This window comes from Rhipicephalus microplus, chromosome X (genome assembly GCF_043290135.1).
Source record: "Rhipicephalus microplus isolate Deutch F79 chromosome X, USDA_Rmic, whole genome shotgun sequence".
Classification (NCBI taxonomy): Eukaryota; Metazoa; Arthropoda; class Arachnida; order Ixodida; family Ixodidae; genus Rhipicephalus; species Rhipicephalus microplus.
Window position 1 is genome coordinate 390,377,950 of NC_134710.1, and position 144,179 is coordinate 390,522,128.

At 45.2% G+C, this 144,179-nt stretch overlaps 2 protein-coding genes across 3 annotated transcripts; one reads left to right on the forward strand and one right to left on the reverse strand.

Annotated features, from left to right (window-relative positions):
* Positions 1-18,939: 18,939 nt before the first annotated feature.
* On the reverse strand, positions 18,940-46,766 carry LOC119161820 (large ribosomal subunit protein uL1). Its single transcript, XM_037414331.2, has 5 exons — positions 46,609-46,766; positions 46,209-46,364; positions 38,330-38,478; positions 24,457-24,626; positions 18,940-19,168 (listed from the first exon to the last, which is right to left on the reverse strand). The coding sequence occupies exons 1-5, from the start codon at positions 46,659-46,661 to the stop codon at positions 18,998-19,000; spliced, it is 699 nt and encodes a 232-aa protein (XP_037270228.2). The 5' UTR covers positions 46,662-46,766; the 3' UTR covers positions 18,940-18,997.
* A 5,460-nt stretch (positions 46,767-52,226) lies between these two features.
* LOC119160992 (large ribosomal subunit protein uL1) lies at positions 52,227-112,011 on the forward strand. Of its 2 annotated transcripts, none has more exons than XM_075881640.1 (5): positions 52,227-52,511; positions 52,748-52,903; positions 64,439-64,587; positions 75,604-75,773; positions 111,907-112,011. In XM_075881640.1, exons 1-5 carry the CDS (start codon positions 52,459-52,461, stop codon positions 111,958-111,960), a joined length of 582 nt encoding a protein of 193 aa, XP_075737755.1. In that variant the 5' UTR covers positions 52,227-52,458; the 3' UTR covers positions 111,961-112,011. The 2 variants fall into 2 exon arrangements, with proteins under 2 accessions (XP_075737755.1, XP_037269188.2); XM_037413291.2 differs by lacking the exon at positions 111,907-112,011 and adding an exon at positions 97,008-97,242 and having other exon boundaries at positions 52,228-52,511.
* Positions 112,012-144,179: the final 32,168 nt, after the last annotated feature.

A 144,179-nucleotide genomic window follows, 5' to 3' on the forward strand; every position in this document is an offset into this window, starting at 1 on the left:
CCTTCACCTTCATTATGTGGGGCACAATGTCAAGCATGTGGCCCCGCCGCGGTGGTCTATATATGGCTATTGTACTCGGCTGCTGACCCGCAGGTCGCGGGATCGAATCCCAGCGGCGGCGGCTGCATTTCCGATGGAGGTGGAAATGTTGTAGGACTGTGTGCTCAGATTTGGGTGCACGTTAAAAAATCTCAGGTGGTCGAAATTTCCGGAGCCCTCTACTACAGCGTCTCTCATAATCGTATGGTGATTTTGGGGCGCTAAACCCCACATATCAATGAATGTGAAGCATATGAAACAAACACTGCAATAGACCAAGCGAAACATGCGTCTGACCTCATTAAGAAGCACGAACATGTAAACAATAATTGCGAAAGGCTGCAGTGCAGGGTCGGGTTCAACCCACTAGTCAACACTGGGACCACACGTTTCAGCTTTCGCTGGTGATTGGGTGGCAATTTTTTTTTTGCTCCTGTCGCTTTCTGACGCTCCTACAGATTTTTACTATAACCTTGAAGAAAATCGGGCGGTGCAAACGTTCAAATATATTGTGGGAATGATGCGAAGTACACAATTGGGATCGAGTTGGTTTAGTTAGCGAACTGCCTATGGGTGTTCTCAGTTTCAATTTGGTTCTTTTTACTTATGTCGATATGAAAAGATAAAGAAGAGAAAAGTGAGCCCCGTAACTGTCTGCATATGGTGCGACACCTCAACAGTAGCTCACAAGAGATGGAGGTAAGGAGGGATTAAAAAGATAGGAATTAAAAAGTATATATATATATATATATATATATATATATATATATATATATATATATATATATATATATATATATATATATATATATATAAAATATATATATATATATAGTCCAGTAGATCCTCCGTGAGCGGTCACAACGTGGTGGCCGTGAGCGGTCACAACATGGTGGCCACTCAACCACCATGCCTGCCCATATATATATATATATATATATATATATATAGAGAGAGAGAGAGAGAGAGAGAGAGAGACAGAGAGAGAGAGAGACAGAGAGAGAGAGAGAGAGAGAGAGAGAGAGAGAGAGAGAGAGAGAGAGAGAGAGAGAGAGAGAGAGAGAGAGAGAGAGAGAGAGGCGCAGGGACAGAGAGCGACGGAAGTTAGGAGAAGATAAGGAAAGATGAACACGGTCGCAGAAGTCCGAGGAAGGGGCACCACTGGCAAGAGCTCTTGTCGGCAACAGGAGATGGCGTAGGGCTAATCAAGTAGGCTAGAGCTACGCTGTCGTCGTCTTCGGGGACCGGCGTCAGGAGGTGGCGTAGGACCAACCCAGTCAGCCAGAGATGCACTGTCGTCGGAGATCGTGAGGGCACAACCAGTCGGCACGGAATCCAGCGAGCGAGTCTCAATTTGCTTTTGCGCGCAGCAGCTTCAGCTGGCCTACAGTATTCACAGGCGTGAGTATATGTGTGTGTTGGCGAGCTGTGTTAGTCGGGGGGCGCTCTTACCTCCTCCCACTTGTCCACTGGGTTTTGTTTCCTCTTTTTTTTTCATTCACCGGCACATCAGGCGCGCGTATATCTTGGTGGTGGTGGTAGTGGTTAGAAGATAGAAAAGGCGCCTAATTTCTGCAACCCGGTCGGGAGCACGGTGCAGTGCCTGATATATGTGTGTGTTGGGGAGCTGTGTTAGTCGGGGAGCGCCCTTACCTCCTCCCACTTTTCCAGTAGGGTTTTTTTTCCTCTTTTTTTTTCCCTTCACGGGCACATCGCTTCACCCCCGGCTTCCCGGCAGTCTTTCGGTGGATTGCGTGTTCCGCGTGCGGTTTCTTGCGCTCGTGCGTGTGGTGACTGATCGAATGCTTTTCACTACCCTTCTCTTACCTCTTTTCTTCTGTCTCTTTAATTCCCATTCCCCCATTTCCTGCGCACACGGAGAAAGGAAAGATAGGAGATGGCATGCCCAGCTGGCGCGCTACGTGAAAAGTGTAGAGAAAATGACATCATGGAAGCCACACTCACTGGGAACAATGGCAGCGTTGCTATGGTTACTTGTTACGCAGTGCAGCTGGTCTAACAGTGAGCGGTGGCGGCTGGCGGAGGCATTTGAGCCTCCACAGGTCCCGTGCTGAGCCGTGGCGGACAATATCCGTGCTGTGCGCCGCGTTATTGATTATGCAGTGTTCCTCTGGCAGTTACTTTACTCTTAGCAACGTTTACAAAACCTTTCGTCCACCACGGGGCCTGAACAGCGTGTAGAACGAGGGCATATCCATGTGTCGTGTGACGGATGACGCGGATGAAGCATTTGATGTGTTCAGCGAAATTGCGTTGGGCACCATGACGAAGCGGAACGACGACGAACGTCTTGCAGATCAGTGACGGTTAGACTGTGCTCCTGCGGCTCCTGTTCGTGGCAACGGACGAAACTGTTGAGTCCAGCAAAACGCAATGAGGACCATGTGCACATACGTAGTTTCGTGTTCAGTATGTGTACAGTAACAACTTGCGTTTGCGTATCAAAACACCTTTTCTGTTGCGCATGTTATTACTCGCCCACATAATTGTAATTTCAACGTTAGAACAACCGTGTTCAAATGTCACTTATATCATGCTCAAAGTCACCATGCTCGCAGTATGTTGGTGAGTGGTGAGTTTCACGCGGAACACGGGCACAGTGGCTGGGCACTGCGTCGGCCTTGTGTCGGAATGCAATCGTGGAAGGCGCACGACTGATCGTGATGTCTGTTCAGTTGCCGAATTAATGACGTGAAAACACTAGCCGCTGCCAGTGCATCTAGCGGGCGTTCTCTTGTACTCGTTTCGTTCTTGGCGAGCTGTTACTCGCTCTTAATACTCGGACGAGACGATTTCGCCGAAGGTGTCGCGCTGGCCACGAGTGTCGAGCCCCGTTCTGTTAGTTTCAGATCGCCACGACACTCGCGCTGCGCAGCCCACGTGCTTTCCGAGCCGGAGAAAGAGTCACGCCTTCTGCTTTACAATCGGATGTAAACAAGAGAGGAGAATTCGCCCAGTCAATATGGCCAACTTCCGGCTTCACCACGAGTGACGTCAGGGCCTCTCCTAAGTTTTTTTCGTTCCTCCATGCCTGCGCAAACTGTGAAGGTGCCCTCCATTGAGAGAGGCCGTAACAGAACTGCGCTTATTTCTTCCTTTTCCCTCCCTTTTTCAAAGTAACTTCGGTGCTGCGCAAGGAACGTTATCTTCTTGAAAGTGGCAGGAGCACGCTAGCTTTCATGGTTTAGGCAACGTTGCGTATTTACGGTTGGTATTTGATAGTTTTGTCAAAGTGTCGTTCGTGTGCCAATCCCCAATAATATATAATCAGAAATTTACCAAGAGAAGTGCATAGATTTTAACTTATTGTCTGTATAACTATGTCTTCTCTATAGGCACACTCAAGGTGGCTGCAAAATGACGACGAAGCTACGTGAACGCCCTTCAATTATCCGCTGAATCTTCCGGCGTTAAAAAGATATCTTCTGCTGTGTACTGAATGGTCTTTACAGTGGAGAGAGAGGTCTGTTGTATACGAACCACTGCTTCCCCTATCACAAAAACCAGTAGCACTGGCCCAGCGCTATACCCGATTACTGAAGCAGTGTGGTGCTGGTAATGGGGCAGTGCCACGCTGCACGAGGCACGCTGGCTGGCGCTGCTTACTGGGACACCCATTATCGGCCGAAATCTGTCTTTTATAATGTTTTAAAATTTTCGTTCATGCACACATCATAATTAAGGCTGAAACACGCACGCAGTAAAAAAAGAAAAAAAAAGAAAAAATTGAGTAAGTCGAACCCATATACTACCTCCAAACATCACACATTCTGAGCTTGACACGCTGCCCACTACTCCACACCTCAAAGACGAGAATGAGTGTATTTTTTTTCATCTTAAAAGAAATTCGGGTATTCATCATTTTAATTTTGTCGTTTACATACGCAGTGTTTCGTCTCTTCGTGCTCGCGCTAAACAGGTGATTGTTAGCTTAGTTTTTGCCGGTTTCCTTGGATCACGTTCATCTCGCACGTTTTGCCGCAAAGCTTGTTAGCGTAGCTGCAGATAGGTCACGGCAATCGTAGTGTCCCGCTATGCGGCTAGTAGTACCTATGTAGAAAACAGCGTTCATCTGTACTGCTCACTGAACACTGTAGATTGGGTCCCTCGATAGCTTGGAAGTATTTGCTATCCTCCTCATTTACGTTACGCGTACGACAGCTGCACTTTTCACTCTAACCGAAACGACCATTAGGCTTAGGGCCGTACTTCTTGTGCCACGGTTGCTATGAAGATCGTAGATATTCAGCTAGAAAGAGTCTAATAATTGTTAAAGTGTAGTTCAGATCAGAACTGACCCATGAGTGGTCATATTTCCACCATCGACTACACAAATGAGAAGCTGAAAACACCAAGATTGGGCATTAGAGCGGATAATTGCTGCCGGAGACGTGCGGCTTCTTACGGCACGAGCCGCAACGACCCACTGCTAGTGTAGGTTGGTCTTGATTATCAGGCTGATAGTACTGTCATACTGTGTTTCCAATTATCAGTTCTATCGATGTCGTTTCTGAATACATTGACGAAATTCGATCAAACTTAAAGGAAAGCGCGCCTGCACAAGGGGGGGGGGGGTCACCCATGGATGGGCTGGAGCCTTTTTTTCCCAAAATTCTCGCATGCCCCCCCCCCCCTTTTGCCTCTCAGGAGCAAGATAGTTAAAACACGACGCATCTGTTCTGTGCCTCTCTGGCCCCCCGCAGGAACACAATTGTCGTTGGTCCCCCCAGAAAAATCCTGCCGGCTCCCGTGACCCGCACGCTCGATATATGAATGCTTCAGCGTACTCGCATCTATTGCCTAACTAAAACAAAGCTATATATGTATAGCATATAGATGAGAGAACCATCATATTCGGTAAATTTTACGCTCGACATCTCGCGATTCTGTATGAAGTCTTACAGAAAGTGCGCTGATCACGCCTACTTTCTTCCAAAGTGCCGCTAATGTTATCAGTGTGCGGTAGAGACTGTGCAGTGTGACCAGTGTCTCCCACAACGCTTTAGGACACTGGGCAACGCTGTACAGCGTGGCCCAATGCGTTTCAGTGCACTGGGTGACGCTGGCCGCGCTGTACACTGTGTCCCAGTGCTTTGCAGCACGCTGCAAAGCACTGGGACACACTGTACAGCGTTTCCAGTGTCACCCAGCACGCTGAAACGCAATGGGGAATACTGGAAACACTGTTTTTTTTTTTTTGGTACGGTTTACAGGCTTTCTGCGCATAAGCTCACGTGCCTGCCGTTGGTATTTAAAAGGTGTTAATTATTTACTGTTCTATACAATATGTTTATTTCCACAAATTGACGATGCGTATTCCGAATTCAAAACGCATGTTATTTTGACCATTTCAAAAATTATGCATTATTTGCATGCGCCTAATCTCGATAAAATACTTATCAGCGTATAATACCCCAGTTCTGTGGAATTCGTGCCGGTTTTGGGTCAATAATGAAATCACACGGAGTTCCTGGAATCAGCTTTATATTCACAAGAATGAAGCAAATTTTTATGAAGAATAAGTTCATGGCACTTTGTTTTATTCTCGGTGAACGAGCGCCGCGAATACCAAGAACGAAATCCACCCGAAGCAGATATGAAGCTCTAACTTTCCAACAATGCCGATATGAAGCTTCAACTTTCCATCAATCCCATTGTGCTTCGAGAGTCTGGTGTCTAGCCTTTTGGTACATAGCTTGGAATCTAGGAACCCAGTGTTCACTGCACACATACACAAGAAGACAAATAAGACAACCACATACGCTGTAGCTTGTGGTCGTCGTGTGTTTTTCGGAGGCTGGATTCTTCAATTCCAAGACATGGTGGTCGAAGCGCCATTCAATTAGCCTCGCGTGCCCCACGTAGACATTTAAAAAAAATAGTTTGAGCGCAAACACACGACATATTCACGCACGCACACAACCAGGCATCAAACACACACAATACTGTGTGTGTGCGTGAATGTGTGGTGTGTTTGCGCTCAAATTGATTTTTTGCAATGATTTACCAACTAGCCCAACAACAAGTTCCACTCGCGTAGACACTCGAGCCAGATTCAACTCTAGGTGTTGTGGTATGATTTTTTACACTGAACCTGTGGCCTTCTCAATCGGTATTAGCAATGCGCTTGCCGATCACTGAGGACGTTGTGATCTGGAAACCCTCACTGGCATTGGTAGTTTTGGTAAAAGCGGGGATGATCGCCGAGAGGAAATCAGGCGGTGGTGGCCTGTGGTGCGACGGCGCACAGCTCTATTACGCCGTCATCATTACTTGCGCTTTAAGCAGAATGCAGTTGCTTCTTCAACAGAACACAGCCATATAACTTCCCAATAGGTAGCGCTTGTGTCACAGCCATGATAAAACTCTAATGGTGCACAATTCACTGCACTCAGATATTGCAAGTTCCATCAATGCGATCGCAACAAAGATATCGAAAATAATGCACACTAACGCTTTTCGTAACGTCGAAATATGGAAAATTTTTCGAACGACAACGTCTTTCGCACGGCACCGATGGATTGCAGGAGAAGTAGCAGAAATGCGTGGATGAAATTCGTAAATGCACGTGTCATTGCTCTAAACATTTCGCTTCGCTGGTCGAGCTCGAGTGGGTTGGTGGCATGCAGCGCTTCGTAATATCCACTGTAATTGGGCTACATTAAATGAACTAGAAAACCATGTTTTTATTTAGATTTCGCTGAAGGATATCACACAATAAAAATAAATACAATCAAAGTGCCTCCCGAGCGGGAAAAAACATTAACGCACGAGAGGACATCAAGTGAAACTCGGTGCTCGTGAGCTAGCAGCTGATCGTTCAACGTCGCTGTCAATATTGGTGGGTTTTACATTCAGTGAAAAATTCTTGACGTCAAGACAGTTTCTTTGAATATCACTGCTGAAAGTAATTTGAGGAATTTCCTCCGTCCAACGATTTCGATAACACCAGCACCACCCACTCACCACTTTTTTTTTTTTTTGAAGGGGAGGGGGGGGGGGGAGTGTGTAGAGCACTTCGCTCTGAAACCCGGCAACAAGTGAATCACTTGCAGTGTGCTACCATTTATCACCGAACGTAAAAAACAAGCCGTGCAGTTTGGGCAAGCTTTGGAAGAGCGAATCACAAGCCTGCTCTACTTTCCGCTAACAATTATTGTAATGGTATTCATGTACTGCAAAAGCATTGATGAATGCTATACGCACGTAAAACAAGGTTAGTTGGAACTGCGAATGTCAGAAGAGAAATGATAACAATTAACGACACAATGTTGCTGCAGAAAATTTTGCGAAGCTGATATGTGTACTTTGCGGGCTACAATCGAAAGCGCGTGTTGCCCCGTATTTTCACTAAAACTTCGTGTTTCGCCAGAACAAATCATATTTATCGTGTCGGAATGGTCCGGTATATTCACTCATGCACGAAACATACAAAGTGGTTTGTGTCCATTTTTTTGCTAACGTATTAACACTGAGGCCAGCAAAACCATAGAGGGGGCATCTGTCCACTGAACTTGTTTGAAAGGACGCTCTTGAATTACACTTGGCGATGCAACAGTCTATGAATATTTCCAATTCCCAGAATCCCGAATTCCTTCTGGAGCATCTTCATTCTAGTTGGCAGCCACACTCGCGGAAACAAAGGTGTCGTTGTGAGTTGGCGTCTCACTACTTGTGATGGGAAAATCAACAGTGGCCTTCGCCCCGTCAACTTGGCCGCTGGTCCTACTTTTCCTTTAGTTGGGCAAGACGATGTCAGAGAAGAAATGAGAAGGACTTACGCAAAGGAGCCTATAATAACTGCGTGAGTACAACAAACTGACGTTATCTCGTTCTGCAAGTTTTCACCAAATCACATGTTACAAAAGCTACTATTTAGAAGTTTCCTTTGCGTGATGACGACAAAAAAAAAAAACACGGTTTCTAACTGTGACTGTATGCACATGTTTTGTTGTGAGCCCTCTTCATGTTTGTGTCAATCACTTATTGCGTAGGTTTTGCGAGCCTTTTATGATTTTGTTTTCTCATTTTAGTGTCAAAGTCTGTTTTTCAGGCTGTATTTTCCATGTCTGCTCGGCTGAACAGGAGTGACATCATAGAAAAACTAGCATATTTTATTCATTATCTTAAGAAATAAATATGGAAACCTAATGTTGATATTTGCAGTTTTTTACCATGAGTTAGCCCAATTCATATCACACACAATTTGGTAGGCTATACTCATCATCATCATCAGCCTGACCAATCTGACTGCTGGACAGAGGCTTCTTCCACGTTCCGCCAGTCAACTAGGTCCTGTTCTTGTTACTGACACTTTATACCCGCAAACTTTCTCATCTCGATTGCACCCCTAACTTTCTGTTTCGCCTTCATTCATCTATTTGCGTACTCTTGCAATCCAGTCATTTGCCCTTAATTACCAACGGTTATTTTGCCTACGCACTACCTGCCCGCCCAATGTTCCTTTCTTTTTCGTGATTTCAACTATAATATTCTCAACCCCGGTTTGTTCGCTAAAAACTTTGCTCTCTTCTTGTCTCTTAAGCTTTCACCTATCATTTCCTTTTCATTACTCGCTGCGTTGCCCTCAACCCAAGTTGAACCCTCTTTGTAATCATCCAGCATTCTGCTCCGTAGCTAAGTACCGGCAAGACGCAGCTGTTATATACCTTCCTCTTGAGGGATAGTGGCAATCTACCATTTATAATTTGGTAATGCTTGCCGAAGCTTCTTCACTCCATTTTTATTTTTCTAGTCATTTCAAACACGTGGTTCGGCTTCCTGGTTACTACCTGTCTTAAGTCGAAGTACTCTTTTACAACTTCAAGGGCACCACTACTTATCTCAAGGCGCTCTTCTCTTGCGGGGTTGTTGTGCATTACTTTAGTTTTCTGTAGATTAAATTTAAGACATACCTTTTTGATCTCTGTTTAATTCAGTAATCTTGAATCGCAATTTGTTCTCTGAGTTACTCAGCAATGCAATGTCATCAATAAAGCTAAGGTTATTAAGTTACTCTCTAATAAATTTTATCCCCAACTCTGTCTATTCTAGGCCTCTGAAAACCTCCTGTGCACAAACGCTAAGGAGCATTGGGGAGGTTGTATACCCTTGTCTTGCACCCTTATTTATATGTATTCTGTAGCTTTATTTATGGAGCACTATAGTGACATGTGATTCATAGGTTTCTTCCAGGATGCTTATATATGCTTCACTGACACCCTGATTCTCCAGTGTCTCTATGATTGCTGATACCTTTGCTGAATCAAGTACCTTATCGTAATCTATGAAAGCTATGGATAGAGGTTGGTTTTATTTCTAGCACTTTTTCATCACCTGATTGATACAAAGAACGTGGTAGATTGTTGAGTAGCCTGTAGGAAATCCTACTTGATCTTTTGGTTGACTGAATTTGAGTGTTGTATTAATTTTGTTAGCAACTACCTTTGTCAATAGCTTGTTTACGATGGAGAGCGAGCTGGTCATCCTGTAATTTTTGAAATCCTTGTTATCCCCTTTCTTATGGATTAAGATGATGCTAGCATTCTTCCAAAATTATCGTACCCTCCCCATTAGGAGACACTTCGTAAACAGGGTGGCTAGTTTTTATTAGTCAATCACTTCTTCGTCTTTCACCAGATATGATGTTACCCGATTGCCACCAGCAGCTTTGGCTCTTTGTATTCTCTCCAAGCCTTTTCTGACTTCTATCATTACTGGTGGGATGTCTGCTAGGGTACTGCTAGTTCTTACATTATTGACGTGGATGTCCCAGCACAGATCTCTGCAAAACTTCTCCACTACGTTTACTATCCTATAATTATTTGTAGTTACTTCGTCTTTCTTGGTCTATAGTGCAAGAGCTTAATTTGTTGCTGCAGAAACTGACAGCACTAGAATGTGAAAAGCATGGTGTCTATGCCGAGGATTTGCGCAATATCAAAAAAAAGCTAGAGATCTATGATGAAGAGCGCTCTCGAGGGGCCCTAGTACGAGCCAGAGCAATGCAAATGAGCTTAGATGAAAAGCTAACGAAACGGGCACTAGGACTCAAGAAACGTCACGTAAGGAGGAACCATATAGAAACTATCGAATGCAATGGTGTAGTGACGGCAGACAATGATAGCATTGAACGGGCTTTTTTAAGCATTACGGGGCTCTATTCGCTACTAGACCAGTGGAGGAAGAGATTTTTGAAGATTCCTTCCTCAGTATAATGCCTAGGTTGTCTGATGACGCAAAATCAGTGTTAGAACAGCCTGTATCACAAATGGAAGTAGAAAAGGCCATAGATAAGCTCAATGCTGGTAAGTCACCGGTGTGTAACAGTCTGAGTGCTGTGTTTTATGAAACATTTAAGAGGGAATTATCCGGACAGCTGACAAAAGTCTTTAACAATTAATATAAACTAGATAGTCTGCCTCAATCTTTTGGTGAAGTTCATGCTATTTTGATACCAAAGACCGTACAGAGAGAGAAGTGAAAACTAGTTGCGTCATGTCGGCCTATATCATTAACTAATTGCGACTACAAAATCTTGATAAAAGTACTAGCGTGGTGACTCCAGGGTGTCATCAAAGAATTGGTGTGGTCTCCCCAAACTTGCTGTATTATGGGACATTCCATTCCGACCATTATGCAGAAAATGCGATGCGTAATTCTCGCGTTTTGTAACGCCACGGACGGTCGTGCGGCGATTCTGCAGTTCGATCTCGGAAAGGCATTTGACTGTGTCTCTTGTGTCCTGCTTCTTGCCATACTAGACCATGCGAATGTAGGTTCGGTACTGGGCGATGGTGTGGCTTTGGCATATCGCAAATGTCTGACACGTTTAGTGTTTAATAATATATTAGGGACCCCATTAGCATTAGGCATTCCGTTCGTCAGAGATGCTCACTTAGTCTTCTTTTGTTCAGCATCAGTATATAAACGTTATGCTTGGCAATAAGTGAAAACAGCAGCATTCATGGTTTTAAGTTTCCGGCATCAGAAGATAAAATTCTGGCATATGCGGAAGATGTCGCAGTTTGTTGCACAAGGAAATTGTGGCAGAGGTTATGGCTGTAGTGAAGAATTTCCGCAATGTCACTGGTAGTCGGGTGAACTGGGGAAAGTGCTTGGGTTTTTGGCACAGACAGTGATCTCACCAATATGAAGTGAGGGACGTCACCTGTCAAATACCTATAGGGGTACCACTAGAACACTACAAAGACAATGATGACTATTGGCAAGAACAGGCAAGAAAAATTCAGTTGAAGGCGAGTGGGTCGCAGGGGAATCACCTATATCAATGTTCTCGAGAGCTGTGATTTGCAATTTGTTCTTTGTCGTGAAACTGCGGTACATAATGCAGGTGTTGCATTGTTGACGGGCCAATTTACAGAATTTATGTCGTGTCTTTGCGGTGTTCGTGTGGGCTTCAAGTTGGGAACAATGCAGTCGAACTAATTTATTTAGGCGTGTAAAGATGGTTTGGGACTACCACACCTATTCATAAGGCAACTAATAAACAGGTTTTTCTCTTTTTTTTTGTAACGTGATTGATCCATTCCTGCGTACAGTGTGCCAACTGAGGCTCACGAGAGCTTTACCGGGATATGCAGTGGGAGCAGACCATATGAATGGCACTGTCCGCGGATATTTCAAGGAGGTGATCTTAAGTATCCGCTTTCTGTCTGTCAGAGTTTCTAATGAGTACTTATTTTCAGTGTCACGCCAAAAGCTGTACAGAGATATTGATGATACAATTTACCCGTTTCAATGTACAGGCCCATTTACAGTGGAGGTCAAGGGCAGGACGTGCTAAAAAAAGTTTAAATAATACAAGTGGCTCCGACCAGAAAGACCTTACTTTTTAGGCTTCACACCGGCACTTTGCCCGTCAAGGTATTTCTAGAAGAGCGGGGTGTCTTTCTAACTTGGCGGTCAGACTGTCTCATTCGAAGAAGCCAGAAACTATTGACCACGTTTTTTTTTTTTGCATTGCTGGGAAGGAGTATATTTTATGGATGTATCGTAGAGGGCAATGAAAAAAGGAATTCCTGCTAGACCCTTACGGTATCATATTTCTGCAGATTGAAATTGAGATGGTTTGTCATTTCACTTAATAATGTTAACAAGTCTCCACTGTTTATGGCGGGCCCGTATCAGGGGATTTCCCTTATTCAGAGGCACAACCCACAAGAATGTACTTTCGAGAGCGCATGGTGAAGTTTCAGGAACTTACGAAAACACAGGAGTCTGTTCCTAAGTGGTTGTCGAAGGTGGAACCCCTGACAGCTCTCAAGGAATGTGAAAGCTAGTCTCCATTCAGTATGACTGCCACCACTTGTTTTCGTGACCTTTACGGCAGTGTTAGTGTGCATAGTGTCTGGAAACAGGCAATAAAGCAAAAAAAAACAGTGTGGCTCAGTGGTAGAATACTGGGCTTACACCCAGTGGACCCGGGTTCAGGCCCTACTATGTCATTGGTGCTAGTTTGTTTTTTGTCATTTCATACGATGTGGTTACGGACACCGGCGCCAGCGGCGAACAATTACGCGTGACCCGAGTTGTCATCTTACAACAGCTTTTGCTGTAAAACTTACAACACAGTCAGCTTGCACGCCCATTCTTTGCAAAACATTGATACCCAAGCTACGATGAATCGACCTATTTTTTAACACCGAAATCCGTAGGAGAAACGAAACACCATTCGGCGTCGAAGTTACGAGAGGTTTTCATTGGATGTGCTATCAGTTGCGCCGTACTCAGGGTCGTATCCAAGCATGCGCCCCATTAGCAGCGTTGTTATTGACGTTTTTCATTTCATCGCAGCTGTGGCACCGAACACGCATGCATCAGTTTCTATTGAGGCTTTCACATGGGTATGCCACAGACAACTCCAAAAGAGCTCCGGCAGCAGAATCTTGAGAAATCTCACAGTCGCCAGGCTGATGGTGTCGTCCTGGCACAAAAACAAGCCTGAGTGGCCGAGTGCCGGTAGCAACTGCGTACCGACGATCCGGAAGACTTCCAAGCCGCAAAGAGTCCCGAACAGTAATGCAAGTGCCGGGCTGTTGGTGAACGGATGCTGCTAACCGCACCCCCGTGTTCTCAAGCGTTGTCAAACGCTTGCATGAGTGCCGCGCACAACAGTGCCACCGATGTGGGAGCGCGTTCGCTAGGGTGAACGTCCGCTCTTTGTGAGAGTTTTTCCAGCTGCACTTGGACGTCAGCTGTGACAGCCTGTGGTTTCAATACAACCACTGTGATTAACGCACTGTGAAATGCCTTTACTGCTTCATTACACTCTTCTGCGACCGTAACATTGCGAGGCACAATGTGCCGTTGTGAAATAAACACTCTGATAAACCTAAGTCAAACGTGTGTTAAAGTGATTAAAAAGCACGAACACGTATCCAATAACTGTCAAAAGCTTCAGTGCAGCGTAGGGTTGAGCCCCTACTGAACCACAGGGCCGCGCGTCTCAGCTCTCACTGGTTAGCCATTTGTAGGGAGTGCTTGGGCGGCGTTTCTTTTTGTTTTTTTTTCTTCGGAATTTGATTTCCTAGTTTTTTCGACGGCTATTTCAGTCCCCTGCGCATTGTGCGTGGGGGCTTATGTGTGCGTTGAGGGAGGTAGATCGAATGACCCCTATTTGCTTTTTTTCTCTTCTCCTATGTTTTATCTCTCGGCTGTCTTTCATTCCCCACACCCCGTTCCTGTGCCGACCTCTTGAGAGGTCGTCGTAAGGTGAGAAACTTACCGTTCGGCACTTTTCTCTTCATTTCCTTTATATAAAGACTTGGAGAGTGTACGTTATCAATACCATATCATTGTTCTTGAATGAAAGATAAAATAAAAGGAGAAAAAGAATTGTGAAAGATAAAACGGGGAAATTTGAACCTATGTTCAGGGTATCTTCAAAAAATTAGTTGCTAACTTCGATGTGAATGGGCCTAGCGAAATCAGACTTGTGCAAGAGAAACTTTCCATGCTTACTTCAAACATTGACATCATTGACGCTATAGTAAATAGAGCAGAGCGAACTCCGCGAACGGGAATCTCCGGGACCCGTTCGACACACTTCCACAGGTTGAACAGCTGTGGAGCTGCCATACAGTTTCGTGTGTGTAAGGTTAATAGACACGGCACCAGTCATTCACAGTTTCCTGTAGTCTAGCAGCGGAAATTCCATGTCACATGCGCTGTTTTATTCCACACTCTTATGGCAGTATTCAGTCACAAACGCAGTGTCGGGGCCATATATACGTTGAGCGAGCACGCTCCATGTCTGTCCTTCTAAATAGAAAAGCCACATGTTTTTCACAACCCGCCATAGTTCCGCATAATAGATAACTAGGTAGTCGATGTCGAGGCTAATGCGAGAGTTCATCGTTTGGTAGCAATAGTGTCTTCACAATGATCGTCGATATCACCTGTGGGGGTGCTGCCATCACCTATAAGACTGTTTGCGCTTCGTGGTACACACCTTCCCCGCGAATAGGCCTCAATTATGGTTAACAGCCGCAGAGCAGTAGGTGGCGCAGCGCTCGTTCGCGATAATCATCATTAATATGGTAAGAGCGGTAGCGCCGGCAGTGACGCCTGTCGGTGAGGCTAGGTGCCCCGACAGAAAAGATTGGCGAGCCTCTTTGGCATTGGGGCGGCGAGCGGGATGCACGTTCTTCTGTTTATTGAGGGTATGAGAGTTATGTGTAATGGTCTCGCGTGTCGATCACTAGTGATGTATTTGAGTCGGCTGAAGTTATCGTCGAGATAAATAGAATTCAATAAATGTATTGTTTTACTTGGTCCGACTCCGTCTACTGTCGCCGTGTATTCTTGAATGATTGATTAATTATTTGACTGATTGATATGCGCGGTTTACCACCCCAAAACTACCCTAAGATTATGAGAGACGACGTAGTGCAGGGCTCTGGAAATTTCGACCCTCTGACGTTTTTAACGCGCGCCCAAATCTGCGCACACGGGCTTACAGCTATTTCGCCTACATCAAAAATGCAGCCACCACCACCGGGATTCGATCCCGCGATCTGCGAGTAAACAGCCGAGCACCTTATCCACAAGACAGCCATAGCGGGGCTGTCTGCGTGTGTTTTGAGAGCAGCGTGCCTCACTTCGAGATCCCACACACCCAACGTTATTACTTATTACACTTGCCTACTCACCACTTGTAAAGGAAACGTACTTCATGCAAACTCATTTCTTCGTATTTCTGGTTTCCCTGTCGACGATCCACGTCGTATTAGTTACTTTGCTATAGCTGGCGAGTCATTCATGCGCATCGCCGTCCGTGCAGAGGTCGACGCGGGGCACTTCACGTCAGATGGGCTGGCCGCACCTGCGTCTAGTTCCCACGTGATCCTGCACATGGCTTCCATGTTAGTCGGAACCATGTCGTTGACCGAAACGCGCTGAACTTTAGATGGGCAGGCGTCTGATTCACACATGAGTGTCTGGGTGTCCGCAGTGCCAGTCATAAGCATGTTCATCGATACCAGCTTGCTTTTAGAAGGGCTGTTGAAACTGGTCCGCAGTAGAGTTCACACGTAATCATCAGCTTGTCTGCCAAGTTTAGCCCGAAGCACGATGTACGTCACTGAAACCAGCTCGAACGTTGGGTGATATGTTGGAATACGCATGTGAGCGTCCGCCATACCAGCGACGCAGATGATGAAGTGTTTAATTGAAGAAAACAAAACACTCCTTTCTGCATTCTTATGTAAGTACGGTTATGCCCAGCTTTTTGAGGGAGAGGGAAAGAGGGACGCCGAAAGATATAAAGGAAACGTAGAAAAATAGTATACGGCAAGGCGTGGGTGCTTCCGTAAGATGGAACAGCCAAATGGAACTTTCAACTCGAGCTAATCTACCAACACTTACAGAAAGAAACCGCTTATCTAGACTAAAATTTCTATATTAACTAGTAAAGGGACATTACAAGACAGACATTTCTGAAGTTCTTTCATTTTCGTCCGGATATGCAACTCGACAAAGGCGTGAGCGCACAATAACACCCTATGAAACCCGTAACAACTGCTTTAAATATTCATTCTTTCCACGAACTATAAACGACTAGAACAAACTAACCAACACCGAAGTTTTACAGCCATCCTTTAAATTATTTTCTTCTAGCCTCAATAACAGTGTTTAAAATAGCATGCCAATTAAGCTCTGTCCCCATAAACGTTCGAATTTTTGTATATTTTGAGTTGCTTTGTGCGTACTTTTGTTTCTCTGTGTTTTTATCTTCCCGATTTGAAAATTTGTTCGTCTGCATATTGAGCATTCATGTAATTCATGTAACCCACTCTGCGAAAATCCCTAGTAGAGATTGCAGTATTCATAAATAAATAAATAAATAAAAAACCTCCGTGCATTCCGTCGGGCGCGCGGGTCCAGCCCCGTGTGTCTCGCTTGCTGGATTCTGTGCTCACCGGTTGTGCCCTCACGATCTCCGGCGTCAGCGTCGCTCTGGCCGACTGGGCTCGCCCTACGTCATCTCCTGAAGCTGACGACCTTCGACGACAGCGTAGCTCTGACCGACTGGACTTGCTCTACGCCTTCTATTGACGCTGACAAGAGCTCTGGCAAGTTGTGCCCCGTCCTCGGACTCCTGTGACCGTGTTTCCATCTTTCCTATCTCTCTTATCCCCTCGATATGTCGTTACTCTCACGCTCACCACCTCACACCTCTTTCTCCATACCTTTATCCAACTCTTTTAATCCCTCCTCACCCCCATCTCTTGTGGGCTACTGTTGAGGTGTCGCTCCCTGAAGCAGACTGTTACGGGGCTCACTTTTCTTTTCTTTCCTCGCTTAGAACCACTTACAGAGCCACGTGGCTTGAAGAGAGGAACTAATTTGCCCCGAGAAGTTAGAGTGGCGCCAACTGGTGGGAGACTTGGGTGACATCACGGCATGAACTCTCGATGCCCGCCGTGGTGCACCTACGTGATAATGCGCTTGCTTCGTGAGCTGTTCTGCAGTTTGCGATCGCTTTCTGTGCTTCTCAAGCTGCAGATCAATGTGAAGAAAACAGGATGAGAAATGTTTCTTGTAAAACAATGAAAAGTTTACTTTCGCTCACTTCTGCACAATCGCGCTCTCGGTCGTGAGCAATGTGAAAGGAGTGTAAATAATTTTCTCATGCTGCTAACCCTTACGATGGATTCTAGTCCTGGTAGCCATAATCTGAAGGTTGCGAAAAGCGAGAACATCTTCAGCTCGAATAAAACGTACTCATTGCGCATAATCATGCAATTTTGAGATGCAATACACCACGCTTGCTTTATTAGGTTGAACTTTTCATGGATAATTCCTTTAGGAAATGTGAGGGTTTCTCCTTCTTTGGTGTATTTGTATCGGTACAATTCGCGTATATGCGGTGTGCCAAGCCTCGCGTTCGCGCGGAGTATCGGACCTCCTAAATATCTTGAACGCACTCGCCTATAGAATACCGCAGCTGCTGTTGTGTCGGTTGTGCTCATGTACTTGCTCACTCAGCACGTTGTTTTCAGCTTCATTTTACCAAAATTAAGGTTATTTGTGGTTGAGGTTGTGTGCGAAAATTCTTCTTGCTGTGACATTCTGTGTTCGTGCAGAATCGTAGCAACGGTGCTGTCGCACCCGTAACAACAAGTTTAGATAGCCACCTCAAATTATTTTCCTTGCAGTTGATTACGTAGACAAACCGTGCGAAATCAGTCCTCAACTCATCAAGGCGAAGTTGTTTATATTTACTTGGGCCATGCCGGTGAGGGCGCAATTGAAAGAGTTCATTGAAATTTTTTGGTGTTTGTGTTGGAATTGTTGTTATACAGGGCTTCCGCCTGAAGTGAATATTATCGTTTGTGACGCACCAGGAGACCACCTCAGCGTTTGAAGCAAAATAGGGTTTACGGCTATAGTATACGCATTGCCTGGTGATTGTTGCGAAACACATGATCCGGAAAAAACGGACACATTTCAACAATTCCGAATAATTTGTGTGTGCGGCAACATTCCTTTGCTAATTTTCCGAATGCGTTAGGCGAGTGCTTATGACAGTCAGGTTCGTGTAAAGTCTTCTGTCGGAGAAAGCAAAATTCTGTGAAATCATTTAGATTATTTGCAGATGCAAGCGTAACTTGCTTCAGCGAAGCGCTACCTATTTAGGGAATTGAAAACGCATAATTTTGTTCGTAATACTTCTGCACACATGTTCTGAACCCGGAGCCCATGCCTAGCTCTAATCAAGTTAGCACCATTCAGCAAATTTTTTAGCGCTCCTTTATTGGTGTACGCGGTGAAAACCACTGTATTGTTGTACTACAACGAAGTTTTCACAATCAATTTTCCGTTCGGACGCGAGTCTGCCTACCCTAAGCTAAATTATGAAAACATTTTACAGATTCGATAAGTTTCACTACTTATGCAGCCTTTCACCTTGTACCTTAATTGAGAGTATTGCGTCACAAAATAGAGGAGCGATTTCTAACGTTTCGCTAAACAGCGGGCACACGGCAGGCGCAGAGAAAGGACACAAGCGGTGGCGGAGAAGACGACCCCTTACCGTGACGTCAAAGAGCCGCGTCTGCAGCGACACCAGTGTTTGTTATCGGGGCTAATAGTGAGCGAGCAATCCTGACGGAGGCACTGGCCTCCTTCTCATTTTCCTCTTTGGCGTCTTCTGCGGCACCAGCAATACAATATGCGCCATCGGGACAGAAAGCGTAAGCGATCAGGCACAAAAGCTCTAGAGACTGCACCACTGTGGGCTCTTAGCGGCCCGCGGGAACTTAGGATGGTCTAAATACATTTCTGTGCAGATAAATATGATTCTGAAGTCATTTTTGGGAACTTTCTCCGCATAATTGAATCCAAAGCTGCACGTAGTATATAGAACATTTATTGGTAAGGAGTAAGAATATGCTGGTTGCGAGAAAAGGTTTCAGTAGAGTTTTTGGGGGGGACCCATGGTAGACTTGGTATGCATGGAACGAACGACCAGCTTGTGCTGCTCCAAGGTAGCCAATATGTGTTTGATAACAATGTTGATGTTCTCGCCCAGCTCCTCTGGGGTCATTGAGACGTTCCCAACAGGAACACCAATCAATGGTGCCTAGCAAGTAAAAAAGAATATTTACTATTAGTGCTTTCGAACACGAAGTGCTATAAGTGCATTGAGGGCCGTCAAAGGTACACAAGTGATCGGAGAGCATTCATTACCTTAAAAATCTATTTTAATTTTGAAAATTTCAGACGCATATATATTTGCTTAAGTACAATATCATGGAGAGGATACGACAGAACAAGCAACTGTGTCCGTCAGCCTCTAGAAACCTTGAAGAGAAGTATGAGAAAAGTATAAACACTCAGAATGCATAAATTTTAAGCTCAATCAAAAGCTGTGCTAAGTTGTGTTTCATTAGGTACAGAACAGATGAAGGACAAACTTACCTTCCCCGTTATTCTTAGTTATCTGCTTTTTACGTAGCACCAAACAAGAATCTTTTGACAGCAATTTTATAAACAAATTCGGTTGGTTTTTGCCGTCGGCTTCACCATCATGTCCCATGTATGGATATATATGTATCAGCCACAATAAATTTTAAAATATTTTTGGACGCGCAAAAGAAGGGTGACTTCTACCTCCGCAGTGCGCGGCGTTGGCCGGCTGGGCAATGAAAGTGTGCGTCCTTCACAGCAGTGTACGGAACAGTGTTCCAAGAAAGGGCATTCCAGGAATCAGTTCCTTTTAGAAGGAACTCTACCGTTTCATTCAGCATCGGTGGAACCTGTGAGGGTAACACGCTAAGTATAAAAAAGAACGACAGAGAGACCAGCATAACTTTTGCGAACGTGGCGTGGCATTGAACAGGTTCACGCAAACGTAACTTTATGCTAATATGTGTGGATGATCTACTTTATGAGGCGCAAAAAAAAATGTGCTACTCGCCTATCACGTAATGTGGTGTACCCTGGTATTCACAAGGCCTCTGCCTGGGGCTCACTGAAGGGCGTGTTGCCATGGCTGACCAGGTGCGAGAATAACGGCTGTCTCTTTTTCGTTTTTGCGACAGAGCTATTTTGTTCGATGTATGCCATTTGTAGTGTTTATTATAATATTGTTGCCATGATCACGAAACGTCGCGCGCTTTTTTGCCATGTTTATCTTCTTTTGCTTCACTTCGAGAAGTGCGCCGATTCGTCCGGCGTGGTGCGGACCAACTATGATGGGTGAGAGGATGATTACAGAGCGAGTAAAAAAAAGATTGAAAGAGAGAGATGCTCTTGGCGAAAACAATTCTTAGCATGGCGAGACTCCAACCCCCGCATAACCCCAATCCGAAGTTTACATCGTAACCACTTGGCTATCCAGTTTTTTTTCATTATATTCATTCAACTTTCGTATAGCACTCAAAAGCAGGCAATTTTATACGAACAGGGAACTAGTGTTTTCCTTTTGCTCGTATCGTGGCACATTGACGAACATAATGTATTGAAGAAATCGCTTTCTACTTTAGAACATGTACATGAACAAACCCCCTGTTCCAATTATTCACTATTACAGTGGTAAAGCTCAACACGAAGAATGCAATATATTCTTGCGTTGAACATCATACTTTACTAATATGGCTGACTTTTCAATTGTTAGAATACATTCTTTACCCGAGGGACCATCCTAATGAAGTGGGGTGTTGAGAAAACTAAATGAGCCTGCGTTTTTCAGCAACACGTGCGCACGCTAGCGGAGCATACCATAGTCTAGTGGGATGTAGTATATAGCAAAAGGGTGAGAATGAGAAGCTTCAGGGAGAAGAAAAAGGAGAAACCGATAACTACCATTGTGAGAGAAAGAATAAAAGAAACAGAAAGAAAGCGAAGAGGGAAAAAATGGAAGGCGAGGTACTGACTACTCATAGAGGAGGAAACAATGAGAAGGAAAGATTTATGAAAAACAAAATGACGAAATAGATATAAATAAAAGTAAAAGAGAAAATGATAAAAATAGAGAAAATAATATACATAAATATGTTCACTGACTGCGGGCAGGCGACTTTACTAAGTTACAGATATATGACCTGGACACCATTTCCTATTGGAACTGAAATATGGAATGACCACTCAATAACTACCCAAGTGTTGTTACTTTCGATGAGGTTTTCGGTGCAAGAAATTTATTTGTATGCATGCATATGTGAACATATCTATCTGAAAATCTGAAGTGCAGTATCCCAACTCACTTTGAAACACGAGGTGAAAAGTACATGTGTTCAACTTGTCATAAAAGAGCGGGGAAGTTGAAGTCAGACAGCCCCGCCGTGGTGGTCAAGTGGCTGAGGTACTCAGCTGCTGACTCGACGGTCACGAGATCGAATCCCGGCTGAGGTGGCTGCATTTCTGATGGAGGCGGAAAAGTTGTAGGCCCGTGTGCTCAAATTTGGGGGCACGTTGAAGAACCCCAGGTGGTCGAAATTTCCGGAGCCCTCCATTACGGCGTCTCTCATAATCATATGGTGGTTTTGGGACGTTAAACCCCCCATATCAATCAATCAAGTTGAAGTTAAACATGCCTGTTGTATGGCTTAAGTATAGCCATGGTCTCTACGAAGTTCTTCTAGCATCGTTTATGTATATTCCTTTGCCTAGATATAACCTGGTTTCGGTGACGTCAAATTAGAAGAGTATATGTAGCTACATAAGAGCTTCAAATTGCTCACTTTATTTCGCCTCATGATAATCTTATGATTTATTTAAAACTCAATTGAAACATTGATGTAACGACACATTCCTATATTTTGAAACGTAACTGTTGTGACTTCATTTCGGAGGAAGAGAAGTTGTAAAGGGAACGCGAGCGAAAATTGCGAAGGAACAGTCGAGATTACTGTAAATGAAGATGATACAGATATTGTCATTGTGCTATCAAAACAGCAACAAGAGACACACAAAAAAACGAGGACAATGAAATCCCAGAGCACTTTCACTGTGAAGGACGTGGGGAGTAAATGTAGGTCGGCTAATTGTAGCTTTTCCCAATATTCCGGCAAAATTACTTTTCATAGTAACAAGTGGCACGATCGCGGCAGTTAATTATCTAGAGCATAAGTGGAATTTGTTTGACCACCTAATTAATATCGGTACGCGATGAAATAGTTATAAGATCTTTAACAATAAGAAGGCATTAAAATTCACGGACGATAATTAGCCCAGTTTTTACCCATATACGCGTCTCCAGAAAGGGAGAATACTAGAATGCTTTTGTCACAGACGAAATATTACCTTCATGCGGCTATCTGTATAAGAAAATTTAGCAGTTGCCATGCTTTTATTCGCCAATTGGACCAAAGTAAAAGCAGTAACAGAAAAAAAATTATTGCTTTCAGCGCAGCCACAAGATTTGTCCACGATTTTTGCTCGCACGCGAGAAAAAAAAACATACGCACGCTGAATTGATGGATATGTGGGGTTTAACGTCCCAAAACCACCATATGGTTATGAAAGACGCCGTAGTGGAGGGCTTCGGAAATTTCGACCACCTGGGGTTCTTTAACGTGCACCCAAATCTTAGCACACGGGCCTACAACATTTCCGCCTCCATCGGAAATGCCACCGCCGCAGCCGGGATTCGAACCCGCGACCTGCGGGTCAGCAGCCGAGTACCTTAGCCACTAGACCACCGCGGCGGGGCTACGCACGCTGAAATCCCGCGCGCTTTGCTTTCTGCCGTGGTTCCCGCCGCTCGAGGATTGGATGGACGGACGGACGGACGGACGGACGGACGTATTGATATGGCTGTACCCTTTATATCGGGTGGTGGCTAACGCCACTAAGCCGTAATAAAGGGTACAGCCATATCAATCAATCAATCCATCCATCCATCCATCCATTCATAAATATGGCTGTACCCTTTAAATCGGGTGGTGGCTAACGCCACCAAGCCGTAATACTTAGTCAACCAAAAACTAGATTTATTTTTTTTTAATTTAAATAATGAGGTTGAGGACTCGCACTTTATATTGAAGGGTTTAATTTTCCTTCGTGCCTTGACTTTAGCCACCAATCAGATAACCTCCTTCTAGTTAATTCTACCTGCTTAAAGTCTATTTTGCCCTCCCTGTCCCTAAACCTCAGTGCTTTAAAAAACTCTGCATCATCATTCTGAACTATAGGGTGAAGCCCTTTACAGAACATTATCAAGTGTTCGGCAGTTTCTTCTTCCTCTCCACACGCACTGCATACTGTGTCTACCCCTTCGTATTTGGCCCGATATGTCTTGGTTCGAAATACTCCCGTCCTGGCCTCAAACAGAAGAGAACTACCCCGAGTATTATCATAGATCCTTTCCTTGGCAATTTCCTGCTTAAAAGTTCGATAGATATCTAGTGCGGACTTCTTAATCATGCCGATTCTCCACATATCGGTCTCAGCTTCCTTCATCTTCTTCTTGACCGATAATTCATTTTGGGTTAGTCCCCTGCTGTTTTCTAAGGATGGATGGATATGGCTGTGTCATTTAGATTGGGCGGTGGCTAGCACCACCAAGCCGTAATACTTAAAGAGCCTACAGTAAACGCGCTTTCTATCGGTGATGGGCGCGTGAGGCAACATTCGCTGATTTTGCTGCGAAGCATGGCAATTGGGACGGCCGGAAAGAACCACGGCGCGCGCCCACAACCTTGGAGGCCATGTCACTCCTCCCATGTATTGGCGCGGCGCTTTGGACACTCCCGCTTATTCCAGATCTCTCTAGGTATATAGTACCTAGGCACGAATGCATATGTATTCGTTTCTAGGTACGCGGAGAACGTGTGCCTCTTTTCTCCTTGATAGTCACCGTACGTGGCGGATCGTTGGTGGGGCATGGACGAAGCAGAGCGGCGGGTGCATTGAAGATGCTTGCGCTCGGCTTCTTTAACTCGTGTCTCATCGGTCTTACCCGTGTGCCGTCTGCATTCTCGAACGCGATCAGACGCATAGACGCATGCATGGATGGACGGGTGGACACGTGGACGAATGGACGGACGGACGCTTCGCCTGACTCATTATCATTCACTCCGTGAATATGCCATGATTTTTTTTTCTTATTTCGTGCGACAGTGGTTACGGACACCGGCGATGGAGGGCTGATTTTGATCTCATAGCAGCTTTCGCTGCAAAAGGCCAGAGTCAAGCCATAATGCAAATAACGAAGCTTGCTACGCGCATCATGACCATTAACAGCCAGCGGCAATGCTTTACCTTTTTTGGTGTCTGATAAAATTGCCCCTGCCAAATTTGTCTCAGTATGTTACGAAAGTAAAAGCTTTTTTTTCTTTGATCTATCCTGGGCACTAACAAATCACATTTTGATATTATACTGTGCTTTGCCAGCTACTGACCGAGCTTCAATAAACAATACTCTACCTTCACTCTGAAAGTGACTGTGGTCCGGACTTCTTCAAGCTTGGCCTGCATTGGCTCCTCTTCGCCAAGAACCACGGGTAACTTGCCCTTCTTGACCATGTCATTGGCAATATTACGTGGAATCTTCTTTATCACAGGCTCAGTCGCCATGAAGACACGATATTTCTCAACTGCGAAGTAGCAAGAATGAAAAGAAGCGACAACACACCATGACCTACACCATTCTTGAAATATTTGACAGCTTGAAGCGTTCATTTGAACAACAGGAGCACCGTGCCTTTTTTTTTAGCATATGGCTGAACCAATAAACAAATATTTGGCCGATTCCGCGTACCATGGGAATTATTTTTGATAATAATGTGGATAAAAAGGACTTTGGTGTATTTTTGGAGACACATTATGAAATGACGCTAACAATATGTGCATGTGTTCCGAAAGCGAAATAGAGCACGTGAGCTTTGGACAAACATGGTAAAACTTTAGGCGGAACTGCATGCCAGCGCGTTCTTTTAGACCATGTGTGGCAGAAAGCCTGAGTGCGCAAGCCTACCCGGCTGACTCATTCCGGTAATATGATGCTCGCTTCATCGCCAGCTCGAGTAAACCGATCTACTGCCATCATTGCTCCTTAGCGGAAAAGGGAGTTTCATCAAGGCGATAAAAAAGCACATGCGACGAAACATTTCATGACGATTGGCATCGGCAAGAAAATATTTAAAACATTGAAAGTGTCATTGTACGAGCAGTGATGACACCTGCGTGGCTTTGCTTGAGCCATGTACAAGGTGAGCAACAGAATATTGGGAGAGGTTAGCCGGATTTATACCAGCGTATTCTCGCTATTTGCAGCGCCGCTCGTCCTGGATGACCTGGAGGCGTTGACCTGGAGTGATCTGGAGGCGTTGGCAGATATTGCTTTAATGTGGTCAAATCACAATAGAGTAGGTGTAAGTATAGTGCCCAAGTACCGATACTGCATTGCAATCGAGATAATGAACTGATTATTAGTGTATAAAAATTCGGATTTGCTAGATTTACGTGTGAATGACATCACTTTGCATTTTGAGACATTTAGAGTCATGAGCCATGTACTACACCAACCATTAATTACATCGAGGTCACTTTGAAGCGACAGGTGATCATTAAAGTTTTTGATTAGGCGGTAACTAATGCAGTCGTCGGCAAATACCCTGATGCTGAAAGAGACATGTTGCGGAAGATTGTTTATAAATATGAGGAAAAGTAACGGTGCGAGTACGCTGCCTTGTGGTACACCTGCAGAAACTTCAGTAAGAGAAGAAGAAAATTATTGACTTGTGTACTGCTGCTGATTAGATAGAAAATTGCGAAGCCATGGTAGTTTACGGGAGTCTAGCTTCAAGATGGATAGTTTCGATATCAGGCGACAGGGTGCAACCCGGTCAAAAGTCTTCGAATAGTCCAGGAACACGAGGTCAGTTTGATAAATATTTTCCATATTTGCATGAAGATCTGTGGTTAGTTCGAACAGCTGAGTCTTACACGTTACGATGCCAAGAGCAACATGCGTATTACCAGCACCAGAAGCGTTACACTTTAAACAAAATTATACCAAGCTGGGAGGAATCGGGGCAGGATGAGCCCCCCTTTGTTCTAGTGACCTCACTCAAACCGGATTCTGCGAGAGCAAATGCATTTGTTTTTCACCTTTCTCCTCCGGTGGTCGCCGGACGAAGTAAACCAGAGGAAAACGAGGCCAATCTCCCGATTTTGCTCCCGTGGATTCTCCGAAAATGCTTCCGCGCATCGCTTTTGCCTCGCAACACTGGCATTCATTGGCTGTTCAGGGAGTGACGTAGGCCGCTTTGTCGCCAGGAGGCTGTTCTTCACAAACCAACATGGCGCAGACCAAGGCGGTGCTGTGAGGATTGTGCGAAGCGCTCGGCCGCGTTGCAGAAAAGCAAATTGTTCTGAGCACCTTCTGGATATCACAAGCGACAAGCAGCTAGGAAGGTTATCAACGACAGAAGGGAGTTGTGCGAACGGTAATCGTGTGACGGTTCCTGGCAGCGAACGACACATAGTGATCTCACGAGTGTTGAGAGACCCAGCGGTCCCTCAACACTCGGTATTTGTCAGGTAGGGGTATTTTTGTCAGGTAGTGCTAAGATTGGATAATGTTGGGTTGATAAACCAGACATTTGGCTAATTTCACAAGACATCAGTGAAAAATGAGTGGAATTCCGATAATGCACCGTTTGGACTACGTGTTTTTTTTTTTCAGTAACGTAACTTCGGTAAAGAAAATGGAGAGGTGAGTGACTTGGTACTCATTCACTATGGCGTAAATGTAGCGCAAAAAAAAGAACACCACAAGCGCTTGTGGTTGTTCACTTTCTTGTACTCGTCCTTTTTTGCGCCGCATTAGCGCCATGATAACTTTGGTAAACTTAATCAAGTCGCTGTCATATTCGGAGCGCTGAATAAATATGCAACAATGGAAAGCACCATAGCTTTAGGTCGATTCTATCAAACGTCAATAATTGTTATAGGTAAACCTTACTGGTTAAAAGATATTTTTTGTCTTGTCAGTACATATAAACGGTAACATATGTCCGCTTTCCAAATCAACAAACGCCAGGTCGAGGTCTACCACTTCGTAAGAATTATTTTGACAGACTATGTACGCTGAACTAATAAAACTTGATTACCTAAAGTAAGTATTAATTTTTTTATAAATGTAGTGAATTGAGGTACGCCAACGTAAATGGTACAGACTGTTAGAACGCATGCATGCACTTATACTTGTGAAAAAGTTATTTTGGTTGAATAAATGGTATCTGAGATATTCATCTAGAAGTATACTAGACTATTCGCGGGACGTGGCGCTTTCAGAAAAAAAAAAGAGAGGGGCGAAACAAACTGACGATGCTAGAGACGAAGAATGAATAAAAAAAATAAGAGGGGTAAGTTGTGCAGCGCTCGACGTTTCTGTGAAACTGGGGGGGGGGGGGGGGAGTAAAGTTAACCCATATGACAGCCTGGCTGAACGTTCTAAGATGGAGGGGATATTGTAGTGAAAGAAAGAGGAAAGAGAAGGCACCCTTTCGAAAAACTAGCCGTATTTTCTGTGTTGGTGATGGTAGAGATTACTATCCTTGCTACAGCATTTTTTTATCTCTTTTCATCGTGCTGCCATGGCTGTGGCTGTAGTTTTGTGTGTGTGTGTGTGTGTGTGTGTGTGTGTGTGTGTGTGTGTGTGTGTGTGTGTGTGTGTGTGTGTGTGTGTGTGTGTGTGTGTGTGTGTGTGTGTGTGTGTGTGTGTGTGTGTGTGTGTGTGTGTGTGTGTGTGTGTGTGTGTGTGTGTGTGTGTGTGTGTGTGTGTGTGTGTGTGTGTGTGTGTGTGTGTGTGTGTGTGTGTGTGTGTGTGTGTGTGTGTGTGTGTGTGTGTGTGTGTGTGTGTGTGTGTGTGTGTGTGTGTGTGTGTGTGTGTGTGTGTGTGTGTGTGTGTGTGTGTGTGTGTGTGTGTGTGTGTGTGTGTGTGTGTGTGTGTGTGTGTGTGTGTGTGTGTGTGTGTGTGTGTGTGTGTGTGTGTGTGTGTGTGTGTGTGTGTGTGTGTGTGTGTGTGTGTGTGTGTGTGTGTGTGTGTGTGTGTGTGTGTGTGTGTGTGTGTGTGTGTGTGTGTGTGTGTGTGTGTGTGTGTGTGTGTGTGTGTGTGTGTGTGTGTGTGTGTAGAAGACTGGAGTGCGAACAGTGCTGAGACCCAGCTTTGACCTGGAAAATGCGATGACACTGGCTTGTGAACAGAAGAGAGGAAAAGAAATGTTTTTCAAGCTGGGGACGCTCATCGTGATGCTTGCACGTGCATTACCTTCTCTGGCCTCCGACTTCTCTGGCCTCCGAACGTGTGCACGGATCTTTCAGTTGAGTAAACTGGTCGGCCTTCCCTTATTTCTGTGAAAATGCAGTTGGCATAGGTGGCCTAATGTTAGTGCCTTTTATTGCTGACTTATTTTGTTACGCTGTAGTGAACTTTTTCTTATTTTGTGCTAGAAGCTGTTCATATTGAAGAAATACGTGCTCATACAATAATTACTTTGAAAAATGTTCACAACGAGTAGTATCAAAACAGAGTAGGCAGTGCAAATTAAAAAAAAATAAAACAATGCCAACTTATCTCGAAAATTATTTTAGAAAGGAGATTAAGCTGGACTTTCCTTAAAGACAGGCAGCAACCATGCAAACTGTAAGGGCCCACTTTTCTAGAAGTATGACGATGAGCATGCACTAAAATGCGACTGTAATAATCAAAATTATGTAATAAAATTATGAAATTATTGGGAAAGGCATTGCTGATGCCATCTACCCGGCTGTCGTCTGCCTCATCGGATGGCCTACCGACTACAGTCACCGAAGATTCTGGCGTTTGCTCGGGTACACCTTTGAGCAGCTTTTCCACGCACCACAGCCCGTTTTTTCGGGTTTCGGATGGTTTGCCGCCAAATCTGGACTTTACGGTGTTCGCCGTCCGGCAACATGGTGCAACGTCGGCTGACCCACCCCTTCAAAAGCGCGCCGGCTGCATCGACACTTCGGGCCCCGGCACTGCCGCTGCGGATCGACGCTCACCCATCATGTATCTGCAGGTTAGTTATTACAACTGTTGTTCCTACCGGAACGATGATATTTGCCTTTTGGCGGTGTCGTGGCCTTCTGGGTTTTTGAAATTTGCTCGGAGTGCAGCGCTGTTCCTCAGCCGCCTTTTGTTACTTCACGGTGACGTGGAGGAAAACCCTGGACCAATGAATAAGCCCCAGGAAGAAAAATTGAATTTCGTGTTCGATGCTATTAAGCGCCTAGAAAACAACAACGCTACCTTGCTGGAATCCGTAAATAAGGTTTTATTAATACATGCTGCTATTCAAAACGATGTCGAACAGCTCAAAACTCGGGTGCAGGCTATCGAATCTAAAATGCAAAAAAACGATAAAAGCGTAATTCTACCAACCCACGATCATTTTTCTACATTACAAGACAAAATCGACGACCTGGAAAATAGATCTCGGCGTTCCAATGTTCTTTTCTTTGGCGTGGATGATAAAGAACCATCTGAAACGTGGGATGCAACTGAAGGTCTCGTTAGGGACTTTTGCGCGTCAAAGTTAGGCATAACAGTAGATTCCGTTGCCCGAGCTCATAGATTAGGTCGTTTTGTACGGGACAAAAAAAGACCTATTATAGCCAAGTTTTTCAACGACAGGGAAATCGAAGCAATTTTGAACAAAGGACCTAAACTAAAAAACACGCCCTTCAGCATCTCGCGCGATTACTCGGTGCCCGTTCGCGACAAGCGTCGAAAGCTTGCCCAGTTCAAGAGATCTGTAGCCAAGGAGGGTGACCGTTGCCGCCTGGTATTCACTAAGCTGTTCGTGAATGACGACATCTACGTGTGGGACACTGTAAATGAATGCGCTGTCCGATTAAATCCTCGTGAAAACGCACACGCGGCGAAAACCCCCGTAAACGACACGTGCAAATGACGTGGCTCTCCCCCGAGAATTGAGTGTTCTTCGCCTCTCGTACCCCGCCCGATAGTCAAACATTTTCCATTCTTGTTTACAAATATCCGTAGTGTTCTTTCTAAAACTGTCCCTCTTTCTTCACTGATAGACTCGTTGTCAGCATCAGTAGTAATATTAACCGAAACATGGCTTAATGACACTGTTAGTGATAACAATATCTTTGTTTGTGCATCTGAATTCAACTTTTTTCGTTACGATCGAAAGCACCGAAGGGGCGGTGGTGTCCTCCTTGCCGTCAAGAATGATCTTGTTGTTACGCCCATCTCAGTATGTTCTTTTCTGGAATGTGCCTTTGTTTCCTTGAAGTGTGCTGGTAGCCATGTTATAATTGCTGTTTTTTACCGTCCCCCCGATATGGGCTGCACGTTTTCGGATGAATTTTCTCGTGTTCTGAGCGATATTCACACCCGTTTTCCGAACGCTGTACTTATCCTTTTCGGTGATTTCAATTTTCCTGCCATTAACTGGAGTGGCCTTACTGTTCCACCAAGTGATGTTGAAGCGCACAAATTTTTGCAAAGTTGCCTGGACTTTTCTTTAACTCAACTCATCAATTTTCCTACACGCTGCTCAGCGACAAGTTCAAATACCCTTGACCTAATTTTAACAAATGAACCCGATGTTTGCTCGAACATTAATATTTTTGATGGTCTTTCCGACCATGCGATTATTACCGGAAACTTGATTCGCCCACTGGTCGAAAGAATAGCAACTAACAAATCGATTAGGTGCTATAACAGAGGTAACTTTGATAGTATAAATAATGAATTGTCTGCCTTTTACGAAGAATTTATACATGGTCACCTCCAGCGCACCATTCAAGAAAACTGGTTGCTGTTAATAAATAAACTTACTGGTCTCATCAATAAATTCATACCTGTCATCACCGTGAAAACCCGAAGCACGGTTCCTTGGTTTACTCAGCAGCTCCGACGGTTGAACAACAAAAAAAAAACGTTTATATAAACAGGCCGTCCAAAAGGATACCTTTAACTCTTGGACGAAATACAAAAAATGCGATAAAGAATATCAGTCGCTTTTGAAATCTACTCGCCGCCATTTCTTTAACCATGATTTATCATCTATACTTGCAAATAATCCACGCAGATTCTGGCGCGTTGTTAACCCCAAATGTTATCCTGATATAGTCCTAAGCAATAACGATGGCGTTTCAGTTCCCACATCTCAATGTGCAGATGTCTTAAACCAGGCGTTTTCCTCAGTCTTTACCAGAGAAGACGTTTCAACCGCTCCCATATTGCATAGTTTCAGCAGCACAGTCATGCCGGAGATTGTTATCAGTGAGGCCGGTGTTCTGTCCCTTTTACAGAAACTAAAAATTTCTTCCACCTTGGATAATATAGGCTTAAATAATAAAATCCTGAAATCTATATCATTCAGTATCACCCCCTTCTTATGCGCTCTGTTTTCACAGTCCTTGTCTACCGGAACTCTACCCCAAGATTGGCTATCAGCTAAAGTCGTCCCCCTCTTCAAATCAGGTGAACGTTCCTCACCGCTAAATTACAGGCCCATTTCCTTAACTAGTACCATTTGCAAACTCATGGAGCATATCATACACACTCAAGTAATAAACTATCTCGAACGTCACAATATCATTTTCAATTTTCAGCACGGTTTTCGCAAGGGATTTTCATGCGACACCCAACTTGCCGGTTTTGTTCACGACCTTCATAAATCCATGGATGCTGGTTGCCAGGTCGACGCCATTTTCTTAGATTTCGCTAAAGCTTTTGACCGCGTTCCTCACCACAGATTACTACTAAAGCTAGAACAACTTAACATTCACCCTATAGTTCTTGCATGGATAAAAGCTTTTCTTTCCTCCAGGTCTCAATTCACCTTTGCTATGAATTTTTATTCTTCCTCTTTACCGGTAACATCTGGTGTACCTCAAGGCAGTGTTCTTGGTCCTCTACTCTTCCTCGTTTACATTAACGATCTACCGAATTCTTTATCCTCACACGTTCGACTTTTCGCGGACGACTGCGTAATATACCGTAACATTTCTTCTGATTCTGATCGCTTAGCTTTGCAATCTGACCTTAACAAAATTAATCATTGGTGTTCAACTTGGCTTATGTCGTTAAATGTTTCTAAAACAAAGTGCATGTCCTTTACTAACGCTGCTACACGTTTTCCTAGTCAATACTCGTTGAATAATATGACACTTGAGTTAAGATCTACCTACAAGTACCTTGGTCTCCACTTTCAATCGAATCTATCTTGGCACCATCATATAGAAGTCACTCTTGCAGCTGCTAACAGGTCTCTCGGGTTACTGAAACGAAATCTTAAACAGGCTCCATCGCAGTTAAAAAAACTTGCTTTTACCAGTTTAATTCGCCCTAAAATAGAATATGCCAGTGCCATTTGGGATCCTCATCAAGCCTACATCGTATCAAATATTGAATCTTTGCAAAACCGAGCTGCTCGTTTCATTTACTCAGATTATTCTACCTATTCCAGCGTAACTAACTTAAAAAACCGTGCTGAGCTAGAGGATTTGGCCACTCGTCGGAAATATGCACGCCTATCACTTTTTCACAATCTTTACAATCACCCATCATTACATGACAGTTTCTTTGAACCCGCCTGTTCCATCTTTCCCCGCCGTGATCATCCTAACAAAGTCAAACGCCCGCTATCTCGCACACTTCGGTTCGCTCAGTCATTCATCCCGCGCACTATTATTGAGTGGAACAGTTTGCCTGCACATATTGCCACCGAGAAAGACTCGGTAAAGTTTTCAGAGCTCATGCTCACTACGGTGACTAACTAAATATTTTTTGCTTTTGTTGTTTTGTTTTCTTTCGTTTTTTAACTATTGTATAACGCCATGCAATTGCTGCCCGTATTCATGGTTTGTGCTTTGTTGCGGTTGTCAGGTTGCACTGTATCTTGCTGTACTGCTTTTTTTCTGTTTTGTTGTATTGGCCCCATGTATTGTATTTCTGACCCCATGTATTGTATTCCCCATGTATTTCTGTATGTTGTATTGGCAAACCATGTTGTATTGCCCCCCCCCCCCTATGTAATACCCTCTTCTAGAGGGCCTTTAGGGGTAACCTGAATAAATAAATAAATAAATAAATAAATACAAGAGTACCAAAATTAGATTATCTTAGTCAAAAATTTTTTTTGAATGTTTCAGCAAAGGCAGAGCTATCGATTTAGAAATATATAAAAAACTTTGGCCAGTTTTGAACATTGTTTGCGTCAGGAAAGTGTGTTTTTATCATAGCGCGGCTGTCTCACACCGGATGTGCTTCTTGATATTGACCGCTCATTCTCTCTCTCTCTGTCTCTGTGTGTGCGTGCACGTGTGTGCATTTCGCATGATTTGCAATTCTCATGTACACTTTTTTTGCTAAATAATGCAGGAAGCAATCAGCTCAACCCTTGCGTCATCAATAAATCTGATGGATGGTCCTTCGGGGATGGTGAAGATTTGTTCTCGGTGGCCACGCTTTCTTTGTTTGTCGTGCATCGTTTTGCAGCATTATGGGGTTCATTTTGAAGCGCTGCGCTTCAAACTTGAGTGCCATTGATTTCACCTGATCTGTCTTATTGTGTTTTGTTTTTGGTGGCTTTTTGCATGTTTGTTTATTCTTGTCTGCTTTTCCTAAATGCTGGGTAATCATCCCGAGTATATCGAAGAATAAGAACTCAAGTGTTTCCTTGAATTCCATCTGCTAGAGCTCTGTGGGAAAGAATACACAGTACATCTGCAGTGCTTGCGTGAGAATAGGAACTTCCTTCATCGAAACGATGCGTGAAACGATCAGCGTACGATAAATAAACAGAGGGAGCAAACACTTTAAAAAAGAACTAGTCAACCTTACTGAATTTCTGTCTGGACGAAGTAAGTACAATCGTAAAATACTCAGGAGGCACCACACAAAAACCCGTGAAAATAGCTGTGGATCTTCCATGTAATCAGTCCAGCCAGCCGGAGAAAAATGCCAGTAAAAAGTACTCCAGTGGCGCCAAGCAATTGCTCCGGTCGGCCGGAGTGAAATAATTTTTTAAAAGTACTCCGGGTGCGCCACGCAATTTTTCCGGCAAGCCGGAGCAAAAATGTTGCTCCGGATGTCCGGAGAAAAAAAAATTGCTCCGAATAGGGGCACGTTAGACGACAAGCGTTGTACTCTGACCTTGGAGTAATTTTTTTTTTTACAGTGTAGGCTGTTAGGTAGCATTTTTGCTTGCGAAAATGCTAACCCTGGCTAGTGCTACGTAGATTAACTTGAGTGGACAGCGCTTAAGTATACAACTGATGTTAACCCGACGTGACGCCTGTATTATAAGAGTACATATATGACGTTTAGAGAAAGATAGCCACCACTGCGACCACAAATGACGTTTCACCAACATTTAGTCTGTATAAAAATTTATTTTTTCAGAGTAGTTTCGAGACCTGCCATGCCTTTGTGGTAGAATACTTGATTGTCAACCTATATAAATGCTTGGGCTGCGTTCTGCTGAGACTCGGGAATCTATTCTTTGCACTTATCGAGTAAATGCTGTGTGAGGCCTTTCCTTGCTATATAATAAATTGTCCATCCCCGTTGGCGAATACCCGAATACCACAGCCCGTGTTATGCGTTCATGTGCCGCAAGTGTTTGTAGGAAGGCATTTCGCATTCGACGGCGTATGTGACAGGACTAACGTTTTTCGAGGCTTGACTCGCCCAAAAAAATTTGTGAAACAATCGCAAACCCCCTTTCTAATTTTGTCCATCCCTAGTTAAGGATGCGATAATGAAAGCACGTACACACACGCACACACACACGCACACACACACACACACACACACACACACACACACACACACACACACACACACACACACACACACACACACACACACACATACACACACACTGTAGAGGACATAGAGACTGACGTGTGCTCCGTAACAGTTTATTGACGGAACACGACTTGCATCTCTTCTGGTGGCTCTCTCCTAAGCACGCGTCGCACTCGCACTGCGCCGCATCGTCCTATTCAGTTTTTATCACACTCCCGCGGCAGCGTTGCTCTAGCCCGTCTCTAGGACATAGAGTCGCTGCACAGGACTTCGCACTTACTGAGAATCCGTCAGTGGTATCAAAAAGGAACGCGCAATAACGTCGTTTCCGGGAAACGCCTTAATCACACGACCTGTCGTGCATGTAAGAGACAGCGTGTTTAAATCTACCAGAACAAGGTCGTCGGGCTTTGCGCTAGGAGACGGCGTAGACTTTCTGTAAAGTGAGTACGCAGAAACAAAAATATTGTTTCTTTCACCACTTCTACTAGTTCCGCAGTTGATGTGCCTGATGCCGCATTGAGTGTTAACTAACAAGTGGGACAGTGTCGAAGCGCCTATTGATACGACCTCTGAGTGCATGAGTGGACGACCTTTACCTGACACTTCGACTTCCGCCAGCATGCTGAGCTTAATTGCACCATGTAACAGGCGTTTGTGCGCTGCGCCAACCAAGAACTGAGTGAATGGGTGATCAGCAGGAAGCAAGACCAAATGCGGCATCTCCTCGTAGCCATCAAAATGCTGAAAGCTGCCTCCTACACGAAGTAGTCCGTGATGGTTGAGAAATCCATCCGAAGTCAATCTTCCGGATGACTTCCCATTTCGTTGTCTTTTTTCCAAGGCCATAATTTCGCTTGCGTATATTGTGTGTTCGACGAACTTCAGCCAATACATCTCTACCTCGTTCAACTGAAGTGTTCAGTCCTATTAGAGACGGCTCCTTCGACGAGGCGTTACGGTAGAGTAGGGTAGAGGCTCACATGGGTGCGTACAGGGCATCACCACGATGGTGGGGCAGGTTGATGTCACTTTCATGGTCGCCCTATTGATAGCATCTGTTGAGGGAATGAACGAAATCTTCTAAGGTCGTTGAGATTGATTCTGCATCGACGAAGGACTAATACACCACAGTGGTTGGCGCGTCAACGCACTGGTGGATTCCGGAGGGTCAGTAATACCTCTCGTACCGAGTCACCACGTCTCTATCGGGTCAGCTGTGCATGATGTGGCTTGGCTATGGCGCTCACACGAAAGAAATAGATCCGATGTGCTGTTCTCGTGGTGCAAGCCATTGGGAGTGTCTACTTGGTAGATACCTTGCACTAGCCAACCGAAGATCGTGTCAACGGCGCATAGGTCCTTACTCAGGCGTTCGATTCTCCCAGTCACTGTGCGCAAATAGTTGTCCTATCGGATGATGACGCTGATGACTTGAATTGGTAGATCGCAGGGTTTTGGGTTATCAGCCACAAGCATCTTACATTTGTGCAACTGCATCAGAAGATCTTGCCCAATCACTGGAATGCTCACTGTGCATACTTCATCCAATTCCAGAGCATCCATCGTGATTTCGTGAGAATCCAAGTGACCCTGCAGCTTGAGTAGCACGGTTCTGCATCGGTAGTTGCGGGAACGTTTGGAACTGCCAAACGTTAGCAGAGAGAGGTCTTCTGTGCCGACGGAAGGTAGACCGAGTTTCGTGGATAGGTCACGTCATATAAATGTTCTTTGGCTGCCAGTGTCAATCAGTATACGAAGCAGCAAGGCATATGGCCTTCCCGACGGCCATACTAATGTTGTTACATGACACGCATGTTATGATTTTCATGTTATGACTAGTCAAATATGCTCGCCATATAGTCATGTTATGCCGTACCAAGTTTGGCAACGATACCATTATTCAAACGGCCAGGAGAGCTAAAAGTCGTAAGCGCCTATACATCTAGACAGACAGACAGACAGACAGACAGACAGACAGACAGACAGACAGACAGACAGACAGACAGACAGACAGACAGACAGACAGACAGACAGACAGACAGACAGACAGACAGACAGACAGACAGACAGACAGACAGACAGACAGACAGACAGACAGACAGACAGACAGACAGACAGACAGACAGACAGACAGACAGACAGACAGACAGACAGACAGACAGACAGACAGACAGACAGACAGACAGACAGACAGACAGACAGACAGACAGACAGACAGACAGACAGACAGACAGACAGACAGACAGACAGACAGACAGACAGACAGACAGACAGACAGACAGACAGACAGACAGACAGACAGACAGACAGACAGACAGACAGACAGACAGACAGACAGACAGACAGACAGACAGACAGACAGACAGACAGACAGACAGACAGACAGACAGACAGACAGACAGACAGACAGACAGACAGACAGACAGACAGACAGACAGACAGACAGACAGACAGACAGACAGACAGACAGACAGACAGACAGACAGACAGACAGACAGACAGACAGACAGACAGACAGACAGACAGACAGACAGACAGACAGACAGACAGACAGACAGACAGACAGACAGATAGATAGATAGATAGATAGATAGATAGATAGATAGATAGATAGATAGATAGATAGATAGATAGATAGACAGATAGATAGATAGATAGATAGATAGATAGATAGATAGATAGATAGATAGATAGATAGATAGATAGATAGATAGATAGATAGATAGATAGATAGATAGATAGATAGATAGATAGATAGATAGATAGATAGATAGATAGATAGATAGATAGATAGATAGATAGATAGATAGATAGATAGATATAATTCCAGCTACTGGCTCAGACTATGATTTGTCAGTCACGAACACTGTTGTTGTCGGCCACACCCTAACAATAGATGCTGCGTTCCCGGTATCCACCATTCTTCAGCGCTCGACATTCATCCTAGTTGGTTGATTTACCATAACGGTAAGTTCGTTTTGCTGCGCATGTAAATATTGCTCATTAGAGGAACCAACTTTTTGTCATGCCTATCTAAAAATATCACGCTTAGCTATACAGTGAAGCCGGAATCTGCACCGAGTTTTTGCAGTTCTTCAACCGAAGATCAGCTACCAAAACGAGTGTCTATATGGGGGAAATACCAAGAATAAGCGCGCGAAAGCTGCCCTCAATCACAGATATTAACAAATGCGATTGCACAGGGCACCAGTGCAAATTCTGTCTCGGTGAAACAGTCACACTCTAGGTGGAGCTTACATGTAGTGTCAGAATGACACAGGCTGCAGAAATATTTCAGTTTTCAATGAGGCTTCTCGAACATAAAGCTTAGTTTTTAAGTTCCATTTATTGCTATCGGCAGCTAGATTTCAGTAATAACTTAGAGTGCCGTACAATGTTTGAAGCATGGAACTCGGCAAATGACTTACTTTCCGTAGAACAAAGCACCTTCAGGAAGTAACAGCAAGTACGCACCAATTTTTTTCATTGTTTGTCCTTTTTTCGTCTTCCCTTTTAAAATTTCATCGGGAACGGCACTCAGTTGGTGGCTTTTGGCCTCATCACATTGAGCTTTATTTCCGATGACGCACACCGCCAACTTCTTGCGCGGTATGTGGGGCAGCCTGTATGATAAAAAACCAAATTTATTATAACACCTGACAAAAGCAACTACCAGAACTTGTGCATATCATACGCGCCGCAAGTGTCTTTATCAGCAATAATTTTATGCACACTACTCGTAGAGGAACATGTATTAGACAGACTTCCTTGTGGAAAGGCCGCCAGTGTAGTGATGAACACTAGAACTTGATCCGGCGGACCTAAGGCGTATCCTGAAGATGTGAGAACGCATGACTGCTTCAAACGCAGTAAGAGTTGCGTCAAACAAACGCTTCTTTCTTATTGTTTTACTCTACACTTGAGCAAGCTTTATAGTGTGGTGGCCATTATCTGCATTTAACATTTAGGTTTTGTTCATTGCACCCTTTGGTACGTATAATGGAAGTGGACAGTTAAAAGTTCGTTTGGCTAAACCGCTGCGATCCGTAGCGATTTGGAGAATATGTCTTGTAAGAAATTTCACAATACGCAGTGCGTGCATGGGTGTGTGTGCGTCTGCACGTCTGTAAAACATATTCAATGAAATTTTGATGATTAGAAAAGTTTTGTGGCGCAAGAACCATTAGTGGCCAAAAAGTGTCATGTATATAATGGCTCTCTCTAAAGAACAGTAGATCTGTACATGAAGAAAAATTATGGCAATGATACGTGATGTGATCCATGAGCTTGTAATGAATTACAAGTGATCAGGATATATACAGGTGAGAGATTGACAATAGCGCCGATGCCTCCTCGAGGCCTCTGTGACCAAAGGGAAATGAACGAAAGTTCGTAAGCTTAAGAGCGCCCTTTACCTAGGGGCAGTTCTTATTCCGGGACCCCCACTGGACAGGACTTCTACCCATGCCCGTTGGACTAGAGCCCAGGGAGCTTACAGTGTCGAGCAACTCAGTAGGGCAACCTCCCATATGCCTCGAGTAGGAGATAGTCTAGGGGAAGAGAAGCAATAATGTGACATGCCTACACTATGCGAAAGTTATCAGACGCATCCGCGATGAGGGCACCGCCCATCAACACTCTGATGAAAATGTTTCACTATTGCAAATGAAATATTGCTTAAACCAGTGCTGCGTCGAGTAGACGTTTCGGCAAGCTAATTTGTGTTGATGGTTGGCTCGACACTACTCTGTTCACGGATGTTTTCATTGAAAGCTTTTATCTTCCCCTTCCTGCAGTTTTTTATTTTCCCTATTTCAGGACACATCACAGGTGTCGATCTGCGGGCGCCTTAGGATTTGTTCATCGACCTTATTGAGGCCCTCAGAAAAAACCGGCAAATGCTGATGTGTCCTTCACATTAGTGCACCAGAATTTTTCAGAATCGCAACAGCGCTTGAGCTTTATTGTGTTATACACGTGATTCTTGCGCCATCTTCTGCCACCTCAATGTATTCACATAAACGCGTTGAAAGCATTTCAGGGTGCATGTACCGTGGCTCTTCACGTGACATTCCAAGCCGTTTCCGGCACTGGCGCCGATTAGTGGCTCTGCTATTGCGTAGAATGTCCGGGTTGGATTCCAGCCGCTCTCGTATTTTTCTTTACATCCTAAAAGATTTTTTGCTCACTTACAGCACCGCCATGGCGCCCTTGGGTGGTTTGTCCGATCTCTTAGATAATAATTAACTTGAACGTCTATGACACTGACGCGACTCAGAGATTAGCATACTGCCAGCTGTAATGAATGTCTAAAATAGCTCGCAGTTTGTTGTACTCTAAGTTTAATGCCGTGGTAAAGTGAAACATCATCACGACGCAGTCGGTAAAATTTCCAGTTCACATATCCGAATTGAAAATATTGCCTTTTAAGCTTGCCACAGTCACAAAAAAAATTCTTTTGCACAGGAGATGCCTGAAGGATGTTCAAATAATATGAATGTACATTATAGTAAACTGAGTAGCATGGAAACAATTCTCAAACCTGAGATCCGCCAACCGCCGATTGAAAACCCGCTGGTGAAGCCTTCTTCACAGCGGCCGAAGGATACGTGGGAACCCAAAATAAATTCTGTTTTTACGCAATGAGTTAGCATGGTTTCAGCGCAATTTTAGCACTGAGTGTGTTTGCTTGGCGTTGGCCTTCGTATTCTTTGAAATTAAATGTATTTTATGACGTTGTCCACCAAGAGTTCGCTGACGCATTCCCGTCCCGAATAGGGCGTTCTGAAGTGTATTCAACAGAAGACAAAGAAAAAATTTAAAGAGTATAAGTTCTGCCATCAGAAATCTAACCCATTACATCTGTCTTTGCAACACAAGGCGTCAAAGAACTTGGCCACAAAGCACAGTTTCTTAGGCATAGTAATAGCGAGCTCTTTGTATATGTGCAGTGCCACGCTAGATTTGGTCAGCTGGCCGCGCCGAAAAATAAGTGAGCCGCATGGCACGTGATGCGCGAGGCACGAGAAGAGAACGTCCTTGATTCTAGCAAGGCTAGACGCTGCAGCTGCAACTCCACCTACGCCTGCGTCCCAAATAAAGCTGTGACCTCGGCATGGGCTCATCGCCGCCATGTCGTCTCGCGTATCTCAACAAATTGGTGACAGTGGACAAGCGACCGGCACTGCACCGCTGCCTTTGAACTTTGCGGTCATGTTCAAGCCAGATCGAGCCTGGCAGCCGCAATTTGACTCCCCTCTGCCGCCGCTCTGGACCTCTGACATCGAGTCGTGATTCCAAAAGTTCGAGGCTGCCTTGGAGCTCAACAGCCTCTGGCTCCAAGATTTCATGTTCGAGGTTCTGAAGTATGTTCTTCCACCCGTCCTCAAACGACGCCTCACCTAGTACTGCGAGAGCCTCCGCCCATATAACGGACTACGGGATGCTCTCCTACGGTTTTGCGGCGCTGAACTTCGCCTCCGACAAGGGACGGACCACACGGATGGTGCTTCTTCTACGCTGATCAAGCCTTGCTCGTGATTTTGATTGATATGTGGGGTTTAACGTCCCAAAACCACCATATGATTATGAGAGACACCGTAGTGGAGGGCTGCGGAAATTTTTTTGCTCGCGGTTATCCTCGACCACATATTGTGCAGCGCTATGCCACAACAACGAGGTCAGTGACCGTCCTGTGACAACCGACTCCGCTAACGTATCACAGCGTACGCCATCCAGAGCTTGGCCTTTGGTTGACCGGTCGGCGCACGTGGACAGGTTTGTGAACGCGACGACTTCAGCGGCTACTGACTCAGTGTGCGACACCCAAACCGGCGCTACTCGTAACCTGTTCGCTGACACCACGTGTGGCACAGTAACCTAACCAGCTGCCATCTTCTACGCCAGCAGCATGGCAACGACTGAGGACGACGCTCTAGTTCTGCCTGCGGTGGAGCGAACCAATCGTGATCCACTGGCCACGCGAGCATATGGTCAGCATGCCATCCCGCACCCAAGTTCTCCTGTGCCGGCTCAACAAGGTGGTCCCATAGCCACATACGCGCCGCCTTATATTCTGACACAGTACAAGTCTCCTGTGGAAGCCGACTTGCTGCCAAACATCTCTGGGGACAGCGCCGACGGGCTTGAAACAGATCAGCACTTCATACACGACATTTAACGACGCAGTCAGTATAATCAGTGCTGCGCAGGTCGGCGTGACAGATGTGCCAGCATAGGTGCCATCTAGGTACACCATGAGCCCACGCCGCCTGCCCATCTCTCTTCAACGCGCCTCCCTGCCACCTCTTCTACAGCGTTCCAGTGACCTCCTGCCTGCGTGCCCATGCTTGCACCCCACGCAGATAGCGTCAACGTCTCACCAACGTGCGCGCCTGCGCTGGTCTCGCTTGACTTATGACGCCTACCCTCACGAGCTGTTATCGAGCTCCGCATCGCCCTCACTAAGCCATCTTCTCGGTGGTGACAGCAGGTGTTGTCGATACCCGTTGCCACAAATGCCACGAAGCGTTGCATCACCGCTGCCCACAACATCTGTCTGGCGCGCTCCTCGCCCGCTCTGCGGCTCCCAGTGTCGACCACCGGAACTGTTAGAGACCCAACGTTTTTCCCGATGACGACTCCGACTTCCTCACGAACAATCCATGGACTGCCGCTCATGTACAGAGCCGTCCACTTTTACTCTGAGCACCGCGCTGTTCGGCCGGCGTAGTAGGTAGCATATACCTAGAGGTAGCATATAGAGGAACTATATGCCGGCGCTTTGCGGAGCGCCTCTGCAGGGTGCTTCGGAAACTAACGCGCAAGCGCAATGACAGCTGTGGGCGGGGCTTTCCCCACGTCGTCTGCTAGAGAGCGGTTGCTCGACTAAATTGGACCTGCTTTGCAGTGAAGCAAGCATCACTCTTGTTATATGCGCAAGAAAAGGCATGATGTGGTTCCCGAGAAGCGCAGAGATCGACTGTGGCTTTTTTGCAAGCAATTGTACAAGTAATAAACCTGGGTTCATACATGAGCAAAACTTCCAAGCCGTGCTGGCACTGCCACAACTAAGCTATTCAGTGTAACGAAAACAATGTCGCACAGCTAACACAACTGCTTTTGATCAGTGCAATGGCGAGCACCGCGAAATTGGGGATGAATGTATCTTATAAGGCCTGACATAATATCTTGCAATGTATAAAATTTTTGATGAGTTACTAACCTATAAACAAAGGAATGTGCCTAGTCAGTCTTAGAAAACTGATAGTATACCATTTGTGTGCTAAAACTAACGCTGCTTTCATGTGCTACTCAATTTAACTCGCCAATATTCCGTCCTATTCACTGCTTACCAGCAGTCGTGTTTCTTCGTGCCATTCATGCACACAAATTAAGAAACGTTCTAATCATGTTTTCAGCGAAACTCCAACGGGGCAATCAGTGCACCAGACAAGCGCCGATAACCGCCTTGCCGCGGTGGCCTAGTGGCTAAGGTACTTGGCTGCTGACTCGCAAGTTGCGGGATCGAATCCTGGCTGTGGCGGCTGCGTATCCGATAGAGGCGGAAATGTAGGCCCGTTTGCTCAGATTCTAATGCTCGCTAAAAGACACCAGGTGGTCAAAATCTCCGGAGCCCTTCACTAAAGTGTCCCTCATAATCACATGTTGGTTTTGGGACGTGAAACCTCACATATCAATCAAGCTCCGATAACAAATTTTCCTGCTGTGAGCAGGTGCAGAAAAAAAGATTCATACTTTTTTTGTCTCTGGGTGACACAACGCCCGCTTATCACTTCATGGCAAACGCCCCTGTACAATCACAACCATCCTACAAGTATCTAGGTGTCACATTGTATTGCGATCTCACTTGGAATGCGCATATTACTAACGTCATTTCATCGGCAAATAAAACTCTGGGCTTCTTGAAGCGTCACCTACGTCATGCACCAAAACATGTGAAGTTGCTGGCATATCAGTCCCTCATCAGATCGAAACTCGAATATGCCTCCCCCATATGGAACCCGCCCCAAACATACCTAATTAACGACCTCGAATCTGTCCAAAATCGCGCCGTTCGATTCATTCACTCCCAGTACTCATACGGCATCAGCATTTCATCCTTGAAAGCACAATCCGGTTTATCACCCCTCTCTGTTCGCCGCCGTATCACCACCCTTTCTCTCTTTCATAAATTTTTTCACTCTTCTCTCAATGCAGCTTCTTACATCCTCCCCCCGACATACATTTCACACCGCACAAGCGATCCACTTCAAGTGTCCCGTTATCGCAACAGAACTGCCACTTTTTCAGCTTCTTTTTTCCCCCGCGCCGTCAAGGATTGGAACGACCTTCCCTGCTCCATTGCTTCAACTACCTGCCCATCATCCTTCGCGACAAATGTTACAAATCACCTGTGCTGCGAAAACTAACGTGTTCAAATGTTCTCTTTTCCTCTGTATCCACCCCTTATGTAATACCCCCCAGTGGGGTCCTTAAAAAAAAGAAAAAAAAAGAAAAAAAATCTTTCTTGGCGGAAAACGTTAACCCACGGCGGTCATTTATTGTAACCTTTCAATTCGTAGCCCCGTCAAAAGTTCCTTTTTTTTTATCGCCGCGTGAGAAAAGGGTTGCATATGTTCGGTAGTACTTCCTTCTAGTATTATCTCCCGATTGAAGTACCATACTGGAAGACAATAAACTAAGCGTCGTAAATTTGTGCCTGCGAACTTATTCTCAACGGGCTATATCTGCGATGAGAAACCATCCTCCTGCCACTGTCAACCGGATGATTCAAGCGTACAGGAATGAAGGACGCATTGGAGACACCCCTCGGCAGTCGTGTCGCCGGGTGACTACAAAGGGTGAGGACCTGCATATTGTGGCAGCCATGGCGGCACCACCTAAAACTACTGTTCGAGAAGCATAGGCTGACCTCAGGCTCAACCATGTTTCGGCGACAACCCTTAAGCACCGTCTCTACGAAGCAAGACTTAGAATCCGAACGGCTGCTAGAAAGCCGCTCATGCGGGCTAATAAGAATGCGAAGTGGCTCCAGTTTGCTGGAGATCACGCTCACTGGTCTGCATCTCACTGGAAACGCGTGCTATTCACGGACCAGTGCACGTTCAGGACTCGGTGGGATCAGAGAACACGAGTTTGGCGCCGCATGAACACACGGTATGTAAAGCAGTGCTCGTAAGCTCTCAAGAAGCAGTCGTGTTTTTGTGAATTTTCGCCGTTGCTTTTAGCAGCGCTAATTACCTGAGTTATGACTGCAGTTCGTGGTACTACTTTATTGATTCTAAGTCAGCAGCTAAATATTGTCAAAAATCTTTCGGTTATAGTTCATGCAAGGTGCGAGTGATATCTAACAGGAAGGTCATTCATTGGAGCCTATAAGAAACTGAGAACAGCCCCTCTAACTTTTATTGTTATCTAGAACTCTAAACAATATTATTCAAAACATCCACCTAATTGCCTTTTTTTGGTACGCGTGATGAAAAGTGTATGTATATTCCGCAAGCTTATATTGAGAATTCTTCGCAACTATTTCCACTCATGACGTAACCCACGTAATACACCCAGTTAATTTTTTTTATTTTCATGTTATGATTGCTAGCGGCCGATGGCACGCGATAGACTGCAGTTTCACAGCAACGGTCATGCGGGTATGGTGATGCGGGAGTGCAAACAGCCAGCGGAAGAGCGCCCTCCTTTCCCTTGCAGTTTCGGCAGCGCCATCCTCGAATCATGTTATCTGTACTTTGAGGCTCTTGGTCACGCACTCGCGCGTTTGAACTCATATTGCGCACAATAGTACGTGCCATCTTCTAAAACACATGACACGGTAAGAGAGCACGACGCTATGTTCTGCTGCTCAGGTGCGATTAAAACCGATAATTATTTGTTGTTGCATTACGCTGCTAGAACACAGAGCAGTCAGTATATACCTAAAATAATCTTCATTGCGTATACCATAGATAAGTTTGCCCTCACTACCTTTCCGTCTGGGGTGTTATCGCATGCTCATAGCGCGCAAGTATAAAATAGATTACTGTTGGGTGGCAGAAAAAGGCCTTTTACAGTTTAGTGCAAATATATTGTTCCACTGTTTATATTGCAACTCAAAGTGCGGCGCGTAAGGTATAATTCAGTTGCATTTTGTCAAAGCGCATCGCTCGGCTTTAATAGTCATTTCGCGTTCTCGCAGTTATGTTTGAGGCAACGTGCAGCACAAAATCGTCCCTTTCATGCTAATTCCCGAAAAAGGCCCGGTACTGCAGAAGGAAGCCTTGGAAGCCCGGTTATGTGCAACGCGGCAGGAATACGGAACGGTCGCGCCCATGCTCACCTGATGTCTCCCCGAAGGCATTCGTCCTTTCTGGCGTTGTAATTCCGCAGCTTAATCTGCAGCTCCACTGTCTCGACGAAGCGGCGGGGCTTCTCCTGCGACGCCCGCAACACTTGCTCGATGCAATTGCGCAGCTTCTCGGCAACCGCTTTCAAGCTGCAACGAAGGATTGTAGAATGCGCATTGGCACAACTAAACTGCGGAGTGAGAGCTAGTTTTCATTCGAGATAGCGGCGGGCGCTACCAGCAATGAGCATGACGTTTTGAACACCCACAATGTTACCAGAACGATTGGAACTACAAAAATACAACTGCGTGACGTACAGACGCACAACTGACTATTGATTAACACGCAAAATACAGCGGTAAACATTAACACAGTGAAATAAAGGGGACGTACATCTTTTCGGAGTCGGAGCTTTCGTCAACAGTGGAGGGCGTTGGGTTATCCATACTGTGGACGAAGTGAAATGACACGTACAGACAGCAACAGAGTTCCCAGTGAACACCCACCTAGACGCCCACCACCAGACGCCGCTGCTACGGCTGCAAAAGCAAAAAAACTTTGGTATTACTTGACGTGAATGTACGACGAAAGTAAAAAACACGTCTAAACTTGATAATCATGACATGTGTGTCATGTAAAACATGAGTACATCCCACACTCATATCGCGCTCGGGGCCGGTTCCCTAGCTTCAAATTTACCAAATTAAGTATTACGAGACGTGAATGGACGACGAACAAAAATGCCTGACGCAAGCATGATAAACGTGACATGGAAGTCATGAACGGCATAATTTACGTCCGCCTCGTAACGTAGTGCTGCTTTTAAAGTGACATATGAACCTTCCTTGATTGATATGTGGGGTTTAACGTCCCAAAACCACCATATGATTATGTGAGACGCCGTAGTGGAGGGCTCCGGAAATTTCGACCACCTGGGGTTCTTTAACGTGCACCCAAATCTGAGCACACGGGCCTACAACATTTCCGCCTTCATCGGAAATGCAGCTGCCGCAGCCGGGATATATGAACCTTCCTCATTTGCGCTTCGCATATCTTCAATTCCCACAATAGGTAGGATCTGCTAATTTTTTTACATTGCTGTTTCACGAAAAACAGTCACAAGCAGTTGCCACAGCAAAAATAAAGCATTTTTGAGTGTATATATAAGCCGTTAACAAGGCAGGAGTGTTTACTCAAAGATAACGTCCTATCTTTTGCTAACAAACATTTATCGAGTTTCACTACTTCTCTCTTATTGCGCTCGTTAGAGCTTTAAGCAATTTGCGAATGGTACAGATAATGATTCTGAGCATAGCTGTTTCTTGCTAAATCTCACTCATGCAGTAAATTCAAATACATGTACCGGCACAAAGAAAACCTAACAACGCGAGCGGCAAATCCCTTTCTTGAGTTATTAAAGGATTTTCTCTAAAATGAGCACCCTGCCGTGGTGGTCTAGTGGCTAAAGTACTCGGTTGCTGACCCCCAGGTCCTGCATAGAATCCCCACAGCAAAAACTGCATTTTCGATGAAGGCGAAAATGATGTAGGCCTATGTGCGCAGATTTGGGTGCACGTTATGATTTGGGTGGGTGTATTTTCGAAGAAACTTGACGTTCAGTGTAAATCAATCGGCAGAATTCACCGTCTTGGTAGACCCGGTAAAAAACGTCCTGTAATCATTTATTTTCAAGACTATAACGAAAAACAACAAATTCTAAAGAATGCCTACAAACTCAAAGGGACTGTCATATCTTTGCAAAATGATTACTCGCACACCACATTAAGAAAGCGCAAGCTCCTGTGGGACAGTGCAAAATTGGAAAAACATCAGGGAAAAAAAGTCAGTCTAAAGGATGACAAGCTACGTGTCAATGATGACACATTTATCTGGGATGACACCCAAAACGCAAGAATTAATATTCGGACCCACGGATATTCTAAACAGAAATGACTTGCCCATGAGGTCTGCAAGGAACTACGACTACTTAATATCAACGCGCGCAGTATTGTAAATAAAAGCGACCAACTCGAGGCAATTATTTTAGGATACTCCCCTCACATAGTGGTGATAACCGAGACATGGTTACATGAAGATATTGACGATACGGTTGTTTTCCCCCCTTCTTATTGGGCTTTTCGTCGTGACAGGAATACTAGAGGAGGAGGAGTAACTATTTTCATCAAAGACGATATTCCAGTCGTGCTTTTACGTCAGCCTGAAAATATAGAATGCGTTACTTTAAAGATTACATGCTGGAATATTTCATTGTTGGTGTTTGGCTTGTACCACCCTCCTGATTCATCCCCTCAGTTCTTACATGACCTCTGTGAACACATGTCTTCATTTTCTCATGACAAAATTTTTCTTGTTGGAGATTTCAACCTGCCTGAAATAGATTGGGTGAATGAATACCCTGGTCCCGACTTACATACAAATTCTAATTATATAAGTAATATCATGTTGTGCCACAACTTGAGGCAGGTTGTCAATCAACCGACACGTGTTCATGGTACGTCAGCTACGGTACTTGATCTTGTCTTTGTCAGTCAAACAATCAGTGATTTTTCTGTATCAGTTGAACCAGGTATATCTGATCACCACGTGGTGTATTTTTCCTGTCCAATACAGCCTTGATTGATTGATATGTGGGGTTTAACGTCCCAAAACCACCATATGATTATGAGACGCCGTAGTGGAGGGCTCCGGAAATTTCGTCCACCTGGGGTTCTTTAACGTGCACCCAAATCTGAGCACACGGGCCTACAACATTTCCGCCTCCATCGGAAATGCAGCCGCCGCAGCCGGGATTCGAACCCGCGACCTGCGGGTCAGCAGCCGAGTACCTTAGCCACTGGACCACCGCGGCGGGGCTGTCCAGTACAGTCTTGTAGCACCAATCCATGTAAAAGGGTGACTGTTAAAGATTTCTCGCGCGCCAGAGACGAGAGTGTGTTGGACTTCCTTGATTTTAGTCTCAACAGTTTTCATGGTGACGATGTTATGAGTCTTTGGAAAAAGTTTATAAACATGTGCATGTACTGTATTAATAATTTTATTCCTGAAAAAAACAAAGAAAATAGCAAAGAAAAATCTCTGGATGACGCGAGAAGCGCTGCAACTAAAAAAGAAAGATTAAACGCTTAAGACGACAAGGTGCTTTTCGTGATACTATTCTAAATATTCAACCTAAATTGAATAAAATAGTGAAAAACGCAAAAGAAAGGTACTTCCAGCATACGCTGCCAGGTTTTATGCGAAATGCCCCGGAAAAGTTTTGGAGGTACTTAAAAGAAAAAAAAAAAGGTCAGTTGACCAAATTGTACACGAGGGATCCCTGGTCGTCGAGAAGCAACGCATTGCTGATCATTTTAACAAACTTTTTCACAGTGTTTTTTCCCGTTCTTATGATCTGCCGTTAATAAAACATATGCCTCACATTGTACCACCCGATATAGTATCGCGACCAGGGGTAGTTTCTATGTTGCTCAATCTGAAAACTAAGTCATCACCGGGTCCGGATGCCTTACCAAATGCTTTTCTGCGCAGATATGCAGAAAAGTTGTCCCATTTTCTAGTTGTCATTTTTCATGCATCTTCTGCAGTTCTTCCTAGCGATTGGTTGAGGGCACGTGTCGTACCTGTGCCTAAGAAAGGAGATGCAACACTTTTAACTAACTATCGTCCGATTTCACTAACATCCTCTTCGTGCAAGCTGCTTGAACATATCATAGCAAACGAGATTAACAAATTCCTTTCTGATAGAAATATTCTCTCTAACTACCAGCATGGCTTTCGTAAAGGCTTTTCTACGGTTACCCAACTGACTTCTATCGTTCACAATTTTGAGTCTGTCCTTGACAAATCTGGGCAAATTGATGTAGTTTTTTTAGATTTTAGGAAAGCGTTTGACCTTGTTTTGCACTCTAACCTTATAAAAAAACTCGAAATGATTAACTTGCCAGCATATTTAATTAATTGGATTTCTGCCTACCTGACTAACCGTAAGCAATTTGTTGTTATCGATGATAATTTTTCGGGTGAACTTCCGGTAACTTCGGGAGTCCCACAGGGCAGCATTTTAGGACCTTTGTTATTTTTAATTTACATTAATGACATCACTGACACAATTACAGAGCCCGTTCAAATCAGATTGTTCGCCGATGATTGTGTGGTGTTCAATGAAATAACTTGCAGTGACGACCAAGCTGCACTTAATTCTAACCTTCAAAATATCGTATCCTGGTGTGGAAAATGGAATTAAATGCAGAAAAGTCTGTCTATATGAAAATCACCAAAAAGGTTAAAAAGTTATCCTTTCCATATAATATCGCTTCCAAAGCCCTAATTGAAGTTAATCAATATAAGTACTTAGGTGTTACTATTACTAACAATTTATCCTGGAATACGCATATCTCTAACATCTGCAAGTCGTCTTTCCGTAAGCTCTGCTTTTTGAGGCATAAATTAAAACAGGCTCCCCACAACACTCGTCTATCAGCTTATTACTCGCTAATCCGTCCAAAATTAGAATATGCATGTACTGTGTGGGACCCTTACACCAAACGTAATACTGACGCATTAGAAATGATACAACGCAAAGCAATAAGATTCATTTTCTCCAAACACCGTTCAACTGATTCCCCATCAACCCTAATGCTAACTAATACCATTCCAACATTGCAACTATGGCGTAAAATTCTCAGACTAAAATTTATGTTCTTGCTGAAAAATAACCGTTTATCCCTTAACCCGCAGCCCTTCATAACTCCGCTCGAAGCACGCCGGACAAGGCATCGCCACGCTGAATCCCTAACGCCTTATAGCACTAAAACCAACGTATTTAAGTATTCATTTTTTCCGCATACAATAACAGACTGGAACAACTTGCCTTGTGAATAGCTGTGCAATATTGACGCTATTGCTCAGTTAAGATGTTAAGTTTTTTATGCTTTGTATATGCCATGTGTATGCCTTTTTGTTCTTGCCTTGTATATGCTTTGCATATGCTTAGTTTATATGCCAACTTTTGTATTGTTTCTTTTTTCGTTCCATACTTACAATGTTGTTTCCCTCTGGTTATTATAATTTGTACTTCCCATGCCCCTCCTGCTTGGGCCCTTACCTGGGCCTGCAGTATGTCATAAATAAATAAATAAATAAATAAATAAATAAATAAATAAATAAATAAATAAATAAATAAAACGAACCTCCGGTGGTAGAAATTTCTAGAGGTCTGCACTATGGTGTCTCTCGTAACCATATCATAATTTTGGGACGTTATACCCCACATATTGTCTTCATCCCAAACGAGGATAGCCGCATTCCAAACAGTTTTCTTTTGTGTGAAGCAATCCATACAAACAGTAGGTGAATAGCCCAAAAAATATCGCTGCGCCGAACAGCACAGTGCCAGAAATGTTAGATTTAGGCTGCAATAACAAATGCATTACGCACTTTACAAAGTATTGATGGCATTCGTACCAAAAAGCAGCCAAGTTGAGCGGCAGATGAAACAATTGAAGACCATGACACACGCTGGGAACGCTTTTGTGCATCATTTATCGCATTCGCCTGCTGCTGTCTGTACCTCTTCACTGCCTTCACTGCTCATGAACACGCAGTGCAACAACGTCACCGGTGCGTCGACGCCATGTGCAAATGTCTCGCATCCCATTCATGCCAAATTCTTGCCGACGATGTTACACCACACAATTAAAAAGATGCGAAGAAATATATTGCACAAGAAAAGGTAATGTAGCAGATAACTAGGTAGCCCGTTTCCTTGAAAGCAGTGAGTGATATGTGGCCATCTTACGGCCACCATGAAGCTGCGTAACACAGCCGCTCTTGGCCGAGTGACCACTCCTAATCTTGATGCTACTTTATGCTTTAAGCGCGAAACACGTGGAAAAAAGCGTAAGGAGGGTTGGTGTGGTAACGCCAAAGTACCCCCCCCCCCTTTTTTTTTCTTCCTTAGAAATATGTACTGCATCTAGGTATGCTTGTTATCACGAAGCACGATGATCCAGCGAGGCAGATGCTTTAAACCTTAGGAGAGAACATGACCCGAATCCTAGGCATGCGTGGTATGAGCAGGGCACGTACGTGTCTTCGTATTTAGGGCTTCCTTCAAGCCAAGCCAATCTTTACTTTTCCGGTCGTAGCAGCAACCTCTGGTGGTGGGCTGTTCACTGGGAACTTGGTTGCTGCCTATACGTACCGTTCTGCTTCGTCTACAGTATGAATAACCCCATGCCCTCCACTTTTCCCGAAAGCTCTGACTCCGAAAAGATGTACGTTCCCTTTATTTCATTGTGTTAATCTTTACCGGTGTAGTTTGGTGTTAACTACTTGTCAGTTGTGTGCCTGTACGTCATACAGTTGTATTTTTGTTGTTTCAATCATTCTGGTAACTTTGTGTGCGTTCAAAACTTCATGCTCATTACGAGTTACGCTATCTTGAATGAAAACGAGTTCACACTGCACAGTTTAGTTGCGCCAATGCTCCTTCTGCAATCCTTCATTGCAGCTTGAAAGCGACAGCCAAGACGCTGTACGGTTGCATCGAGGAAGTGTTGCTGGCGTCCAAGGAGAGGCCCCGCCACTTCGTCGAGACAGTGGAGCTGCAGATCTACCTCAGGAATTACAACGCCAGAAAGCATAAGTGCTTTAAGGGCTACATCAGGTGAGCAGGGGAGTGAGTGTTGCGTATTCTTTCTGCGTTGCACATAACTCGGCTTCAAAAGACTGCCTCCTACAGTACCGCGCCTCTTTCTGGAATTAGTCGGCACGATAGTGACAATTTTGTGCTATCCGCCTCAGTGCCGCACGTTGGCTCAATCATAGCTGCAATAATGTGAAATGATACTGTTGAAGCCAAGCGATCAGCTATTGGGAAATGCATCTGCATCAGCACTTACTCACCACAGTTCATGCGAGGTGTAAAACGCCTTACAATATGTGTACTAAATAGCAAGGAAGGTTTTCTGTCACTCAACTGTAATCTATTTTTTATATGTGCGCGCTATTGCCGTTCGACAATATATCTCTGGCGGAAAAGTAGTTGGGGCGCACCAGGCCCTGGAAACTCGGCGCTAGTTTCGGTTTCAAAGAACATGCACGCTCGTAGCTGTTGCTGGTCATCCTAAGAACCGGATGAACGGATTGAGGTCAATGTGAATGTTCACATTTATTGGCTTTCACAAATAAAAAATATGACACCCCTGTAAACAATCTCTCTTGTTTATGTGTCTTTTTTTTTTATTCCTTATTGTGCGATCTTTAAATCAGGCGAAGCGCGGAAAGTGAATGACTTCAGTTCGTTGCGCTTGCCTCCGCTCCTTCTCGTTCAGCGATGTTAGAGAGTTATAGCTGGGCGGGTTTACGAGTCAGCGGGCGAGCGTAGAGGGCAGCGGAGCGTCACACGAAGAGTGATAGCTGAGCGACGCCCCCCACTCGCTTCAGCGGATCGCACTTCTGCGCCGCTTTTTATCAAGGTTGAAGCAGTTTAATTTACTGGCTGAGGCCAAGGTATAGACTGGTAGCGAAGGCTCCTTAGAAGCCCATACGTTCAGAAAATGACAGCTTACGAGCTGCTCATGGGGCTAGGCGATATATGTGAGGAGAAAACACTTCTGGCTGCGAATCCCGGCTGCGGCGGCTGCATTTCCGATGGAGGCGGAAATGTTGTAGGCCCGTGTGCTCAGATTTGGGTGCACGTTAAGGAAACCCAGGTGGCCGAAATCTCCGGAGCCCTCCACTACGGCATCTCTCATAAACATATGGTGGTTCTGGGACGTTCAACCCTACAAATCAAACTCTTCATAGGCCCCGTGATTGTTAATGAATCGGTCTAAGGCGATCGCCGGCGAATCATGCACGAGTGCGCTTCAAGCCAACGCCAGCTAACCTCATGCGGACACGTGACTTAATAGTGATGTTTAGCTGTACTGCCATTCACTTTGCCTCAGTTTTATTCTTCGAACTTTTATTCGCCGTTGGTACGTGGCACTTTCTACCAATGGATTAAAACAACACAACAGCGTAGCAGCGTATACATGTGATATGTGCAGCGTGGCTAATTTTTTTCACACATACGTAGGTTTTAGAGCATGCACAAGGCTTGTGATCTTCTGTTTTAACAAGAAGAAATGCCGCTAAGTCGCGCCAAAAAGATGACAAGTTAGTTTTATTCAATGGTCACAATAATTCAAACTTAATACACTGCACAAAATGGTATTAAAAAAACAATCTGCAGACACTCGCCGAGTTTTGTCTTTCTTTTTTTGCATTATGCAGCGATAAATTACCGCTACGTATGTGACTGAACAGAAGCGAATTGTGCCGTGATAGATAACTTAGGGTCCGACGCCGTCAGGGTCCGACGCCATCGTATCGTTTGTGGTTGATTTCATAGATCAAGAATTTTTCAAGACCGTATTGAACAAGCTTTGACACTGAAAAAACTCGATTAGGTTGCTAGCTATGAAGCCTTGTGGCGCAAAGGTCCCGTAAACCAACTCCAATATTTTTTTTTTTCAAGCATTTCAAGTAAACGCGCGCGTTGTGTGCAGAATGCCGTCGCGATCAACGATTCTGCACGTGGCTGCGCTACGAGCAGCCGGCACGCCACACATTCCAAGAAACAATTCTTCCTCTTTTCCGTGCCTTTCGGGCCTCCGCGTAACACGCCGTGCCACATCTCTGAAGCACCGAGCCAAATATGCCAAGTATGCTGTGACTTTTCGAGCAAACTCCTACGACTTCCGGTGAGTCTGCAAGCAGCTGTCCGCGCAGGTTGTTCATGTTACCCGCGTGCGTGTAACCCGTGTGGGGCACGACATGTCCCCGTACGAGTTCATCGTGTAGGCAATCTTTTGAAGGCATGAGCGCAACGCAGGTTCTATACGGGCACGATTACAGCAGCCACGATTCGCCAACAAGCACGCAACTGACGGAGTCGATGGCTGAAGCCGCGGCAACCGGAAGTAGACTGTGTTTCAAGCAGCACATCAACGATGACGTAATCCAAGCGAGATTGGGAGGGGCAAGGAAGAGGAACTCGGAGAGAGGGAAAAGTGGCGTGGAAGAGCATACCAGCGGAGAGAAGCGCAGGAGAGAGCGAAAGGTGTGGTCGTCACGGTTTCGATAATCAAACGCGTCTAACTCCGCTATTACTTCAACGTTTCGATAAATTCTCACGGCTTTGTGTACGTCGTACACTCGTGCTCGATTTCCCGAACACAACTGAATTTCGATCTCTGGGTGGTTTACGGTTCCTTTAATGCGTTAAACGTAATTATTTTCGTTTGGGGTAGTGGCAATGAATGAAGAGCATGTATTTCCCCAACACGTAGTATTTAATGTGTGAATGAAGAAATGAAAGATATGGGATTGAAATGTTAATATTAAAGGCAATATGTGACTTCAACAGCGCTCGAATTCCATACGCAATATAATCACGCGTCGTGAAGTTAACGAAGCCAGCAGCCGAAGTACGCAAGATAAAACCCATTACTTGGCCGATTGTCGGGCCGCGAAACGCAAACTGAGATTACAGCAAGCAATCCACGCTCTACACTGATATCGCCGCACTGAGCGTCGGTCGTCGATAAAGTGGCCATCGTTAGACCACGCCGTCTTATATACATCACGCATAACATTTTCTAGCCAACTCGCTTGTCGTCGCGCAAGCTCTGGCATAAGCTCGAGTGATCGTATCTTGCGCACATTGTTAACAAAATTGTCGACTACAGAAGTGTGAAGTTTCTCGAACATTGAAGGTGGGGTTTCCACTGAGCATTGCTGACAGTATTTGTAGGCGTAAATCAAATACAGCAAACGTGAAATAAAAAACGTCCTTGGCAATATTTTGTTCTACTTCAGAATATTAAGTAGTCTCTCTCTACTCCTAGAATATTACGGGAACTTTCTGCGATAGTACTGGCTTCAGGAAAAAAAATTTAGGAGGAATGGCGGAAAGTGCTCTGCGGCTAGGGGTGAATAAATCGGCATGTGTGGAAAAATGGCATGTGGAGGCTGATTGGTAAGACCGACTCAAGAGTCGCATAGCGGCAATCAAAATTCGTGACACCATACCTGGTCTCGCTCTCCTTGGAGTAGCGTTGCACATACGCATGCGATGCTCCATAACAGAAAATGTAGCCGCCATGAACTGAGGAGATGCATTTGAGGTTAATTTCCATCATTAATTCATGCGACTACACAGTTATTAGGGTCTTAGACATTGCGCATGCGTTAGTGATTTGACAGCCAGAAGTGACGTTCCGGGTGTTTCGGGCAGCCTAAGAACTGTAAAACTGAACGAAAAAGGGAGGGCGTAAAATCGGTACTGTCTATATCTTCTATTTTTGTTTCCTTTTTGCTATGATTGGAGTTGCGCTTAACACTCGGAACGTCACGGGCTACCCACTCTTCTAAGCAGCTACTCTTGTGAGCAGGAAGTGGTTCGGCAAGGTGAGCATGAGAGCATTGGCCTCCCACCCACTCTCGACAACACACGATGTGTCAACAATATGCCGCGGTCTCAGATTACCGATTGGATGCATATCTAATTAGAGTGAAAACATGGCTGAGCCCTCCACTACCGTAATCCGTGTAACACGAAAAAAACGTGTCTCTACAAAGGCAGTTAAGTGGTTATTGTGTACTTACATACGAGAGCTCGTATGTACAATGACTTGCTCTTCTAGTTTTTTTTTTATTCATCTGTTGGCGATTTACAGCGTCATGTCTATGACGGAAATACATCAGTGCAGTCTTGGTGGACCCGGGCATAAAACACTTTCGTGTTATGAAACAACAAAGGACAACGCGAAGTAAACACTAGGTGTGATAGCTTCGCTGAACCCATAATAAATAACTGCGTCAAACCTGCATTTTTTTTCTGGTTCACAAATATACTTCAGCCTCTGTGTAAATGATTTCGCCAGTGAATCATCAGGCTATGGTTTCCGGATCTCAGATCAGTTTTTTTTTTCATGCTACTGAATTTTGTTTAGTGTATTTCAAAAGTAATCAAACATCCGTTGGGCCTTTCTTGGGCGAAAAACAATTGTTTTTGTGACTATTGCTTGCTTAAAAAGCAGAATTTGAAATAACAAATTTTCAATTAAGCTATTTCATTGCCTTCATGAGGTTGCACTCTAACGAGGGTTTGAACACACCGTACAAGCCCGAGGCACTCTATATCGGCTTACTTCTCTTTTCTGCTTTTTGCAAAGGTACACAGATATCCGACAGGCAGCTGCAACTTTTTTGCCTCCGAAAGGCACCCAATCTGCGAAAGAGTAATTACTTTCCTCTTAGGAAATGCTGCTGTTCTGTTGGTTGGGTCGATTAAAATTATCTGCGTGTGTGAGAATCGTTTTGTGTAATTGTGAGCACCCGAGTGTCATACAACTAGGTAAAAGTTTGACTTGTACGTAGGGCTGAGTGGCATCTGTCGTGTTTACCTGTACACCAAGGAACACGAGTTCAAGTTAACACTGCCTCTCACCCTGCATACTGCTTAACAAATAAATTGTTGAACCTTTAGCGCACAGGTGGGCTGTACTAATTTTGTTTGATTGAACTTTCAAGTATTTGAAATGCAGATCTCGAAATGATGTGCAACATCGTCGAGTCAAACCATAGGCCTTCTTTTGCGATTGTTTCCAGAAAAGTCCGTCATTGTCTTCTGGAGTAATAGGATGGGGTGTTGCCAGATTAATAAAATTGTTAAGGGTTAGGGCAGTTGGCGGCCAGACTGTGGTTTGTCAGTGCACCTAGGCTGCCGTGATGAGGGTGCTTTGAATTCTGTAGTGTGCAAATAACAAGTGTATGTTCAAATATGGTATGGTATACCTTCAGCGAAGTGTTCATACAAGTCTACGAGGTCACGAATGGCGTGAGCGCTGCCAGCGTGAAACAGAATTTTTGACAGGGAAGTGGCCAGCAAATAATTTTCAATAAAGGCTGCGATACAAGCAAGCTGAATGAAATTTCCTGTTGGGACATAATATTCACCAAAGATTTATCCGAAGTGAGTGTTTTTAGAATAAATTTGTTGGCATACTGACCGAAAGTTACAAGGTGATTGATTAAAATTCAGCCAGACGAGATGAACAATCGTGACGCGAGCACGGTGTCGAGCACATGAATTACATGATTGACGTTGGTTTTTTGTTGCTTATTGCGCGTGACCAATTATGCACCTGGATGAATGGATGAATGGATGGATGGCTGGATGGATGGATGGATGTTTGCTGTCCATTCGTCCATTGAGTGATGGAAGCTCCAGAGAGAATCATCGGCAAAACCGTGAATCTTCCGTGTGTAATTCGCCCAGTCGATCATGATGTATAGATATGTGAAACAGTATATATATATATATATATATATATATATATATATATATATATATATATATATATATATAGTTCAAAAAAATCAAGCACGTAGGAAAAATTGTTTTCTAAAGGACTGACGTTTCGGCCGCGCGACCGGCCTTCGTCGGAGTGATGTGAACATGCGACGGTAACGCAATATAAAAAGGCCGGTAACGTATCATAGCGCTGTTAATGGCTGACAAGCGGTTGTTAAAAGCACGTGGGAAACAGTGCGCGTGATAAGACAAGAAAAAAATGAGATTACAAGCGTGCGAAGACGAAACGAATAAAAAATCATTAACAATGAGTAAAAAATTATGAAGCCACATAACGTGTGTATCACTGGCACAAACATCAATACACGTCATAGGTACAACTGCGAGCAAGTTATCGATAAACATAAACGCGGGTATAACATCTTGTCATGATCTGACAACAAAGCTGAAACAGGGAACTAATCTATCTGCGTGAAAGCATAGCGGCAATAATAGCGGTGGTAGTCAAGGGTGTTTAGGAAGCTAAATGGGTAAAAATGAAAGTTTGCCAGCGCTTTCATTCATACCACAAGTGACGGCTTTAAACTTATAGATTAAATACGATTCTCGAAGTTCTCTTTCGTGGTGGGAACGGAAACCCGATTGAAGGATTGTAGCTGTAATACTATCAAATGAGTGGCCCGGAATGTGCACGTGTTTTGATAGCGGAAGGTTAGGAATGGTGGCAGCATGACATTTGTGGTTGTTAAAGCGATATCTGAAGGGCGTTTCGGTTTGTCTAATGTACTGTAATTTGCAGACGGAACATTTGAGCAAATAGATGCAATTGTAAGTGTCACACGTAAAATTTCCTTTCATTTTATAGGAGAAATCAGAAGCAGTGCTTTTAGCAATGTGTGACGTCGTCATATGCGCGCAAACCTTGCATCGTGGTTTATTGCAAGGTCGACAACCAAAATTTTCGGGAACCCTTGTTTTAGATGAAGTTAGGATGTCATGCAGATTGCGAGACCGTCTGAAGACTACCCGAGGTGGCAATGGAAAGATTGCTTTAAGATGAGCACTCTGCGCTAGTATGTTGAAATGTTTTTTGAGAATTGAGGAAACGTTTGGCACCGATGCTGAGTGTGTTAGAAGTAGATTACTTTGTGCCTGAACGGATGGTTGCTTTTTAGCGCTGAACAAATCCTTGCGATTCAGCGCATCGGCTCTTTTGACGGCATCCTCAACAATGAGGGGTGGGTATTCCTGCTGGATCAAAGATTCGCGGAGTTCTACGCAGTTTGCATAAAAGTCTGACTGCTCAGAGCAAATTCTCTTAAAGCGGAGCGCCTGACTGTACGGTATACTGGTTTTCCAATGTTTAACATGTGAACTTTTGAAGTGAAGATAACGGTGCCTGTCTGTAGGTTTCCTGTAAAGCCCAGTGGTTAGTTTGTTGTCAGAGATGCAAACTGTGACGTCCAGAAAGTTAACGGTAGAATGAGAGTATTCATGCGAAAACGAAATAGATTGGTGAACAGTGTTGAAATCAGCTATAAAAGATGAAAGTTCATTTTCACTATGGGGCCAAATAAAAAAAATGTCATCTATAAATCGCTTATAATAAAGAGGCTTTAACGCGCGGTTTCTCATAAAATCATTTTCCAGAACAGACATAAAAAGGCTAGCGTAATTAGGTCCAATGCGAGTGCCCATTGATGTTCCACTTACTTGAAGGTAGTGGGAACCATCAAATTCAAAATTATTAAGCTGTAAGATTAATTTCAGTAAGGTAGCTAATGTATCACTTCCAGTGGGCTTTTCATCAGATAATTCTTCGTACGCTTGAATTGCTGCCTGGATGCCATCGCTATGGGGTATATTGGTATACAGTGAAACCACATCTAATGTCACGAGCACGGAATTATCTGGTATCACGAGTTCATCAATGTCCAACAAAAAATGATTTGTGTCTTTGAGATAGGACGAGAATTTACATGGAAGGCTACTGATTATTACGTCAACGTAGCGGGAAAGTTGCTCCGTAACAGTGCCAATGCCCGAAACAATGGGGCGTCCAGGACAGCTTTCTTTATGTATTTTGGGCAGCAAGTAGAACCTGCCAGGGACGGGACTGAGCGGGACGAGGGAGCGTACTGCCTTGTCGCCTTAGCTTTTACGAGATCGTTGACGGTATCTTGGACAACTGCTTTAAACTCTTCAGTGGGATCATATTCTAGGTGCTTATAAAAAACCGGATTGTTAAGCTGTCTATGGGCTTCGCTTATATAATCCGTTTTATTCATTATAACAACGGCACCACCTTTGTCGGCTGGCTTTATCACGATATCACTGCGTTTAGCCAGTGATGAAATAGCTTTCCTTTCCTCAAATGAAATGTTTGATTTAAACGGCTTTTGCTTTTCGTAGGCTTTAAGCACGTCGCGTTGGACGGCTTCAATATACATATCTAGATATTTGTCACGTTGGGCCGGAGGGGTCCAACGGTTGTTGTTAAACACAACTGGCTGCCTGTCGCTAGTGGACGGATGGTCATGGAAATATTCTCGTAGGCGCATGTTACGTGAAAAATTCTCTAAATCTTTAGCCAATTGAAAATCGTCATATCCACCAGTTGCAGGACAAAAGGTGAGGCCCCGTGACAAGATGCGGAGTTCGTCCCTATTTAGACTTACATGCGAAAGGTTCACTACGTTGGTGGACAGCGGCGTGCTATTATCCAGCTCAGGAAACGAGTTTGTCGGGACCGCCGTTATTACCTGTTTTGGGAACAACGAGCGGTCCACTCCGTCACGGAGCAACTTTTTACATTTCTTGTCGTAAATCTCACTTAGCTTCTTCACTTTATACCTTTCCAATTCGGCAATTTCATGCATACTGAGGTCAGCACTCGCGTACAGTTGTCGTTCCGTGTTTAGAGAGTCTTTTACAGCATGCTGGTAATGGTTTTGAACAGTGCGGGTAAGATCCAAAGAGGCTTTTGTAAGGATTTCATGCCATTGAGCGATATTTTTAGCGGACATATGACTTGTGGCTGCTTTTATAGAAATACAAAGTCCCCTGGGTGCAACACGAGCCGCTAAATATGCACTGAGGGTTGAAACATGCAGTTCGTTTCGGATGCGCTTTTCCACGGTTTTTCTCAACTTTAAGAAAGCATGGGAGGTAGCATGGGACATTCCGGCATGGGACATTCCGGGCCACTCATTTGATAGTATTACAGCTACAATCCTTCAGTCGGGTTTCCGTTCCCACCACGAAAGAGAACTTCGAGAATCGTATTTAATCTATAAGTTTAAAGCCGTCACTTGTGGTATGAATGAAAGCGCTGGCAAACTTTCATTTTTACCCATTTAGCTTCCTAAACACCCTTGACTACCACCGCTATTATTGCCGCTATGCTTTCACGCAGATAGATTAGTTCCCTGTTTCAGCTTTGTTGTCAGATCATGACAAGATGTTATACCCGCGTTTATGTTTATCCATAACTTGCTCGCAGTTGTACCTATGACGTGTATTGATGTTTGTGCCAGTGATACACACGTTATGTGGCTTCATAATTTTTTACTCATTGTTAATGATTTTTTATTCGTTTCGTCTTCGCACGCTTGTAATCTCATTTTTTTCTTGTCTTATCACGCGCACTGTTTCCCACGTGCTTTTAACAACCGCTTGTCAGCCATTAACAGCACTATGATACGTTACCGGCCTTTTTATATTGCGTTACCGTCGCATGTTCACATCACTCCGACGAAGGCCGGTCGCGCGGCCGAAACGTCAGTCCTTTACAAAACAATTTTTCCTACGTGCTTGATTTTTTTGAACTATATATATATATATATATATATATATATATATATATATATATATATATATATATATATATATATATATATATAGAAACCAACTTTTATTTGTTCTTATAGAGGATGGATAGCTTGCAACATCCCTTCATTAGGACGGTTTCTGGCTCGTGAAATGACGGATGAGTGGTTTCTGTATAGGCCGCAGTGGAAAATTAGTGAATACCAGGTGAATGCATGTTCCTCGTATTGTGGCTGGTTTGATATTGTCCTACTATATACATATGAGTGCATATCTAGAAGCCACATGTTGGATAAGCCAATAATTGAACGTGTATGTGATGTCAACGTTGAAATCACAGTTTGAACGGCATCATCAACTAAAATACCGCTATTTAGTTCCACATAGAATTACCACCATCGGTGGCTACGTACATCACCAACAACAAACCTCATGGGATGTACAGACCCACGCCCTAAGAAGCTTCGCCCCTAAGAAACAGCAGGGCTTGGCCCGGAATCAGACATTCTGCGAGCCAGTCGAGGCACAGTCCTGTGCCAGTGCTCAAAACGGCTTCGAAATGTTGGGTGAGGAGTGGCGTTGCGGGCACCCTGAAATGTTTTCTACGCTTTATGCAAACACAATATGGCGGTACAAGTATCCCCAAGGATTCCGTGCATAGCGCTATAAAGTTCAACCGTGTCTGAAATTCCAGGAAATTTTGGTGCACAATTGCGAACGACATCGCCTTTCATGGTCTCTCCTAAAAGCCTGAGTAATGTCTTATAACGAACCCTAACACGCCTGCAGACCGACACTTTTGTGTGTCCTGTCATTGTGAAAATAAAAAAACGCAGGAATGGCAAGAAGGAAGCTTGCGATGAAGTAGTTAGAAATCAGGGTTAGTAATCAAGCATTGCGACCCGAAAGTTGATGGACGGTGACCTCACTGTGGGAAATTCTCCAATAACTTTCACATGGTTTGGGAATGCCAGATGAATCCTTCCCTTCCTCGTTGCCCTTCCCCACTCGATGCTTTAGAGGTAACCCTATTCAATTGCTCAGGACTGAAGGCTCACAGGGCTCTAGTCCGACGGGCGTGGGTACAGCGGGGTACCGCAATAAGGACTCTCAATGTAAAGGGTGTTTTTGGGCCTGAAAACTTTCCTTAAATAAAGGTTTTTCACAAGCACATGCATGCATACATGCATGTATGGATGGATGCCCAGCCGCGTTGGTCTAGTGGCTAAGGTACTCGGCTGCTGACCCACAGTTCGCGGGATCGAATACCGGCTGCGGCTGCTACAATTCCGATGGAGGCGGAAATGCTGTAGGCCCGTGTGCTCATATTTGGGTGCACGTTAAAGAACCCCAGGTGGTCAAAATTTCCGGATCCCTCCACTACGGCCTTTCTCATAATCATATGGTGGGTTAGGGACGTTAAACCTCACATATAAAATCATGCATGTATGCATACATGCATACATACGCACGCACGCACACAGCTCTGCGAAGAGTGTGTAATTTGTTACAAGGCAATACGCGAATTGCTGCGCATCGCAGTGGCTTGACCAAACAAATTCTCCTTCACCCACATCTATATACTATTCTTAGCAAAGGGTTCGATGAACTAAAATCGCAACTGCTTAATGTAGATGATGGCCCCTGCTCTGTTTAGTTTGCCCTAGTGCACACTTCAAGAATAAGCAAGTAGTATTGTTTACGGAAACCGTTACTGCATTTGCAGGGCTTTTCCCGTCTCTTTTGGGCAATTATTAGTCTTTTGCAGTGGTCATGCGTTCGCTCAGCTTCAGCATACTCTTTAGAGGCAGTGGTTCGAGTTCTAGTTTTCATCACTGCATTGAGGGATCTCTGCACAAGAAAGTTTTATTAATGCATGCACCCCTCTGGGAAGTGTGCATAATATTAGTGTTGAAAATGTACTTGCAGCGTGCTTGATAGAACGCATCGCCTTTTGGTATTTGCTTTTGCCAGGTGTGATACTATATGTGTTCTTTTACAATACAGGCTTCCCTACATACCACGTAAGAAGCTGGCGGTGTGTGTCATCGGAAATCAAGCCCAATGCGATGAGGCCGAAAGCCACCATCTGAGCGCCGTTCCCGTTACGAGTCTGAAAGAAAAAGCGAAAACAGTGAACCAGGTGCGAAAACTCGGTGCGTACTTGCTGGTGCTTTCTGAGGTATTTTGGCCTACTGGAAGTAATCTGCCATTTTTTGTGTTCCACCTTCACACACTGTACGGCGCTCTATTCAAGTCGTTGCTGAGCTTTCGCTGCCAATAGTGCTAAACGAACCCGTGAAAAAACTAAGCTGTAGCCGAAGTACTTCATAGAAAAAATATCACGATAGCGTATCCCAACCTAATCATAAATGTAACATCCGCCTGCAGCATGACTGTTCCACTGTGATAGTTTGCAGTAATGTCCTGTGCAATCGCAATTGTTATTTCTGAAGTGCCAAGCAGATTTCATATATTTCACTTCGGCATTTCCTCCATAGTTCGCATAGCTGATCTTCGGTTGAAGAACTTCTGCGAAAACTCAGTGAAAGTTCCAACGTCACTGCCCTGCCAAACGCAGTATTTTAGATAGGGATGACGAAAATTTCGGGCGTTCATGTGAGTGGTATATACATGAGTAGCGCAAACGCATTTACTGTTAGGACAGCAACCGCCTACCATAAAATGACTGTTGCGCGCAGATTGATGGTTCTGAACGCGGAGCGTGTAATTATTCTTGGGTTGTGGCCGACAACAAGAGTAATCGTGACTGACAAATCGGAGTCGGAGCCAGTAGCAGGAACTTTGAGCTGTCTGTCTGTCTGTCTGTCTCTGTCTGTCTCTGTCTGTCTGTCTCTGTCTGTCTCTGTCTGTCTCTGTCTGTCTCTGTCTGTCTCTGTCTGTCTCTGTCTGTCTCTGTCTGTCTCTGTCTGTCTGTCTGTCTCTGTCTGTCTCTGTCTGTCTGTCTGTCTCTGTCTGTCTGTCTCTGTCTGTCTGTCTCTGTCTGTCTGTCTCTGTCTGTCTGTCTCTGTCTGTCTGTCTGTCTGTTCTTAACTAGTGTGAGGGTTTACGAGGGTTTGACGAATACGTCTGGCTGGTCATGACTTGAATAACGTGAAAGTTCTGTCACATACGCAGTTACACTTTTCTCCAGACACGTGTGGCACATGCCCGTATACCACGTGATGCGGGTATGTGGCACGGAGGATCTACAGTTTATTTCTAGCCAGGAAAGTTGAGGCCGGACACAGGCCATTTAAATGCGAGAGCACTAAGGAAAACTGGCTTCGCCAGCATCGACTCGCATCGATCAGCATCGATGTCAGGGTCCCAGCTGAAATCATGCCCAAGCATCCTGGGTGGCAATCAAATTCAAGCGCAAAGTCATACCAGGTCTCGAAACTGCTTTGAAAAAAAAAGTTCTGCAGGCTTGATGTTGGTGAAACGTCAATCGTGGTTGCAGTTGTGGCTGTCTAGTAGTGTAAAAATTACATATGTACTCCTTCAATACAGGCGGCATGATGAGTGAACATCAATTTTACACTCAAGTTCCTTCCAATGAAGTTGATCAATGTAGCAATAGCCAGGGTTAGCATCGCGTAAACAGAAGTCCTGCCTATCGTGGTAACACTTCTGGTGTTGATAATACGTATAGTGCTGTTATCGTCTCGAAACTGTAAACAATTTGTTATATAAACATATGTGGCGGTTCAACATACGTCTTAGCGTACAAGACACGTACAGGTGCTTCAAAAGTAAAATGGAACATACAAGCTGCGGCCAAACAGGGAGAAACTGCATGCCAGCACCCTGTATCACGAGCGGCGCCGCAGATAGGTAGTGTACGCCGGCATTTATACGGCTGACCTCTACCCATATTCTGTTGCTCGCCTTATAGACGGCTCGAGCGAAGCTGCGCTGCAGCTATCACTGCTCGTCGTATGACACTTTCAACGTTTAACGTATTTCTTTGCCAGCGTCGTCACGAAGTGTTTAGTGGCATACGCTTTCTGTATCGCTTTGAATGCCACCGCTTTCTTCCCTGTGGAGCAATGACGGCAGTAGAGCGGCTTCACTTGAGCCGACGATAAGCCGAGCTTCATGACACCGGGATGAGTAAGCTGGATATGCATGCGTAATCTGGCCATCTCCAGCACATCTTTCGATAGAGCAGGCTGTCATGCATTTTTGCCTAAAGTGTCGCTCCGTTTAGCCACAGCTCGCCTCCTCCGTTTTTTTTTCAAGCAGACGTAGATATCGTTAGTCAATTTGTAATGCATCTCTAATTAAAAAAAATACACCAGTCTTCTTTTATCTAGATGCTTCGCTTAAAATTTATTCCCGTGGTACGCGTACTTTTTGAATTTTCTTTTATTGGTGTAGTGCTAGCCTGAAAAAATTAGGCTTGCTGCCTTTGCTCGTTGTTTCAATGAACCTTTCAGGCTGTCCAACTCTGCCAGGACGAGCAAGTCATGGTGTGTTCTCTGCTTTTTAACACAAAAGTGTTTTAGGGGCAGGGACCACAATGGCTTTGCTGCCGTATTTCTGTCATGGATACGACTTTCAACCAATGGCAAAGAAAAACAATAAGAACATGAAGTTATATGCCAGGGCGTAAAACCAGCGACCGTGCGATCACCAATGCGTGGCGCTAATCACTAGGCCACAAAACTTTCGTTGACAAGGCAGCTAACTGCAAAAATAACAAGCCACTACTTGCCATTCACCGGAGGCAAGCTCGCATTTCACTTTTTCAAAAAATATGTTATCCCAATGCCACTCTCCGATCACTCCTATAGTTCACCCCACCACAATTCGCATGGGCTCGTATGGTCATTGTCAAAAAGCCAAGGTGTCGTTTTCGAACACTGTCAAGTGCACAGTCAAATCTCCCAAAAACCTCAGTCTACTTGAGCAACTCACATCGTCTGTGTCAAACATACGTGATTTGATTCTTTTCAAACACGCTCTTCTGCACATGATATCGAATTGTAAAATTCTGACATCTGCACCAGCTGGGGTAAATCGGCAGCCGCCTTGTTCTGTTTCCTTCTTTCCCTTCATCTTCATCTTTTTATTACATTTGATTGTTCCTGTCCTCTCCTCATTTCTTTTTACTTCCAAATTTCTCGGCAGCAAGTGTTAACCTGCTGTAAATATCCAATCCTTGGTAGATATAATAGGTCATAGCAGCCATGTACGGCTGTCGCCTGCGTTTCCTTCGCCTCTCGCAGCGTCCCCTTGTTGGGCTAGGAGGCAGGCGGCTGGCATGGCTGTCGAATAAGTTACCAAATTCTTGGGAACTCCTAGCCCCTTCACAACTGATCACCCTTCAAAGAGGTGGCACACCAATGTAATCTTTCAGCTTCTCCCCACCAAGAAATTCAACTACCCCAAATTTCACATAATTCACAGCAACAACACAGCCCTGAACGCGATAAACATTTCACCAGTTCTAGTAACGAAGTGTTTTATGGAAACACTAGGCGCCGGGTACAAAGCCACAAAAACTGTCAGTGATGATCCACTTCTTGTTTTGAAAGACAATCAAAAGTGCCAAAACTATGCAACTTGACAGATTTTGGCGATCAGGCCATCACCGTAACACCACATCGAACACTTAACGCCGTGAAGGGTGTCGCGTCTTAGAGTGACCTGACGGATTTAACCGACGAAGAGATCCTGACAGGTTAGAAAGATGAGGATGTCATCAAAGTGCAGCGCAGTAAATATGAAGAAAAAACAAGAAACTTCCAACGAAACACATCATACTGACTTTTGCATATACAGCTCTCTCCACTGAAATAACAGGCTGTCTCCATCTTTCAGTCAGGCGTCACATTCCCAACCTGTGGCGCTGCTTTAATTGTCAGCGGTTTGAGCATGGTGCCCAGAGCGGTTAAAGTCCATTTACCTGCGCGAAATGTGGCACCAAAAGTCATTCCGCCGACGATTCCAATACTGAAGTACACTGCGCCAACTGAGATTATACCGCATACTCCAAGTCCTGCGTGGCCTGGAAGAGGGAAAAAAAGATTGTTAGTAGGTAAATAAAACTGAACAGTGGCTTTCGCGAAGCGTGACAGCGTGTATACCCGCATTTTGCGGGGAACACTAACTCGTCCTACGCCGAGTAGTGCCAGGAGGGTCAGCACCACTGCGGCCGTCGGCGGGGCTCCGGAATACGCCTAGCGTGCCGAGGCAACCACCACTAGCTCCCACGGGTAAAGGAGCCTCAGTTGCACCACCCTCTTTGAACACAGCCCCACAGAGGACCCTTGTGAACCCTGGCAGCAGCCAGGGCAGTACGCCAGCAAAAGGAGTCTCTTTGACCTCTGGCCCCGCGAAAACGAAGGCTTCTACGGTCGTGACGAAGCCTAGCAAATGTACACGGCTATCCGCCGTCTCTCGGAAGGCGATGGACACCGCGGGACCACCGGCGCAGACAGCGCAGAAGGAGCGGTGAGAGCCTCTCGGTCATTCCAAAAAAGACAAAAACCTATTCGGGGGGCCTGACAAAGGCCCTCCAAAAGTCATTTTGCTCTTACAAGACACCCAGCGCATCCCCACCTCCAAGATGGAGAACGTATTACAATGAAACGCTTGAGGTGGTCTACACAATCCCGATAATATACAAGAATTTCTCAAAATGTCTTGTAAGCACCTTAGCATTATCTCACCATCCATGTTACTTGATTTAAACTGGGAAGTGGTTAGGAACCCCTATGGGAGTGACCACTTTCCTTTACTTCTCAAAACACAAAATCAGTGACTCCACCTCGGGCTCCATGGTGGAATGTTGACAAAGCTAACTGGAAGGATTTTCATAGCCTCGCGAAGATCTCGTGGGCAGATTTATTTGGTCTTAGTATTGACACTGCTGTCGAGTATTTCACTGTTTTTATTGATAACACAGCTACTAAATGTATACCGAAAATTATTAGCACAACTAAACGTCGTGTTCCCTGGTGGTACGATGACAGCCGCAAGGCCCGAAGAAACAAAATAAAGGCTGGTGTCTTCTACGCTATTCCACCACTGCAGAAAACCTCGTCATTTTTAAGCATGTCAAATCGCAAGGACGGAGGACACGACGTCAGGCTCGAAAGGAGAGATCACAGAGGGCGTGAATTCTTAGACATTGCTGAAGTCTGGAAGAGCGCGAAAAAATCAAAGCCCTACCAACGCATTTCACACCTTTAGTAGACACCCAACAGGAAGGCCTGGAAGACCAAGCTGACTCCCTGGAAGCGCACTTCGAATATGTATCCAGCTTGCCACACTATTAGGACACCTTCCAAAGCTATAAAACCAGATTCCAATGACAGTTTTGAAGGAAAGGCTACAACTAATGAGACCTCTACTGAACCATACAATCTAGCAGAGCTACAGGGAGTACTGAACAGCTGCAACAAATATGCTTCAGGTTCTGACCGAATAATATATACGACATAATGAAACACTTACCCCACGAAACATAGAAAGCCATGCATGGCCTGTAAATGATATCTAGTTTTCAGGCGACATCCCCCTCCTCTTGGAAAGTGGCTATTGTCATCCCTATCTTGAATTGGGGCAAGAATCCATCCTCCGTTTTAAGTTACAATCTGATCGCGCTAACTAGTTGCTTTGTAAACTTTTTGAAAAACAAATTGATCAATCGCCGGATAATGCATTTCGTGTAGTCAGGTGAACTCTTTGACCCACAACAGTGTGGGTTTCGTGAGGGTCGATCAACCACTGATCATCGTGTACGCATTAAGGCCGAGATCCGGGAGGCCGTTGTACACAAGCAGTTTTTTTATGTTTCCCTCGACATGACAAAGACATAAAAGACAACTTTGCAGTTCAGAATACTGGGAGATCTATCCCACATAGGTCTACGAGGTAGAATGTTGGCTGAAATAGAGTTACGTGTCGAATCGCACATTCCGTGTCCATGTGGGAAACATCCTATCGCAAACACTTATTTAGAAGACGGGAATACAACAGGGTGGTGTCATCAGATGCTCACTTTTTATCGGTAAAATAAATTCGCTGCGTCCGCTTATCCCAAGGATTGCCCTTCATTTAACGAATGTGGATGATGTGCAGTTCGGATTCAGATCGTGCAACCTGGAGACATGTGAGCGAAAGGTTCAGCTTGGCCTCCACAAGGTGTCGAAATTGGCAGACAAAAATGGTTTCCACCTCATTCCTCAGAAAAGCACGTCATTTTCTTCAGAAAGAGGGGCTTTCATCCTCATCTTAGCATACACCTACAAAGTCACCATCTATATGTAAGCAGTGAGCATAACTTTCAAGGCCAAATCATAGACTCAAAGCTCAGGTTTGTGTCATACATTAAATATCTCAGAAAAAAGTGTATGAAAGCAATAAATGCCTCAATGTCCTGTGACGTACAGCATATGGCAGTGACAGAAAATGTCTCCTAAAGCTGAACAAATGTCTTGAAAGCACACTATGGAGCCATAGTCTACCAGTATGCCACACCGAGCGTGTTCAAGATTCTTGATCATATCGATCATCTGGGCATTCGCCTCTTAACAGGGGCATCTCGCCCAAGCCCTGTAGAAAGCCTATATGTATAGTCAAACGAGTGGTCGCTCTAACTTCAGAGAACTTATATGTTGTGATGTTTAGGATGGTTCGGCACTTATATTATTGTGCAGCGGCGCACGAAACAGACAAGGCGTTTTTAAATATTTATTTAACAAACTAATGCAATAATTGAAGAGATATCGGTAGTGTACTCCACCACAGCGCACGAAAATAAAAGAACAGGTGGTAGTCCCGTTATGTGAGGCGCACGGCTTCCGATCAGCAGTAGTGGCGTTTATGTGATGCTTGGACCCTTGCGACCTCGAGACTGGGTGGTATACTTCCGTGATATGAGGCTCGCGGCTTTGGAGCGGTGGTAGCGATGCCTCGAAGATGTCTGAACCAGCCCGACCTCGAGAACGCCTCTAGCACCACCCAGCAATGGCTATTCACCATGTGGGTTCCTTCCAGCACAGCACTGTCTGCGCCGTGCTGGGATGCTGCTCGCCACAGCTTCGGTGTGGCAGCTCTACAGAAGTTCCTCGCCTTAGCGAGGACACAGCTAGGCATAGCTCGGGTGCAAAAGCTCCTGGGCCAGTAACCCACGTTCAAGCTTGGCGCATCACTCGGTACGGCTCAGCACCGCTCGGCGGTCCTTTGATCAGTGACTCACCCGAACGCTGGCACCTGATGCCTCGGCACATTGGCCACCCTGAACTTCGCCCGGCTCTGTGGTCCTCCGTACTCGCCCTCGCCTCGCCCGGCAGAACGTCTCGCTCGTCTTGGAACCAGGAACTGCACTGCGCCTGGCCCGAACCTTTAAAGCGCGTCTCGTGCCATCATGCCACCACGCACTTTTCCGTCTCTTCGTGCACGGTGGTCTGCGCAGACGTTTTCGTGGTATTTACACGTGACAAATATCCTGCTTGTATTACTGGAATGTAAATGCAGATAAGGAACACCCGACACACTCCACAATGAATAATTTGTCGAGTTGTGTCTATTTTGATAGCCGACCTTCAGTGAAATGACCTTTCTCACTTCGCGGGAGGAGTCCAGCTGAAGAAACCGGTGTGCCACTTCTTGAAAACTGTCAAATGGATCCCGCCGCATATCCGCCGCAGTAACAGTGGCAGCTCATTCACTGTGATTTATCTTTTGTTGAAGTAACAAAACATGCTCCTATTCCTCATATACATTTCTCGAATTGCAGCTCAAATACTCCTGTCATGAATTCTTCACGGATGCTTCAAAGTCTAGCACTGGTGTGTCCTTTACTGCCGTTCAGCTATCCTTTTGTGATTTTGGTATTTTGCACCATAATTCGAGCAACTATACTGCAGAAGTTTACATAACTATTAATGCCGTTAAAAAGTAAGAAATGGAAACTGCAACATATACATCAAAAAATCAACGCTCCAAGAATCATATACACCAATTCTTTGAGCGTTGTAACGGCTTTAAAATCTCTGCATAAACGTAAAACATCTGCGCTTGTGTCACTTTACACTAGTTTATGCACAATCTACACAGTCAAACAACATGTGGTAGTGTCCCGGGTGTCAGGGATAGGCAAACAAATAAACTACATGTTATTAGGCTGAAACATAGAAACTGCCCAACAGTCTTTAGATCACGCTACACAAAATTAAGTTAACAGATTACAAATATGACACACGCACGCGCACGCTCACGCACACGCTCACGCGCACACACGCACGCGCACGCTCACGCGCACACACGCACGCAGTACACACACGCACGCACACGCACGCAGTACACACACGCACGCACACGCACGCAGTACACACACGCACGCACACGCACGCAGTACACACACGCACGCAGTACACGCACGCACGCAGTACACACACGCACGCAGTACACGCACGCAGTACACGCACGCAGTACACGCACGCAGTACACGCACGCAGTACACGCACCCGCACGCACCCGCACGCAGTACACGCACACGCACCCGCACGCACCCGCACGCACTCGCACGCAGTACACGCACACGCACCCGCACACGCACGCACCCGCACGCACTCGCACGCAGTACACGCACACGCACCCGCACACGCACGCACGCAGTACACGCACACGCACACGCACACGCACACGCACACGCACACGCACACGCACACGCACACGCACACGCACACGCACACGCACACGCACCCGCACACGCACACGCACCCGCACACGCACACGCACCCGCACACGCACCCGCACACGCACCCGCACACGCACCCGCACACGCACCCGCACACGCACCCGCACACGCACCCGCACACGCACCCGCACCCGCACCCGCACACGCACCCGCACCCGCACCCGCACCCGCACCCGCACCCGCACCCGCACCCGCACCCGCACCCGCACCCGCACCCGCACCCGCACCCGCACCCGCACCCGCACCCGCACCCGCACCCGCACCCGCACCCGCACCCGCACCCGCACCCGCACCCGCACCCGCACACGCACACAGTACACGCACCCGCACACGCACACGCACCCGCACCCGCACCCGCACCCGCACACGCACCCGCACACGCACCCGCACACGCACCCGCACACGCACCCGCACCCGCACACGCACCCGCACACGCACCCGCACACGCACCCGCACACGCACCCGCACACGCACCCGCACCCGCACGCAGTACACGCACCCACGCAGTACACGCAGTACACATGCATATCTGCTGTCTGGTGGTGACCGGCCCATCTGTGAGAAATGTGGACAACTACTCACTGTTCTTCACATCCTCGTGCAGTGCAGTAAGTTAGATGCTATTCAAAAGTGCTTTTTACTACCATATCGACAGCAGCTTTCTCTACGTCATTTGATGTTCACTGATGACGATATGATTTTTGAACACGAATCATTATTTGCGCTTTTAAGAAATGTACGCCATTTAATCCCATTTTTTGGAGTGATCTGTAGCTCAACCTCTAAACAGAGGTCATTGCTGTGGTGGCTACAATAAAAAAAAAAGCACCTGCTTCGCTGCCCTTGGGCCCAAGGGAATTGAGGAGGCAGCCGTGCTATTGCCAAGTATCCTCATCCTAGTTTTATTACCACGACCACCGTTATTCGTTCCCGCAAGAGGCCTTTCATGTCACTGTCAGGATTTTATTATTTCCTTATTTTAACCCGCCTTAGGGCTCGGATTTTCAGACCCCTTTACAGCCACGTAGCGGTATCATAGTTCACAGCTGACGTATACTTTACATATTATAATTAAATCACTGATCATAGCCAACCTGTCATCTTTCTCATCTTTCTTGTTGATGTAACATGAGCCCGAATGATAGCATCGATGAGTTCTGACCTTGAAGATTTCGCCGTCAGTTACGATTATGATTGTTCCGCAATAATTCATATTGGTTCTGTACCAATAATGTTTAGCACTGCAGTGTGTTAGTAAAAGTTTGTGAACTAAATTTATTGTGTCTGAAATCTGGCCGTTTTTTATACGCTCTTGCTATATTTCACTTACCACCATTTCAAGCTGCATTTTTTGCTACGATTGGAAGAAAAAACCTGAGACCTGACGCAGTTCAAACGTAATTTTCCCACTATCCTGCCAGAGAGCACGGGAAACACCCTCGACAGAGGCATAAGCCTCGAGCGGATAGGAGAGTGGTTGCTGCTAGGCGGTCCTTCTCACGTGTTTAGTAGTTGCCACAAGCAAAATGAAATACGATGCATACGTAAAGATCGTAATATTTGGAAGAAAGAAACACCTGCATAAACAACTTTATATAACGCTTCTTCCAAATAGAACGCCACAATTACGCAACTTTAGAAAGAAAGTAATCTTCTAATAAACGGCCATTTCAGTGTTCTCAATCTTGGGATCCCTGTTTTTCAAAATTTGCTACATTACCGGGGCGTGCAAGTGGCCTGAAATCGCGTGCCTTTGCTGAATTCAGCGGCGCGTCCGTTGGCGCCGCGGCGAAAAATGGCGCTGGGCGCAGTGCTCTCCAATCTTGGGAGAAAATCCAGGAGGAAACGCGTGTGCAGAGGATCGTGGCAATACTTTCCTAGATCAAAGGGTTTTAGTGTTGAGCACTTTCTGAAGATCGTCTCCTCCTTCCTCCACGCCAGTCCTATTTGGAAGACCACCGCATCCACGGAGCATAGTCTCCTCTGCGCGCACGCTTATCATACTCGCCACTGAAGTGATCACGAAGGTCACTCCGTTCACAGCCGCGGCCGTGCTTACGAAAAGAGCATGCTGCTCATACACGAAGTAAAGATTGTCAGTGCTGTTCGCTCTTGTCCGGTGTATAGTTGTGGGTTTGTTTCGTGTGTATTTATGTTTAAACAGCGCCCTTTCATTGCCGAGCTGTGACAGTTGTTAGTCCGCGCTAGTCATGTGTATACTTATTTCCAGCGTGTTTTCTGCTCGAGGTGCGCTCAGCAAGTTTCGAGCTGCTTGTCGTTATTCGCGTGACTTTGAAACTTGTGGCTGTAGCATTCGTTCATTCGACCTTGCCGCAAAACAATGCACAATAAACCCTCAAATACTTCTGTGAAAACATGTTTCACTTTCGTGTTCTACCGATTCCTAGAAAGAGGGATCAGCCACGTTTTTTTTTTTATTCTCGCCACTTCGCAGCCAAGCGATATCGTGGCTTCATCGCGTCTGAGCCTGTGATAAAGAAGATTCCACGTAATTTGGCAAACGGTCTTGGCAAGATGGACAAGTTCCCTGTGGTTTTGCCCGACGATGAGCTGATGCTGGCCACGCTTGAAGATGTCGAGGCCACAGTCAAGTTCATAGTGAAGGTATGCTATTTCTCATTGAAGTTTAGTGGGCAGCTGGTGAAGCGCAGAATATAATAGTAAAATGCTTGATTGGTCAGTACATAGGATAGTTAAAGGAAAATATTGCTGTTACTATCATAGCATTCTGCAACGAAGTTGGCAGGGCTGATCGTATCAGACAACTAGGCGGCTTAATGGCATTGCCGCTGGCTATTGATGGTTATAATGCACATGGAAAGCATCAATAATTGCACTACGGCATGACTCTGGCTTTTTATTGCGAAGTTGCTTTAGTGGACCCCGTGCTTCTGTTCGTCCTTCCGTTCCCTTGGTGAGGCGGAATTGGAATCCGGTTCCTCATGACCCAAATGCAAGGGTCATCACCATTTCACTATCAACACGGTCTGGCAGAGCATGAATTTAGGAGAAAGTTGTATATGCGCTACCGGTCATTGTAACACAAATGCTATACAGATCACTTGCTGTAGGTGCTTCATTCAAATATTTTTCGAGAATTCATATGAAGGCGATAAAGGCATATATCTAGAGGCACTTTCGGTTACAACAGCAATTCGTTTTTTTTTAGAGGCTTACATTTATTGCGATAAGCATGATTGCCTGAGTGCGAGATAACATGGCACCACTTTGACCGAATAGGTGTAAGCGCACACAGTTTTAACCGAGCTTCGGATTAAGGGCACCGCGTGATCTCGCTAGCCAATCACATACTCTTCATCGCTATAGTAAGATCGAGATAAGAATGAGTTGTGTATATTGAAATGTACAATATCCAGAAGGAACTAGGAAAAGACAAAAGTGTATCTTTTAAACTACATTTAGGCGCGATAACACGAGAAAAAGCAAACCAAATATGAAAGACTTGATTTCTACCCCAAAACGCAAGATAAAAATAGAGTACATTTACCCACATGAAAGACACTGCAACAACAATGGTGGGATGAATGATGCACCAATGTAAGAACCATGGGATGTTTTTTCAACAACATTCATTCTTGCTACAAAAGCACGACCGGGGAGCTGGTTAAAAATAAAACGGATGTCGACTTTTTTTATAGCTTAGCCACATGTTCTTTTGACAAATGGTACAGCAAAGCAGTTAACATGGTTGCTTGGGCGAGTTGGTACGACATTATTCACATAAAAACAGCGCCAATAACGAGGGACAAAAAAGGGAGACAGACAGTGGCACTGACTTACAAGATTTATTTGCTGGATCCGAGCAATATATTTCAGAGCAGTATCTGACAAATAAGAAGAATGCGAAACCGAATAAAACATAAATCACATAACCCCGAGTAATCATCGTGATAACGCGCAATGAACACTAAGTGTGCCAACATTCAAAAAAAAACATTTCTTTTTGTGGTAGAGCTATCGAAGACATGTCGCACATAGATTGTCCTGCCTTTCCATTTCTGCGGCCTCATAAATTTCGCGTATCATCTGATCTCGATGACGCCTAATGACAGTACAATGCTTAAAGTCGGGGACACAACCGTAGTCCAGGCAATGAATGCCGAGGTGGCCTGATACTGTAGAAGAAACATTGTGATCGTGCTTTTTCAGCCGCTCACTTATACACCTGCCTGTTTGGTCGATGTACCACATGCCGCAGGACAGGGGTAGAGAATACACCACCCCTTCGATGCATGGAACGTACTTTTTACGATGCTTGATTTTGCAGCCTGGCTCTCTCCTGGAACCAGGATTCACGGCCTCGCACATCCTAGCCAGCTTTTCTGGAACAAACAAAACCAAGTCTACGTCGCACCTGCTGGCCACTTTTTTGAGGTTGTGGGTGACGCCGTGGATATAGGGAATAACGACAGTTTCGTTTGTCCTGTCCCTTATTCCTTGTGCGTGTTAGAGCATGAATGAGCTCTGGGCTCATCATGCTCAGAATGAGCTCTGGGCTCATTCTGATTTATCGGAGTAGACACTCAGCAGCGGTGGTCAAAAAATGCATTCAGAAACCAGCCTCAGTAAGGCTTTCAGTTTGCTGAATAAAGCTGCACCAAATTATGTGATGGCAATACCTTCAAAGTGCGTTTGTGTAGCATGTCTTCACAATAGCGCGTTTCACCACCTTTGAATGTGCCGATCCAAAAGGAAGGATTGCCTTGTTTGCACGGGGCTTATAGGCCTAACACACGTGGGATGGACTCAACGTTAACATCAAATCTAGAAACCTGATGGTTCCTCTGTCCGGAACTTCATAGGTTATAAAAAGCGAAGAAAGGCACTTTACTGAAAATTTCTTAAATACTAATTAAAGATGAAATGGCTGAAGAAGTTCCAGCTTGAAACAACACAGTGAAGTTGTCAACGTAGCGGAATACTTTCTTAAGAGTTGTGAATTGCAAGCGATTCTGAAAGGTACGATCACAGCTGGCTAAAAATAAATCGCATAAAATGGGCTCAAGGCATGATCCTATGCACACCCCATGACGTTGCAAGTAGATATGATTATCCCACTATGCAAATTTCGATCTTAGGTAATACTCAAGCCGTTCCATAAAACCTTCAACAGATAGGCCTAATGCATTCTGATAAGTCACAACGCCAAAAGTGTCAATGCACTCGCATATGCAAGCTAGAAGCTTATTGTGTGGCAATGAGTAGTACAAATCTTTAATATTTATTGAGCATGCCTGGTAGCAAAAATTTTATCTTTCAGCACGGAAATCGCATCATTGGAACTGTTAGCTATGAACGGATCGTCTATGTTTAATAACATCAGTTTACCCTCAAGAAATTATGCCAGCATGTTTTGCCACGAGCTAGCCTCTGATACTATAACATGGAAAGAAAAGTTAAGTTAATTCGTTTTCGCGTTACAGAAAATTTTCAAACTAAGCTTGTCGTACCATCTATATTTTTTACCAATACATCAAGATTCAGCCTTTTACACCAATCTTTTGCATAGGTTCTTACGTTCGGAAGCGTTACGTAAGCTTGGGGCTCCAAAACAGACAGAATCGCTTCACTAGCTTTTCAAAGACGATAGTCTTTCTTGGGGACTTTCGACAGCCAAATCTTGGTCTGTTTGTTTTTACACTTGTCTGTTTGTTTGCCCTTAATAGTATCCTTAACGGTACCAAAGTGGCCAAACGATACTCCTAACGGCCGACCCCACCCGCAGCGCCCACCAATGTTGCTCAAAATTCAGCGTTCATACTTGTGCGATTGTCAATGAAAAAGAAATTATTGCGCATGTCTGTGGCCCCATAACAACACTTCAATATTCTGTATGTGTTTCTGTTACTATAAAAAGCACACATAAGTAAATTTAAGGACCATAGCGTTTATCACGTTGTGCTGACCAGGCAACGCTTGCACAAAAAGGCAAGTTTTTGCAATGGTTTGCTAAGACAACACGGTGGTGGCACCTACCCGTCGCCTTGCGTTCTACACCTGATATATCACCTCCCTGCACGCCCGCTTTGTTTTCCAAGATAATTGCCAGATAGCGCTCATGTCTCATGTGTGACGTGAATTGATGCGCTCGATCGCCTCCGCAGCTCACTCAAAGCACTCTAACGCAGCGCCTCCAGTATACCACTAACCGATTTTCTTGCGCAGGTCATCAAATAAACGTTTTGTTCACTCTCTCCAGACGCAAGGCTATCGTCTTTCGACGACATTTGAAGTGTACCATGCAGATACAGGGTCAATTTTTTTCCTATAGAATTCATTCGGAAAAATAACAACTTCCCTTCTTATTTTCTGCTACCAAGAACAATGAATTATCCCTCCAGAAGGATTTTACGTTCTTTACAGGAACCCTGTTTAAGCCTGCTCTATGGTTACAAAGAATGTCGCAACCCTCGGAGTCACACCTCTGAGCACAGTCAGCAGGTACCTTGCTAGAATTGCTGCGGACCAGGCCCAGAAGTCCAGCCCTTGACTTTCTTGACTCAACAGCATACTTGGGGCTGTGGCCAAGCACACTGCGAAGGTTCTCAGGCAAAGACAGATTAGCCAGAAAATGTAGTGCATCTTTACTGGGGGAAGACTTTTTTGGCAGCGAAGCTTGTAGTTCTGTCAGCATCTGCCGCAAACGAAATTCCGCCGCCGAATTAGCTAGGTCACGGTGATCAAGCCACTTCTTGCCCTCATTATAGTTCGTAGTCCCTTGGAGCGAGAGAAACAGGCATTGCTCGTGAAAACGAGCTTTTCGGTGCCAGTCAGAACTAAGGAGCTTGAGAAAACTGAGTCCGTGTCACTGCAAAGTCTTGAAACCGCCAAAAAGCAGCATGATGTCAGGGGAAAGTTGTTTGTACCGGACAAGAAAAGAGAAATTTCTGGCATTGCACAAGGCGTAGACGTACATGGCGACAATGACACATGGTTGAACGGTGAAACAATTAAAATAGCCTATGTGATAGAAATTAAAGCAGCGAACGTTGTTGCTTGGGCGAGTTGGTACGACATTATTCACATAAAAACAGCGCCAATAACGAGGGACAAGAAAAGGCGACAGACAGCAGCCCTGACTTGCAACAAGATTGATTTGCTGGAACCGTGCAATATATATACTTGAGCAGTCTCTCACAAATAAGAATGACAAACAAAAAACAAAAATCACCTAACCACCAAGTGATCATCGTGATAACGCGCCATGAACAACGCGTGTGCCAACAGTCTCAAAAAAAAACTTTTTTTGTGTGTGATAGAGCAATCGAAGGCCTGTCGCACATAGATTGCTCAGCCTTTTCATTTCTGTGGCCTCATAAAGTTCGCGTATCATCTGATCCCGATGACGCCTGATGACCGTACAATGCTAAATGTTGGGGACACAATCACAGTTCCGGCAATGAATGCCGAGGTGGCTCTATGCTGTACAAGAGACATTGTGAGCGCGCTCTTTCAGCCGCTCATTTAAACACCTGCCTGTTTGGCCGACGTACTATTTCCCACAGGACAGGAGTAGAGAATACACCACACCTTCTATACAAGGGGCGTACTTGTTCTGATGCTTGATTTTGCCGCCTCGCTCTATCCTGCACACAGGATTTATGGCCCTGCACATCGTAGCCGGCTTTTCTGGAACAAACAAAACCAAATCTATGTCGCACCTGCTGGCCACTTTTTTGAGGTTGTGGGTGACGCCGTGAATATAGGGAATAAAGAGAAAGTTTCCTCTGTCCTGTCCCGTATCCCTTGTGCGCGTTCGAGAATTAGTCTCTGGGCTCATTCTGATTTCTTGATCAGAATAGACACTCGGCAATGGCGGTCTGAACATACATTGAAAAACAAGCCTCAGTAAGGCGTTCAGTTTGCTGATTAAAATTGGTCTGAATCATGTGATGGCAAGACCTTCGCAGTGCGTTTCTGTGACATGTCTTCACAAAAGCGCGCTTCACCACTTTTGAATGTGCCGATCCAAAAGAAATGATTGGATCGTTTGCACGCAGTCCAATCAAAGATCAGAACAAGTAGGTTTCATGCATCGAAGGGGTGGTGTATTCTCTACCCCTGTCCTGTGGCAAGTGGTACTTCGGCCAAACAGGCAGGTGTTTATATGAGCGGCTGAAAGAGCACGCTCACAATGTCTCTTCTGCAATATCGGGCCACGTAAGCATTCATTGCCGGGACTGCGGCTGTGTCCCCGACTTTCAGCATTGTACGGTCATTAGGCATCATCGGGATCAGATGATACGCGAAATTGATGAGGCGGCAGAAATGGAAAGGCTGGTTAATCTGTGTCAGCAGGTTTTCGATTGTTCTATCACAAAAAGAAATAAATTTTCTTCAGTATGTTGGCACGTGTGATGTTAATTGCGCGTTATCACGATGATTACTCAGTGGTTAGGTGATTTCCGTTTTCTTTGGTTTGTCATTTTTTATTTGTGAGATACTGCTCAAGTATATATTGCGTGGTTCCAGCAAATAAATCTTGTTGTAAGTCAGAGCCGCTGTCTGTCTCCTTCTTTTCTTGTCCCTCGTTATTGGCGCTGTTTTTGTGTGAACAGCTAAGCGAGTAATTTTTAATAGTTTAGGAAACTGGGAGGAGTGATGCATTTTTTGAACTAGCAGTTTCAGAACTGCCGTAGAACACCAGTTTCATTCAATAACACCATATGAGACGACATACGAAGCAGAAAAAAACAGAGAAACAAAACAATTTCGCAATGATAGAAAATTTTCACACGCTGCATTTTTTATCATGACTTTCGAGATAATATGAATGAAATACTACAGGCGCGTAGCACAGAAAGCTGATATACGGTGCTATATGGCAGGCGTCTGTACAGTGCTCAACAACTCTCCTGTGTAGAGTGACACAGCGTTGTGCTCGGTGCTGCACGAGCGACATCTGCAGTTGTAGTTATGTCGCATGTGAGCATGCGCGGCGCCCATGACGTGTGTCCATTCCATTCTTGATAGACGTTTTTCAATGCGGATTGAATAACCGCTTTTGCCATTTGAAGCGGCCTAAATGGTTTAGCGCAAAACGAAAATCGGTAATAAGTTCACGGTATAAAAGGTACCGATCTGAGTGGCTGCACCTCTTTTTTTTTTTGCGTGGTCCAGTTTTCAGCACTTCTGATGACCAAGGCAATTATTGCGGCCGTGGCGATAAATTTGACAGAAAACATCAAAGCAAGCATGCATCAATGGCACCGCGCATGCTCAAATGTGGCTTGTTTCGAACTGCGAATGTCGGTCGCGCTGTTTCATTGACGTACCGTACGCAAGGACATGCATAATAGTGTTTTATTCTGGTAGGTGCAACCTATGTAATTTGAAATAGCAGCCGTGATATATTTAGTAGTCACCACAAACATAGGCCAAATGATCACTCGAGGGGAAGGCGCTCATATGAAAGCACATCAAGGTATTTTATGAAATCGACATATAGAACAGGAGTTCAGTTAGTTGAGGTGCAATCACGAGTGTAAATAAGCAGTAAATATGACACCATTACCTTTTTCAAGGCAAATTAGTCTTCCTCTGCTTAATAAAAAGCCAAATATTATTAAAACGCGTCGTAAAATTAAACACATTGTCTTTCAGTAGCGGAAATAATTATACCATCTTTACTAATAGTGAAAATGTGACAATATTTTATGGTCGTGATGTTAAAGAAAGCTGCAATTTGCGTGTTCAAGATGAAAGCTCTCTATTCAGGCCAAGATGTGCGTAGGAAATGCAAAAGCAAAATACAAGCGATATAGACTGCACGCCGATATCGACGTGATGAGTCCTTCACCATCGAGTTATTTATTCACCTGTGCTACGTGTCTTAATTTAAAGTACCTCTCATTCAATCTTCTAGCCTTATAACTGGTTTTCGCGTAAGTTATCGAGTAAACGTGACTATTCGCATCTTGCGCGTGATTCCAATAGATCAATCTTTGCCAACAGTGAAGCTTCCTGAAGATTACGGCTTGGTCTGTGCAGTGCGTTGCTAACAGTTTTTATTGTCGCTGAAGCGGAAACGCATCCAAATTGCTTAGAAAACGCGCGTGGCACTGCCACATTTTCAAAAAGCGTCACCCTGATGCTTCAAACGGAACATGAACCGGGAAAATTACGCAATGAAAATGAAAACGGTAAAAAGACAAACTCCTTCGGTAGAGAAGTCAAAGGCTTTAATGTCGTAAAAAAACGCATTCTTCACCAGCTTGTCAACCAGGAAAAACAAAACGTGTCTCGAGCAAACCAGCAGCGCGTGAGTGCCACAACTTCTTTTGCGTCGGAGTTGCGACAACCTGCTCCAGGCAAAACAAAGTTGAATAAAGCTGGTGAGCTTCCAAAGGGTCGAGCACCTTGGTAGTTCCTTGTAGATGCTTCCGTCTGCGAATGTGATGGTACATGACCTGTTTTTTTTTTGTTTTTTTTTATGGCGACCGGCGTGCAATTCCCTCACTCTCGCTAGCTTCCACAGCTGGCATGCTTGTGGGCCTCTCTTTGAGAAGTACGAAGTATTGAATGTTCACTTCAGCAGTTAGAATTTCCTGACGTGATGATTTTACTTCCTGAAGGCATTCCTTTTTCCATTGTTGCGAAAAGTGCTCTAGATTGCATTGTCTATGTCTCCATAATTGGTTCAAAAGGCGCGATTGACACCGAGGGCAACTCGGATGTTTTTGGGCTTGGAATCGAGACGAGCCGTCTTCCTGCAAAAAATATGCTGGTGTGAAGGGTTCCAGATCTCGGACGTCACTGTTAAAGTACGTTATCGGCTTGGAGTTTAAGACGGCCTCAACTTCTGTTTGAGTCATGACAAGTTCGTTGTTCATCAGACTACGCTGTCTGTTTTTTTTTTCAATTCTAATTTGGCGGATTCCATTCAATGATGCTGTTTGCGAATGCGTTTGCAACTTCTTCCGACCGCATGGTTTTCCAGAGGTAGTTTTTTTCGTACATCGTTTGAGCGTGAGAGCATTGTCGGAGTATACGGTCGCAGAAATTCTCTCCGGGAAACGAAGCTTCGAAAGGCGTGTAGAAAGCTGGAGCAGACATGTCTTCCACCACGTACCTCGAGGTTAAAAGATCTGGTGACCGTGCAGGTGAATAGTAAAACGCACGCTTTTTTGCGTTTCTTGCTTTCTTGCACCACGCAGCGCTGACCATGCAACGCTTGCACGAAAGGCAAGTGTTTCCAACGCTTTGCTAAGACCACACGGTGGTGGCACCTACCCTTCGCCTTGCGTTCTACACCTTATCACCTCCGAGACGGGCGCGCACGCCACACCCGCGATTCATTTTCCAAGATAACTGCCAGATGGCGCTCGTGTCTTCCGTCTGACGTCACTTGATAGGCTCGTTCGCCTCCGCTGCACGCTCGAGGCACTCTAACGCAGCGCCTTCAGAATATCAATCACCGATTTTCTTGCGCAGAACATCAAATAAAATGTTTTGTGCACTTTCTCCAGACGCAAGACCATCGTATTTTGACGACATTTGCAGTTTAACATGCAAATACATTTCCTCCCCCATCTAAATTGCAGTCACCACAGCCGAGATTCAATCCCGTGACTTTCAGATCAGAAGTCGAGCGCCAAAACAGGTAGAACACTGTGGCGGGGCAACACGCTCGCAAGGATACGAGGGAGCTGCTATTCGCCTCGTCTGACTGCACCGGTTGCCCATTACGTTGAGAATCGCTGAGACTGCCACTGATGGAAGTCAATTATGTAGTCTTTTTTTCCCGAAGCAGCTGCAAGTAACATTGTAGTTTTGAGGTTGCAGTCATGTGAAGTGCGTGTTTTGGCATACGCCGACGATATTGCCTTTTTTCCCGTTGATAGAGAGAGTGTCACCTCGTTATTAGGAATCACTGAAAGGTTTTGTGACACGAGTGGAAGTTTAATGAACAAAGAGAAAAGCATTGGTTTATGGCATGGTAATCGGTACCTCACGCCCAGTTCCTTTGGAAATATTCAGTGGCTCACGACACCTAGTCGTTACCTAGGGGTACCATTGGACAGGTATCAAGACAGTGAAGCATTTTGGCGCAAAAAGTCTGAATAACTGCGCGCGACCGCCGAAGGATGGGGCGGTCGTGGCTTATCAATTTTCTCTTGGTCAGCTGTATGCAACGTGTTTCTGGCTGCTAAAATTATGTACTTTTTGCAAGTACTTAGTTGTACGCGTAAAAGCATTCATAAAATCCACAGGATATTTGCCACGTTCATCAGGAGCTCTACATGGGAGCGAACATCTAGAACAAACTTGTTTCGGCGTGTTAAGCAAGGAGGGCTGTCTTTGTGCCATCTGTTTCTTAACCAATTAATATCACGTTTCCTGCTAATAAGAGACCAGAGAGACTCTTTTTTATGTTCTTTATTTCAAACAACGCTCTTACACCACATGCCTGACTTCTTTGTATCTTCAGACAGGGGAGAACGACATACCTTGTCACCGTTCTTGCGCGAAGTTGTGTTCTCATATCGTTTTTTAAGGGCAAGGTTTTCGATAGATTACCTAACTAATGTGAAAAGAAAGCGCCTTATGAAATACTTATTACAGAATGTTTTCCTGTGTCCCTGTACTGTTCAAAGTATGAAAAATCATATGGTCATGACGTACTAAAGCGAGTGAAAAACATGTGTATACCACCCAATGTGAAAACCTTCTTTTTTAAACTTCATACGGAAACCTTGCCAGTAAAAACGTGGCTTGAAGAGAGAGGGAAGTATGTACCATGGGGAAGCAGCTGTCTCCTGTGTAACAAACCTGAGACCATTGAACATGTGTTTATTGATTCTAAGAACGCTATTTCTTTTGGGACATTTTACAGGAGACTTTAAAAAAATATTTACCTCTTACTCTATATGGAATTCGTTTTTTGCCTTGTGATAGTTCTGTGTAAACTTTGGATGTTATATTTTTACTTGGTCTTCATTCGGTTTGGCATAGTATGCTATCATACAGACACTGTGATGTGAGAGTTCTATCCGTTAATGAGTGTTTCGTGGAAGCTGTTATAAAAGTGCTATCACTAAAATCACTATCACACGCATGAAACACGTGTGATAGTGATTGTCAGATTAGCTTGACCTGTAGTCAAGAAGGCAATAAAGAAAAAAAACATTGTAGTTTTGAGGTAGGACACCTGCTTGCCTCGTGAACGGCCCGGGTTCGATCCTCAATAGGACCAAGAATTCCTTTTTTTGGTTTATTGGCTTCTTTCTCGATTTTTCGTTCACGGACGATTTTTCGCCCACAACGAACGGGGCCGACGCCGACGTCAAAATTTCTGCCACATGAGCTTTAACGCTATCGCGTTTAAATGCGACGAGCTGGCTTTGCAGCAACATTGTTCACGACCTACCTTGCGCAAACCGGATAGCAAGATTGAAGACCGCCGTTGTGGGTCCCAAATATCTCTCATTATCATACACAATCAGTGCTAGAAGTGAGTCCTAATGATAAAGATGTGCAAATGTGTTGGCAACTGTGTAGCTCTATGCGTATGAATACAGAGAGAAAAGTGAGTGGACATCTGGTCTTCAGTGCAGTAGGCGAGGAACGTTGTGAAACACGCACTGACTTGAAGAAAAATAAGTTGAAAACTACACTCCGCATAGTTACTCATAAGTGTTCGGTTTAAAGTAAAGCCGGTGCCGTCGTGGAGATACAACGGTTGTGGTGGTAGGCTGCTGACAATGAAGTCGCTGTCTACTCATGGTGACTGCACCAACAGCGTAAGAGAAAAATAAGACAACAGTACGTGGTGATGTTTAATGCATGCTTATGCGTGTTTCTCATGCTTCAGCATTTTACACCTACAATATTTTTAATTAGAGGACATTCACGAAAGTATAATCCCAGATTACTGCTATAAAAAACCGCTTTCACTGTGGAAGTCGAGCATTGCTTCAGAATTCCCTTAACATAATTTAGTGAACTATTGTTTGGGCTATATAAAATGGGCGTCTATTCATTCACTCATATCCATCCATTCATCTACTCAGTGCACTTCTATCCTCGTCCTCAATGAGGTACAACATACCACATCAATGGGTCTTTGTTTCTTAAGCAGAAAAGTAAAAAAAAAAGTACGTGGCTGTTATCGTGCCTTGCTCCACGTTGAAAAACGGCGCTCGAGGTGAGCGCTGCCTTATATATACAAGGTGATATCAGGCAACATTTATGAACTAACTCTCTTTAATAGATGACAGTGCAGAAGTTGAAAACGTTGAGATATGACTAATAACAGCCTTGAAAGCACCGTATGCAAGTTTTGCGCGCATAACTTTTAGTGAAAGCCAGCGAAAGTGAACACGCCTCATCCATCCATCCATCCATCCACCAGATATATTACGTCTTTTTTTCGTGAGTCTCAACTTAAGCGTTGAATATCGTCTCAGGTTACCGCGTTACAAATGAGCAATCGTATTGTGCTTCAGCCGGTTTTGTCACGTTTTTGTGTTCCATATTCTAAGGTGGATTCGCGCAAAACGCTCACATGCCACTTCATGGTTGCTACAAACTGAAAATTTATTTTACTTGCCCTCTCACGAGGAGTTTATAACTTTATTTTAAGAAAGTTCAGGGGTTTGAAGCTGGCCACTTGTTGTCAATATGGCGCTTTTCGTGGAAAGGGTGATTCTGAAGTGCTGTTAAAGTACTGTGTTTAATAGAGTATGAGTTCCACTTTTTCTTCGTCTTGCTCTTGTGCGTATCACACATTAATCGCGCTTGTACCTACACATAAGCACACTGTAGCACCGCTGCGCCTACTGTGCTGGGTAATTAAAAACGATTGACAAATATGAACGTTTCATTTCCCTACTCAATCTCTGGTAACAATGGAATGAGCTTATATCATCGCACACTACCAGAGCTGGTCGTCCTCTGCCACACAACGCTTAGAGTGACGTCGTACACGCGACACAAGGCTCCTTAAGCTTTCCATGCACTCCCCAGCAGCGACTTCGATACCCTATAAGACTATGGGGCTACAGTAAGCCTGCCGTGGTGCGTCATGTCGGAGTCCATTGATTTGTAAGCTCAGACAGGCCCACAGTAATTTATTAAGGTCCCGAGGAATACCTCCTCAAGGTGGTATAGCAGCGGGCCGCTCACACGTTGGGAAGGGTAGGCCGAGCCTCATCGTCGTGTCGTGGGCCCTCTCAACGGGCCTTTGTTGAAGCTCAAGCTCGGAGATTTTGAGCGCAGAGCCCCATTCCTTTTCGGTTGTACGCTGAGAACTGTGTAATGAAGGGCACTGCCAGAGCATGTCTTCTGACGTAGATGCGTTGCCACAATCTGGGCATGTTGGATCATTGCCCTCATTGAGTTGGCTGTGAAATTGAGATTGGGGTATGAATGAAGATTGGGAATGACGATTGAGATATGAAACAAGCAGAGGGCAGATGCCCGTGCCCTAGAAAGATTCATATGGAAAAGGGCAAGACCTTTCTGCCCAGCTGGTAATGTTTAGTCGCCTCATTGAAAGTCGCAAGAACGCCCCTGAATACCACTAGGTTGGAATCTGAACATTCCCCAGGCTGCCCAGTATGGTTCGCATGCTCAGGCTTAAGCGATCTCTTTTAGTTTGGTCAGAACAACGTAGAACAGCCTTCGTAAATTGTCCTCCTCCGGCTACCTCCAGATTAGGACGCCTTGGTAATAAGGTTTTAGCTGTGAGCTTGTTTATGGTCTGCCCAATAGTGCCATTAGCCTCTACGAGCATTCTAAGTACTCTGATTACCTCTAACCTAGAGATATGAAATGACCAGAACTGTCGGGGTAAATGATGTCTGTACATTAATGTATTTATTAAACTTTATTTTTCCTCAAAATATAATTTCCAATTTTTTTTCTTTCTTTGCACGTTTTAGTAAAATTGGCTGACAATCAATGTCTTGTTATCACATATTGGCTACTACAAGTTTTAATCGCCAGTCCCCCAGAGCGGGTATGTGCCAGATTTGACAATCCACAAAAAACATCTCTCCCGCACCTTGACAGTGGCGTAGTCAATGAAAACGAAGTACTACGCCTTCTAACCGCACATTTCTTTAGCGCGAGCATCTCTTGGACCATGAATTTCGGTACTTCCAGAGTTCGAATACTTAGCAGCCATTATATATAGAAAATTTGCTATTTATCCAGATAGGTTAGAAAATATTGCATGAATTGACATATTATCAGCACCTAGAATTTAGATGGAATCCTCATGGGAGTCAGTCCAGATTCAGTGCCAGGGGAGCCAATCCAGATTTGGGTGCCGTGTCCCACCCCTTAACTTTTATATAAACAGAGATGGTCTGACGCTGGCCCCCATTTTTCCGTTCTGCGAAGAATCTGAAACTATTCAACATTATTTTGTATCATGTCGTAACTATGCAGTAGTTGGGGAAAATATTGCTAGCTACTCAGTTTGCGAACCTAGGTATAAGTTTAACCACAGAAAGTGTTCTAAATTTCGGTGCCTCCGTTTCGGGACATTGTCACAAAGATGTATTGGATACGGTAGGTAATTTATTTCAAGCCACTAAACGTATTTCAGTATGCTGCCCATTTTAACAAGTACTCGAAAAAAAGAAACAATGAGTGTGGAAGTAATTTTTAAAATGTGAATAATTATACGCTTTACAACACAACTTAATCGGGTTTGGCAAACTCAGCGGCCTGTTCAGCTCCAAAAATCAGATTATCATTATTTTAGGAGTGCTGACTTTTCGTTTTTTTCTCATTCTCAGAACCTTTATTTTTTGTAATATCTTTATTCTTTTGCATCATTTTTTGGGGGTAAGCAGTAGTGCGAATACCATCCATAGAATACTATAGGTTTTCTTGGGCGTTCCCCCAATGTGGGTATGTGATTTGGTTCTAGGCTACTAACAAATAAACAAAATAGAAACTCTGCTTTGTGGTCATTTCAAAATCTCCAACCTCAAAATTTCGAAAAACTTTTTTTTCTGCTTTTCCTTCTCTCTCTGTATTTTGAAATATTGGTATTTTAGTATAAATTCATTCATAAATATTGTTTTAACGTTCATAGAAGAAAAAAAACGCTAAGCTTTCTTGGCTAGTCCCTCAGAGTATGTGCCACGTTTTTAGAAGAATCAAATGAAATCGAATCGATAACTCGTCCATATGGCACCAACCAGCAAGCAGCTGCAGTAAGTCCAGCTTGAGGATGGCGTTACAGGGGCCCTGAAACACTTTTCAAGTAAATTAACCATGAAATGCATTCACAGGAAGACCTTAATGCCTCACGAATTCAATGCCCCAAAATTTTAAAAATCCGTGAAGAGCGAGTGGAGTTACAAAGCTTTGTCGCATGCAGTGATTGCATTTGCTCTTCCCTCGCACCAACGAAAGCGCAGGAAGCTAAGCAGGGATTGATGGTGGGGCCATAAAAAAAATCCGGCAAGCTTCGTGACCTTGAGCACTTCCTTTTTTTTCCCCTTGAATGCGCCGCTTCTTTAGTGTGATCGTGTGCACACGCGTGCACCCGTAGCGGCCTCCCATGGCGATCTCTGTAACGAGCGAGCGCGCCATGTTCAAATCAGGCAATGTCTGATGGATGCGTCGTTGACCTGTGATTTTTGGGCATATCACATGATTTGTTGAGGGAAGATAGGGCAATTTTTAGCTGACTTTGATAATTTATTATGAATTCTAGGCCACGTGCTGTGCTATAATATTTAACTCGCGTGTTGTTGGGAGCCTCTATTACCAATTGGCAGCGTTTTTTTACCATGCTCAAAAAGTGTTGCAATCCCGCCGCGGTGTTCTAGTGGCTAAGGTACTCGCCTGCTGACCCGCAGGTCGTGGGATCGAATCCCGGCTGTGGCGGCTGCATTTCCGATGAAGGCGGAAGTGTTGTAGGCCCATGTTCTCAGATTTGGGCGCACATTAAAGAACCCCCGGTGGTCGAAATTTCCGGAGCCCTCCACTACGGTGTCTCTCATAATCATACGGTGGTTTTGGGACGTTAAACCCCACATATGAATGAAAAAGTGTTCCAGGGCCCCTAAAGTCTCCTCGGTACTCTGCTCACCAGCAACCACTGCCATCGCCGATCGGGGACGGCGTCTATTAGGCTTCCTCGGTGGTTCCGCTCCACTGCTGCCATACCTGTTCATGACAATAGACGCCATCCACATGTCCTTGGCTATGCACCGAGCCGCCGTGAGCACAGGCGCCACCGAGCACTCCACAATCACCACTCGGGGCTTGTCGGGTGCCTCGGCCGACCGCTGTGCAATATTCTGAAGTGTGTACACAGAGATATTGCGTCAACCACGCCACGTGTCGTTGCTGAACTCCGCTTTCTCGCCTGTCGCGTCACCATCTTTGGCTGTTTGCGCAGTGCCGGTTTTCTACGGCTACCCGGACAATGTTTTCATGGGGGTCGAGACTATTCGTCACTCTCCTTGCCTTGCCGGAATATCGCAAGTGTATCATTTGCATCGACCACCAATGTGATGCCGCCAGAGCATAGCATGCTTAAGAGGGCATCAGGCAGGAATCTTGGTCTGAATGGTGCGCTAGGCTCACAAATCTGTTTTGCCCTCTTTCACATTCATGTGACGCTGTCTCCTCAGGCACACTCTCCATAACGGATGGGAGGAGCTGCGATACGAGGCACTTCGACGGCACAGTTGTGCCCTGCAGCACCTGCGCAAAGAGCATCGCAGAAGGCGACGCGGCAGACAACACAGGTCGTGAGCAGTGTTCCTTGCCAGAAAATTCCGGTTTCACGATCTTGCCATCTACACGACCATCACCAGAGAACACGACCCTCTTCAAACAAGAACAGTCTCTGACCTCCAAGACCAGCCGCGCTTGTGAACACCAAGTTGCCAGCTGTTTTCCTGCCACGACTTTCGCGAAAATCGGGAATAGCCCGTGGTATTCATCAGAGTAGCCAGACCCACTAGAGTCACTGACAGTTTCGGGGCCCCCTGACGTTGTAACATCTACCCTAATGAAGGCGGCACCAAAACGTGTCATGGCACCCGATGCCCCACCCGAAGGGCCTCCTCAGCTGCGGGACGCCCACCACCAGCAAAGTACCCTTTCTTAAATGAACCCGACACGTCTATCAAAGGTGTCGTCGAAAACTGGTCACCAGGCTTAAATGGTGATCTAAGCTCTACTGACCTAAGCAGCTCTACTACACAAGACATAGGGTCAGTCGTAAACACGACCTTGCAGCTAAAGCCTATCACTGAGTTTATGAAGACTGCTGCGCTCATTTTCTATAAACCTGGTATTTAACGGCCGCCGACATTATGGTGCGAAAACACCCCTAGAGCACGTTAGGGTGCGTAAAAACACCAAGAGGGCCCACTACGCTACACGCATAGCACAGTGACACTTGAATTTTTCTCTTTTTTCTTCTGTTATTTTTCCCTATTTTTATAGCTTTTTCTCTCTCAGCCGTTCTTTGCCTTCTCATTTCTTCGCACAAAATATTAAAATTGTGAGCGCGAATAGCATGTACCCTCATTCCTGACGAAGGCCAGACTCTGGCCGAAACTTTCGAAGTAAACGCTTCCGTCGCTATCGTTCTCACGGAGGATCTACTTAACTATACATATGTATATTATATACACCTACACATGCACACACAGGTCCCGCCATAACAGATAAGTCTGCTTGCAGTCTGCTTGGTGTCTACAGAAAATCCGCAGGTTAGATCTGTTCGGGGTGACTGGTAGGTCACTGAAAGGTGAAACGTATTTATTCACTGTTATCAAATGTGTCTCGGTCCAAATTGTAAAGATACATACGTAGGTTACATGCATCAAACAGCACGCACTCTGGACGCCCATAATCAGAAAAGTCTGCGGTTTTATAAGCGCCCGCAGAAAATCTGCAGACCAGGCCTGCAAAAAGGCCAAGTCTGCAGAAAGGTGATTGTTAGGTGACTTGTGGGGGACAGAAATGTCAAACCTACTTTTATAAGGAAGGCAGGTCACCTTTTTTGGGCTTGCCAGTGTCGTCGAGTGGGACTGCGAGGCTTCCCAGTCAATGCACCCTGCCGCCGGGAAGGCGAGCGCTGATACGTAATCGAAGCTTCTGCCTTCGCGCCATACTTTTCAGGATACCCAGCAACGGGACTCACGGTTGACAGCACCAATAGGCTATTGGTCACAGAGTACTCGTCCGTCATCAGATATCCCGAGAAATCCTTCACCTAATCCGCGGCGAGAAAACTAGAGCCATTGGCCTATAGAGGCAAAACCGCTGACACTCTAAAAACGGAATTCCCTCAATCGCTAACGTGATCAAGAGGCTGCAGTTACGCAATGACGGATAAGAGCAGTGATGATGTTACTTCCGAACTGTTGGTTCCTATCGACAACCTTGAGGCTGTCGCGCTGATTGACACTGGTACAGACTACTCTGTGGCCAGTAGCCTATTCACAAAAAAAAAGTTTAAAAAGCTATTAACTGAATGAACCGGGCCTCAGAGACGCACCGCCGGAGGGAAGTTAGCCTGCCTCGAGGTATTGTGTACAACAAGAATAGGGATTAATTATTTGTGTAAACCGGCAGTTTTATTGTCCTCCCGGATTGTTTCCGTAAACTGATATAGGTATGGATCTAGCTAAAAACACTGCAATCATTGATTTATGATAATCTAAAATTCCTTTTTCTACAGAAAAGTCTGATGCCACATGCAATACGGAACAACCAGTCGTTTCACCTGTCCATATGTTAACTATGACACGTATTCACAAACCAACCTCAACCTTTTCTCGAGTTTTCCTTATCAGTTTTCAGCTTTTATTGTGCATGATAAACAAGTTGCACCAGTATTCATAAACCAGTATTGTCTTTATCTTTCGTCCTGTTACCATTTTTGTGCCTTTATAACGCACGTAGAGGGTACAAGAAGTTGAGAAAAACGTGAGGTAAAGCCGAGGTTGGTCTGCGAATACGGGCCTAAGGTGTGACCACGCCGCGTTGCGGCGTGACAGTTCTTGTGAAAAACGGCGTTTTCTGTGATCATGATGGGCTAGTAGATTGAAACATCAGACTGCTGATCGAAAAGAAAATTCGCCTCTTGAGAGGTCTGGTAAAGCTTCTTGATTGATGTATGCATGCCCTATTGACGAAATTTGGCAGTGAAGTACATCACGTGTCGAAGAGAACAGCCGTAGTAGTAGCCTTGCATGAATATATGCAAGCAGCCGATGTTTGTGCTCTTCTTCATAAAGACCCACCAGCCGCGACGACAGTGAACAGCGTCCTTCAATCAATAGACATTGACCTAAAGCATTCATCCCCACAAAGAGAGCAGATTGTAAACCTGATTAAAAATTAGCGGAGTTCTTTTCCACTTCATCAAAAGTCGGATAAATTCCCGTCGCAAAACTCCATATTATGTTCGAAGAAAATGTTAGACTGGTGCACCAGCATCCATACCGAATAGCCATTAAATAACGGAAAGCGATTAAGAAATAAATTAAGGAAATGTTGAAGAACGACATAACACAGCCATTTAACAGTCCGTGAAATTGACCTGTGGCACTGGTCAAAAAGACCAGCCCATGCTTTTGCGTTCAGTACAGGAAACTGAACCTCATCACGAAGCGGGATGCTTAACCACTACGAAAGATTTATGGTAATTTTGGACAACTTACACAGCTCTCACTTCATTTCATCATTGGATGTAAACAGCTGATACTGTAAACCAAAACGGTTAAACGAGATCCCGAGAAGACGGCTGTTATGACATGTGATGAACTCCACGAGTTCAAAGTACTCCTATTTTGTTTGTGATCTGCTCCAGCTGCCTTCCAAGGGATGGTGGACATGGTACTCTCCGGACCCAAATGATAATCGGGCCTCATCTATCTCAATAATGTAGTAATTTTTTCTTCCTTCGATGAGCACGTGCACCGGCTGAGAACAGTATTGGATGCGATCCGCACGACAGCCCTGACTATCAAGCCGAAAACTTTCCACTTCAGATTTCGCGAACTTAAGTTCCTCAGACGCATAGTTATGCTGAAGGCGTCCGCCTAGATCCGGCAAAGATTACCGCAGTTGGAAATTTTCCGTAGCTACTGGACAAAAACCAGGAAACCATTTCTGGGGCTATGCCTACTACAGACGCTACGTTGAAAACTTTCCCAAGATCACTGAAAAATTGCCACGGCTAGTAAAAGAAAGTGTATCATTCATGTAGCAGGAAGAACAGGAAAGTTTCGCAGAGTCGCGATGCCATTTTCCGTCTTCCGCTATACTTGCACATGTTGATTAGGACGCCGACACGGACATCCATCACGACGCGAGGATGTTGGCTCGGTGCCATTCTCATTCATGGGCGTAATAGACAAGAAATGGTTAACGTTTACTGAAGCCACACTCTAGCAAATACTGAGCCCAATTATTCAGCGATGGAGAATTTCTCACCGTTATGAGGGCCATAAGTAAATTCCGCTCATACCAGAACATGAGAATGTTTCGGGTGAGTAGCTATAATCATTCATTGTGTTGGCTAACGAATATCAAGAACCCTTCAGGAAGACTTGCTAAATCAATAGGTTAACAAGAGCAAGTCGAGCCTACGCATCTAGGAACACAACAAAACCGTCGTCAACAAGTCCAGCGAAAAGTACGATGACGCGGACTGCCTGCCACGTGCACATGTAAATTCTTCATCGTAAGATTGAGAAGCAGAGTTCCAATTTCTTGGAACTAAGAACGTTTCTGTGATGGCTCGTCATCAGCAAATCAGTGATCCCGAAATCACTCCCGCTTATCCATTACATGGAGGGTCAGCAAACTAAAATACCACGAGTTTTTATCTCTAGAATGACCTTTTGTGGTCTCCAGAACGACGTCCCCTACAAGCGCGACTGTAAACACAGTGGTGAGACGTTTGTACTTCTCGTACCGTCACCTCTGTAAGCATAAATTTGAAAAGTTTGTCATGATCACACGACGGCTGGCCGCTTAGGTATTAGTGGTATTTTGGTAAGAATCCACCAGCGGTATTATTGGCCGAAATTAATGGATTCTGTGCACCACTGTCTAATAATTGCCACCACTGAAACCAGCGAATTGCCACCATTGAAACCAGCAAGCCTGTTGAAGCCAATAGAGCCATCAGAGGGGCCGTTATAGCAGGTGCTATTGGATTTACTTGGTCAATTTTCTGTCTCATGATCGGGAGACCAATGATATACAATAGAGGACTCCAATATATGTATGTATGTATGTATGTATGTATGTATGTATGTATGTATGTATGTATGTATGTATGTATGTATGTATGTATGAGTATGTATATATATATATATATATATATATATATATATATATATATATTAAAAAAGAGAGAGAAAGATGGGAAATGAAGACGACGTCAACGGCCGACAAAACCAACCGAATGTGTGCATATAATTGTTCTTGAAATATTTTCGTTCAGTACTAGGTAAACAGCAGATAACTAAGAATGTAAGTCTATCCTTCATGCGCTCAGTGCCTAATTAAAGACCACTTAGTACAGCTCTTGGTTGAGCTTAAAGATTATGCAGTTCTGGGTGTCTTAACATTTTCTCATACTTTCATCCTAGGTTTGTTGTGGCTGACAGACAGTTGTTTCTTCTGTCCCATCCTCTTGACGATATTCTATTCCAAAAAAATATATATTCGTCTGAAATTTTTGAAACGCCAATAGCTGTTTTAAATAACGACTGCTCTCTAGCAACTTGTGTACATTCGATGATCATCAATGCGCTTATAGCACTTCGTGTTCGAAAGTTCTAATAGTAAACGTTCTTTTTTTTTACATGCTAGGGACCATTCATTGGGATTCCTGTCGGGAACGTCAGCATGACCCAAGAGGCACTGGCAGAGAACGTTACCATTGCCATGAACAACATATTGGCTGCGTTGGAGCAACGCTTGCTGGTCATTCGTTCCATGCATATCAAGTCTACTATGGGTCCCCCCAAAAAACTGTACTGAATTCGTTTTTCGCAACTTGCATATTCTTACTCATTATCAATAAATATTCTATATGCTACGTGCAGCTTCGGATTTCATTCTGCGAAGTTCCTAAAATGCCAATAGTGTCATATTTATTTGCCCCGCCACGGTGGTCTATTGCCTAAGGTACTCGGCGGCTGACCCACAGGTCGCGGGATCGAATCCCGGCTGTGGCGGCTGCATTTCCGATGGAAGCGGAAATGTTGTAGCCCCGTGTGCCCAGATTCGGGTGCACGTTAAAGAACACCAGGTTGTCGAAATTTCCGAAGCCCTCCACTACGGCGCAGCCAGCGTAGAAACTTGCACGCTATCACCTTTCCTACGCATGACGCGAGGGAGATGGGCCGCATGTTGTCTATCGTGAGCGTCTTACCAGACTTTGTATGGAAGTGAACCTCACCTTCCTTCTATTCCTTGGACAACCGCCACCACGTTTCGATGAGGTGCTATACGAAGCCGCGGGCCACTGCACCGCCTATGTTACCGAGTAAGTTGCAAGTTATGGTTTCCCTGCTTGGTGCACTTCTCATGTTCCTATTGTCCGTCGCCGTCTACAGTTCCGTCATGGTAAACGAGTGATCCAGCTCTTTGTTTTCGGCTCCCTCGTTCCTTTCGCGCACCGGGTCCTGGCCCTTCTCTGTCTTTAGGTACTTTCCTTTCAGTTCCTCCAGGACCCTGCGGTTTTCTCCCTTGTACATCTTTATTACTTTGGTAAGGTAGCAATTCGTCACACTTTTGCTACTTTGCGGGACATGAGATGCCTCATCAGGCACCACGTCTTGCGTGCCGAGAGTTTTCACTACAGGCCGCCAAGGGTCTTGAGCCAATTTTCTCTGCAGAGCTTAGCCACGTGCTCGGCAATCTGTTTGTTTTACACTGTCAAACGCTTGGCCAGTTTTCTTTTTCGTCTATGACGCTTTTACCACCACGTTAAAGAGTGACGGGCCTCCCACATGTTAGTCAGTCTAGCATTCATGTATGGTGTCTGTGCCGCCGTTGCAATTTCTTGGGTGAATTTATGAAGAGCCTTCTTCTGGTATCGCCTACTTGGTGCAAATCTGTTTCATTCAAACGTTTGATTCTTCATCGGACTATTCTTGTTCTAGGGTAAACTTTCTCATCTTGTCACAATCCTTTGTCCGCACGTCCCCAGTACAGCTCGAAATCGGTAGCCTCGGATCGTGATGCCCATTACGCTATGGTCAGACCCCAAGTCCGCGTCTTCCATTCTCTAGCTGACGTCTGTATGCCCAATGACCACGTCAGGTCTGGTGTAGTGTCCCTTGCGTGCCACTTTTGGTGGTTACATCCGGCTTGTTCATGATGGCCATCTCGTGATGCTTCATTACTTTGGCCAGTGGTTTTCCTCTCTTGGACTAGAACTTATAGCCCCACGTTGTGTGAGGGACGTAATTCACCGAAGATTAGAAACGACCTGGTTCCCACCAACCCTTTCTCCTGGCTCACGATGCGATCAAATTCATGGTGTCGTCGTTACGGCGGGCAGTACATGCTCTTACGAATAAAATGCGCGAACTGCCAATTACTCTTGCGTGAATTGTGACCACCGTGAGCTCACACCCACCTCCTGCTATGGCGTCATTAGTAGCTGCTTCGTTGCTCCCTACGAGCACCACCGTTCCATTCTCCATAGGATCAGTTTAAGTGACGTACCTCAGGAATCTCGGTTTCCAGTTTGTTTCCTGTAGGGCAATTTTATCGTGCATGTTTTCTTTCCCGTTGATGTGTAACAGTAGTTCCACTTCTTTATTGCGAATACTGTGGTAGTTCTATTGTTAATTTACGGTGGTGTTCCTTTCGGTCTTCTTATGCTTCTTACTCGGCTTCTGCATTTTCCTTTCCCGACGTCTTGAGTCGACGGCACGTTTTCGCGATCTCGTTTTTCTTAATTTTTTGGCCCACTCCATTTTTTTGAGAGACGTGAACCGGTTCCTCACAGACGATGAGGCTACTTTTGTCGCTCCGCAGTCATGCTTCACGGAGAGCGGGTGAAGTGGAGTACTGACAGCATCCTGTCAGGCATTTTTACTGTCTAGTTTTTATGAATTTCGGTGATTGCGATCACAACGACCGCTGCTCTCCTTCTTGCGGAATCTGTGTCGTGGCCACAGTCACCGCTTCCTCTTAGCTCACATGGTTCTTTTCGGCGTCCACTGCTTCTTGATTATTTGATGTCCGTTGCGAAGCCTCAGCCGCTCCCGTCGTCGACCCTGGGTGGACTGTGGTGATGTCCTTCTGCGGTAACTTGACCAAACCTTCGGCGTTTTTGCCGCCATTGCGCTGTTTTGGAGCTTTGCATTTGCCGAGTGGCCGTTATTCACTAGCGTTTCTGTGTTGTTGACAAGAACTCGTAATTGGCCGTTTTCCTCCTTAATTTGAGCATTTTGGCGCTTAATGACGCTCTCAAGTTTCATCACTTCACTAGAGTCTCTTTGCGCATTCGGATTTCTGCTGCGGCAGCTGCATTTTCAATGCAGGCGAAAATTTTGTAGGCCCGTGTGCTCAAATATGGGTGCACGTTGAAAAACCCGTCGAAATTACCGGTGCCCTTCACTGCGGCATTTCTCATCATCATAAGGTGTTTTGGAGACATTGAACGTCACATAGAAATGAAGCTTTGCGCATCCGCTAGCGAGTTAAGATATTTCAAAGGGGTGAGAGGTGGGGATTTAATTTTATTGGTTCGAACGACAAAAGACGGGGTCTAGCCCAGTTGTTTTTCGATGATCCTTCGGCGATTGGTTGCGTTCTTCCGAGACTAGGAACTTGTCCTGGAGCTCGAACTGGCCCGGCAGCATGGGACAGTTTGGGATTTTGTAACCAGCCCGGGGCTCCGAGGTGGTCCGATTTGTTGTCGCCCAGGGGCGATCGCCGCCATCTTTGCCTCCCCTGGATCATGGCTTCGATCGGGAGTGGCTCTGGCCACCGTTTCCGCCACCACTTCCTTAGCTATTCTAGTCCGGTGTTTCTTACTTCTAATGTTGTTTTGAGGTGCTATGGCGGAGTGCACCTGCCGGACTTCTCTTGCCTGATTCCCTCTCTCGATGTCGTATTATTCCTTCACTCAGCGCTTTCCCAGCATCGCCGGTGGACATAGTGGCAGAATGCTGCCTGAAAGGACAATAAAGTGAAATAACAATTTACATCGGAGGGAAAGCTCCATGTATGAACACCTAAAACGACAATACTATCAATAATGCCCTACTTACCGAGGAACTAAGGTAAATGCACAAGAACACAAGTGCCCAAATGGGACATTTTCAAATTGATCCCGATGACCTCAGACGGACCGCCTACAATTATTCACTACTAATTAATATAACTGTACCAAATAAAGAACCTTCCATGCATCAAAAGACGCAATAAAATGCAGTTTGTTTGTTTTTGTTTGATTGATGAAAAAAAGAACCGCCGTACGTTACTATGGGGAATTGCGCGAGTGGTTCAAAAATTCAATTTTCGCGTTGTTACACGGGGCAGGTACGGCCAACTTGCAGGGCGCAGTTGAAACAAAAAGTGTTTACAATCTCGGAGCCAATAGAGGGAAACTGATGAATGGCCGTTGTTGCTGCTGTGGCTCCCACTGCTTTCAATCTGCTGCTAATAGCGCAGTAAAGCCGGGCAGCGTTGTCCACGGCAACAGTGACGCGAGTCGGTCCGATCGGTCCTCGTCTTGAGGTGGGTAATTTAAAGTGCGCCAACTCAATGCGAACGACTGAAACGTGATTTCATTTCGAAATAAGGCCTTCCTTGGCCTGAAAGTAACACTACGAGGTTTCCCGACCGCCATTTCAACAATCAACGTTGACTTAATAGTTGACTTTAGTGTTTCTCTAAAGAGATAAATAGCCCCGTTACAGTGAAGAAACATAGAGGCGGACATGTTGTAGGCCCGTGTACTCAGATTTGGGTGCACGTTAAAGAACCCCAGGTGGTCAAAATTTCTGGAGCCCTCCACTACGGCATCTCTCATAATCATATGGTGGTTTTGGGACGTTAAACCCCACAAATCAATCAATCTACAGTGAAGAAACAAAGAACCCGGTGGTGGTGTTGCCGTACACGTACACAGTATAGTGCTTGATTAAAGAAGGTGACTTCTCGGTATGGCGTGCAAGTGGTTTTCCCTGCGCCCAATAAACTGGTAGGCTTGTGTAGAAAAGTGAATGCTGAGGGTTCTGAAGGCGACGCAATCGAAGAAGCGTGTAGTGTGAGACACGACAAAAATTTGTCGAGTGCAGCGTTAGAGGGTGTACTTGATTCCCTTGAGCTGTGGAGCATTTTACATTGGGCAGAAGGGCAAGTGCCTTAATAAAAGCCTCCAGGAAAACAGTGATTTGTACTCGGCTGCTGACCCGCAGGTCGTGGGTTCAAATCCCGGCTGCGGCGGCTGCATTTCCGATGGAGGCGGAAATGTTGTAGGCCCGTGTACTCAGATTTGGGTGCGCGTTAAAGAACCCCAGGTGGTCAAAACTTCCGGAGCCCTCCACTATGGCGTCTCTCATAATCATATGGTGGTTTTGGGATGTTAAACCCCACAAATTTAAGGAAAACAGTGATTTGTGTAGTAGGTGTGCGAGGAAAGGAAATCTTGCTCATTACTGCTTTGACTTTAAGGGTCAGCCTAACTGGCTCACAGCAAAGATAAAATCAGAACAGCAATCATTGACGCTTACTTTATGATGCCTGGGAAGCTTCGCGCATTCGTTAGCACACCTTCGATAGAACTTATGGATATATAGGGACGTGTTTATGGAGAGAAAACAAAAAAGCAAAAAATATTAGTTTGATAAAAGCACGTGTATTACGGTATAGATAACGTTTTGGTTGGATCACGCGTGGTTTGATTGCAGTGCCCACTTCCTTGTACGTTACTCCACCCCCATTTTCGGCTATTTGTTTCAATAAACATTACTTGTCAGAAGCGCTTTCTCTGTGTCAGTAAAGTTTTTCGTCCTCAAATTTGCAGTGCAGCCTTTTTTCTGCAGTATGTTCTAACTAGCCCCCACACAAGCTTTTCTGGACAATGTAAGGCTTCTGCAAAACCCTACGACAGCCTTGCAGGTCATGTTTGTGGTCAGGGGTTGCCTCCGCACAAGCCACACTTCAAGAGGCGCCTATATAGTCTTCGGTGGGGTTGGAGATTCCACATCTCCAGTGGAGTATGTTCAAAGGTTCCGAGCATACGCCCATTCTGCGGCTCAATTTTCCACACGCATTGCATACGTCACTTTTTTTTTCTGTGCAGCGTGCACTCTGTGAGCAGGTTGCCGTATCTCACGTATAGGTGCGTACTTTGTGCCCTTCGAAAGCAATGACTATCATCGTGCCTTACCTATTTGGTTTGTCTGTAGGGCCGTTGAGTTATGCTTGTGCACAATATTGTCCAGAATCTCTTGGGCCGCATGCTCTATCGGGATGCTCCTTAAGACTCCTTTCACCATGCAATGGGGGGCCGCTTCGTAGGTGCTAACTTTGTGCGCCGTGCCGCGTACATAAATTCCTCACACGCAGCGTAGCGCGTGCTCACGATATTCTCCTGAAGGTTCAGGCACAAGACGTCTTCGTTTGCTTCATTTGCGAGTATCTGTCGCAATTCGTCGAATTTAACGCGGGTGACAAAGCTCATGTAGAACCCGCCTCTTGGTCTCAACACAATCTTTATGTCGCCGAGCAGCAAATCTGGCATGCGTGCGCCCTTCACCAATTCCCCTTTGTTTATACATTTCACCCTTCAGTGCGTGTATCATCCTTAAGAACGTGTTTCGCCCGTGAGAGATGGCGGACGTAGAGCCACAACCTCGGCGGTGGCACCCATGGCGCCGTCACCAAGCTTGTTGCTCCGGATGTTGACATCTGCCGTGGCCAAGGCGCCCTCTTAGCTCGTTCCAAGTACAGGGTTTAGGCTTCGCTTGCCCGCGCCTTTGAGTCTGACTCTCTTTTCGGCCGTTTTTCAGCCTTGCGATCTTGTACAGACGTCCGGTGTATTTTCGAGGCCGTCCACCTAAACACGCGTAGCGGTAGTCATTTTAACTAAATGTTCGCTGGCCTCATCACTGAAAGTTTGATTTTCGATTGCAGCCTCACCGAAGCTCAACCTAAGCTTACCCCTCCCACAGCCGAAGCTGGGAAACCGGCCAAAATTTGGGTTTTCATTGGCCCACACAACTTCATACATTCGGTTGATGCTATTTTATTAGGGTGCGACTCAATAGGCTGGCGGAATCAGTGAAAAAAAAAGAACGGAGCGTAGTAAACGTGCGGCTGCACTCGGCGCCGCCACCAGGGGGCCTCAATAAATGTGTCATTTAAGAAACAAAAAGACACTTAATTTGTTCTGCAAATGGCGCAAGTGTGTTGAGAAGTGGAAGTGCGATGAACATGAATAGAGGAAAGGAGGTGTTTAGACGTGACGAGCTTGGTCATTGGCACAAACAACAAGCCAGCAGCAGTGAAGGAACCTGGTTTTAGGGGTAGGCCGTGGTTCCCGTCTCATCCAGGAACTCCACCAGGCGCCAGTTATGGGCCTCTTGCGTAAAGCCCCTTAAACTTCGCAAAGCAGCCACCTAGTGGTTATTCGTGTGCCTCCTTTCTTTTGTTCCTCCTCCGACCTCTGCGATGCCGGCGCCGCGTCGGTATTGGCTACATGCTGTCACGTGGGATTAGTCGCAGTGTTTGTTTGTTTGCAGGTGGTCGCGACTACCATCTTTGCCACAGTGCATCTGTTTTAACGGATATGAACTTGTCCTTCCATGCGCGTTACGCTGTGAAGTACCTTTCACCCAAGAATGACGTCACTCTTCGTTGCCATAGGCGGTTGTGGCGCCTTTGGTTGTGAAAACTAGGGACAGCCGAATGCTCTCGATGATCCCGCCTGTGATACCACCTGTGAAGCGCAAGGAGTTGCTACAAAAGACAAGTTTGCGTAGAATCAAATGTGAAAATTCCAGGCCGACGTTTTTAAATCCGCTTTACGAAGTACGTTGCACGTATATAAGTATGGTTTGGTGTATGCCCAATTCAATGCCTGCTCTAACGCCACAGACAATTCGCAGTAATTGTGGAGGACGTCATGATCTCTCACTCAGGTTTCATCAATGCTTCTGCGGGAGCTGTTTTTTTTTCTGTAAACAATACACGTTTACGATCTCTGCTTGTCGTTATGCGCCGACGGGTTTGAGTTCACTGTGCTGGTTTGTGCACATAGCATGCATGCACGTGAAAAAATGCTCAAAATCGCGATTGCGAAACCTCAGAGTTTTTGCGCTGCTGTTCTAAATAAACAAAACTGGAGTGCAGCAACACACATTAGGATTGGTACTCTCCGTTGGTTTTTGCTGCGTGCTCGTATATTTTAGAAGAACTTGCTTTCTGTGGCTTTTCTACACTGACCGATCAGCCAGGGTACTCACGATGCAAGAGCAGCTATGCAAAACGTGCATGCCTTCTAGTCATATGAGTGCGTGCATCGTTTATGAAACTCACACATACAAGCCGTTTTTCGTGATAGTTTGTTTACTATTTGGTGTGAAGGTTTATATCCGCTACTGAAGCTCTCGCGAAGTAATCGAGTATGGTGGCACGCTAGTTCTTTCATATGCTACCTTAATTTTTCTGCCATATAGTTCGAATGGGAAATACGTCCACAAGGCTCACTTCCGAAATATGATGGGTGTGTCTAAGCACTTCCCGAAAAAAGCACAGCTCTTCGGATATACATAATATAAATGATGTACGCCTTCTGACACATTATTAAGGTGAGAGCCTTAGATGCGTCACCAAACGCTAAAATTTGCCATGGGTGACCTCGCCATCCCTCATTGACAGCGTCAAGGCGAGTTGTTGCTTCCACTTCATGACAGTCATTGTGAATTCTCTCTGCACATATTGACTACCCTACATACGGCGTAGCTTTCACCACCCCATGCGCTGAGTAAGGAAAGACAGTTGCACTGTCCCTTCGGTGGCTATCGCGCCAGCTATTCGAAGGGTAAGCCGTAACAGACGCACATGAACTTTTGAGCGCTATTATTTACAGTGTAAAAGCTAATCGCAGACGCGCTCAAAGAAATGCCATGAAAAAAGATGTGTGCTCACTAACAATTACGTTTTTAGGCTTAAGAACATGCATACTAGAGGGTGGTGCGCACAAAGTTAACGTACGGTCGCTGCGACGCCAAGTGACTCGGTCAAGGCCTGATCACAAGTACTCGTTGCGCCTGGCACTAAACAGAGCTGATATAGGCTAATGCTACACTCGCTAAGATAATTTTTGGATGAGTTAGACGGCTGGAGAAAATTTTCTCTGCGCGCTGCCTGCCGATCAAGCGTTCTCTTCGTGAAACGGTGTCTGCTAAGCAGGAGCAAGGTAGGTTGCGCCACGTTTGAAATGGAAGTGCGAAGGGGAGGAGGCCGAGGAAAAGCACGACCGGAGGAGGAAAGTGTCGTTACTTTGCGAAGCTTTCGGGTTTTTACTGTTGCGTATTTGGCATTGCTCATTCGTGGCCATGGATATAAACATCCGCAGCGTACGCGAAAGAGAAAAGAAAGAAAGCTAGGAGAGAACCAGTGCCTCGGCAGGACTGCTCGCGCGCTATTGGTTCCTCTCTTGAGGTCACGTGGCTGGGCCCACGCACGCGAAGAATGCACCAGCGTCGAGCAAATTCCTCGGAATTTTCCCAGCTGTTCCATTGTACGGAAGCACCCACGCTTCGCCGCACACTCTTTCTCTGCGTTTCCTTTCTACCTTTCTGCGTTCCGCTTTCCCTTTTCCTGACAAAGCTGAGCTACACCACGCTTCTGCAAAGGTTGCAGAAAAGAGTGCCTCTATTGTTTTCTTCACTGAACAACTTTATCATCCGCGCCGCTGGCATAGTGGACGCTAACGATGCTAACAACGTTTTGCAAATGAAGTTGGAACTTATCATCCGCCCCGCCGCGGTGGTCTAGTGGCTAAGGTACTCGGCTGTTGACCCGCAGGTCGCGGGTTCAAATCCCGGCGGCGGCGGCTGCATTTGCGATGGAGGCGGAAATGTCGTAGGCCCATGTGCTCATATTTGGGTGCACGTTAAAGAACCCCAGGTTGTCAAAATTTCCGAAGCCCTCTATTACGCCGTCTCTCATAATCATATGGTGGTTTTGGGACGTTAAACCCCACAAATCAATCAACTTACCATCTAACCTTCGGGCTGGTTTCAGTGACGCACAACGCACTTCAGACTAAACATAGCAGATACGCGGATGATACCAGTGCAGACCTGAACTCCACAAACTGTACTGCACTTGTGGACACAAAGATCAATGCTGTGACAAAAGCACAAAAAGGAACAACTTCTTTTTGAAGAGGAAGCATCCGTGCGTCGTCAGTCAGCTATGAGAGGATTACAATCACAAGCTTATCTGTTCTGATTTACTACGCCGCCTATGGAGCTCTTCGGACACACAGTCTACAATTACTTCTAGCTGAGGCTCTTCAGCAGCGCCAGCACAAGCTGGCGGCTGAAGATGACAGCGGCCAACAACTGTCAAATGGTGCACAAAATACTGGTTCGAGGTGGGGAGAAAGGATCACTATCATTATACAGTGAAACCGCTAAGCAAGCTGCGGGAAAAGGCACCATTGTATGATCAAAATGATGGGTTGAAGCATCTTGTAATTGTACTTATCAAGCTTTACAGATCTTCATAGTGATGTACCAAAGTAAATTGCCTTAATCTGCAGTTGTTCGTTCTAGTCGTTTTGTGTATGTCAAATGTAGCCAAGATGAACCAACCTTGTGGGTCACATTTTGATAGTTTGCAGACCAAAATATAGTTTGAAAAAATAACAATTTGGGTAGCTAGACACTAGTGGTGCAAAGGCTGAGGAAACAGCTGAGCTGGCTGTCTTACCTTTCTCCTTACCCTCACTTCTTTTTCTCGCCCCTTGCTATAGTGTACTATACATGGCTATGTTGTGCTTCGCCCACTTCTCTCCTCTTTTATCGCATCCTCGCGTCACACATTATGTCCCTTATTTTTTTTTTGTCAAGTACATCCTAGCTATACCATGCAATACATGGCTATGCAATGCATTACCCTCTTCGTCCTCAACCACACCTTTCTTACACTACACTATGCGTGGCTTCATTATTGATATCAGACAAAGACCAGTGGCAACGTAAGTATAGGAGATCTTGTTAGACGTAATTGTAGTGTAAATGTAAAAAAACAAAACTGGACAAAAAGATATCTTTGATAAGATCGCCAAACACTTGATGGTGGCTTATTAGTCCTTGAATGAAGTAAATTACGCCATAGGGCAAACATTTTTTTTTCAGAATGTTAGACACGGATCGTAAAATTGCTGCATTAGGCTTGTGTCTCCCTGATTATCTCCCTTTTATTTATGAATTAGTTCAACTTCAGTGTGCAAGGTGCGAGTTATTTTGACGGCGTTTTTGCAGCCTGTAGAGAGAAAGCTGTACTCACAGGATACTTCTTTACATCTTCTCTGCAGGGGTGTGTGGACAGACTCTTCTGGTAGGCGGCTGTGGGAATGGACTATTTGCCAGTACTTCTCGTGTATGAATAAAAGCCACATAACATTTGTCCGAGGTAACACTAGCTCAGTATTAAACTTCATGCTTTGCTCCAGTGCAATCAACATTTTGTCATGACTGTGGTTGATTCTGCAACTAACAGCACCCACCTTCCTATAGTCATTGATATTACTTCTCCAATTTTAATGTTACAAGCCAATACGCGCATGTGTTAACCATATGGAATTTCAAGCCTCTATGGGTTCTGTTATTTCTAAACTTCGAAATTTGACAGGTAAGAATATCTTATCTACGATTGGTTCAATACTAGAGAAATCCGGGGAAAATTTCGAAATCGCTATTCCATCTAATAAACAATCCTCCTCTCGTTTGTGAAATGGTGAGTGTACGCGTGGTTATAGATAACAAACATTTGCTTAGAAAAAACATCTTCATAATAGTGCCCATCAAACTAGATAGACTATCACTTTCTTTCTGGCGTATTTGAGCGCACTGTTACCCTCGGGAAAAAATACGACAGTATATATTACAAATATTTTTTCGAATAATAACAAAGGCGTGCTTTGATCGCATATTTCTGGCCAACAAAGGTACTGTCAACGCCTTTGACGTTTAAATCATGTGTCTGTACACCGCGAGAAATCAACGCCTCTCTAAAAGACATAGCGCAAGGTTTAAGACGTCATTTCGCAGCTAATATTTTGACTGAAAATTGGCATGAATTCCCAGATATTTGTGTACCTGAATTAAGTCAGACAGTACTCCTAACCGAGGGCAGCTCCAGGGTCAGGTTGAATTATGAATTTTATATTAAACACCTTACTCCTGGAATGACCTATTCTTCTGCTAGAAGCTGGAAATTCTTAGTTCAGAAACTCATGGATACCTCCAGAATGGAAACATGCAAAAATTATATTATATATAAATAAATAAACTAAATTATATACAACCAGAATTATCAAATAGATTTCTTGAGAGAACCATCATGATCAAGTTATTCGTTTCACGTTTTTTGCAATGGCAGATAATACTCGGAACTTACATGAACGGCTACAGACTTACCTTATTATCTTGGGGAGCTGGCTCGTTGATAATTGCTTTCCACATAATCTGAGGAAATGTGCCCTTCCTGTTTTCCCGCTGCAATACCCCGTGCACATCTTCCTGTATTACCTTCATGAGAATATACCACAGGTAAAACCTTCAAAGACATTGGAGTAATTTATCATACATCGCTTAACAGGCAACCTCACTTCGAATGTATTGCCGAGAAGTTGCGCGGGATTCTGACATATTACATAGGCTAAACAACCACCGCATAGGTGTGAGAAAATACACACATATGCTGGTAAATCGCATGTACGTTCGTCTTGTTTTGGATTTTTGTTGTGTACTTTTTTGTGGGGCTCCAGCCTGCAAGTTACGGCCTCTAAATTTTTTAGAAATTTTTATTATGCCTTGGCCTTCCTAAAACACTTTCTAACAATACGCTGTACTTAGACTTGAGGGTTCCGTCTCTTTTCTGCAGGTTTTGCCTTCTGATTGCTTAGACATTCTTAAGAATTATAGAGCCACCATTACGACAATTAGAAACGGCATTTATTTCCACCCGGAATCATTTCTAGGTGCTACAAAGCTGCGATTCCACACCTCAAAAATTATATTTCCCACAAGATTTTTTGTACCCTCTAAACGCACGAATCACCGATGTTATCTCTGCTCGTCATATTTCATATCCTGTGGAATTTTATTTTCTTGGTATTTTTCTAAGAACGCCAAATTACTTTCCAATAATATTTTAGATGCTTTATTACAAGATCACGTCCACAGAAATACAATAAATGTTCTTATTGCTATTGACGCATTACAATGTGACGAAAACTCAGGTGTTAGTATATTTAGCTCGAATATAGATTGGCCTTATTTCCTTCCACTACATAATTTGAGACCCGTTTTTGAGGCTGAATTTCTGGCAATAGTGCTCGCCTTATGCAAGCTGGACATGGCAATTACGTCAGCTGTTTTAAATACAGAGTCTCTATCTCTCTGCGCGGCACATTCTTTTGGTGCTGAATCCCACGTAATAAAGACGTTCCATGCACTAGTACCAGCACATTTGAGAAAAGTGCGATTAGTTTGGGTGCCTGAACAGAAATGTTGTTACTCAATGTCATCGTCGATTCTTTAGTCAAGTCACCGATAAGTGGAATGTTTTACCGTACATTTTTTTATCCTCCGATGTGACTGCTGCTCAATTTCTCAGGCTGCGAATATGGTGGAAGTCTTTGGTGACACAGCACTCACAAAATCCACCGAATATCGCTACTTACTTCATCCTGGTGAAGAGCTTATTGCCGAACCCGTTAACGGGAAGTAGCTACCACGAGATTGCGCTGCCGGGTACCGAATCTAAATTTCTACAAACACAGGTCTGCCCAGGCACCTTCGCCACTGTGGGCATTGTATGGTGAACTGGAAACAATAGGTTTTTCTGTTTGACCTGCAGGCAGTTGACTACAGTGCTTAAAGCCTTTTAGAATTACCTTTACGTGGTACTAGAATGAATCTGTGAGTGCATGTCATTTTGGCTTTTGGGGTCTCTATTTCTGAGTTCTCTAATGCGAAGGTATGCGTTGCTGTCGGAGACTATATTAATGAATCTACTCGGTTGAATAACGAATCAGTATTACTATCCTAACGTGTCTACACCATTATATTAGTATAAAAATAAGGGTATTCCTTGATTTTATTAGCCCTAATTTGAGAAACAGTTTTTGAAATAAACATGGCGTATGAGCCAGGCCACGTCTCCAATTCATCATAGCGTCACATATACATTGTCATCAAGCACCATTATTTCCCAGATAATCTATTATTTATTGAGAACTTTTATTACTCTAAAACTTCATACTATTTTATAAAGCCGTTCGTTTCTTGGTCAATTCCCCACAGTGGCTATGCTCAAGAGTTAATAGATGAACAATAACTTCCCACTGGCAGGTTCGGTACCTGCCTGTGCCAAGTTATCTTTTTGTCCACGTTTCTTTCTTCACATTAACAATTACTTCTCATAACATCACCCATACTTTCCGTGGCATCAATCATTGTCTATTACGGTTATAATTGTTGTGTCTTACAAAGAAAAGAAAACGAGTTATAAAATTTTCACTTTTTTCTTTTATGCGTGGCTATGCAATGCTTTAAGCCCCGCCGCGGTGGTCTAGTGGCTAAGGTACTCGGCTGCTGACCCGCAGGGCGCGGGTTCGAATCCCGGCTGCGGCGGCTGCATTTCCGATGGAGGCGGAAATGTTGTAGGCCCGTGTGCTCAGATTTGGGTGCACGTTAAAGAACCCCAGGTGGTCTAAATTTCCGGAGCCCTCCACTACGGCGTCTCTCATAATCATATAGTGGTTTTGGGACGTTAAACCCCACATATCAATCAATCAATCAATGCTTTAATATCTCCCCTGCTCTTTCCACTCATCCTCATACACTAATCTTTCCCACCCTCTTTCCCACCCACATCGCATGCTGGCCACACATGCAGTGCAAGCTATGCAATTTCATGGTAGTATGGCATAGCGCAACCAAGAGCTAAAACAGCTCGACTGTTTACAGAAATAAAGTGATACATTTAACCACGATTTTATTTCGCTTCCTGTAGTTGTCGGAAGACTCGTCTGATATAGTGTCGTATTCAAATTGCAGTAAGGGCACTTTATATTTTGAAAATAATTGTGGTGTAGACGGAATTAGCCACCATTTGTTTACATTTAGTCGAAATCAAGTGCAGTTGTGTGACATGCTTCTGGGAATTCTCACCATCACCCAATGTGCACTTGTGCGTTTGGTATAACTTTTTTGCTGCCATAAAAAAGCTGGAACTTGATGTACATTCAAATTTTCTCCTCCTCTTTTAGATGTCCTTTTCTGGTAGCAGCGCTAAAGCACTTTCGTTAGGTTTAGGATTAGCATTGCCATTTGCTTGCCGGTCACTTGAATGAAACCTTACTATTTTGTCTCAAGTTTCAGCTTCGGTTGCATGGAGCAAAAAGCTGCTATAGAGCATGCAGTGTTTTAAAAGTAGTATAAGTACTGTCTAAACACTGCTTTTTGTAACTTTTTTTTGCTTTAACCTCTTGCAGGCGTCAGCGCCTGCACAACCACGTCAAAGGACGGCAGCTTCTGGGTGGGGTTGATTGTTGCCGAAATTATGCAGCGAACAGAAGGCTTGGAATGTGCAAGCTAGATCATATTTTCCGGCTCTACTGCCTCCTGCGATAAATGACAACCTACCGTTACAGTAGTACTCAGTGCTACTTCAGTTGAAGCATTTTCGATTGCGGTGCTTATGCACAACTGTCAAACAACGAAGAGCTATTAAACAGCCTTTGTTGTCTTGTAACAGAAAGATCCTCTCTTTTTTAGTGGCTTGCGTGTAAGCAAGCTATATATTTCTTTTAAATTATAGCAAATTTAAAGTTAAAGCTTAAAATACTAAAACGATTAGTGTAGGTGTTACGTGAAACGACGAAACCATGCATACATTACTTCTTAACACCCATTGTAGTTAAGGTGTAATATTTCAATATTTTGTGTTATAATGCAATTTCACAATATACTTTCGAAAACGCACTTTACATTGGCACTCGTAATTTTAGTGGAAAAATTTCACTCACGTATTTCTTTTGGCACAATTCTATTCAATGATTTCCGAGCAATACATATGCTTACAATGAAAATAGGGTAGTCTATGACATTAGCAAAATTATATAACTGTCATAATGATCATACCGGTCAATCACGCTGGGAAGGGCTGTGTATTTGCAAAAACAGAAGGCAGTGACACATGTTGTCAATTTTGCAGAAGGAAGGTGTTGAGGGCAGTGCATCTCACTTTCCAGGTCAAATAACAGTAAAATACTAATTGAACGAAAACCTGTTATAAAAACTGTTCAGTTGTACGAACTCCTTTTATGTCCCATAACAGAGCGTCATAGGACGTAATGCTAATGCATTTCAATTTATGAAATTAGTGCGGATAATTTTATTTTTAGAACGTATTTTCTGACACAATAGATTGCCTCATCATATTTGTTGAAAACTGTGTACAATACGAGGAGCAACATCATCATCATTGTGGATGAGATTAGCGTTCGGAATAAAGAAGAGGTAGACGGTGGGCTTCGCCATGGGGACGGCGGCTCGTCCTTTTCTCCACAATATTGATCAGAAATTGTGTGAAGGGCTGGGTATAGCCAGTGCTTTGCATTTTGAAAACCATGCCATCTGAGACTCTCGCATTGAAACACGCACCGTTTGGTCTATACAAAATATTGTAGCGTGTTTTCTACCTCTGTTTTGGAAGCAAACGAGGGGAAGAGGATTAAGTAGTAACCCTTGTAGAGGAAGCACCATAAATTTCAGCTAAATTAGCACTGATTTACTTGGATGAATTGAAGTCTTTTGCTGCCCTTTAGAGTGTTGTGCTAGATAAAGTTTGATAGATTCGACACAGTGACTCAATTTATGACCACTTCAGTCCTACACGCACATTTGCAGCAAAATACTTTCGCATTTTTTGAAATATGCAAAAAGCAAAACAGTCGATCATATAAGCCGCATTGCAAACAAACTGTCTTGAATTTAGTTTCAAAAAACAAATGGTGCAACATAACTAAGTAGTTCAGCATTCTTTTATTTTAAAAATCATCTTTTATGTGGTCCCTTCAAGTTAGTTAATGTTAAGGTTCACTGTATAATGTTTAGTTGTCACTGAGAAGGAAAATGTCAATCTTGCAGACACCGCGGTCATTCATGACTGATAATTCAGCGGTCAATAAAGCAGCTCTGCTAGAAGTCTGGCCTAAAGCAACTCAGCTCTACAGCCATTTCCATGTGGCCAAGGCAGAATGGTGATTGCTCCATTCATTGAGCAACAAGATAAGCCCTCACGAAAGACTGGAGCTAATGACTGCATTCTAGAGGGTGTGTAAAAATAATTCACCATCCGGTGCGAAAGCTTCCATGTCAAAACCTAAAATTCCAGCCCCTTGCTAAGAAAAAAAGCGTCTGATAATGCAGTACTGGTAATATTGTCACGGGCATAGAAAGGTATACCTCAGGCACGGGCGCAGAAATGACACAAAGCAATGAAGACAACGATGAAGTTGTGGGGCTGTGTTCGGACTGCCCTGTTGTCCTGCATCCTTGCGCGCTTTGTGCAGTGTTAGCCCAACCGGCGTTAACTTATTAAATACTACTTGTTACATATTTTTGGTGGAAGTGCTGGGTAACATTCCAACTCTGGATCTCCGTAGCGGACGTCAGCTTCGTCCAGCCACGATGGCTGAAGGCAGTGCGTCGTCCGTTCAGTCTGCGCCTGCTCTGTCACCTGTGATCCCTTCCCATCTTCTTGATCCAGGTACATTTTGCGGCACTGACGTCGGCGAGTGGCTCGTCCTATACGAGCACGTCAGCAAGCAATACGGGTGGGATGAGACGTTATGCTGGGCATTATCATCTTTTACCTGTGAGGTACTGCACGCGCTTGGTACGAGACGCACGAGGAAGACCTGAGGAGTTGGGACGTGTGCAAGCAGAAGCTTCCCGACTTGTTCGGCCGGTCAGTTGCTCGACAAATGGCAGCCAGGCAGGAACTCGCGTTACGAGTTCAATCTTCCTTCGAGTCGTACGTCATCTATATCGAAGACGCGCTCGCCTTGTGCCGAAAGGCCGATGAAGATATGACCGAACTAGACAAGGTCATCAATGTGTTGAAGGGCATAGTTTACGATGTCTTCAACATTCTAATCTGCAAGAACTGTACCACCATTGACTCAAATGTCAGTAAATGTCAGTGGTTCGAACAAGCCAAAAGCGGAAGAATCACTCAACGCTTTTCCCGACTCCCGTACACCACTATGACTCCCGAACACCACTGATCCTGTGGCGCCACGTATATTTGAGAATTCTCCCTACATCACAAGAATTTTAAGCCAGGAGGTGGAAGCCATGGCTCCTACCGCTTATCAACCTCTTGTGCCTCACAACTTGGCCCCAATATCTCTTGTTCAGACTGTTATGCGACAAGGTTTTGCAAACATGGGCATCTTAGTTCCCCGAAACTCCAGCCACACACCGCAGCCGATAAATCCTGACGCTCATAACGCCCACTACCACGCCGCTCCACTTGTTGCTGCTGTCACGTCGGTCCCGCGGTTCGCATCGCTCTACCGAAATCCATCTGAGTGGCACACACAAGATTATCCACCAATATGCATCTCTTGCCATCGTGTTGGTCACATTTCCCGCCACTGCCGCAACAGATGTTCTATCCGGCAACGTTTTCTAGACGACCACTGACAGGATAGTGGGCAGTATTCGCCACCTCGTTTTGCCGATGACCACCTTCAGGACCTCCCACCTAGCAGTTCTACGCTACGCTCCAAACCATCCTACGCCGATGTCGTCGCCCAGAGAACCCATTCCAGCCACTCACCGTCGCCTCAGGGTCGCCAGCTGCGCACCTCTCAACGCCGTCGCTCCACGACACCGGCGTATTCTGGGCAGTTTTCGGGAAACTAACAGATGCAGCTCCTGGAGGTGGCACTGCGTTGACAACTCTAACCGAAAAGCCTCTACCGACCACGAATTTCAGACCAAATTTACTTGTTGTTCTCCTCAATGGCCTGACCGTTGCAGCTTTAATAGACACTAGTGCCCACATATGCGTTTTGAGTCCCCGTCTTCGATCCTACCTGAAAAAAGTTCTTACCCCTGCCGTGTCTTCGGCTGTGCGAGTAGCCGACGGCAGCCAAACATCAGTTCTTCGTATGTGTACTGCCCACGTCACTGTGGCCGGCCTTAACACTTCAGTCCTCTTCGCTGTTATAGACGCTTGCCACACGACGTGATTCTCGGCATCGACTTCTTCGCCACGCATTCAGCCCTCATTGATTGTTCAACCGGCACTTTACAGCTAGAGTTGCCTTTGTACTCTGATATCCCTCCTGCAGCTCGCACACGGCTACGGTCCATGGAGTGTCTACGATTACCGTATCAGGCTGCTGTGTAACTTTCTATGTCGCCGTTCCCACCTGTTCCTGATGGCATCTACTTGGCAGCTCCACTCATTGACTTGACCCTTTCCTAGAACATCATACTTCCTTATACTATAGTGAGGATTAGCGAAAACAAGATGATTTTTCCTGTCCTCAACTTCTCTGTGTCGACCCACGTCATTCTTCAAGGTATTTCCTTAGCAGAACTCTATACTCTGGAGCAATGTAAAATTTCATCTCTTACTCCTGAAATAAAGAGTGTATCCGAACCTGTCGCGGCCGCACAACATAGACCTTTGATAGACGAAATGATATGAAACGACCAGTCGCCGTTCCAAGTTGAAGCACTCCGTGGTCTTCTATTTTCTTATCTCGACATTTTTGATATCGACAACTGCTCCTTGGGCCGCCCGAGCGTCGTAGCCCACCGTATCGACAATGGCGACGCCAGTCCCCTTCATAAGCGTCCTAACCGCGTGTCTCATTCAGAGTGCGAAAAATGCCAGAAGGGGGTAGATAAAATGCTTGACAAAGACGTCATAGAGCCTTCAAGCAGTCCTTGAGCATCACCTGCTGTGCTTGTTAAAAAGAAGGGCAACACCTGGTGGTTCTGCGTCGACTATCGCCATATCAATCGAATAACCAAGAAGGATGTCTATCCTCTACCTCGAATTGATGATGCGCTTGAGTGCCTTCATGGTGTTAAGTATTTCTCTTCCCTGGACTTACGATCTGGATATTGGCAAATTTCAGTCGTTGACCGCAACCGCGAGAAGACGGCATTCGTAACACCCGACGAGCTTTATAATTTTAAAGTCATGCCTTTTGGGTTGTGCGATGCGCCAGCTACTTTTGATAGCATGGTGTACTCCCTCCTTCGCGGTTTTAAATGGTAGACGTGCATGTGCTATCCTGTGATATCTAGACGATGGCATCGTTTTCTCGCCAGCCTTTGAAAGCCATCTTTCACGTCTGTCGGCCATTCTCGACGTTTTTCACTGTGCTGGCCTCCAGCTTAACGCGTCTAAGTGCACTTTTGAACGCCGTCAGATAAAGCTTCTTGGCCACCTTGTGGACGCTACTGGTGTATGACCCGACCCTGATGAAGTCCGCGTAGTGCGCGAGTTTCCGGTCCCACGTTCTACGAGAAGCCCGCAGTTTTTTGGGGCTCTGTTCATATTTCCACCGCTCTGTCAGCAACTTCGCCGAAATTGCTCGGCCCCTCACGGATCTCCTAAAAAAAGTGGCTTTTTTCTGGCGTGAAGACCAAGCACATTCCTTTGCGTCGTTGATTTCTGCGCTCACATCACCGCCTGTGTTGGCTCATTTTGACCCGGCCACACAAACGCAGCTTCGCACCGACGCAAGTGGCCATGGCGTAAGGGCAATACTCGCACAAATGCAGAAAGGCACAAACCGTGTCATAGTGTACGCTCGCCACCTACTTTCTCAGTCTGAAAGGAACTATTCAATTACTGAGCGAAAGTGTCTGGCTCTCGTCTGGGCTATCGTGAAATTCCGTCCGTACTTATATGAACGCACGTTCGCAGTCATCACAGACCACCATGCGCACTGCTGGCTGTCAACACTTAAGGATCCTACAGGAAGACTCGGGCGATGGGCATTGTGATTGCAAGAGTACACGTGCAAGCTTCAAAGCGATGCCGACTGCCTATCTCGACATCCAGTTGATCCACTCAACTCCTCTGAGTTGGAAGCTGATTCCAACATTCTGGCTATAACAGATTTTCTGCACATAACTGACCAACAACGCCAAGATCCATCGCTGCTATCGATGATTGACCGTCTTCAACCCGGCCTTAAAGACCCGTCTATGACTCTGTCCGCCAACGGGTATTCTGGAAGGGCCTTTATCGTTCCGTTCGCCGCTACGTTGCAGCGTGTGACCTGTGCCAGCGTCGGAAGAAGCCTACGTTTCTCCCTTCCAGTCACTTTCAACCTATTGAAGTCTCAGCCAAGCTGTTTCATCAGGTGGGTTTGAATTTGTTAGGTGTACGTGTTAACAACATCGACAACGGGAAACAAATGGATAGCAGTACCTATGGATTATGCCACTCAGTATGCAATTACTTGAGTGCTACCGACTAGCTACGCGAAGGACGTTGCAGATTTCCCGCACTATGACATCCTTCAGCATGGCGCTCCTTCTCACCTATTCACATACCGTGGCCACTGCTTCCTGTCTCGTGTGGTTGACGACCTCCTTATATCTTGTGCTACGCGGCACGAATTTATGACTTCTTACCATCCTCAGACGAACGGACTTACTGAACGCCTCAACCGCACACTGACGGACATGCTTGCTATGTATGTTTTTGACGACCACACCGATTGGGGCACTGCCTTTCCGTTCGTAACCTTCGCCTACAACACGTCGCGTCATGAAACTGCCAGCTACTCACCATTTTAACTTCTCTTTGGCCGTGGTGCCTTACTACCTTTCGATACCCTGCTTGCGCATGACCTTCCCTCCACCACTTCCTACGCACAAGATGACATCTCCCGTGCTCTCATCGCACATACAGTAGCCCGCGCCAGGTTCTCATCGTCCCAGAGAGCACAAAAGTCGCTCTACGACAGCCGACATAGGGATGTCGATTTTTCTCCGCGCTCTCTCATGCTACTGTGGCTCCCATCCTGTCATGTCGGCCTCTGCGAGAAACTTTTATCGCAATACGTTGGGCCTCGCAGAGTTCTGTGCCAAGCAACACCTGTCACCTATGAAATTTCTTCTACTACAAACCCCACTGTTACATCCAGAAGTGACATTGTGCATGTTTCTCGCCTGAAGCGCTATCACAATGACACGTCCTTCTAATAACAGCAGGCACCGGGACGGGGCTTTGCCGCCCGGGGTAATGTCACGGGTATAGAAAGGTGCCTCAGGCATGGGCGCAGAAACAACACAGAAGGAATGAAGACAACGATGCTGTTGTGGGGCTGTGTCTGGACTTCCCTGTTGTGCTGCATCCTTGGCCACTGTGTGCAGTGTTAGCCCAACCGGCGTTAACTTATTAAATATTTCCCGTTACAATAAGTATGAAAGACTGCAGTGACCACAAGCTAGTAGAATAGAGCATTTGCATTCCTTCTTCAGTTGGTCGTAAATGCGTTAAAACCATCTGAACAATACACATAAAACTGGACAATAAACAATAAAGGTAACAACCACTGTAAAACAACAAACCTGTCCGCTTTTTCAGCTTACCTTTTCCACCATTGTTTTATTCATGGGCTGTAGATGACCCAGTTCTTTACAAACAAAGTTGTGAAACTCGTGCTAAACTTCGTTCACTTAAATGCAATAGAAACAATAGAAACTTCGGAACACTGCTGATAAAAAGAAGTCATTGTATGACAAGATTAAGTATTCAGTTCTTTCTGGACTCGGTAATTCCAGTGCATGTGAAAACCGTTCCAAAGAGTGCCCAATTACATACTGTGTCATCGAGATAATATCAACGTCAATACTTCGAAAATTTTCCAGAGTCTCGCGATTGCGCTGCCGCGCACCAAACATGCACTGCTTGATCTTAGGGTCACCAAAGTTGATTTATTTGTGGGGTTTAACGTCCCAAAACTACCATATGATTATGAGAGACGCCGTAGTGGGGGGCTCTGGAAATTTCAACCACCTGGGGTGGGGTAACCAAAGTCATGCCGCTAAATAAAGAGCACTAATGCCTGCATTCCGAAAAAGCAACGACGTCATACACATTGCTGACACAGCTTCTGTTGCGCAAGGTGGCTCGACGACAAAATGCGCTTTCTGCAGAGAATCATGCTGTCTAGACTTATTGGCAGCGAGCTATGGTGGCGAATCATCAACGGTCGTTGTCTCTTCTAGGAACGCCGCTGAAAGCTTATTTCAAGAATCACATGCTTGTATTTATTAACAACTGCATGCATGTTGCTAAATACTTGTCACAAGTTATCTTTCTGGTAATCGCTAAAGAGGTCACTCAAGAGCACCCACTTAACGGCATGGCACTCCTATTTGAGCATTATCGAGTTAAATGTGTATTGCTCCTGAGATTGTTTTTCAACGAAATTTATAATGAATTGGAAAATTTATTGCTCTTCATATGACCCCACTCTAAATATTCAGGTACTTGAATGTAAATGCAATTTACTCTTCCAATATACTCCTGCATGTAAAACTAGCTGCTGCAAAGTGTTTCAAGGTATAACTTACTGATGCTCCAGAAAGCATCAAAATGAAAAGTGTGCTGCTCAGATTGTAGGTCCAAACCAAAAGCCCACAGTAGCATCACGTTGGACGGCACGCACAGAATTCTTATCAATGTACGTTAAAATTTTATGCTCTGTTTTGTCTCATAAACAATGCGGAAAAGTTTTTTTACGTTGGCACTGATAATTCTAGCAAATAACTTTACATGACGGAGACACTCCCATTGCGGATAAAAAATGGCTAGTAATAATAAATGACGTTTTGTTATTCTGTGTCTGCCGATGAGATTTCATCTAGATTGTCTCCTGTTTTGACCAAATGCTTATTACATGTGGCCAAATGAAGCCAAACAGAAGGTTGTTGCTAATTTATTTGATTGTCTTATATTTTTTGTCAGCAACTAACTGCATTCATTTGGTCATGACGTTTTATGCTAGGTGGAGCAGGAATGCAAAATATTGTCAACCACTTTAAAAATTTACGGCTTTGGTCTGTCAGCGCCTGACGTGGGACACCACGCACTAAATTAGAACCACGTAGTAGAAAATCTGATCTGTCTATGGAGCAGCTTGCTGGCAGAGCTCGTGTAGCTGCATAGCGAGTCACGCAATCACTAGCGACCGCGACCCATGTTTTCTGGAGGCAGATGTTGGGAAGTGACCGCAAAGGTACAAACTGACATGAAAGAACGGTTTCTATAGGATGACTAAATTTGAATTTACCAAAAGCCTTGTATGTGCGTTTTGCACAGTGTTCGGTAACGATGATCGCCACGCCGCGGTTGTCTAGTGGCTAAGGTACTTGGCTGCTGACCCGCAAGTCGCGGGTTCAAATCCCGGCTGTGGCAGCTGCACTTCCGATGGAGGCGGAAATGTTGTAGGCCCGTGCGCTCAGATTTGGGTCCACGTTAAAGAACCCCAGGTGGTCCAACATTCCGGAGCTCTTCCCTACAGCGTCTTTTATAATCATATGGTGGTTTTGGGACGTTAAACTCCACATATCAATCAATCAATCAATCAGTAATGATGATCGCCTTGGTGTTCCACCTGCTGCGTGAACGCTGTGCACTGCCTAAAACAGTCACCAATTTCTATGCTCTTGATCGGCACTTCAATATCTTTTGTCGTATACAGAACAGCCGTACAGCCGTCATCATCCTCTGTGGGTCTTTTTTTCTTGAGTGCCAAGATTTGCTTGTTCAGCCCTTTTGTCCCTCCTGCGACAGTGGTGTACATTTCTTCGTGCCTGTTGACCCACCAGTGAGTGCAACACATGGCCCTAATTGCTTGCTCATTTCTCGTCGCTTACGGCAGTAATCATCATCAACAGTAAAGCTGTAATTAACTACTTCAGCTGATGAATAAACACTTTCATGTGCTGTATTAATATGTGAAAATAAAAGAAGTCGGACTAATTTTTTTTTGCCTAAAAATAAATGCTTCCCGAGGAACTACTCTAAGCTGCTGCTGCACTCATAGAAGTTTGCGCTCAAGCGCTGCTTATAAGTATAAAGCAGTTGGCCATGACGTCGTGTGGACGAAGTGACACCATTGCCAGAGAGGGTCATTTGACGGCAAACAGTCGCACTGCTCTTCACTTCTAGCCAACTATAGTAAGTATTAAAAACAAAGCCACCTAATCTATTGCTTGTAATTAAGACCCTGATGCCATAGTAACCCAAAAGAAGCTCGACCTACCTCCCCAGAAATTTGACGTAGTTTCAAAAGATTTCGTTATGTTCCCTCAATTGATACATCTACGGTATCCACAGACAAGTCACAGTACGTGCCACTGAATTGAGCTGAACGCTTGTCCAGTTGGGTTAATTATCGCCAGAGTTTCAATCAAGATTTTTGGGAAGGAAAAGCTTAAAATTCATCTGAATTCTCAATGCTTTTGTGTTGAACAGCGTTCCCAACGGCATCATTACATTAATAAATAGAAAAGCCCTTGATGAAACGCTTGAGTGAGTGTATGAATACTCACTGTATAATGATGTCTTGTTTGTAAATTCAAGCCTTTCTATTTTATAGACACTTACGCACTGCGGTACCCTTTCAACTGCTTCTCAATAACTTTTTCTTAATTATATTTAAAACTTGATTTACCAAACCTCAGGGGACCAACAAACTGTTTTATTGAATGGGCAACTTCATTGAATCGGGAAGCGAAGTAGCCTCGGGGCAACTGCTGAGAGGAATCATAATTTGTTCGTTCATTAGGGGTATTTGTAAAATTAGGTTTTATTTACTCGAATTTCAATTGTATTTTTACTGTATTTTGGGACACTGTGTTCTGAACCTATTTCAGTTGCCTTCTGTTTTTAGTCATTTTATTCGCTGATTCTATCTTGCCACCCTTACTCAAAGCGCTTTACTGCACGGGTAAGATCAAAATAAATAATAAATATTCTCATATAAGTGATAATCTTTCAACCCTCCTCACGTCATTCTAGGTAATAAAAAATAACCCAGTATTTCTTCTACATAGTGCGTCACGAAATCCTTGTACTAGGTGTTCATATTAAAATATTTGACAACTACCTAGAACATATGACTATGCATTGTAAGGAAGTTGAACTCCCGTAGTTTACAGTGATAGAATGAGGCGTGATGTTCGCAAACCAAGTACGAATGGTGATTTCAAACTTGTCGAAGAAGTTGCGAAAAAATTTGGGCAAGCAGCGAGACCTTGCCTCATCTTGCTTTGTGCAGAATTTCCAATCTATTACTTTCTTTGCTGCCAAAGTGCATATTTAGGTAGAATGAGGACGAGAATTTCCATTCACTGTGGGACTATGAGAGAATGATAATGGTCAGTAGTGGAGGACTTATGTGAACATTCCATTGTGAGTGCATGTGAACTCGTGGTACTATCCGCCACGGCAAACTTCGGCTCCCTGCTGAAAGATTCAGATTAAACTTGGAGTTATTGATGCACTGCACCGGACAGAACTGAGTGTTTACATTCAAAGGTGAATTTTATGCGTGTGTCACGCCTGTTCGTTCAACGTGAACAACTTAAATATCGCTGAAACACGGAAGCCATGTCTCTGGCCATTTTCAGGTGACGTACGCGTCATCCGTGAAAGATATAGAGGGTGCGGCTGAAGAGTTGCTACAGCAGCCTCAGCACGCGTATGAGTCATGAGTGCAAACAATCCTTGAATGGAAGAAGGAGTGGTTGTTTTTTTTTCGTTGGGCCGAGAGGCCACAACACTAACAATTACGCTGAAGTCATCGTTCATATATTAAAGGATGTGGTGCTTAGCCTGCGAAAAGCACACAACGTTGTTGCTCTTGAGGACCATGTTATCACAATGCTGAATGGCTGCTTGTTAAGGAGGCTGCTCAAACATACGAATAGCCGCGTGGCACGTCACCAAGGTTTTTATGAGAAGCTTGTGCTACGTATATTCGAAAGTGCTGTGCAGTTGGTTCGTTCCCTTGAAGAAAGTGTGTAAGAGGTGCCCAGTGTGCAGAGAGATGGCAAAATCTATCACGTTTGGCAAGGTGTCGGCACTTGTGAGTGCAGAACTGGGCAACAAAGTGCGTTCTGGACACATCAAGCCCTCGTTCACACAATGTTTGAAGGAGGGTTTTCAAAAGCCCCAGAACTAACGATCTGACCGGCACAAGTTGGGTGTCTCTGGCCTGGCTGTTAAATGCCCAGAGAAATGTTTTTGTTGTTTAACTTCGGCGAGGTGCTGTCAGAGCTCCCGTCTAACAGCACTGCTCAGGAAGCACACAGGCAGCATGTGCTTGACGCTCAGGATGAGCCAATGATCTTCATGAGCATCTCTTGGAAGGTTCGAACTCGAACGCGAAAAGTCACCCAGTACGTGTCTCACTAGCCTCATAGATGCTTTCATATGGGCTTTACTTGAGGGGCAGCACACAATCACGCACAACCAATCGGGCCGTTCGTGCTTTATCTTTTTGCTATAACCGCAGCTTGAGATGAACTCGTTTTTAAATGTTCTGCGATACGATTATTTTGTAAACTGAACAGCTTTCGCTTGTGCTAGAAAAGATGTACATGTGCTGCCTGCAATTTATTTTCTCTGGCCATTTTGCACTTACTGAAACTAGGTTGTCAATAGTGGCAGGAAACAGTGATTGTAGTTCAACTTCCGCTTTTGAAACAGTTAGTTATGCTGTTTTACCATTAGTTTATCATGCCATGACTCTTTTGCTATGGTCGCTTAAGCATGGTGCCATTCTAAATTCAGGAATGTTGTTAATGAGCTACGACACATTACTTTTCGGCAATGTCATATATTTTTAAATTCCCCTCGACGTCTTGTTGATTCGTTTAACACCATAAATTTGTTTACCACCAGGAAAACCTGATGAAGTTATTGTTATCACATGCTCGTGTTTCAAAAATTGAGAGGGAAAATATGTTTACACAACTGTTTCGCATAGGTGATATGAACAGGTGGTTATTGGTTATTATCACGATCAAGATGCTTATGGTGAGGGTAGTAAAGTGACAGCTGCGCCAATTGCGCCAAACTGAATTAAGAGATGCAACATGCTTGGTTGATTGATATGTGGGGTTTAACGTCCCAAAACCATTATATGATTATGAGACGCCGTAGTGGAGGGCTCCGGAGATTTCGACTACCTGGGGTTTTTTAACGTGCACCCAAATCTGAGCACGTGGGCCTTCGGCATTTCCTTCTCCATCAGAAATGCAGCCGCCACCGCCGGGATTCGATCCCGCGACCTGCGGGTCAGCAGCCGAGTACCTTAGCCACTAGACCACCGCGGTGGGGCAGATGCAACATGCTACATTTGCTTTTTTTTACAAAAGTCTCGTATTACGTGTTGAGCGTGTGTGAAAACTTCATTACTGTGGTTTTTCAGTGAAAAAGAAGACTGAATATACTTTCAAACAATAGTTTGGTTAACATCTTTATTACAAAAACTCCCGAAAGCATATTGGCAAGCACCATATATTAAAATAGTTGACGTGCGCAATCCAGCCAAGTAATTCAGACATGCCATTAGAGTGTTAATCTAGTAATGACAAGATCTTAATACAATATGGTATATGTGCAATCGAAGATTGGTGTGGATTCCTAATAATGCAGAACGTTAGCTAAAAGTTGAATGAAAGCACCCAGATGTTTGTCGGTAAAGTTGGCTAAAAGCGCTTAATGTCCTGTTTTTTGATAAAATGGTAACATTGCTTGTAACAGTCAGGATGATATGACAGCGTTTAGTATCACATTTTTAACAGAGCAATGTTCTCGCCATATACCAGCCATGTGGCGCCAACATGGCAGTGTGACATGTTGAATTCATGCCACGTGTGCAGGAAATTTACTATATGAGCGTTATTATTACAAGGCATGTTGACCTGTTAAGTAAACTGCTGTATGTAGCTCTTGGTCCAAAAACGAAAGCTGTCACATGATGTGAAAAAGTACATTAGGATGTTTTCTTGTCCCAAAGCTTGCAGTGTACGAGACCTGGGAGTTCTTTAAACTGGGAGTTCTCAAAGTCACAAGTAGCCGGCTAACCGTATGCTGTTATAACAATGATCTTCCGCTTGTGGGTTTCAGTGATGCAACCCCATGACAACATTTAATCCCTATACTGACAATTGAAGATTCTCTAGATTACAACAAGAATCCGCATGTTATCTTTTTATTGATAATATTCAGGATAATTGACTCTTGACAAAATATGAAGATGGAGCAATCTGTGGCCAAGGTCTTACGAATCTTGTTTGAAGAAAAAGCCCCACGTCAACCTTAACTTAAGGTTTCTCCTTGATGTCCTGTGGAGTTGCACATAAAAAAGCATTCAAATATGGCACCAGCAGACATGGAAACAGATTTGCCCGTTGAAGACATAGACGTAATTCCTCGGACAAACTGCAAGAGCGCCTTTCTTGTGTTTGCAGGTTGTGAGGTGGCAATCTATTTTAAACGGGGAGCATTTCCCAAGGCCCAACTAGATACATCGTTTTGAATTCGCTGCCAGCAAATTCCGTCACTCGGTGTCGACGCTGTGAGTGATGGTGGCCGAAACGTCCCCTTCAGGACACTTCAGATATCTGTAGCGCTGGCTTCGACGCCGGAATCGAAAGAATGAATGGAGAACCAATCAGCGCACGGCTGCCAGCGACTTCCGCTACGTAACAGCATCGTCGCTGCTGCAAAAATGGCTGCCGCCCGCTTCAGATCTATTAAGTCGTCGCCGCACTCTGTGTGACCCGAAAATTCTCAACTGATGATTGGATTTGACTTAGCTTGTTCCTGAGAAGCTTCGACAGGACGCACTCGAGAATTATTCGAACCATTTTTGAGTGCCATACTCAACTCCATTGGTAGGAATAGCAGGCCTGGGTGTATTGTCGTAATACGTGGCGTCGAAGTTATACAACAACTTTCAAGCTCAGGGACCACATAATGCAAGTTTCTCGTTGTTCTTATCCTCGACAGCTGGCACTTTAATTATAAAAAACAACCTTTTCTGTGGCACTGTGATTTGTTTTCCTCCACTAATAACTGCAAATGAAACGTACATTAAACTGATTTTCAGGAATATTTCTTGTTGTTGCATTGACGGACACTGCACACTGTTTTGCGAGGTGTCGGGTTCATTCGCTTCGACACAATGTGTGACACTGCACCGGCGCTGGCCTCAGTGCTTTTTATGTGGCTTGAGATAAAACTGCAAGACTACCCAGCCGGCACTCAGCTGACCAGTAGCTGACTGCCCGGACTGCCTGTGATAATAACGGTTATGTTGCTGCAAATCGGGATGCTGGGAACTTTCAGTAGCTGTATACTTGTATTTTTGTAACAAACTTTTATAACAAAATTTTTATAACTATTTTTATCACAAAATAATGCTAAAAACAATAAGCCATAAATACAAGTTAGAATTTTTTATTACTGGTTTATTGACTAAAACGTTACGACGCTTGTTGGGACCTAGGAAAGAGGAGGAAGCAAAGGGCTGATTTACTACGCACTAGTTCTTCTTCGGATTCTCTGTCGCCATAAAAGCATAGCTGTGTGCAGTACGCTCTGAGTTTTTTCATTGCCATGTGCTACAGGATTGGCTATGTCGAGCCACAGTATATGGTGACAAAGACCCGGGATCTGTGGCTAATCGGCGACACGGACAGCAGCATCGACAAGAACTATTTCTTCGAAGAATAATCGTCGCTGCTTGGTAAGCCTCGTCGGTGGCCGCACCCAACAACGTCAACAAATGGGCGCTAGCCAAAGGCTTCTTGTGAGTGTACTGCAGCAATGGATCGTTTGAAACAGAAGAGAATATCGGCATGCGCCCAAATACCAAGATAATAAAGGAGGTGACGGCTATTTTAGAAAGCGACAGCGCCAATAGAGCGACACTCATCTCATTGAAGGAGCGGCTGACATCCAGCAATGAGAAGCTCAAAAAGATATCCGAGTAAATGGAAAAGTACATCCCAACGGAGGAATTCACGTATGATTACGCCGCAGCAGCAGACTACGAGGATCAAGCGGTCGCGATCCTAGCATGCCTTCAGTGCCGAATCGAAGACATCAACAACTTGCAAAGAGCCCTCGACACTGGAAATTCCGCAAGTACCGTTCATGCTCCTGTGAACGTCGTCAACGTGAGCGTTGCTCCTCGCCTACCTCGACTTGAGGCCAAGCCGTTTAACGGGAACATACGTGAGTGGACCTCATTCTGGGAGCAGTTTTATGGTACCGTTCATTCAAATTCGGCACTAAGTGAGACAGACAAGTATCATTACCTTCGAAATTACTTGAGAGGGGAAGCTGCTGCAGCAATCGCTAGATTGTCGGCTACAAGCGTATGCTATAGAAATGCTGTACAGCTACTCAAAGACAGATATAGAGAGAAACGGCCAATAGAGTTACAACATCTATGAGCGTTGAGAGACATTCTATGCGTGAGACTGGCATCTGGTGTAAAACCCCTGCGCAATCTATACGAATAAGTTCAGATGAACATGCGAGGTCTCGACGCGCTCGGGATACCGACAAGCAGCTTTTCGGCGATGCTCCATGATATACTCCTAAAAGCACTGTCGCAACAGACCATCATCTCTTTTCACCGCCAGCGCCGCATAAATGAGGTCATGTTTCGGACATCGGTTGCTACAAATGAAGGAACAGCGTCATCGTGTCAAGAGCTCGAGAGATTGCTACAGTTTACCCGCGTCTAAATTGAAAGCCGAGAGCGATCCGGGATACAGTACTCGTCTGAGCGCACTTACAATGCATGCTCCATCCACATCTGTGCTGCATACCGCGCATACGGAGAAGCAGAAATGTGGTGAGTGCTTCTTCTGCTAATCCAACAGACATGAAACTGAAGTATGAAACGTTTCTCTAACGCTTCAAGGGAAAAAAAGATAGACTAGGCAAAATTATGAGGTGCTATAAATGCACTATACCAGAACACCTTGCCGAAAATTGTAGAAGACGCATAGAATGCAAGTTTTGCAAAAAAAGACATGCAACAACTATGTGTACCCCAAACGCTAAGCAAAGAGGGATAAGAAATTGAGCACTATAACGACATCTGTTAACGAAACGCAGTCAGGTAAGGGCGAAAAACCAACAGCCATAACGAGCTGCCAACTTGACGAAGGAGTGCATCTACAAACCTTCCGTCGTTGAGCAAGAGAAGATAATAAGGCTTGCTACATAAGAGGAATATTAGAAAGCGGCAGCCAGTGAAGATTTATGAAGGAAGAACTCGCTGTACGTTTGCAGCTAAAAGTAATCGGCGAAACGAAGCTGGCAATGAATACTGTGATGTTTAAGACGGTTCGAGCACTTCCATTACTGTGCAGCGGCGCAGGAAACAGACAGGGAGACTAGTTCAAACGTTGATATACATAAGAAAGGCTATGAAAAGTCAGTGATGTGGACGCCGTCGGGACGACCACCACGGCAAATGAGGAAGAAGAGTCCCGTAGACTCACGACTCTCGAGCAGCGGTGGCGTCGTCTAGGAGATGCCTGGACCAGCGTGACCTCGGACCTTGTTTCCGAGCTCTTGATCACCGCCCGGGCGTAACGGTTCCACGTGAGGGTTCTGGCCAGCACAGCACCGTCTGTGCCGTGCTGAAATGCTACTCGCCACAGCTGCAGTGCGGCAACTCAGGCACCGGTGTTCCTCGCCTTGGGCCAGGGCCCCGCCAGGTACTCTCGGGTGCACAGCTCGTGAGCTCACGGCCCACGTCCGAGTTTGACGCGTTGCTCGGTACGGCTCGGCACCGCTCGGCGATCCTCGATTCAGCCAGCAACTCCCCTGGTACCTGGATCCTCGTCCACCCTAGACCTCGCCCGGCTCCGTGCTCTTCCGTGCACACGCCCGCGTCTCGCCCGGCAGGACGTCTCGCTCGTCCGAGCTCAGAATTGCACGCCTTGGTGCGAACACTGCGAGTGCGCCTCGTGCCACCCGTGCCACCGCGCTCTTCTTCTTTGTCCCTCAGTGCTCGGTGGTCCACGTCGACGTTTGTGCGATATTTACACGGGACATTTTACCCTCCATTTCAGAAAGTTGTTCCTCTTCAACAACTTTTCTAAGCATGAGGATAGAGAATGTTCACAGCCTGAAAGGCGGAAAGTGTTCGCATGATAAAGCGCACACTTTATTGTAATGAAAAATATTCTTTATCGGTGCCAAGGTTCGTCAACGCTTGTTTTGCGTGTTGTGCGAGGAGAAATGGACTTTGAGACGACGCGGTAACAACACACACGACGTTTATGGCAGAGCACGAAAGATAAAATAGAACATACAACCAGAAAAACCACGAAGGCGAATAAGTAACAAAACTGTCTGATCGAATGAGAAAACTATAGAACGCCAGTTCAAGGCAGAAAGTTCCATAACCTCACGATGAGATAGGGGGCCCGACGAATGCCGAGGTGCAGGGCAGGAGGCGGTGACAGGCGATCGGGAGCGGGGTGCGTCTCGATGTGTGATGCTATGGTGACGGTGACGCTTGGCGGAGTGGGGGCGTGGGTACGACTACGAAGCAGTCAACCCGCATCGGAGACTCGATGCTCCATGCGTGTAAATGGCCAGCCCGTCCAGCGAACAGCTTCCGTCGAGACGCGATGCTCGGCGCAACCGTGACCATTAGCCAGGCCACGTACGTTGCTGTGCCGAACGTCTGGCCACGGAGACGCCTCGCCGAGATCCGCGATGCCCTCGGCAAGGAAGAGAACAGCAGGCCAGGCCGCGCACCAAGATGCAGTACTCGTGCCGGCAATGCCACCCCAACTGGTGGTTGGACGCAGCAGCGTGGACGGCCGCGTTCCCTGGCCGGAACCTGGATCGCCTGCGTCCGACGCTTCGGCCCGCTGTCTTCCGTCTGCCGCTGCTTCGGCTCATCCCTAGCCACAAAGCTTACCGCCGCGTAATGGTCACCCGTGGCCCAATTGTGGCACGCCACCTCTATGGACCACCACAGGTCATCAGCTGATTGGCTAACCTCACGCTCACCACTGGCTCAAAACCGCACGCGCCTGGCCCCGCACCTCCGTTGTTGTCGTCGTTTTCTTCACTCATCACAAATACATTTGCGTCTGAAGTACCTTGCCAACCACGGCGAAGTAAAATAGTAGAATTTCACGAGAGAAGTCAATTTGGCGAATAAGAACAGATTAGAGAAGCTATCACTATACCGAATATTTGTCAAGCAGTCGCAGTAAAGTATACTGACTGTTCGTTTAGCAAGAACCTACGTGCACTCAAGATGGCATTAGCGGACGAGCTTGCTATCCCAATGGCGCACATTGCGCTTGAAATAAGCTTGCTTATTGGATCAGATCTAATATGGAAATTATAACAGGTGAAGTTATTAGAAGCCAAGAAATTGAACGACTGATGGCTATTAACACCATAATGGGATTGACGTTGCAAGGACCCGTGAAGAAACGGAGCTTTGTTCACAGCCCATCTAGTGTTATAGTATGCGTATTAAGGACAGATACACATACGCAAGAGGAGGATGATGATCTTCAGTCCTTTTGGGCATTTCCCCAGAGGAGCAGCAACTCACTTCTTCAAGCGCATTGTCGAGATTCATAAAAAATATTACCAAAAAAGATCGAAGGTATGAAGTCACGGTGCCGTGTACGGATCCTGACATACAGATAATCGAAGACAATTACCTTGTAGCACGTAACCGCCTTCAGAGACTTGTACGTAGACTTTCACCTAAAAGGGGCCTGCTGTAGCGGTAGGATCATGCCATCTGACAATATATTGACTCCGGCCACGCAGAAGTAGTCTCCAAAAGAAAACCCAAGAAGGAGCGTACATACTACATGCCGCACCGAGAAGTTATCCGTGAAGAACCACTCACTACGAAGCTGAGGGTGGTATTCGATGCCTCATCGCACGCAAGATACCAGAATTCACTGAATGATTGCCCACAAACCAGTCTGAACTTGAATCCTCAGCTACTACAAATCCTTATGCGATTTCACTGGTACAAGGTCCCAATGATGACAGACATAGAAAAAGCGTTCGTGCAGGTGGATGTTAGGGCAGAAGACCGAGATCTACACTGTAAACAGACAAAAGCCGAGATGAGAGTAAATGACCTTGTCCTCTAGCGCACGCCCCGATGGGAGTTTTATAAACAGCGTCCGGAGGGAGTAAAAAATTAACTCCCCATCAGTAGGGGGTTTTTCCATGGTGCCAGGGGGGGGTTTATTTACATCCATTGGGGAACTTTTTCAGGTCAGTATGGGAGTAAATTTTTTGCATCGACCGAGAAAAAAAATTACATCAGCAGCTGTACTATGCGCAAGCGTAACTTTCATTACATTACATTCAATGCGCACAACAATGATTACAGTACACAAACATTCTCACAACGTTCACGTAGTATCACAACACTCGCACTCACCTCAGCTTGCCACACGCAGTACACACCTACCACATAGTCACCGGGTATATATAGGCACCACATTCTGCCTTCCCATGTAGCCCTGGTGAAAGCCTTCTTTTGCTAATAATTAGGCAATAAATACGCGTGGCGTAAGTATGAACTTGCGGTGGTCTGATGTAAGTACTTCAACACACATGTCTTTTATCATAAGCCTGCCTAATATTCAATATTTTTTTACTATAGCGAAAAAGCTTTATCATTTGACGCTCTGTCGTACGGGCTGAATTTGTATTAGCAGTACTGTTTGTGGACCCGTAAAATGCACTGAATCATGCACAAAGTGCGCGCGGCCTTGAATAAACACATTAACGAGGCACATTCAGCAGCTCCAGCGATGAACCGAGGTAGACCGCCGCTACCGCGTTCGACGACTAGGCCTCACTCACGAGTACGGCACGGTGATTCGATGAATGACAACTGGCGATCACAAAATGATTGCTGATGTGCAGTTTACGTCTCGTTGTTTTTCCGATGCACAGAAATAGGTGTCCGCTATCCACGCAGTTTAAGCTACGGAGCGATAGACTTAAACGAATGAGACGGTTCGCAGTCGCTGTTCCCGTTGCTTGCATGCATTGCATGTATAGCTCGCAGAGCTCGCCACGGCGGCCGGTGCGCAGTGCGAGCTCGATACGATGCCGGCTTGATACCGACGCCATAGCGAGGCCTTCCTACCACTTAGATGTTGCAGCCGGTGAAATACCGGCGACACTCCGAGAACTCACCTTCGGCGTAGACGGGGCGAGCGCGTCGCCGGCGCAACTCTCACACCGGTTGCTGACCAGCTTGCCGTGGTCGAGCGAAGCCTACTTCGAACCGCTTCGAAGTTTTACGGTGCAATCGCTGACGATCGTACTCCACCTCGTTCGGCATACGCCTTGTAGTTAGTCATTGACAGCTGTGGTCGCAAGGCGCAGAAGACTGTTATACATCCTAGCAGGCTTCATTTTTTGTGAAACACATTCTTTGCCTCGCCGTTGGTCGGTGCTAGCTCGTAGCGCTTGCCGCGGTGGCCGGCGCGCAGTGTGAGCTCGATACGATGCCGGCTTGATACCGACGGTATGGCGAGGCCTTCTTACCACTTAAATGTTACAGCCGGTGAAATACTGGTGACACTCCGAGAAGCCACTATCGGCAGAGACGGCGCAAGCGCGTCGCCGGCGCAACTCTCGACCAATTGCCGGCCAGCCTGCCGTAGTCGAGCGAAGCCTACTTCAGACCACTTCGAAGTTTTTGACGGTGAAACTCCAGGAGCAGCCGCTGAAGATTGTAACAGCTTACTTTTGCTACCATTAATTTATTCTTCGAAGTTTTTTGTTACTCGGCCCTTTGAAGCGCGGCATTCACGGCGTTTCGTTGGGGAATTGGACCGATGTGCAGCGTGGTTAACGGTGCGAAATATATTGAAATGTTCACAGTAAATACCAACCGGTCGTTGCTATTCTTCGCTGCACATATAATTTTGTTGCCTGTTGACAGATTCTCACACGGTTAGCCACACAAAGCACATGTGTTTCACACCGACGTGCAAACATATGCCCGTACACACACACGCACACTCACACACACACACACGCACAAACACACACACACACACACGTCACGCCCAAAGAGAGTTTTTAAAGCTCCTATAGAGAGTTTGTAACCACGTGACCTGAAACTACCTGGGGAGTTTAACAAGGTCATGTCGTTCATAAACTGAGATTAAGCAGGGGGCGTTTTACGACGACATGTGCCGAATTCACTCCCTACCAGAGAGTAAATAATTGGGGCAGGGGAGTTTTGTGGGCTCATGTGCTGGAGAAACTCCCATCTCGGCTAACTTTTGCTTACAGTGTATTTAGGTTCTTGTGCTTTGTTGAGTAGCCAACGTTACCATTCAGAGAAGACATACAGGTCGGGCGAATGACGAGAGTACCCTTCAGATCGACGTCCAGTTCATTCATGCTAACAGCGACCATTCAGCATCACCTCAAAACATGTGTAGACAACAAGCAGCAGAGAGTGCTTCAACTACTGGCCAAGTCATTCTATGTAGACGATTTCCTTTTTAGGGCAGATAATTTACAGGCAGCTGTAGAGCTATACGCTACCGAAAAATAAAGAATAACTGACGCTGGAATGCCACTCAGAAAATACTCAAAAAGTTCTCAAGAGCTGCCGGACATATTCGACTCAAACGAGCCAGTTCTACCTAACAGTGGTGGACAAAAGTCATCCCTGCGGAGAGTCTTCGGACAAAACAACCTTACTGCGGAAGAACTTGGTACGCTACTTACCGAGGTCAAGGCTGTGGTCAATTCCCGACCACTTACTTACTCGCGCCTTGGTCGAAGCCAGTGAGCCATCGGCGATTACACCAGCACATTTCCTTATAGGCCAGCAATTTACCACCTTGCCGGTGCTTACTGAACAGATGATTCGGGGAAACATAGCAGTGCTAAGGAATATTCACGCAGTTTACAACAACACCCCCAAAATCTATTGGATCATTTCTGGAGACGGTGGAAGCACGAGTACCTCCTCGCTCTATCATCGGCGCATCGTTCTCCTAGATCTTCCTTCCGCAACCTGGCAGTTGGAGATATCATGATTGTTGACACACCTAGCAAAACGAAGTTTATGTGACCTCTGGCAAGAATCGAAGAAAATTACCCCGGCAATGACGGAATCGTTCGCACTTGTCTATTATGTCTGGGTAACGAAAAAGTTTTGAAAAGACCCAGGCAGACGATACACTACACAAAGATTGGTGCTACCCCAACTGAGGCACCGGAAGATGTTGCGACCTAGGAAAAAGGAGGAAGCCAATGGTTGACCCACTACGCACGTGTTCTTGTTCTTCAGATTCTCTGTCGCTATTAAAACGTAGTTGTGTCCAGTACGCTTCGAGTTTTTTATTGCCGTGTGCTACAGGATCGGCTATGTCGTGACATAACACTTAAGGAGATTCCGCAATGTATCTGTCTAATTACACAGTGCGGCGCTGAGTTGACAGTGGCCTTGGCGCTCCTCATATGGTTCCACCCTCTCTGGTGGCGTTGACGCGATGACACCGAGAGAATCGACACTTAGAAAACGCTGGCGAAAACGCTGCATACGTTTCGGGCTTTAGTCACAAGATTCCGTGTCTGCGGTCACATCGTCCACACACCAACGTTTTTTAGATACTGCCAGTTGGAAAAGCTCGCTCCGGAGGCAGCACCAACTTGTATTCGCTTCGAGGAGCGGTGATGGCATAGCGTTGAGATCAAGCCACCGTCACCGGTGGCTTCCCGCGGCAGCATAGATTTTTTTTTTAGTTTGCTTGTTCAGACCATGGTGGCGGGAGCTTGAAGGGAAGGTTACCTTTCGGTCATCACAAATAGTACTTAACATGTTACACGACAATCAAGCATGCTTGATTGTCGTGTCAATCAAACATGCCGACCTGCGGCGCGCCGGGTTGTCGAAGTATCCTCTCAGAAAAACACTTGTGATCGGCTGCACTTCTTCAAACCCCCAGAATTACCTTCAAGCTCTCGGGGCCTGAACAGCTGCTAATCGACGAAAAGCCTTCCTGGTGACAAGGAAGACCGACGTTTCCGACCTACATTTCGAATCCTATCACCTAATCACTTGCTACGAGCACATCGTAAAGGGAAACGTGACACTTCCATGTGGTCTATAGGTGGACACCTAAGCATGGCGCATTTCCTCGAATTTCGCTAAATATTCCTGCACACTCGCCTAAACCAGCAGCATTAAAGCTCCAAAGCAACTGAACGAAATTTAAAGAAACCACGAATTTCGAGGGTCGTGCTTTGGCAAGTGGTGGTGATGTGTCGAACGTTAACGCAGAGAAAAGCTGTATTGACGAAGCTACTGGCGTCCCCTCTGATCCTTAGACGTGTTCAGAGGTAGCAACTTGGTTCCCTGCATTAAGAGAGCAAACATGTTTAAATCCTGGAATGCCAAGCTTATTCAGGGAGAAGTTTTTTTTTTTTCTTCAAATTCGCTCTCAGTGCTGCGCTTAAAGCTTCCAAGCGAAGTCAGCCAGATGGTAGCACTACGAAAGTTAGTAGCTGAGTACTTACTTGCCTGCTCCTTAAAATTCCGAGCCCTGCTGCTGCCTATAGGTTGATGTCGAGGGTGAACATACTGCCTCTGCTGACATCGTCACGCCTCAAACAAATAAATTGTCAAGGGAATGCCTTCAAAATTCGTGTTCAAAGAGGTTTCGCTCAGCAGCCTCGGTTGTTGTGCTCGAGGATATTAAGACGATCAAGACCAGGGACTGCTTTGAACGCATACGGTTTATTGGAAGAAGTGAAGTAGCGCGCGCTCGCTCCAGGCAGCAGTCTTCTTTCTTCTTCTTCCGGCGTTCGATGATGATATTTTATAGGCTCCCGCCCGCCCAAGTTGAAATGTGATAAGCTCTCGCGGGCTATTTGAAACAACCTTCCATAGGGTATATGTGGTTCACCGATCTTCTTAGAAGCTCTTTTTTGCCTGTGCAAAGGAGACAAGCTCTTATTACTCCGTCTCGCCCAGGGTAGAGTTTTTCAATCCGGCACATTTTCCAAAATATTCTTGGAGCCTTGTCCTCAACCAACACGGTGTCACCCTGTGGGAGTGGTTTTGCTTGCCGCGTCTTGGCTTTGACCGTAGCTCCTATTTTCTTGATGTATTCTTGATGCCATCTTTTCCACCAAGCGCGCACGAGTTTGCATCTGCGTCGTCATGCGTCTTCAATGTCACCGTTGTACAGTCTTGTTTGTTCGTCTTGAAGCTGTCGCCGTCTGTATGATGAATACCTTTTGATTTCCAAGATTGGCTCAATTTCGGCTCTTCCCGTGCATTGGTGACATTGTGTTTTATGCTGGTCTTCCACGTCTGTATTTGTGCCAATTATACTTACTAAGTTATTTTCCAGTGATGTTATTCATTCGGGACCGTTCCACCATAACTTTGACGTTATCAATGCCTTTGCGCTTATTCCTCGTGTAAGTAGGTCAGCAGGGTTGTCGTCGCTTTGAACGAATGACCAGCTTGCTTGAAGTGTTTTTTTCTCTAATTTCTGCGATTCTGTTGGCAACAAACGGATCTCTTTTGCTTGTTCCCTTGATCCAGTGCAGCACAATCATCGAGTCCGTCCAGCAGTGTATTTCCTGAAAGCTTTCGTTGAAGTGACCTTTGATGTAGTCGCATAATCTTGATGCTACCACCGCTGCCATCAGTTCAAGTCGCGCCAATGTCAGCTCTTTAATTGGAGCTACGCGGCTTTTTGCTGTTACTAGCATTGATTCTTTGCTGCCATCGTGGTATACTGCTATCAAGTATGCTGCCGCTCCGTATGCTAATGGGCTCGCGTCGGCAAATACATGCAGCTTGTATGCTTGTACTGGTTGATTCCTGCTTGCGTAGCATCGTGGGATTTCTAGAACTCGAAAGTCCTCCGCTTCAGACATAAGATTCTTCCATTTGTCGCATTCATCTTTAGGGAGCTGGTCGTCCCACGTGACGTTCATTTTCCACAGTCTCTGCAGTCCTATTTTCGCGCGTACTGTGAATGGCGACAACAAACCGAGTGGGTCAAATATCTTCGCTGTGGTTTGTAACACAGCCCTTTTTGTCAAGTGCATTGTATCTGTTAATAAATTCCACATTTCAATAGGGAAGCAAATCATGTCCTTTGAGTGTTTCCATATCAAGCCCAAAAGCATTGTAAATCCTCTAGATCGAATATCTATGTGAGAATCGTCTCTTTCGTTTTCATCAATTATTTTGTTTAATCGCTCTTCATTGGATGTCCATTTTCTCAAATTCATCGCTGCCTCTCTGAACACTTGCTTTGCCTCTTTGTACAACTTAACTGCTTCATCAAGCGTTGCTGCTCCCAAAATGACATCATCCACGTAGATCACTTTCTGCAGTGCCCTTGTCGTATCAGGAAACTGGTCTTCCACTTGTTTCAAATGGTGTTTAATCGTAGCTGCCAGTATAAACGTGCTTGGTGTTGTTCCGAACGTTACTCTTGTCATGCGCCATGTTTGCACTTCATTCATTAACCTTCCTTCAGCGTCATGCTTCCACCACAGAAATCTCATTGCATCTCTATCCTCTTCATGTATAGAGATTTGTAGAAATGCCTTTTCAACATCTCTAACTAACGCCACCTTTTCTTTTCGGAAATTAATGAGCAGCGATAGCATGTCCTCATTCAAATTGGGTCCTGCCTCTAGGTTCTCGTTTAGAGACATGCCTTTTCTATAATGTGATGAGGCGTCAAACACTACTCGAACCTTTGTTGTGGCTCGGTCCTCTCTAATGATCGCATGATGTGGCATGTAGTAGCAAAGTGCATTTGGCTGTTCTGATGACTCTTGGACCTCCTCTGCGACTCCTAATGCTATGTACTCTGATATAGCTTTGTCGTAGCGATACAGCATGCCTTCATTTTTTTGCAGCCTTTTGGTCAGTTGCTGTAGTCTTTTTATCGCATTTTCCTTGTTGCTTTCCAAGTTTACGTCCTGTTTCCATGGCAAGCTGACTTGATAGCGACCGTTTTGTTGTACAATCTTGCGCTCGAATTCTTCGACCACTTCATTTCCGGTGTTATCCAAACTATTTCTTGTGATCCCCATTGACTCCAGGCTCCAGAACTTCTGCAGCTCTTGCTGGAGTTCTGTCTCCGCAGCTTCGACCTTCAGAACCATGACTGCTTGATTATGTGTTAGTTTTGTCTTGCTTTGCTCTGACGGCCCTTGCAGTACCCATCCTAGTATAGTTTCTACAGCCATTAGTCTGTCCTCGATTCTTTGAGTTCTACCAGTAAAGAATTCCCAATAATAGTCTGAGCCGATCAGTAGTTCTACAGAATTTGTTGCAGTCGTCTTGGTCCTGTGATCAGCCACTTGCATATTTAGCAGTTTCATTTTCTCGCTTAGTTTCTTAGTTGGAGTGGGTATACAACTGTGCGAGATGACGTCGACTTGTAACGCTTCAATCACTGTTGTCGTGCTTGTTTCTCGTGATCCTACAGTCACTTGCACCACGTTCATTAGTTTGACCTTTTCGTCTCCTCCAAATGAACCAATCGTCAGCCTTTCTTGTCGCAACACCTTCGCAGCTATTTCTTTCGCTAATCCCGCTTCAATAAATGAACGTTGACTTCCGCTGTCTAATAACAAACGGCAATGTCGGCCACATGTTTCTCCTTTTACGCACGCTACAGTCGTCTGCAAAAGCACAAACTTATGCTTGATATTTTCGGTTGCTTGTAGCGTAGACGTCGTCGCTTCGGCTTGCGCTGTTGAGACCAGCTCTGCCCTTGTTTTCTGCATCACCGTTCTACATACTGACGTGGCATGTCGTCCCTTGCATTGCTTGCATTTTACTTGGGCCTTGCAAATGCGTGCAGTGTGGTTTGGTCGCGTGCATCTGAAGCATGCTCTATTTTCGGTAAGCATAGCTTTCTTTTCATCCATTGGAATGCTTCTACGACAGTTTTCGGTTGCGTGGGTTTTCTGCTTGCAGAATAAGCATATTCTGTCCGCTGAGCTATAGAAGCTTGAAGTTGTGCGCATCTGTCCGCGGTTCTCTCTTGGTTTTGCAGTTATCCTCTCTTGTTCACGTTGTGTTTCTTCACGAAAAGCCGCTTGCTCTCTTAAGAATAACATAAGCCTGTCCAGCTTTTCCTCGCACGCTTTTCCCGTTGCGTTGTTTTGCTCGCCGTTTTCTGAAGCTGAGCTGTTTCTCATAGCCTCTTTTGACTTGAACTGCACTGATAATTCTGGTGGAATTGCTCTTTTCAATACCGGTAACAACATCGGCGCATAGCTCTCGGTTTCCACTTTTAATGACTTGAGTGCCAATATGTTAACTTGCACTCTTTGTACTAGCCTATTTAAGTCATTGGTATCTTGAACAGACCTCACTTTCTCCAAACTCAATAGCTCATTCAAGTGCATTTCAATGGAATGTTCTCGATTGCCGAACGTTTTTTGCAGTATTTTGATTGCGTTATCATAATTTTCCTCTGCCGAGTACTGAAGTCCTTCAAAAGCAGCCGCAGCTTTTCCGGTTAGTGATGCTAACAAGTAATTGAACTTCTGTCCCTTGCTCATGTTCGGTCTCAGGTGAACTGCCGACTCGTACTGAGACCAAAAGCGGTTCCACTCCAAAGTTTTTCCCCCAAACTTTATCATTTCAAGCTTTGGTAGCTCAACTAGTTCCGTTGCTTCTTGTCCCGTACTTGAGGGCGTCATCTGCCTTGTCCTATCGCTTGAATCCTATTGTTCAGGCTGTCGAAGTCTGATTTATATTGCGGATAAGATCGCCGTTAATTTCATGTCGTACTCTATGACGCTTTCGAATTCAGCTTCGGCATTGTCTTCTGTTAGAAACTTTTTCATTTGGTCGTTTGCGCTCTTGAGATGGTCGCTTATTGCTTTAATCTGCGCCTGCGTTGTAAGCAGCTGCTCCCGGTTAGCTCCATCATTACTTTGCTTCTCGGCTGCGTTAATCAGTCGCGTGATCTGGGAGCGAAGCGCTTTCCTTTTCTTCGTTATCACTTCTTTGCTCATATTGAGGCGGTTAACAATGACTCCTTACTTGTCAATCGTTCGTTCTGATTCTCGTACTGTCCACCGTGGTCTCGTCGCTCGATCCAGGTCGATCCTCTGCTCCTCCGCCGTTTTCTTCTCTGCTGCTCCGTGGCAGGTGGACCTTTCTTGCCTGCGAGGAGGTAGTCTCCTGGTTCACGACATCATTATTAAGACGATCGAGACCAGGGACTGCTTCGAACGAATACGGTTTATTGAAAGAAGTGAAGTAGCGCGCGCTCTCTCCAGGCAACAGTCTTCTTTCTTCTTCTTCCGGCGTTCGATGATGATATTTCATAGAAGAAGGCCGGACATTAGTTAGTCCACTTGGCTTGTAGTACCTTTTGAAAGCTGTGTTTTCATTTTTTCGAATGTCGTTTTTCACTTTTTCTCTAAAACTGTGACCCTATTAACCGCCTTTCTTAGTTTTTTAGTAGTTGAGCGTGAGTTTTATTGAGGCTTCGTTGGTTTTCTGTATTTATCTTTTTTTCTTCTACCGAGCTCGCCGATGTTTCGTTGTGTTCTTGCATGGTGGGCATAAGTCTTTCAGGAACAGCCCGAAAGTGCTTCTCCACACGTCCCGGATCTTCAAGGCTGATGTTGCGGTTGAAATCAAAGGGAATAAGCTGCTATGATAGCCCGTGCTTAACTTCAGGTAATTAACACAACTAAAAAAATTCATACCATCTGCAAGCTCGTATGTTTCAGCTGGCTTGCCAAATCATGTTCGCTGTATGAGCACGAGGGAACAAGCTTCTCCCTACAAGAGAGGACAATGGTGAAGTCTTTTGTTACCACCTTTGCCCTGTGGATTTCGACAATCAGTACCATTGTTTTGAACAACTTTGAAACAAAAGAACTTCTTTCTGGATAAGCTCGACATTCCTGTATTGTAAGTTCGGTTTTGTACTGCAGGCAACGAAGTTCCTACCTATAGAGATAACTCTAGATCGGAGAAAACGCCAGTAGATTCGTCAACATCGCTATACTCCATGATAACGTCAGACATATCACCACCCATTGCCGACACACGACCCTGAAAATTCACGGTTTTTTCTAGTTTTGGGCTTCCCTCTTCCGCTTTAATACCACTGATTTAGATCTTTTTTTTCTACCGAGCTCGCCGATTTTTCGTTGTGTTCTTGCATGGTGGGCATAAGTCTTTCAGGAACAGCCCGAAAGTGCTTCTCCACACGTCCCGGATCTTCAAGGCTGATGTTGCGGTCGAAATCAAAGGGGATAAGCTGCTATGATAGCCCGTGCATCAGTGTGCAGGAATATTTTTCAAAATTCGAGAAACGGCACAGGGCTTGAGTGCCAACCTACCACATTGAATATGGACGTTTCCGTCTACTATGTGCACGCAGCAAGGGATTAGGTCCTCGGATTTGAAATATAGGTCTTGAATGTCACCTAGAAGGCTTCTCGTGCAATAGAAGCTGTGCAGGCTTTGAGAACTGCAGGATTATTTGGAGTTTAAAGAAGTGACGCCGATCGCAAATATTTTAATCGGAGGCATGGCTACTTCGACACTCGGTTGGCATGTTAACTACCCTGCTGCTAATTTACTCAAGCAAGCGTGATCGTCGTGTCACGTGTGAAATAGAAATTGCGCAAGAGGTTTTCCAAATAAAAGTCATTTAAAAGCTGGCAGTATTTCATCTATTGCACTGCGTGCTACTTTTTCTTAAACATTCTTCCATCATTTTGGAACCCCTCCTCCTACGTCCTCAGATAATTTCAGCCACCATCGAAGGTGTTTGTGTATGAAATGCATCTTCACACAAAAATTATACCATCCATGTCAGCTGTGCCTGTGCCAGCTGTGAGGCTTGAAAGCTCACTGATATAAAAAACAGCAGGATTGTGGCCCTTATTGCACAAGGCTGCACATGTGGCCTGTCTATTTTTTATTAGCGGTTCAAAAAACGCACAGCCATTTCTAACTTTAATCTTACATGCAATGAATACGATGTGTAATTACAATGAATTTGCTATTCAAAATTCCTCACAGCGGAAAGGCGCAGATGAACCGTATTTATTGCAGAGGTGTAGGCAGAACTTTTTTTCGGGGGGTCGGAGCACCATTTGATCAAAATAGTGTGCCTCACAGAAAAATATGGTAGTGTCACTTTTTGCTGTGTAAACAATACCTGAAAAAATTTTTGGGGTGGGGAGAGGAGTAGAACGGCTCAGACCCGGTGCGCCATCCGCAGCCACAGCACTGAGCATTGCTGCTTTAGCGACAATCCGCGTATTTGGAAACAAATTTCCCACTGTTTCGCATTCAGAGGTAGCAGACGACACTCCTTCACCAATCCCAAAGCGACATCAGCGCCGCCATTGCGCGGGATACGGCAGGGGGTCGCTCCTCGCTGCTGCGACCACGCGCGCTTACCCATAAGACCATATCTAAAAACGCTGACCCACTGCGCTTGCTCGCGTCTCGTCCGCATGCTCACGTCTCGTGCCGCATTCTCGCGTCTCGTGCCAACAGTCACTGCCCCTCTCTCGCCTGGCAAGGCTGACCATCGCAGCGTCTGCTAGTAAAAACCAACTGCTCACGCTGCTCAAGCTTCACCGGGCCACCGCGTAACTACGAGGCACTGGTTCGTGTCTACAGTGGCTAGAATAGGAAAGTGTGATGAGCGCGCCGGCTAGCGCGCAACGCCTTGGGAGGAAACCGCGAGATGGCGCTGGCATACGTTTGCACGGCACCCGAGCTGGCGATGCGCTGCGCATGTATGAGACGGGAATCAACCACGAGCGCGGGCAACGCGAAACATATAAAATATAATTTTTGCTGGTGCATGGTTTCAAATTGCGACCGAGAAAATGTGCTAAGAAGCTTCTGGAATTACTGGATGTCTACGTGGGTGCGCGACTGAACTGAAATATCGACAGGGTGCCGAAAGTGAGCGCGTTACGGCATTGAAACATTTTATTGATGTGAAATGGTAGAAGAGTGGAACGATGGACTTGGTTGTGAGCCACTGTTTGCAACACCTTCTACGGCGAACCATCATTTCAGGGACGAGAATCCTGAGTGGTATCTTAATGAAAACCTTTTATTTTCTGCACACTGGTCATACACGGCATTTCCGTGTAGTGACTCACTATCTGTTTACAACAATGCATACTTGATAATTGGTTGTGCGTCTTTTTTTATCCCCAAGAAAAAAAGTTTTATATTTCACAAGCACCCCACAGAACATTGTTTTCTTTGGACTGAGAGCAGATGACACGCCGGGGCTTCAGGTACTTCTTTTCACGGGAAGATGTTCGCTCCTTGTGGTGTGCCTATGTGCAAAGACGCAAATGGGTGAGCAGAAAAAAACGTGTTCACTTGATTGGTGAGGCTCGAACCATGTGCGCAGCCCAGTGTGACATCTTTGTTTTGTTTTTGTTTTTTAATCAGAAAACAGGCTCTTTCAAGCTGTCACTGTGAACCTCGTTGTAGCAAAACGACTTTGAAAAAGGAATTCCAAGGGCGTCTACATATACGAAGAGCTTCACCGAAAAGCCTACCAATAGCGTCCGCACAAAGGGGGCAAAGGGGGTGAGCGCCCCCCCCCCCCCTAGTCACCTGTGAGGGGGACGCTA

Bases quoted from the DNA above. Each gene is read 5' to 3' on its own strand.
- LOC119161820 (XM_037414331.2), bottom strand. From the start codon at position 46,661: ATGGATAACCCAACGCCCTCCACTGTTGACGAAAGCTCCGACTCCGAA. The intron at 46,365-46,608 runs GTACGTCCCCTT...CCTTCGTTGCAG, and splicing joins AGCTCCGACTCCGAAAAGAT to CTTGAAAGCGGTTGCCGAGA. The intron at 19,169-24,456 runs GTAGAGTATTGT...TTTACTTGCTAG, and splicing joins CAGTCACTTTCAGAGTGAAG to GCACCATTGATTGGTGTTCC.
- LOC119160992 (XM_037413291.2), top strand. From the start codon at position 52,459: ATGAATAACCCCATGCCCTCCACTTTTCCCGAAAGCTCTGACTCCGAA. The intron at 52,512-52,747 runs GTACGTTCCCTT...CCTTCATTGCAG, and splicing joins AGCTCTGACTCCGAAAAGAT to CTTGAAAGCGACAGCCAAGA. The intron at 52,904-64,438 runs GTGAGCAGGGGA...TTTACAATACAG, and splicing joins TGCTTTAAGGGCTACATCAG to GCTTCCCTACATACCACGTA.